The 112,995-nt window shown below is 38.7% G+C and overlaps 1 protein-coding gene across 1 annotated transcript; it reads left to right on the top strand.

The window, feature by feature from the left end:
* Positions 1–25,408: 25,408 nt before the first annotated feature.
* LOC149844196 (B3 domain-containing protein Os07g0679700-like) lies at positions 25,409–103,573 on the top strand. The gene is made up of 12 exons (XM_090000393.1): positions 25,409–25,807; positions 31,917–31,998; positions 32,079–32,180; positions 32,838–33,595; positions 33,737–33,833; positions 34,419–34,593; positions 35,915–35,991; positions 36,200–36,613; positions 59,996–60,045; positions 60,623–60,736; positions 101,978–102,045; positions 102,531–103,573. Exons 1-12 carry the CDS (start codon positions 25,695–25,697, stop codon positions 103,277–103,279), a joined length of 2,799 nt encoding a protein of 932 aa, XP_089856519.1. The 5' UTR covers positions 25,409–25,694; the 3' UTR covers positions 103,280–103,573.
* The last annotated feature ends 9,422 nt before the right edge of the window (positions 103,574–112,995 follow it).

The following is a 112,995-nucleotide window of genomic DNA, read 5'->3' as shown; positions in this document are numbered from 1 at the left end:
TTTATAAAAAAATGAAATGAATGCAATATGTGAGTGACTTTATTTTGTGAAAGAATGAAATAAATGCAATGTATGAGCAACTTCATTTTGTAAAAGAATATAATGAATGCAATGTATGAACGACTTCACTTTGTAAAAGAATCAAATAAATGCAATGTATTAGAATCTTCATTTTGTGAAAGAATGAAATTAATGCAATATATGAGCGACTTCATTTTGTGAAAGAATAACACTTTATTTTCAACCTTTTTTGCATATGGATGCCCTATTTTCGCAAACCCAAAATTTTGGCCCATCTCTAGTGATTTTTTCGGTGAATCTCTTGCAAATGTTGGAGGTGAATAAAAAATTTTGCAAAAAAAAAAAATAGAATTTCTTCCAGGGGTTGCAAATTTTTTTATGATTTTCACATCTATAGTACAAAAATGGTGACACTACTCATGAAGTTTGTAAAGAGTTGCATTGTTGGTTGCAAAATTTTTGAAAAGTTTGCAGAATTTACGAAGCTTCTCATGCGATGATGAGATTTTTTTTTCAGCATGCGAAATTACTACCGCATTAACTGCAATATTTCATTTTTGGTGATATTTTCGGTGAAATACATATCGATGACACTTTATCGATGGTACTTCATCTTGTTGCTGATTTTTTACCCCAAAAATGAAAGAATCTGAAAATACAAAAAAGAACAGTGATTCTAGACAAAAATATATTTTCAATAATATTTTATTCACTAAAAAATGATGAACGGGTGCTGAAATATAACCTCGAGAAAGTTTTTAAAACAGGAGATCAACTGCACCTATCCTGATGATTATATGCAATTTTTCAGCTACCTGTGATAAGAATTCGTAGAAACAAAAAAAAAACATAAGAAGATCAAGTCGTTAACTTTTCTACGCCACTAAGATCACATTGATCCGATAAACAATTGAAAAAAAATTCTTATGGAATACAAATTCTTTTATTGTAAAAGTCTTCAGAACAGTTTTCTCTTCTAGTTTTGGATCTCAGAAACGAAAATCCTATAGGGGTTTTAGATTTTGAATCAAAACAAGAAAGTACAAGATTTGTGTCTCAGCTTTCCAAAGGCTATAAAAATATGGGTTTTCATTGTTAGTTGACTGAGATATAGATATGAGAACAGAGGTTGTTCTATAGATTTTTGAGAAAATTTGCATGGGGCTTGTGAAATTAGTAAGGTTCGCATATGAGAAGGATAAAAGGGTCTTAAAAAACTAAAAACCTGTGACATTGTCTATTTGGTGAATTTGGTAAAATTATGTTGCATTTTTTAGAACGCGTCATTTTTGACATAATTTTTCCTAAAAGATATATAAAGAAGGAAAAATTTAGAGTCAACTCTTTTCCCTCCAATTCTAAATATGGGCCTCACATTTTCTGAAATTTTCACATGAGCCTCTGTTTTCCTGTAAACTGCCAAACAAGGGCCTAGATTTCTTATTGTCCTTTAATAACTCAGGTTAAATCATAAGTCAAATTACAATAGTAACCTTCATAGTTCAAACTGTTTAGTTTTTCTCCTTTTTATTTATTAAGATGAATGAGTATTTATCAGATTTGAAGGGTCGATACAAAAACCAAAAAGGAATCACGTTTTTTCAATATTATAGATGTTGTCCTGAGGTCCCTATTTAACTATTTTCAAATAACGTATAGCCCATATCTGAAATTTCAAAAAAGTGTGGACGTTTTGAACTTGGTTTGTGGGAACTCACAAACCTCACAAAAGAAGTGAATCAAGTTTGATTGTCTTGGATCTCAAATGCTATGCTCTGATCTGGCATGGGGCCTGTGCCAGATCCTGGGTTCGAGGGGACGAGAAGGAAGAGGGTAGGGTTGGACATGAAGATGGACCAGGCAGATCTGCCATTAGCCCAGCCCGATCATTTTCGGGTTCAGGCTCGGGCCCATGGTCTTTCTGATTGGGCCAGGCCTGAGTCAAGCCCATTTCCTTAGTGAAATGTGAAGTATTTATAAAGGGAAGTTGTCATCTCAACGAGTGGCAGGATTGTAGTATGAAATGGATGCAGCCAAATGAACAGGGAGGTAAAGAAGGTTTGAAAAGCCTTTAGGTATATCAACTTGGCAGGATAAACATGACCAAGATGTTATTTAGTTTTGTGAAATGTTTCCAAAGACTCCCAATAAAATCTAGAAGTTTTAAAAGTATTGACAAGATAAAGTTCATTAAGCATAAACAGAGAACATTGGGTTGGCCAAAAATATAGACTGGATTTATTGTTATTCATTCTTTGTTTTTTTTTTCATGTCGGAACGGGAAATCAGAGATCGCGCTAGACTTTGCAGCGACCGATAGAGTGAGCGAGCGGTAAAGATTAAACTCAATAAGAAGCTGTTGTTGTCCGAGCAGTGTAAACCCATGGCACACATGTTAAAAACGAGATATAAAATGCACAAGCATCATGTAACGTGGTTCAGCACATTAGTGCCTACATCCACGGCAAAAATCAACCCTCTGTCACTCATTTTTTATTTATGTATCTACAACAGAGTACAAGGCCTGTATAAATAGGCTCAACGAAATATGATAACCACCAAGCAACTTTCCCGCAATACAAAGGAAAGATAACAACTGAAAAATCCCTCACAGATCAGATGCCGTGAAATTAGGAGGAGATCACGCTCCTAATATGGTAACAATCTCCTCCTCAAGTTGGATTGGCTGATTATAATGAGTGGTTCTAGGATTGTGCATGAATTGGCTGATTATACTGACAACATAAGAAATATTAGGGTGTGTGACGGCTAAATAGATTAGCTTTTCTATTAATCTCTAGAAACTTTCAATGTTGTTTACTACTTCTCCTTCGTTTTTCTTTAATTTGCAGTTTACTTCTAGAGAAGTATTTGCTGCCTTTGAACCCAGAGTACAAGTTTCTTTTAGGAGATCTAGGGTATATTTTCTTTGACTGAGAAAAATCCTTTTGTTAGAATGAGCTACCTCTGTTCCAAGAAAATATCTGAGCTTCCCAAAATCTTTGATCTCAAAATGTTTGTGCAAGAACTTTTTTACCTTTTCCATTGACTGGTGATCATCGTCGATCATGATGATATCATCCACATACACCAGGAGAATGACTATGCCTGATACCTTCTGTCGGATGAACATAGTATAATCAGTTGTGCTCCTTTGAAATGCAATGTCGATGAGAACATCACTAAGTTTTGAGAACCATGCCTGAGGCAATTGCTTAAGGCCATAAATAGATTTTTTTAATCTACACACAAGACCGTTCGAATTTTCTCTTCTTGGAGGAGGATTCATGTACACTTCTTCCTCTAGATCTCCATGAAGAAACACATTCTTTACATCCAACTGAATAGTTTCCCAGTTTTTGTTGGCGGCAACAGATAGAAAATTTTGTATTGAACTCATTTTGGCAACTGGAGCAAATGTCTCAGTAAAATCGATTCTTTCTTTCTGAGTATATCCCTTGGCAACAAATATGGCTTTGAATCTCTTGATCGTCCCATCACTGTTGAACTTTATTTTGTATATTCATCAACATCCAAAAATCTTCTTTCCCTGAAGAAGGAAAACCATTTTTCATGTTTGATTTTTATCGAGAGCCTTTAATTCCTCATTCATGACAGTCTTCTATTTTGGGTCATTGTTGGCTTCTTGAAAGTTTGCAGGTTCATGGTGAGCATACGTTTTTACAATGTAGAATAGGTACGAGGAGGACTGTTTTATGAGGTTGAGAGTTTGCTCAATTGGATGCTGGTTAGTAGAGGAAGTACAATAGGTATAGTAGTCACTGAGTCGACTTGGAGGTCTAGAGACCCGAGTCGACCTTCTAATAAGGGGACTTACTTCTATGTCAAGAGGAGTGGGTTCTGAATCAAGAATGACAGTATAATTGTTTTGATTTAATGAGGTATTAGGAATATGACTTTGACTAGGATTCTCATGGACGGAATTCATGGAGTTGTAGATTGCTGAGGGAATGATGTTCGAATCTGGTTTTTGAAGAGGAATGCCGATGGGAAGAATGATATCATGATTTTGGTCACATTGCTTCTCCCCCTCACGTTGGCTATCCAATTGCCAACTTGAGAAATATGCCTTATTTTTAAAAAAAATTATATCTTGAGAAATGTATAATTTTCCTGAGCTAGGCTCAAAACATTTGTATCCTTTTTTTGACGTAGAGTACCCGAGGAAGACACACTTGACAGCCCGCTTGTCGAGTTTGGATCGATTTTTCTCTTGGATATGAACATAACATTTACATCTAAAAACTTTGAGATGATGCAGAGCCACTGATTTTCCCTTCAAGAGTTCCATGGGAATTTTATCATTTAAAGTTGTGCTAAGAATACAATTTATGATATAACAGAAAATGGAAATTGTATCCACTCAATACTTTTGTGGCATATATATGTGAAACATCAAAGATCGGGCAACGTTTAGGAGATGCCTATTCTTTCGCTCAGCTACCACATTCTATTGGGGTGTTCCAGCGCACGTGTTTTGAGGAAGTATGCCTTTTTGAGCCATAAAATTCCCTAAAATGTTATTTATGTACTCTCCTCCATTGTCTGACCTAAGGTACTTAATATGAGTGCCATATTCAGTAAGCACCATGTTATAGAAATCTTTGAAAACAGAAGCAACTTCACTTTTATTTTTAAGAAAAAAATTCAAGTAACAAGAGATTTATCTTTGATAAAGGTAATATAGTACCTATATCCAAAAAAAGAATCCACAGGGGCTGGTCCCCATACATCAGAGTAAACTAATTCAAATAAAACATTTGATCTATGGCCTGAGTAATGAAACGGTAGCCGAGTGGCTTTGGAAAACTCACAAGCGTCACAAGAAAAATTAGAGAGACTTATACTATGAATTAACAACTTTAGAATGTGGTTGGATGCATGTCCAAGTCTGGAATGCCACATGGTTGATCTTTTTGCAGTGGTATTTTTAAAAGATATTTTTTAATAAAACATTTAAAAAACCATCAACCAAAAATATAAAAGCCGACTTTTCATGAATGTGGCGAATACGGGTCAAATCCTAAAAAACGGGACAATATTTGAAATTAAATCTAAAAGTTTCACTTTATTAATATCATAAATGTTACAACTAAGTCAAACACTACAACTATGATTAAGTTACAGACTAAAAATAAAAGTTAATTCCTAAAGCAGGTTGCTAAAGTCTTCTTCAGATCGTCAGGGGCATTTTTATCTTTTCACCACACGTGCATTCGCACTCTCATTCTAAATACACATGTTGACCTGTAGGAAGCTTACCAACCTAAACAAAATAAAGCAAAAAGTCAGTATTTAAACAATTATAATAACTTCTACATTACAACTAATTCTAATTCTGAAATTAATTACTAAATCTAAAATTGCAATTAAAATAAAAATAGACAAATATGGAAATTCTAATTAAACTAACTAAGGTATGCTAGACTAACTAACTAAACTACTCTAATTACACTGACTATTATGCAGAAAACTAAGAAAAATTACAAAAAACTAATTCATTTGTGAAATGTTTGTTTTGCCCTCATGTTAGTACACAAATCACTCTCTACTAGGTTTTTGAAAACAGAGTGTTTGACAGCTCAAACAGAGTCCAAATCAAACGATTTTTGTTATGTTGGATTTTTGACACGTTTTAAAAATTCATCCGAGAGCTCCGGATATAAGCGTTTCAATACTGATAAAAATCTAGATTTTGCCCTGTCCCAGTCAGTAACACTCAGATGAATATAATGGAATTGATTTGATTGATAAACTTTGGAAAATTTCACATAAAATAACATGCACGGCTGACTGCAAATTTCAGCCCAAAAGTGCATTTCAAAATGAAGTAAAATACATTCAACTTGTGTATTATAGGGCGAAACTCAAGCATTCACTGATCATTAATACCTAGTATGCTGCTAAATACTGTAAAGCACATTTTAATTATCCTAAGAAGAAAGAAAAAGATTAAATCTACGAAGATCATAGAATGGATACTAAAATAATGACATTAATCTAATCTACAAATCGATAACAACTATATTAAAGACACACCCTAATCATCAATGTTAATTACATATATGCAACCTACTGTTAGACGTTCTTCATACGAGCATACACATACAAAAAAAATCAAATAATTCTAATAAGATGTTAAATGCTATAAGCCTACGCTACTTACCTAACTAACCACGTGAGTGCACTCTCACATGAACCTATTCCTATGTGGGACCTATCTAGTTTTTACATCAATAACGATATGAAATGAAATATTAAGTGTAATTGTCTAACTAATCTAATCTAACTAATATGCAAAGTTAATTAATAGATGTCCTATAGTAAAAATAAAACGTCTAAGTCAATTACCTAAATGCATGAGATATGCTATGAGAGATGTTAACCTAACTAAGGAAGGGACTAATAAATAGGCTGAATGGACTTAGGGTGGGCCCATATACAATTTTCTTAAATCAAAGAATCGACAGCCATAGAGGACTCACCTGGTTTGAATCCATTTTTGAATTCAAAGGAAATCTTCTCCTTTTAAATTAACTTACCCAAAGTCAAGATTTTTTTTTGGAACTTATTATACTTTCCTAACTCATAAAAGGAGAAGATATTCCAGATTGGCGTCTTTAAAAAAAAATCAACGCTTTCCTTTTTGCCTTCACCAGATTTGGAAACCCACACAATTTTGCCAAAATCGACCCTTTAAATGCCCAAAAATGCCCTTAATGAAATTTTTTAAAAATTCAAATTATACTAACTAACTACTACAGCCTAACCTATATAATATCTAATATAGCTAATGCCTACTTATATGTATGGGTAAAATTAGAATACAGGAAAAATCGTAAATAGCTATCACTATTCATAAGGAATTGAAAATTCTAATTAAATCAACTATTAACTAGCCACTATTGAATGAATCTAGACTGCTACAAACAACTTTCCTAATATACTCTACAGCTGCAAGCTGCATCCATGGCTGCCAGACCAGTGAGGAAGACGACAACTCCCAACTCTAGAAGAACCGATTTTTCCTAAACCACTAAAAACAATTTTTTTTTAACAAAAAACTTTTGACTACACCAAAATCAGATTCTACTCTACACTAACCACTGATGGAAACTAGACCTTCTGACAGTCAAAATGCACCCTAAAGCTGCTGAAATCCAGACCATACAGTTCAAAATGGACTTTATAGAAAATCAAGAGAATCAGCTAGACATGATCTAGCCGATTTTCTTAAACTGGCCCGATCTGAGTAAGCAAACCTAAACTGACTAATCACCTAGGCTAGACTCGATCTTAGAGGATCAAAATGGGGTTTATACTACGTTGTCATACTGTAAAAAAAACTAGAAATAAAAAACCATTTGGGGTAACTTGACTCGACATGGGGTTGACTCGATCTATGCTAGAAGAAAGGGGAAGAAGAAGACTAACCTCAGAGGGTCGTCTGACGAGGGAGGGGTGAGGTAGAGTGGTTAGTTGGAGCTTATAGAACACACCCAGTACATCTTTTAATGGTTGTTGTACATTCCTTCACTGCTGCACACGTCCGAGAACTGATTGGTAGAGAGGGTTGAAGAAGAAGAAGAGGGAAACTGCAAGGGAGAGAGCACAACTAGCCAAGTTTATGTAGACGATACACCTAGAGGCAAAGCTCATTTTCAGCTTGCAGCACCTACAGAAAATACAGGAATCAATTGAAGAATACAAAAACAAAGAAGATGAAGAAATGACGAAAAAGAAAGGAAGACACATGCTCGTAGAGAGGGGCGCGTGAGAGAGGGAGAGAGAGAGGAGATGAGAGGAGAGGAGAGAGAGAAGGGCGGTTTTTTCAAACATCCAAAAAACAGTCCAGACCTAAAAATAATAACTATTTATATTCAAACTTACACCTAATTCTAAAAACCTCCTACTTGTAAACTTAATTCTATCTAAATTGCTAAACTATGTCTTATTTGCAACTAATTAAGTACCTAATTGAGTTAGAAAGAGGGAGTTTTCGGAAAATATTTATTAAAAATACTTTGGATCACGTAAGTTTGGGTAAATGTAAGGTTTGAATCCAGTCCAAGATCCAAATTAGAGCTCTTGGGTCGGAACTGGATCTAGTCTACTTCAAAATCCGATCTAAAACCCTAAAAATGCAATAGTTTTCTCAATTTAATTCTGATTCGAGTGAAATTTGAACCGAAACCTCTTTATATTTAAATACATAAATACATGGTTCTAAACCTTTAAAACACATGAAAATGCATGAATATTCTATAGAAAATAATGTGCATTTCATGCATCATCACCACACGTCAAAGGGTGTACTTTGATGACCATTACTAAGAAGCGAACGACCATGTCCATTGAGCGTGTAAAGCCCATCGCGTTCTACCCCTCTACCAATCTCCTTCCGCGTCGTCACATCTTGAAAGATCACCTTCGTGGGAGAAAAAATAGCCGTACAATTATGAGTTTTGGTTAACTTACTAATAGACAATGGGTTAGCAAAAAAAATTGAGACATGCCAGACCTCTGACTCTATGTCATGTTTTAAAAAATGCATTTTCCAGACCCTTCGCCTTGCATGGGTGATCCATCAGCAGTAAAAACAAAATTATAGCAAGGTTTGTCAAGCCGGTTTGATTCAAATAGACTGCTAGCCATATGATGAGTTGCCCCATAGTCAACAACTCATTCACGATCAGAATTATGAGAGATAAGGGCACACATAGTTACTGTAGAATGCACTTAACAAATAATTATATTACCGAACCATGTACGTAGAGAGATTAGTGTAACATATTATGTATTCTTACTCGATGTAGGGGTCGATCTCTGAGCAATTAAAAAGGATATAGATTTGTGTTGTGTCTTGCTCGCGATCTTCCAAGAGTCTTGACCGACAACTGTCAAAGGCATTCTCAATTGGTTTAAATATCGATAGTTTGTCAGCCACAATAACTTGTCTTCCACCATCATTACGAGGAGGGCAAGTGTAATGTGTTGGAATGTGAGGCTCAAAGTATATAGATGAGAAATTTGAAATATCTTCTAAAGTGTACGCCTCACAAATTGAACCCTCCACTCTTGCTTTATTCCAAACCTTTTTTTTTGTCAAACATGCATCTGTCAACAATGTATATCTCACAATACAATAAATTTCCAATAGCATTAGAGAGAAAAATATATATATAAAAAAATTACCTTTCAAATGGGTACATCCACCGATATTGTACAGGACCACCAACCCTAAGTTCATATGGCAAGTGTATGATCACATATTCCATAACGTCGAAAAATGTTGGAGGAAATATCTTCTCTAGCTGATAAATAGTAGTGATGATAGAATCCTCTAGATTCTTCACCTTAGTTACTACAACTTTTGATGCACACAATGTTCTAAAAAATTGACTCAATTCGGATAATACCCCCCATATAGGTTTGTCTAACATGTCATGGAATGCTAGGAGAATCAACTGTTGCATGATAACGTGACAATTATGGCTCTTCAACCTATATAATTGCCCCTCATCTATCTTCACAGTCAGAGCAATGTTAGAGACGTATTCATCTGGAAATCTCAACTGTCTCAACCACTAGCATACCTTATTTACTTGATCTGGTCCAAGCACGTACCTTGCCTTTGGTTTCAGTACTTTGCCATTATACTCTTTGAGTTCAAATTCTGGTCTTTTATATATTACTTTTAAATCCATACAGGTCTTCGGATTATCCTTCATTTTTCCTTTGACATTCGTTACCGTATTGAATACATTATCAAACACATTTTTCTTCACATGCATCACATTCAAATTATGTCGTATCAATAAGGTCAGTCAATATGGCAGTTCCTAAAATATAGATTTCTTTGTCTAATTGTGATCCTTTCCAAATCCAAAGAAGGGCCTTGCACTACTGGCATCTGTCAGTCCATATAAAAAATATTGCAATTGTCTTAAAATTTCTATGCCAGACAACCGTGTAGGTGGACATTCTATTTCAGTTGTGCCTGCTTTGAACGCATTCCTTTATCGTCAGAATAGATGATCGCTGAGTAGAAATCGACGGTGATAATCAAACCAACACGACCTTCTTCCATGCGTCAATCTAAAAGATTTTGTATCCTCCATGCAGTACGAACATGCCAACCTCCCATGTGTGCTCCAACCAGGTAACATACCATATGCAGATAAGTCACTAATTGTCCGTAGAACAACAACCTTCATATTGAAGTTTTATTTTTTGTGGGCATCGTACGTGAGAACACCATCATCCCACAATATTTTTAGTTCATCAATCAATGGCCTTAAATATACATCAAGATTTTGGCCTAGAGACGTCGGGCTAGGGATCAATAGAAACAAGAAAAGATTTTGATGCTTCATACACAAGCTTGGAGGAAGGTTGTATGGGTTGAAAAATACTGGTCAACACGAGTATGAGGTTGATTTACCCCCAAATGGATTAAATCCATCTGTACATAAACTGAGTCTAACATTTCTCACTTTCATTGCGAAGGTCTAATGAGTACGATCAAAGTGCTTCCAAGCTTTCACGTCAACAGGATACATTATCTTATCTTCATCATGTCGAACTTTATTTGCATGTCATCTCATATGTGTAGTTGTTCTCGAAGATATATACAATTGTTGTAATCTAGGGGTGAGAGGGAAGTAGCGAAGCAATTTGTATGACACTTCTTTTGACCTCATGCTACCATTGCCCCTTCTCTTTGGCTTGAACCGATGATGCCCACATGATGGATATGATCTTCTATTTTCTTGATCTCTGAAATACAACATGCAGTGATTTGGACAAGCATCTATCTTTTGATACCCCATACCTAAAACGTTGACCATAACCTTCGTATAATAAAAATTTTATGGCAATTTCTCATCTTTGGGCAACATACTATTGACAATAGAGCATAGACGGTCAAAACATGACTGACTCAAATTATACTCGAACTTCAAATTCATTAGTTGAGGAACTATAGACAAGATAGTGTGACTCTCACAACCATTCCAAAGTGGCTCATCAACATCTCTAAGTAAATCATAAAATCTACTAGCTGCATCATTCGCTGCTTCTTCCTCTACCCCAGTTGGTACATCACTAGGACCCATAGCAGAACCCAGTTCTGGTCTTGCGACATCAAATATCAAATCTACATATGGATTATCGTGCACCACATCTACCCGTGCATCAAAATTGTACCAAAATTCTTCACCATAAAGTGTCCAATTCTGATAATCACTCACAAAACTCTTCCTATGTAGGTGATGTCTAACGTCATGAGGTTCTACAAATCGATTATTCTTACACATCGTGCAGAGGCACCTGATCCGACCTGTGGAGTCCACTGTACTAACACTTGCCATTATAAATTCAATAAAATTGTCAATACCATCCATATATTCAAGCAATACCTCATTGTCAACTATCCTACGGTACATCTATTCACGGTTTGCAGTCATTTGTCCTATGATGTTACATATATTATCCTAACTAGTTATAAGAGAATCATAAGAATGCTATGATGAAGAAAATATCTAATTTATCATGTATTCATGGTGGATGTAATGATTTGATATATATCACACACACACACACACACACACACACATATATATATATATATATATATTCTAACCAGTTATAAGAGAATCATAAGAATGCTATGATGAAGAAAATATCTAATTTATCATGTATTCATGGTGGATGTAATGATTTGATATATCACACACACACACACACATATATATATATATATATGAATATGATGTCATTCAATCACAAGAACTATGATGCATGCATTGATAACTTTATATTTTCATGTGCAAAACCATTCATTTGAAGCATGTTTGAAGCATTGATAACTTATCATTCATTTTCATGTGCAAACTCATTTATAACACGATTCATTCATTTAAAGCATGTTTTCATGATACAATTTCACATGGAAGGCATAATCAAATTGAAAATAACTTTATGCAAGCATGGATACAGTCACATCAAACATTGCAATATATTCAAATCATTCATATCAAAACAATGACAAACATGTACTTGTAGCAAACACACTCCAATATCCCGCTAACTACTACCATGACTAACATGGAATCCAAACTCCAAAAATAAGAACATTTTTTATTTTTATACATTAAAATCATGCTCAACAAGATCTCCAAACTCCATCAAAGCAGTCCTAGATATCTACAACTAAGTGAGTGTGTGAACAAAAAAATGTTGCATCTAAGAAATTAAATAACCTGTGATGCGCTTGCATCACTTACTCACCACGGGTATTTACCCAATTTGTATTTTGTTTATTTCTTTTTGTATAGCATTTTAAGCCGCATGCGATGCTTAGCATTAAGCATCACATATTCTGCTCTGTTACGCACCTGTAATGCACATTACTCTTGCCAGCCAAAGACAAAGACAGAGGGAAAAGCAGAAGAAAACAGGTGGAGTCCCATGCCGAAAAGTACCAGTAGCAGAGGCGTGGGCTTCCCTGCCGACCAAGCAAACACAACGGCAGGGGAGGCGGATCCCCCTACCGTTGTTGCTTAAATAAGGGCAGGGGGCGGAGCCCCCTGCCGGAAAGTACCAGCGGCAGGGGTGCGCCCCCCTGTCGTCCGAGCAAACACAACGGTAGGGGGGGCGGATCCCCCTGTCGTTGTTGCTTAAACAAGGGCAGGGGAGCAGAGCCCCATACTAGACAGTACCAGTGGTAGGGGTGCGGGCCCCCCTACCGACCGAGCAAACACAATGGTAAGGGGGGCGGATCCCCCTGCCATTGTTGCTTAAACAAGGGCAGAGGGGCTCCACCCCCTGCCGAAAAATACCAGCGGTAGGAGGGCTCCGCCCCCTGCCGGTCGAGCAAACACAAGGGCAGAGGGCAGAGCCCCCTGCCGAAAAGTACCGACGACAAGGGTGTGGGATCCCCTGCCATTCGAGCAAACACAACGACAGGGGGCGGATCTCCCTGCCGTTGTTACTTAAACAAGGGCAGAGGGGCTCTGCCCCCCCTGCCAAAAAATACCAGCGGCAGGGCAGCTCCACCCTCTGCCGGCCAAGCAAACACAACAGCAAGGGGGGCGGATCTTTCTTCCACTGTTGCTTAAACAAGGGCAGGGGGCTCCGCCCCCTGCTAAAAAATACCAGCGATAGGGGGGATCCGTCCCCCTGTCGGAAAATACTAGCAACAAGGGGGCAGGTCCCCTACCGATAGGTTGGAAAGAGGGACAGAGGGGAGGTACGAGAGTACGGGAGGCAAGCTCACTGGCGTGGTCACTGGTGGACTTCGGTCGAGTTGTCGGAGCTAGAGGAACATGTGGTGGGTCGTCGGTGGGGTCGTTGAGGGAAGAAGGAGAGATGGCGTCGATCAGTGTGGCCGGAGAGGGATGGGCGTCGGTCGGTGTGGTCGGAGAGGGAGGCGGTCGCCGGAAGGAGGAGAAGGGAAGGAGGTCGTTGGAGAGGGAGGTAGTCGTCGAAAAGTGGAGAAGGGAAGGGAGGAGATCGTCGGAGAGGGAGGAAGTTGTCAGAAGGGGGAGAAGGGAGGGTGAGCAACGGGGCGAGAGAAAGGAAAAGAAAGGAGGCTCGCATTAAGTATTTATAAGAAATTTAGAGACGGATTTGTGATGGCAAAATTCTATCGCAAACTCTGTCACAAATTTGCGATGGAGTAGCGACAAAAAATTTCTATCGTTGATCTGTCGCGAAGTTGCGACGGAGTTTGAGATAGAATTTTTTTGTCGCGAATCTGTCACTAATTAGCGCCGGATTTGCAACAAAATTTTTTCCATCACTAATTTTGCAAATAATTTGAATGCTAGCAACAAATAGTTTTCTCTAGCTAATCCATCGTAAAATTACGACGAAAAAAATTTGTCACAAATTTCTGTCGCTAATTAGAGTTTTTCTTGTAGTGTTTGATTGTTCTTGTTTCTTCGTTTTCTTGCTTGAGTGTTTCCTAACACTGTCTTGTGTAGAAATCAAATCAGAGAGTAGCAATTTACAATAGAAATAAGATCATAGAGTAACGAATTGCAGTAGAAATCAGATAAGAGAGTAACAATTTACAGTAGAAATCAAACCAGAGAGTAGCGATTTATAATATAAATCAGTTCAGGGAGTAACGATTTACAATACTGTAAATCTTTACTCTACTCAATTCGACATTGCCACCATTATCTCTATTGTAAATCGCTCTTCTCTGTCTACTCAGTTCGACGCTTGCACCCTGGTATCAAGATACACAATAGACATAATGTTGATTCCTCTGGTAGTTCAACTATTTTTCATGAACAAACGATGACAAAGGGTGCTCTGGCGATAATAGACGACGACGACAATAAAGAGTGCTCTGGCGGCAACAGACAATGATAAAGGGTGCTTCGGCGACAGCAGACGACGACAAAGGGTGCTCCGACGGTAGCAGACAATGGCAAATGGTGTGTCATCAAAGGGAGCTCCTGTTACAACAGATGGTGCATCGTCAAAGGGTGATCCAAAATGTTTAGGGTGACATATTGCGAGGATCTCCTGTTAAAGCAGAAGAGTTTACTCCTTAGGGCAAAAACGATGATGATTTTAACCCTTTCTGGTGGGCGAACATTTTTGTCCTTTACTCAAAACATCGTTTTATGATGCTAATGACAAAAAAGGGTACTTAAGTCTTTGCAAACACACCAGACTCTGATGCTAAGTGATGTCAACACACACGGAGAAACGAGCCCCACGTGCTTACATACATGGCGCTCATTCAGACCCGAGAACACGCACCTGCGTGTTCCGAGGGGAAACATATAACTTGCTTCGGTTACATAGGGACTATAGAGAAGGAAAAGTGAAGACAGTGGAGACCCTAGGAAAATGGAGGAAGAAGTTCGAGTCCCTAGGGAAAAGAGGGTGAATGATGCAGTTGAGATCAAAGGAGCGGCTAAGTGCCATGGTTACGTGACACTAGCCAATCACATGACAACATTGCATGGGGCCCACAGTTACAAAATGTAGGCCCCACATGAAATGTTGTCATGTGATTGGTTGTGTCAGATAGCCATGGCACTTAGCCGGATTCCTGCTCCAAGCACAATAGGAAAGAAGAGTGCCAAGGATAGGGAAGAAAGAGAAGCAATATAAGGCATTTTCATCATTTTAAGACATTTGAAGTGAGTAGCAATTTACAGTAGAAATCAAACAAGAGAGTAGCAATTTACAGTATAAATCAAACGAGAGATTAGTGATTTACATTAGAAATCAGATAAGAGAGTAGCGATTTACAATAGAAATCAGATAAGAGAGTAGCAATTTACAGTAGAAATCAAATAAGAGAGTAGCAATTTACAGTAGAAATTAGATCAAAGAGTAGCGATTTATAGTAGAAATCAGATCAGAGAGTAGCGATTTACAGTAGAAATCAGATAAGAGAGTAGCGATTTACAATATAAATCAAATAAGAGAGTAGCGATTTACAGAAGAAATCAGATCAGAGAGTAGCGATTTATAGTAGAAATTAGATAAGAGAGTAGCGATTTACAGTAGAAATTAGATAAGAGAGTAGCGATTTACAGTAGAAATCAAATCAGAGAGTAGTGATTTACAGTACAAATTAATTTTTTACAACAAATCGCTACTCTTTTATATAATTTCTACTGTAAATCGCTACTCTTTGATCTGATTCATACTGTAAATCGCTACTCTCTTATCTAATTATCAAGTTAAGTGACTGAGTTTAATGGTAGGTTACAACAGGTCTTTATTTAACCATTGTTTAAAAATCTTAGTTCTATATCAAGAATTTCAAGAAAGATGGCCTCTGACATGAAATATTAGGTAAAATTAGAGGAAATTTCCCTGAGAAATTTATCTTATTCTGCAATTATTGGGATGCATTTTGTTAGTTTTGAGTACAAGTTCTTATGAAGTCCGCTTTATTTCATTCAATCACTCATGCTTATTTTAAAGCATCCATTTTTTATGGTTAATAAGGACGCATACAAAAATTAAAATCAATAACAAAAATAAATAAATTAATGCCATCCATTTTTTTATTATGAACCAGTATAAATCAATATGAAAAGATATCAAAAGAATATAAAAAGAAATAGCAATCAACTTTGTAAGAAAAACATGGTCCAAGCGTATGAATTATGAGTTCTTACCTCTGTCTCATGAGTTTGAAGATGAGGATAACAGCAATAACCAAATCTTTTACTATGATAGCAATAACATGGAATATGAAATCAGTAGTTAAATTTCTAATGTAAGAGTTTGATATCATGAACGGGATTATCATGTTCTCACAATTGATAGAAGCGAAGGTGTAGGGAACTCTAATACAAGTGATGCGTGAAACCATTTTCTTACCAAATATTATTCAGAAAATGGGTTGTGCTTGAAATATGAAAATATTTTCCAAATCGACTGACAATCGTGGCAATTTAGCAAAGAGCAGATTAAATCAAGGATACCCCTGAAAATATTTTCCAAATCGGCTCTCTGCTCCATTTACTGGGCAGACAGACGACTTTCAAGAGAGGTTCAAAACAAGAGATATAGTCGGGGTGAAAGATGGCACGAGGGGAAAAAAGTCAATGTGTCGATGATTATGATAGGGAACGACATACCAAGGTGCATGAGGGAAAAAGGACCCTTTCAAGAGAGGTTCAAAACAAGGGATAGTATATTAAATGGACGACTGGCTTTCACAAATACAAGGGGTTCTCATTGCATTTGTGGGTCTGTTCTCTTAGGTACCTTCTGTTGATGCGGGGGACAACACAAACAAACTGCTTTCTCTGACGATAGAAAGGGGAAGAGGTGTCGTTACAAGAACAAAGAATAGAACCTACCTTGGAAAGAGCGGAAAGCCTCAGCCAACCTAAGCTCTTTCATTTCCACATACGCTATTTGCAGTGAAGTTCTTTGCCTTAACTTCACACCAACCGAATCTCGATTCAAGTAGAAGCAAGGGGTCATGAATGAAGATTAGAATCATTCAATTCATCCAATAGCATAACATTAGAAGCAAGTAAGTCGTCATTGCGTCTTGTTGTTCTAAAAGAAGAAAGAATCTTAATGGTAGCAACGGACAAGAAGGAATGAACAGAAAAAGACGATTGATTGATGAATGAACAAGATCTAATGAATGCTTGAATCAAAGCAGAGGTTTCAGGTAGGGGTGGCAAAACCTGACACGACCCACCAATCCGCCTCTTAGGCGGGTTCGGGTTTGGAAAAAATGAATCCATTTAATAAACGGGTCGACCCGCCTAACCCGTTTATTAAACGGGTCGGGTTCGTGTTAGAAGTATGCCAACCCGGCTGACCCGTTTAATAAACGGGTTAGGCGGGTGGGTCAACCCGCCAACCCGTCTGCCAAACCGCCAACCTGACCCGAAAACCTGAGAACTCATTTACCTGACCCAACCCATTTATTAAATGGGTTGGCGGGTCGTGTCAGGTTACCCGTTTATTAAACGGGCCGGGTTCGTGTTTGCAACAGCCGACCCGTTTAATAAACGGGTCGGGTTCGGGTTGAGGTATGCTGACCCGCCAACCCGTCGGGTCGACCCGCCAACCCGACACGATTGCCACCCCTAGTTTCAGGCCTTATTTCTTTGGGGCTCTGAACACACTCACTTTCCTTTCCGCCTAGTCATACGGAGTTCTTAGAGTATAGGAGGAATGATTAAATGATTATTGCCCTTATCTAGTAAGAGTCCCCATCCGTATTGTATTATATCACATAAGTAGCTCCAGAAAGGGGACGACGACTAATAATTTCCATAATAAGTAGAAAGAACCACTCTATAGAAGGAGAGTCAAAACATCTTAGTCACTGACTGATCAACCTTCGACGGCAGGATCGTTTCCACTTTGTTCAACATATACTTACTACAGTCAAAGACATATCTCGAGAAAGAAGCACATCACTGGTAATGAAAGGCAAGCACTTGTGCTTAATAGAATCTATCTCGTTCGTCTCTCAATCAATTAGGTCTTCGATAAAGAAGAAGGGTTTCTGTGCTCGGCTATCTTTTGTTTCAGGAGTGAGAGTTCAAGTCTTTTAGAGACCTTTCCAGTGGGTCTTTCTATGTTAGATGAAGATGATGTCAAAGCACTAAAAGCAGAGGTGGAAGTTCTGTCTTTTTTTAAGCAAGGACCATTTTCTTAGTCCTTTAGAACTAGCTAGTAGGGCATCTTTACGTCATTAGGATAGCTGGGTACTGACATCCAACAGTAAGTCAGTTTACGACACAAGTTAGGTCTTACTGACAATATACTCTAAATCTAGAGTAGTACGTAAGGAAGAGTTTCCGGTGAGAGGGCAGGCAAGAAGACATTCCGCTCAGGGGCATAAAGCACGAAGTAATGCATAGTGAATGTGAAAAGCTTATAGTGTTTATTGAAAAAATTCCCATTAGTCTTATAGTTAAGTCAAAGCAAAGTCCAATACAGGCTCTCAATGACCAACCACATAGTCAAACATCTATTGTTGATTAGTTAGCCGAGAAAGCAAGTGTGCTCTTCAACTATAAGGCAACAACAACAGCATGGAACCGACAGAGATCCGCCCGAGAGTCCAACTGATGGTCAACCCTAGAAGCAAGAACTGGTGGGGTACTGATAGTGGAAGTTTCGTCTGCTTCTGCTCCATTTACTATGACCTCCGTTCTTCATGTTTGGCTATTGCTTGTTGACCTTTCTACTCTAGCCCTTATATCATACTGGAAGTTTTTTAATGAGGCTTATTGTCTCGTTAGAGTGCCGGTGAAAGTCTAAGTCAATCAAAGCTGCTAGTTTGCCAAACAGAGGGAGGGTTGGTTCTCTCTTTCAGGAAGGTCAGTCTCACTACAAGCAAAAGCTCTCACTGCACAGAACGAAGAGTGCATTCTACAATAACATGTGGGGTACTGATAGTGGAAGTTTCGTCTGCTTCTGCTCCATTTACTATGACCTCCGTTTGACAAATAAGAGAGGTGTTAACACAAGAGATCGACCCCTACATCGAGTAAGTATACATAATATGTTACACTAAGTTCTCTACGTACATGGTTCGGTAATATAATTATTTGTTAAGTCAAACGATTTCATCTGGAGTTGCGAATAGAACTTTCTCATCTCACTTATTCATAATTACAAAAAGAACGTGAAAATAAGTTTGTGGCATGGTTGAAAGAGTTGGTAAGGATAATGACATGCATTCTTTCTGTGTAAACAACAATATGTTACTTAATTGTCGTGTTTACAATCATTGTTTATGCTTGTAGGTCCGTCATTGTAATGTTAATGACTAAGGAATATGTGATTTACAAAATGGTTCAACCAAAGTTATGCAATGTTACAACGGATACATCGTAAATGACTATCGATTCTATACAAAAGACTATGGTGTAAACAAGTCAATGATGAATAGTGGCGTATGTATCAAGAGTAGCAGTTACGGTGAAAATGAACTTGACTACTACGGTGTTATTAAAGAAATAATAGAGTTAACTTGCTTAAGCTTAAATAACAGGGTAACTTTATTCAAGTATCATTGGTTTGATCCCATAACAACAAGAGTCGACAAATCCTCAGGCATTGTGGAGGTGAATCATAAATCAAGGTTTAGAACTTATGAATCATTCATATTAGCATCACAAGCTTAACAAGTTTACTATACTTCATATCGGAATACAAGGAAGTCATATAGAAATGAATGGTGGACGGTTTGCAAGGTGAAGTATAAACTATACCCCGAGTATGATCAGTTACAAGAAGACAAGATTGTTGAAGAGGGTGATTACTATCAATCAGATGATATGTATGACTTCTCTTATGGTCACAATGTCACACATGGTCTGCATGTCACACCTCTATTGTCTGATGACACACGTATGAAAGAATGTGATCCAAATAATATACCAAGTGGATAGGCGCTCAATGAAGAAGAAGACGAAGAGGAGAAAAAAGAATAATAATAATATGAAAGTCAAACAAGTGATGAGGAAGCATACTCGAGCTAGTGAAATACATCTTGTAATACATACCACGTCACTTTCTCATATGCTCTTATTTTTGTAGTTCGAAGACCATGTTAGTCATGGTAGTAGTTAGCAGGATATTTGAGTGTGTTTGCTGCAGGTACATGTTTGACATTGATGTGATATGAATGATTTGAATGTATTTTCATGTTTGATGTGACTGTATCCATGCTTGCATAAAGTTATTTTCGATTTGATTATGTATCCATGAAATTGCATATCATGTAATTGATCCAAATAACATTTTTATTTGTTAGAATATGGTTTGTGGAGGTAACAGTGGTCGAGGACCCAGTGGTCGAGGACCAAGTGAAGGTCGTGGGACATCATTAGGTAGATATCTTTGTGTTATATTTAAATATATGCATTCATTATGTTTTTGCTTATATGTTGATATAAAAATTATTACTTATTAATCGTCTTTATAAGATCCCAACTCAGTGATAGTCAGTCTCAGCCTTCGTCTTCACGTAATGCTTTGATAAATATATCATTTAAATAATTATATATTTGATTAGCTTAAATGTGCATTATATGAATTTTTAACTCATTGCTCTATAGGTGATGTTTCGCCTACACATGACCCACCTACACCAGTTGCTCATACACATCACGAGACAACGCCGAATGCAGGGTCTTCTCAGTCTGACACACGATGACTCATTCAAATAGTATATATCGATAGTCGACCATAAGTATTTCATTGTCACTTGTCCAATACTTATCTTATAAATAGTGTATATTGATAGTCAATTGTTAATGTGTATCAATTCATGTGCAGCGCGAGGTTCGAGCTACAAGAAGTAATACGAGAAATTAGGAAGTCACTACTTCAACATCTTTCAGAACTGATCTCTCAATGGAAAGAGTACCTGAAGGAGGTGTTGGACAGATTATTGTCCATATTCATGGTATGCAATCAATTATCATAACTAATACATTTCATATTTAATTTTTTGTTATAGTCATGTGTGTTAACTTTCTAAAAATATTTGTAGGCTTCGCGACTGTGAACGAGGAGAAGGGCGCGAGGGTAGTGTGGCAGAAGGTGGCTGCCAATTGATTTGCCGATATGCTGCACAATATGAAAACTGCAGCAATAAAAGCAGCTGGTGGGATAGATGATCCATTGCAGTGGAAGGGACATAGCCCTTCTACTATCGGGAGAGATTATTGGGATGAAATATGCGATAAATAGGCGAGCAATGAATTTTAAAACCGCTCAGCAAAGGCTGCACAAAACCGAGCAAAGATGCCTGATGCCCATCTACACACAGGTGAATCTAGGACTTTTGGGAGCCACCAAGAGAAAATGGTAACTCATCAATATATATATTGTTAAATTTATAAATATTTCTGCATACTTTTTAATTGATTTTTTATCCTTTAACCTTGCAGGAAGCAGAAAAAGAAGGCATTGTGTCTTACAATGATGTGTTTATTGAAACACATAAACGTAAGAGCACAACAGAATTTGTATCACAGAAGGCGAGAGTGATATTAGTATGTATTTATTATATTAATAAACATTATAATATACAAGTTACTATGAATTACATCATCATAAATATTGAAATTCTTAATTATTAATCCATGCTGTAATCATTACTTTATAGGAGTCATACGAGCATCAGATGGTAGAGAATTATGACAACGACTCCACTCAGCATCCGCCTTTTGATCCTACAACATGGGTGACTGCAACCGGTGAACCAAAAAAGGGTCATGTGTTTAGGTTTGGGAGTAACATGAACACCACACCAGTCGTTGCCTTCTGCTGCTAGGGCTCTCAAAGTTCTCTTGCCAACATCAACTCCCATCGTCCGATTGACCCTGCTATGCCTAGGGATGGTGTCTGTCAGCGTCTTGAGAATAAAATGCGTGACTTTTTACATGAAGTCATTCCCAACCTTTTCCATAATGAGTTATGCAACTTTTTTTGGGACAGAAAAACTTTGTCTGCATTCAACATGAGCTCTAGTGCTCGTCAGGTATAAAAATTCATGTAATTTGTTTCATGTCGTTAGATTTCAAGCTAGTATATGCATGATTGAATACATATATGCATGATTGAATTTTTTTTGACACCTTTAGAACACATTTATGCATGATTGAATGACTATACAATTTTTATGACACCCTTATAACACATATACGTATGATTGAATCACTATGATTTTTTTTGACAACCTTACAACACATATAAGCATGATTTCATCACTATATAAATTTTTTACTGCCTTATAACACATATATGCATGATTGAATCATTATAAAAGTTTTTTGACAACCTTAGAACACATACAAACATTCTTTCATCACTATGATAACTTTAGAACACATATGAGCATGATATTAGCATATATGAAAGTTTTTGGACTGCCTTATAACACATATATGCATGATTGAATCAATATGAAAGTCTTTTGACAACCTTAAAACACATGTATGCATGATTGAATAACTATGAAAGTTTTTTTACTGCCTTAGAACACATATGAGCATGATTGAATCACTATGAAAGTTTTTTGACAACCTTAGAACATATATGAGCATGATATTAGCATACATGAAAGTTTTTTGACTGCCTTATAACACATATATGCATGATTGAATCAATATGAAAGTTTTTTGACAACCTTAGAACACATATATGCGTGATTGAATCACTATGAAAGTTTTTTGACAACTTTACAATACATATAAACATAATTTCATCACTATAAAATTATTTTACTGCCTTAGAACACATATATGCATGATTGAATCACTATGAATTTTTTTTACTGCCTTAGAACACATATATGTATGATTGAATCACTATGAAAGTTTTTTGACAACCTTAGAACACATATAAGTAGGATTTCATCACTATAAAAGTTTTTTGACTGCCTTATAACACATATATGCATGATTGTGATACATAACACATTTATTTGACAACCTTATAAACATTATATGCATGCGTGAATCACTATGATATTTTTTTGACAACCTTAGAACACATATCTGCATGATTGAATCACTATGATTTTTTTTGTCAGTCTTAAAACACATATCTGAATTCTATGATTGTCCTTTACTTTATTGCTAGTCTATGTGTCATTCAACATTTACTTTGATTGCATTAGATTAGGTGCATTTCATATAATTATTTTATTATATTTTGTTTATCAATACTAATATTTCAGTTCTCTTGTAGGATCCTGGAGATGATCAACGTAGAGGAGCTGATGGAGGCGTGGATGGAGGGGCAGATCGAGACAATGAAGATGATGATGCCCCAAATCTTAGCGAGGATTAGATTCATGTGTTTAATTTGTTTCACGTACTTGTAACTAATTAGAACTTGGCTAGGACTCTACTCGGTTGTTAAATTTGTTTAACTTATAACTTGTGTTAAATTTGTTTCACCTGCTTTGTATATGTATTTTTTATGTGTACTTTATTTTTTATACACAAGTTATATAAATTGTATAATGAGAATTTTTTCTCGATATTCATATTTTATTTTATTTTAAATTAATTATCCGTCGCTAATATCCATCACCAATTTAAATCAGTCGACGTTTTGCAACAAAATTTAATCCTTCGCTAAATTGGTGACGAACACGTATTCGTCGTTAAATTTTAGCGACAAAATATATTCTTTCGCAAAACCAAATCAGTCTTTATTTAACGATGAATTGGCGACAGATAAAATTTGTCATATTTTAGCGACCAGGATTATGCGACAAATATTTTCTGTCGCTAAACACGTTAGCGACGGATAGCGTATGCCGCTAATCCGCATTTTTCTTGTAGTGAAACCACAAAGAAGATGGACATACAGATTTATGTGGAAAAAACCTCCCCTTAAACTAGAAAGAGAGTAAAAAAAACCACGGCCGCGCCGGGGGGAACCCCAGACCCCCCCTTCTGTAAGGGAAAAAACTATGAATCAGGCTCTATAACTCATTAGGCAGGAATGAGAAGGCAGCCATATGTTGTAACACAAGCTAAAAATAAAGGCGGAACATGCAAATCTATTAACGAGGAGCGAGGTGAAACATGCAAATCTATTAACGAGGAGCAGGAGGTGTCCAACACATATCTATCTTGCAGGAGAACATTTCCATCAAAAGCATATCTACTTTTTTTATATGTTATTTTATTATAAAGTCATCGTGGACAACATTGGCATATGAATTATTGCGGGTCCCAAGATATTCCCCGGTACACACCGGAAGACGCGAATTTGTGTTTCGGGGAAAACACACAACACCTTCTCCTATGCAACCCACATTCCAAGCAAATCGTGGTTGAAAGGGGCCTCACCATCTCACAGATTTGATGAAGCAAACCTGGTAAGAGCCCCTTGTTTCATCATTCAAGTTAACTTTCTATGCCTCACCATCATCTGCATTGCTGCTTTAAAAGGACAACAAAACAGGTTATTCATTTGTCTGTGTGGTTTTGTGATGCCATTTTACTCATTTTATGGTGTTTTCATGTACGTTTACCTTGATGAAATTGAAGGAAGAAGAAAAGCTTAAATTTTAAATATGATTTTGAGATCTAAGCATTCAAAAACACTCTAAACAAGGAGACTTCAAGGTCGCCATTAGCCTACTTCAATGCTAACCCTCCATCCTGTTTTCCGCAGGAAAATTATCCTGTGTTTGCCATTGTTCAAAGTATACAAAGTTTAATGCATTGGCAACTGGACATGAAAATAAATGAAAACTGTGGTGGCCAATTTATGTTATAACGGACAATTATTGTACATTTTTATCATTTTCTTAAGAGGAAGCATGCCATTTCAAAGGGCGGCCCAAGTTTTCATGCCCCAACTTCCAAGAGTCAAAGCCCATGCCTGTCAAGGTTAGAATCCTCCAAGAGCCTTCCTCAAATTGCCCTAAATTTGTGGGTAAGAACCAAGAAGCGGTAACAAATAATAAAAGTGGGTGGGGGAAGGAAAAAGTAGTAGCCACAGTCTACTAATAACCCTAAAACAAAAAAAATTGATAATTGACTTTGTAAAATGACAAAATTACCCCTCACACTCAAAGCACAGCCTGAAGGCTTTCTGTGAGGCAAATTAGTCATGAAAAATATTTAACCCCATAATCGTCTCTCTTTGACTTTCTTGACTAGAAAAAATCAGGTTGGTAGAATTTTTTCTTTTATCAGTGAGCGAAAAAAAAAAAAAAGACTAATTCTCTCTCTAAAAAACACTAAAAACTCTCTCTCTCTCTCTCTCTCTCTCTCTCTCTCTCGTGCATGCATGCACACGCTTCCTCGCCCTCCAGATCGTGAGGCGATTGGCGACCATTCCGGCGACGGCTGGCCGGAAAATTCCCTCCTCGCCGGATCTTGGGACGCCGGTGAAATCAGGGGTGTCGTTGGGTTTTTGGCTCTCGGAGGGGAGGGAAGGAAGATGAGGGAACCACTGGCGAGATCGAGAAAGAGGGGAGATGGCTGTCTCTCCTTTCTTCGTTTCCGTGTTTCTGGATGAGAATCGGTTAGTGGGTCGTGATGGAAAGATTGGGTTTCTGCGTTATCCGGTCGTTGTTCAGTAAAAATGCCGCCTTTCCCCCCGAAAAGTTTGACGCTTGCTGAGGGGGAATAGGGAGGTGAGCGGTCATGGAAATAAAGGCGTGCATGAACTCGAGATGTGGGTCGACGTCGACGAGTCGGTGGAGGGCTGGATGGTCATTAAGGGCGGGTGGTGTTGCTAATCTGTGTGATACTTGTGGGTATGTAATCTGCTTGCCTTAATCTTTAGTTGGATGGTGGTTTTCTTTCGTGGGTATCTTTTTATGACTTCTTCGTGTAGGTTAGTAGGAAAATGGATTGTATTTGGGCATGCTTTGATTTGAGAGACGAGTTTGTGTTCAAGAATGTTTTGATGCATGTTTTGGTTGAATGTTTGTTGTTTTGAGAGATTATGGAGTTCCCTTGGTTCGTATCTGATTGGGTTTTTACCATAGGAAGGAGGATTTTAGTGTTTCTTATCAATCAAAGCGTGGGGTTTGTCGGTGTTTGTATGTTTGACGTTTGACGGTCTTATTTTTGAAATCAAAAGTTTAAAATCTGTAGCCACCATGTTTGCATGTATCGGAAACAGGGTTTACGTCAGTGGCGGAGCCAGAAGTTTTTTGTTGGGTGGGCAGACTTTGGGTCTTGGGGACAATGCTATGGTCTTGAAGGATGATCCATTTATTCGGACCAGCGGCAGAGTCAAAAATTTTTCGTTGGAGGAACAGTCATTCCTGGAGAGATAAAACTTAAATAAGCCTTTGAATTAAAATAACAATTGTTACAAACATAAATAACTAAATTTATGAACATAACAAGATGAAACCTTAAATTGTACTTTTAAACTAAAATAAAGATTGTTCACTTAAGAAATGCAAACAACTAAATTCATGAAAATTTTACAACGAGCATCTTCTATTTTTCATATTTTGAAAACAATTCATAATTGCATCATCACTGATGGTATCAAATGTCTCCTTCTCTATGTAAATAACCAAAGCATCATTGATCCATTCATCTCCCATTCTATTACGTAGACGACTTTTGATATTGTTTATAGCTGAAAATGCTCTTTCAACACTTGCTGTTGCAACTGACAAAGTTAATGCCAACTTAATCAATAGATACACATGAGAAAATACAATGTGCTTTTGAGTTGCTACCATCATCTCCGCTAGCTATGCTAAAGATTTTAAACTTGAAAACTAGTCACTGTTTCACATTTCTGCAATATATATATATATATATATATATATATATCCAATTGATTTTCAAGTCTAATTATGTTTACTCTAGAAAAGTCCTTAGGGTAAAGCTCAACAAGACGAATCAACTTATCTTTATTAAAAGCAGAAAAAGAATTCTTTGGACTCAAGCATGACATTGAAAGGAGGAGCTTTGTATTTGCTTCAATGAAACGATCATTCAACTCTTGAAGTTGCAAATCAATAATAGCATAAAATACATCAATACGATAATGATGCAATGTGGTGATCTTTTCAACCTTACATCTTGGTCGTCCTTGAGGTGTATATGAGTCCCCTAGATCAGGAATTAGAATATCAAATTTCTTACAAAATATGGACACTTTTTTTATGAGAGAGTCTCATCCATTATCTCTCAGACCTTGAAGGCACTGTTTTGATGTAGTGATCTCTGGATCTTCCTCTTACATGAAATAATCAGTTTACCTCATCTGAAGTAATGCCAAGTAAGTCCAAACCCGATTTTCAGTTTGCAAGTTCTAGCAAGTAATGACAAATCATTAAAAAGATAAAAAAATTATCCAAGTTCTGCACGTTTCAAGAAAATCACATAAGAGAAGCATAAAGCATATTGGACAATTTCTTATGAAAAATCACATAAGAAAAGCATAAAGTAATGACAAATCATTAAATATTCTATTGATTCAGTTCACAATTTTCTCTGATGTGATCCTAAACTGCTATTAATTTCTACTCCATGAGCTAACCTAAATCAACACGAGGAAGGGAAAGAAAAAGGCTTTCCAAACTCTATATAGAAAATGGTTAACAAGAACAATGGTGGAAGTGCACCTTGATAAGCATATACATGGGTAAGATACTTAGTGTTGGTGAACATCTTAGCATTGAAGAGATATTGTTCCTTAAGTTGGATACATCCACCTCACAGTAGTCTCATCGATAGGAGACTGATATTACTGATCTCGTGAAAAATCAGACAGATTCAATAATCCACTGCTCCTGCTCCCACCCCACCCAGGAAAAATGCAAGAACAGTAGGAATTGTACATTGTAACATACTACATAATAATCTAAATTTATGAGACACAATATTTAGAACAATTAATATCTCTGCCATAACTTATGCTATGATTCCAGGAATAGGGTGGGTTGTGTCACCGACACCAAGGCTTATCAGCTTTACATCTGGGTACGTACGAAGCAACATGTGTAACCCTGTTTTGGTAAACATCTGCGCTCCTTAGCATAGGACAGAACACATTCTGGGCATGCCAAAAGATCCATAAGAAATCAAATGTTACATCAAATCTCAGAAGTAAATACCTTTCGCTATTTCCAATTGCAAGAGCAATTCAAAAACTTGAGATAAATTAAGATGCAGAACTAATTACTTCATAACAATTTCCTGCCTCCCATAGGATTCAGATCCACCCACTTACCTAGTATTTGGGGCAAGTTGGAATGTTTCACTATGCAGCAATGCCATACTCCAGCTTATCCCACTTTTCTGGATAAGTGGGTGCAACCAAATGCCCCCATAGAGAAGGCTTCACATCAATTTAAGTAGGACATGAAATGCAAGTAAGGATGCAATTCCTCCCCTTGAACTACTACTGTACTAGAAAAAGTCGTGTTAATGTAGACCAAGAAATCATCAGCAAAGGCTCCAGCATCATTATCTTCATGCAGATTTTTTTTGATATTTTGGTTGAAGTTAATCATTTACAATTAAGAACCAGGAAGCCATCACAACCAAAATCACCACGATACGTCAAAACTAAACCATATCGAAAAAAGCCGTAACAGGCCATATGATAAGGCATAAAACAAATAACACATTGATCTTCTAATACATGCACAAATCGAATCACAACGCGAAGCAATTGCACAAAAACATTGGTTCTCGAATATACACAAACACTTCCCGATACAATTCCGACCAGTCAACTCACTGCCGACATCGATAGCAATAGTTTTCTCAATAAGGCCTTCGTGGAGAACCCACAACTGCGTGTGAGCCTTGAGGTGTTAAGATTTCGTGCTTTTGCTTCCCCTGATTAGAGCATTCAGCATACCACATTGAAAAGGGCCAAATTCTACTACAACCCTAAGTTCAACACTCAAGAAGATAAAAAGAAGAGGAAGAAGAAGAAGAACCATTTGAACCCAAAATCTAGAACATCTTCATATATTGATTAACCATACGCATGAGATCCCAAATCTTTATAAGAAGAAACCAACGAAAAACCATAAACTCACCAACCAAATTGCAACCGTTCTTGCGGAGAACCTCGAATTTCTCCTGAAGAAATCAGAAGCGACGAAAATGAGAGATTGATCAAATAAGAGAACAAAAAAACACACACATAAACCAATCAGATAACAACAACTATTAGGGTTAAAGGGTTACAGGGAGACTTGCGTGGAGAGAGCCGCGGGGGATCGCAGAGGAGGAAGCTGGGAAGGAAATAGAGAGGACGAGAGGGACCCGGCGGCGGACGAGAGGGGTTTCCCTGTGATCCTACTATTTTAACCCTAATGGGTTCTCGGATCCGGATTGGGTCCAGATCCAACCCGGGTCCGATAAAAAAATCTGGGGTGGGCGACCGCCCACCCATGCCCACCCCTGGCTCCGCCACTGGTTTACGTTACGAATTAGATGTTGTGCAGATCCAAACGCATTTCATGAAGTGGATATTGGAACCCTTTTATTTCATTGAGGCCACCTTTGTCTGAGTTGCATGTGCTCGCCACGCTCATCCTATTGTTGGACGTTGCATCTTTCCATGAAAATAAGATTCCAATCTAAAACTTAAGAAAGATGAGAAACAATCGGTTTTGCTTAAAAAAACATTGTTGGTAAATGTGGATATGTTGCTTGAAGTTTGGTTTTTACTTGCATGCAATACGTCGGATATGTTTACTTTCCGTTATTATATGATTAGAAGCAAGGCAGGTTCACGGTTTGTTTGGATGGGGGAAGAAGAGAATATGCAGGGGATTCCTTCCTGTTTATTCCCTTTCTCTCTATGACCAGTGTTCTCTGTTTTTTTTTCCTTTTACTTTCTGTTCACTGTTTTATTGTTTTTGCTTTGCTAGGTGGTCACTTGCTACCCTGCATCATTTGTTTCATGTGTTAATTTTTCCTATCATTTAGTAAAGTTTTCATTTTCATGTAAAAAAGAATTGGATTAGAAATAGTGGGTATCTTTTCTCCATTACTGGACAGCACAGTCATGTGAACTTCTGAGAAACCATGTAGGTGAAAAAGGGATATTTAGTTATATCTAGTTGCCAATTCAAAGCTATCTGGACATTGTCTTTATACGTGACCCTGTCCGAAGTTGTATTAGGATGTGTTTTTTGGATGCTTGATGTCTACAGATAGAAGGAACATTTCCAACATAGATCCTTCTGCCTCACAGAGAATTTGAAATTGTGTGAGATAGGAAAAAGGGGGCAAGTGGAAAGAATAACTCACTCCTGAACCGGTTGGGAAAGCTTCACCTTCTACAATTCCTTAGCTATAAATTACAACAGTTTAGCTCAAACAACATAATGTGATGATGTGTAAATCTTCAATTCTACAAACTAAGTTAAGTCCTTATCTCTTCTCTCTAGTAAAGTGGATTGCAACTATTTAAATAAAACCAGAATTCATTTGGTCTCATCAGAATGTTCAAGAAATGAGTCTGTAAGTGTTTACCATCAGAAGATGCTTTTATTGCCATCCTGATAATAGTCGTAGCATGAGTCAGATGTCTGGATAATTATAGAGGTAAAAAGTCCTATATTTTGAATATCATAGTTGTAAAAGCAGTTGCAGGCTAGGGTAATAGTATATTTTTATAGGACACAGGTTCTGCCTACAATTACTTGATGCTTTATTTTCAAAATATATACTTAGATTTGGATTAATAAAGCTTTTTATGTTCTTCTGTATGCATTATTTTGGTGCAGGAATAGAAGTTAAAATTTGTGTTAGGCACTTGCATAGTCACCTAGGCCTAGCACCCAGTAGCACCTAGGTGCCTCAGTGGGGCACCATAATGATAATTTTGTATTTTTTAAAATTTTAAAGCATGAAATCTTGTTTTAATAGTATTTTTTTAATATTAAAGGCTTTTCAGATATTTTCTTATTTTTATGCTTTTTATGTAGTGCATATTGAATTATTATATATTTTTTATGTGGGTGCTTGCCTTGATGATGATTAGCTCCTAGGGGCAATGTTGTCAAAATCAGTCTAAATCGGCTGATTCAGATTGAATTGGCCTTTAGCCGATTTAAAACAGGGGTTGATTAGACCCCCTTCCAAAATCGAGTGTTTTGGCTCGAATCATTTGAATCGGCCACAATCAGTCGATTTTTCACTGAATCAGTTTATTAAAAAAATATAAAAACAAAATGGTCTGAGCTAACCCTAACCCCTTTAGCGGTATACAGCACTTTTATATAAAGTGTAAACATGTGTTTTATTTGAATGGGTTGTGATGCTACATTATGAGTATTCCTTTAAAATATCATCTTTATGAATGTTGTCTATATTGGCATTTATTATTTTGTTATTTCTGCATTTGTCTTTTTTCTAAAAAAATCTGTTTTTTCTTATGTTTTCTGTTTTTTTGAATAAAAAACCAAATTTAAAAAATGACTTGATTTGATTGTTTTTTTAATAAACCGATTCACCTAGTGAACCGATTTTAACAATATTGCCTAGGGGTTCAAATGACTAGACAGCACCTGGTGCATTTGATTATTAAGGAATGTTGGCTGGTGGTACTCTAGGAACAGGCCCTGTCTAGCATTCTTAATCCTTGTACTCTTTTCTGCATTGTGCAGTATAAGAACATGCAGATTTTAAAATGATCATATCATTTTGGTCAGGTACACGTGGTGCTATTAAGGATTTTGTTTCCTGCTAATTTGCCAATTCAATGTGCATGTTGAGCATCTCATTTGTTTAAATGCATAATTGAATCCTAAATGGACACTGGATGAATGAGATATCAGCTCTTTCCTGCTCTACCTCTTATTCATGTGTTATTTAAAGGAGAAAAGAACCACCTCCCTGTTGATCTGTTAATGGCAATGAATGCAGGGCTGCATATGAGCAATCCATTTTCTGTGATATGTTTCATGTAATTGAAACTGGATGGAGAGATTGCAACTCGTGTGGCAAGGTAAGCTTATCTATTTTATGTACCACTTGCTTTAATTTCCTGATTTCATTTAGCTGATCTTATGCTTGCATCTACTGCAGGGTCTTCACTGTGGATGTATCGCATCAAAATCCTCATTTGAACTAGTTGATGGAGGAGGAGTGGAATGTATGAAGTGTGCAAAGGGCTCAACTCATTCTCCTGTAAGAAAGTCTTGAAACTTACTGATGCCTTCCTATTCAATCTTTTTGATCATCATGGTTGACCTTTTTACTTAAGCACTTTTCAACACAAGAATAAGGCACTTGTTGGATTATTATTATTATATTAGCAATGGTTTGAGTTGCCAAAGGGAAGGCAAAACACATTATTCAGTATAGAGATATACTTTTATCAAAATTGTGTGAGATTTGCAGAGCGACATTTCATTAAAAAGTTGGAACTGGTTAGTGTTAATTATTTTTATCTAGTAATTTTACTTCATGATCTGTATAGGTCTTTGCTTTCATGGTCCTCTGATTATTTTTGTCCATATGCATGTTATTCTCTATGAGATGAATATGGGACCTGTTTAACTGCCAATTTGATGCATTAGATATAATTTTTTTCTCTATATAATCTATGGACTAGATTTTGATGGCACTCCTGTTTATGTTTTTTGGATAACCATTAGTAAGCAGTATTTTGGCAATGTGGATGAGTATGAGCATGCATTTGCCATGTGGCCATTTAGTTAGTTGGATAAACAAATGACTGTGGTTAAATCGTCTTTGGGTGGTCATTTATGAACTAAATTTGCAATTTTGAATTCTTCTCCTTGTATCCATTTCTTCTGAACCATTTGAATGTGGAGGGTGCAGGCCCAGGGTTCAGGTCAACTAGCTTCTTCACCATCTCCTCACACAACACTGTATTTGCCTACAAAATGTTCAAGTGGTGAAAGGAAGAATGACTTTAGTACCTTACAAGAGAATGGCGCTGGTGAACTCATATCCTCATCTCTTGATGCTAAAGTAAACAGTAGTTCCATGAAGAGAGGTGAGATTAAACAATCAAGTGGAGATGACCAAGGGAACATAAGAAATGGTAGGCTTGTAGAACAGGACAGTAATATGAGGATGTCTATTGAGAGGATAAAGGAGCAAGGTGCTCTTCCTTTTGCAGAAACTGGAAGTTTAAGCCTTCCAAAAAAGTCCGCAGGATCTTCTATATTAGTCAATCAGAACACTCATAAGGATTCCATGGCAAATGGAGAGACATACAAATCACTGTCCGCTGCATACTTGAATATCAGCTTAGGGACTTCTAATTCTGGCAATGCGGTAGAACCAAGTAATTTACTAAATAATGCAAAACTTCAATTACCTATTCCTAGTTTTGCTGCAGAAATTAGACAGCAGAATAGATCAACCCCTTCATTTCTGCAAGGGCAAAGATCTCGCCACCTTTTGCTGAAACCTGCTAACACAAGCCCAAGTACAGGTTCTGAGTCACCAAAGGATGTGCTTCCCCAAGTAAGGGTTGCACGACCTCCAGGTGAAGGGAGGGGCCGGAATCAGTTGCTGCCCCGTTATTGGCCCAGGATTACAGACCAAGAGCTCCAACAGATAACTGGAGAGTATCCGTTGTTTAATTTAATGGTCTTTATTGTCTCTTTGTGCATTTAGTTATGTTTAAATTCTTGGTTTGGTCACTTTATGCTTGATTATCATTTTGACTGGATTGCCTATGGTTTTGACTTGACCCTATGACTTTCAAGCTCAAACTCAAAATTAGTCCCCCTTTTTGAGAAGGTGTTGAGTGCCAGTGATGCTGGTCGAATTGGCCGTTTGGTTCTCCCAAAAGCTTGCGCTGAAGTAAGTCTTCTGTTTTGTTTTTCTTTACCCCAACAACTACTGCTCGTCACTACTTTCAGATCAACATTGCATTCTTGTTCAATCAACTCATTAGGAAATTGCAAAAAATGCAAAAATTGCTTTACAGACTTTATAATTGTAGTGCATCATATATGAATACTGCCACAAAAGTCCTGAAGGAAAAGAAATGTTTTACTATTGTCATGATATTTTCTTTCAATAAAAAATTGAGTTCTCTCATGGTACTCTTTATGCTTTGACGGCTGTATCTTACACTTGCATAATTCTCTGAAGGCTGGGTTAAGATTGATGGAGTTCATAATGTTACATCATATTGTCTTTGTTGGTTTGGGTAAGCTTGTTACACCAAGTTAATATATTAATTTGCTTAAAATGCTGGAAGAATTTGATTTCTTTGTTGGGATTGGTTTCTCTGTTGATTCCCACTCTATGTAGCATCATGGTCTATATCACATTTTTTAAATAGTTTTCATTTGCATATTTTTTTACACATAATATTTACACATATTTCCTTTATTTCCCTTCCAGAATACTTCAACCGTGTAATCACTGTTATTTCAACAGGCATACTTTCCTCCAATCTCACAACCGGAAGGCCTTCCACTCACGATTCAAGATGCCAAGGGTAAAGATTGGCCTTTTCAGTTCAGATTTTGGCCCAATAACAACAGCCGGATGTATGTGTTAGAAGGTGTGACCCCTTGCATACAGTCTATGCAACTACAAGCTGGGGATACAGGTAACTTTCTCAAATACTTGTCCTTTTAAGTCCTTGTTCTTTTTCAAGAGAACAACACATGCTCTTTTGGAACTTACAATCTTTCCATAAAACAGGGAGGAGAAACTACCATTGGACGTTTTAGAACCACTAGAAAATTTTGCTCTTGGGCTTTTCTTGGCGAAGGAAAAACTCACGATTAAAAAAAAAACTAGGAAACTAGCAGAAACATATATAATCAAACACAAATGAAACCACAAAAATTGTAAAAGATAAAAAACCACAATAGTTGGTGATAATGTCACGATAATATCATGGTTTATTAGAAATAGGCAATATATTATGGGGGCTTGTGAATTTCCCACAAGATTTTCAAAATCTCTTTGATATTAGCAACATAGTTTAGAATTGAAAGGCTGGGTATAAAAGTTCACAGTTTGCAATATTGTTGCTGTCAAACATGCTGCTTAAGTTATTTATGGATTGGGAAAATGCCATGTCAAAATGGGTACAACTGCTAACAAAATGAAATCACTAGTTTATTGTTTCCTTTTAGGACTTTGATGGGGTATTATCTTGATCCATTAATAACTTAGCACATTTCATTGAAATGATATTGCAAACTGTGATCTTTTACACCCACACTCTCAAATCTAAACCATGTCACAACTATTACTGAAATTTTGAAAATCTCATGATATCATCACAGAAAATTTATGAACAGTGACAATCCCAATAATATCGTGAGATATTCAAACGTGTAAGTGTGTGTGCATGTGTGCGTTTATGTATATAATGAATCTTCATGCCTTAATTGTTCTCTTCTTGGTGATTTTATATATCCTAGAGTGATGTGCATGTCATATCATAAAACTATCTATTTTCTTTTGAGAATTCTCTTGCAGATATGTCAATTTATAGTATGTTCTTTGATAGATCACTCTCTTCCATGGTTATTCAAAAAGCACACATGAAAGCTAAAGATCTTGACTTCAGGTCACTTTGGGCATTTTATATGTGTAAAGATGTGTTCTTTGACTAAAAAAATGTGTGTCTCTTCATTTGCTTTACACCTTAACTGCAAATTTGTTTTTGTTTTCACGTTTTGGAATTTGAGGTCATCAAGAGTGGACATATTTTTTTTTCTGTTTTTTTGGATTGTCTCTGGCATGTGCTCATGCTGTGTCAATATTTTCATGTGTTCTGTCTTGATACTGCACTTGTACTCCTGTTCCCTGTGGTAGTATCAGTTATTGCATAAAGATTGATGAAAGCAGCTATGATACTGGAATGCTTTTCGGATCTTGCTGGCCATTTTGTGGTAAAAATATTTGCTGTCCAGTGATTTTTAGCAGGATAGATCCAGAAGGGAAGCTGGTTATGGGATTTCGAAGGGCAACAAATACTTCACCTATTCCTGTAAGGAATCCTTTTTATTAATCTTGAACCACGTTGATTTCTCTTTTACAGAAGGATCGTGACACTTGCAGTAATCCTCAAGTGTAAAATATGAATTTAGTTCATGTTACTATTCTAACTTGTGCTAGTTAGAGGCTTAATTTTGTATATTTAGAGTTCAGAAGTGCTAAGCCTGGTTTGATGTTCTCCACACCCATGATTGGACTAGGAATCCCAAATTGCTGCAATTGGAAATGGAGTGGTTGCTAGTGATACATGTATTTCTGGTGCTGTTGAGAGCCTACCTTCCATAAGTAGCTATGCAGGTCTTTTTCATGCACTCAAAGGAAATGCTGGTTCTCACTTAAACAACTTGTCTGAAAACCTGAACATTTCTGATGACAATGATGGCTGGTGTAAAACTGAGAAGAATGGAAACAGATCAAAAGAACTACAGTTGCAATCTTTGCGGGTTCAAGAGAAGAAAAGAAGCCGTAATCTTGGTTCTAAAAGCAGGAAGTTGCACATAGACAATGAAGACATGAAACTTACATGGGAGGAGGCTCAGGACTTGCTTCGTCCTCCTCCAAGTGTCAAACCAAGCATTTTCATGATTGAGGATCATGAATTTGAAGAATATGAGGTATGCTTCCTATAGTATTATAGAACCTTGATTGTTCTTTTCTATTGGCATTTGATGTTATTGTTGTCATCATTGTGGCCATTTGTTTTTGTTATTGTTATTGTTACTATTATTTTCTGGCTCTGTTTTATGTGCACATATGGCTATATCCATCTCTTCTTAGTGACGATCAGTCATCTCTGGATAACATTATTCACATCAATCGGTGTTATTTTTCCAAAGTTAATACATATTTCCACATTCAATGATGCAATCTGTGTAAAGAACCAATTCATTTACTTTAATATATTTTTCATGGGATAGCATATGGACTTCATTTTCCTGATTGTGAAATAGGAATCAGGAACAAAAACAGAAAACATATGTTAGAGCCTAGAGGATATGATTGGATTAGAAGGAATAGCAGAAAAACATCAGGAAAATATATGATTTTGGAAGTCAAAGAAATGAACGAAAAAACCCATAGAAACAGCAGCAAAATAGATAGAATCTTTCGAGTGCTGATGGTGTGAAATGAAATATAGTGGATACATGAAAGAGTGGGATACTGGTTTAAAACTTTGGAAAAAGAAAAGTGTTGCAACTTGCAAGAACTTGTTCCAGTAGGTACTTAGGAGAATGAACATAATCTCACAAGGTTGTAAAAGCAGTTTTCACATGGCAAGAGGAAGTGGTGAAATCACCCTCCTAAAAGAAAAAGAGATGCACATTTGAATGACAGAAAAATTAACATGACTAGTGTACAACGCTGTCAACTCTTTATACACCTCTCCCTCAGGCTTCAAGCTGAAAGTTGTAATGGAACTTGAATAGGAGAATTGTTAAAATGTATCTCTCTTTATGTAAATATTTACATATATATATAAAGAGAGATACATATACATATATATATCACGTATATATGTATATGTATCTATCTTTATATATATATATGTAAAAATGTATGTTTCTTTTTGTTTCTTTTCTTTTCTTGTAAAACCCGCAAGGGTATTTTAGTCATTCACCTTTTGCGCATATTCATAATTATGAATATGCTGTAATTCTTTTTGCTTTTTCACTTTTATTCTTTTTCTTTTTTCTTTTTCATTTTTTGTCTTTTTTTGTGTTGACTCAAAGTCAACTTGGAGGGCTCAACACTAGCTGTTGAGCCTCTCCAACGGTTAGAATTCTAACCGTTGGAGGGGCTCCAACAGCTAGTGGAGCCCCTCCAAGGCTTCCTTTCTCATTATAAATAGGGGAGTTTCCCCTTTGTAATACTTACTTCTTGGAGCTTTTTTTCTCCAAGCTTCGCAATAAAATTCTTTATATTTTGTATGCCTTTGTGCATTTGAGTTTCTTTATTGTACCTTTGTGTACATTTGTTCTAAGTGTTCTTGTGCATTTGTGCACATTGGTGGTGTTGTGCTTATCGCACACTTTATCTCTTTTTGAGATATTTTCACATGGTATCAAAGCGAGGTTTAAAGGAAAAGAAGATCGTGCTCTTTTTTCTCTTCGTTGGAATACCTCGTAAAGTGTGCCATTAAGTTGTGGTGGTTGAAGTGAAGACTCGGCTCTTCATTCTATATTTTGGAAGCTTCCTACATCAAGAAGGGACTCATTTCGCATTGTGGTACGCATTTATTTCTCTTTGTATCCTCTCTAATGGGTGAAAAGGATTCTCACTTCTCTCTTGGCTTCAAATTGAATGGAACGAATTATCATGTATGGGCCGGGAATATGGAGGCCCATATAAAAGGAAAGGGTCTTTGGGGATATGTTCAAGCAACTATTCCCGAACCCGTACCAAAAATTACTACCCTTGACAAAGGGGAGATCAAGGTTCGTGAGGGAGAAGAAAGAGAAAAGGCTTTTGAAGATTACAATAAGAAGCATGAAGAATGGGAAATGAAAAACTACAAAATACTCTCATGGTTCTTCTCTTCGGTTGAGACCAAAATTAATGCCAATATTCTAAAGTTCAAAAAGGCATGTCAAGTATGGGAATATCTTGAAAGAATGTATACTTCAAGAGATTTGTCCCATAAATACTATCTCCAAAAGAAGGCCTTAACCCTTCAACAAGGAGAAATGTCCGTTAAAGAGTATTTCGCCGAGTTATCCACTATTTGGGATGAGCTTGCCCTCCAAGAACCTAAATGGAGTGGTGAGGCTATTGAATTGAGAGCCAAACAATTAGAAGAAGATCATTTCTTCAATTTTTTAAATGGGCTTAGACCCGAGTTTGAACAAACTAGATCCTCTCTCTTATCTTCTTTCTCTTCCCCTCTGTTGGAAGATGTGCTTACCAAATTAAGTGGAGAAGAAACTAGATTGGGAATGAATAAAACCAATCTAAGTGTGTTGGCCGTCCCCTCTAAAGATGAGGATGAGGGTGCTTATGCCGTCTCAAGACCGGGGAATAATGTTAAAATCTATAAACCCCCTCATTTTAACAAAAATCAAGGAGGAAGAGAAAATGGTGGGCATTACGGAAGGAGAGATTACAGTAAGATCATATGCCATTTTTGCAAAGAACCGGGTCACATTAAACCGGTATGCTCTAAATGGAAGAAGATGGTGGCTATGTCTACTACTTTCCAATCAACCAAGGAGGAAGGTCCTTCTACTTCCAATCATGCTACTTTGGCTCTCAATCAAATCATGGAAGCTCTTCAACCACTCCTCAAGGGATCCGTTTCCGGAGCCGCCATGACCACCTTCTCTCCTCCCGGTAAGACTCTTTGGCTCTTAGACTCGGGTGCATCCTTTCATATGACTCCAAATGTTTTTTCACTTTTTAAATACTCAAAAAATTTGTCACCCTCTTTTGTCTCCACCGCGGATGGGGCTTCTCTTGAAATAAAAGGAATTGGTGATTTTGAAAGACAAGGTTTTTTTATTCCAAAAGTTAGATTTATACCAAAACTAAATTTAAATTTGCTTTCCGTCTCTCAACTATCGGATCATGGGTGTGATATCAAATTCTCATCAAATAAATATTGGATACAGGATCGCCGGTCCGGGAAGTTGATTGGGGAAGGCTCTAGGAAGGGAGATCTTTATCTCATGGAGTTTCTTCAAATTCCAAAAACCTCTTTTTGTAATGTTGCCCAACATAAGGATATAAATGTTTGGCATAAACGCCCTGGGCATCCAAATATTGTCAAGCTTTCGTATTTACATTTTGCTAAAACCTTATGTAAAGACAATTTCAATTGTAATGATTGCATTCTTGGTAAAATGAGAAGCTTACCTTTTGGACAAAGAACTATGTTTTCAACCAAACCTTTCGAAATTGTGCATTCGGATGTATGGGGACCGGCACCCGTTGTGTCTAAGGGAGGTTTTTCATATTATGTTATTTATGTGGATGATTTTTCAAGGTATAGTTGGATATACTTCCTCAAACATAAACATGAGGTTTTTTCTACTTTCAAGATCTTTCACATGTTAATACAAAATCAATTTAATAGTAAGTTACAAATTTTTAGAACCGATTCCGGGGGAGAATATCTCTCAAATGATTTCAAAAGTTATATTGAAAATAATGGGATTGTTCATCAAAGGTCTTGTCCCAAAACTCCCCAACAAAATGGGTTGGCCGAACGTAAACATAGACACATAATTGAAACTACAAGAACTTTACTAATTTCTCAAAAAATTCCAAAAAGATTTTGGGCCGAAGCGGCTCTTGCATCGGTTTATCTCATCAACCGACTTCCATCCAAAAACTTGAATCAAATATCTCCATATGAAATCTTGTATAAAAAAGAACCCGACTACAATAGGTTAAGAATTTTTGGTTGTAAATGTTTTGTTCTCACCGATAAGAATGATAAATTATCTCCCAAAGCTATTCCTTGTGCTTTTTTGGGATATTCGGAAACTCAAAAAGGGTTTAGATGTTATGATATTAAAAATGATAAACTATATGTTTCAAGAAATGTAACCTTTTTAGAAAACATAAGTGGTTTTGAAGAACACAAAAATCATGAAGATAATGCCGATTATTTTTTTTTGTTTGAACTATTATCTAGAAATGAAGATTTTTTTAGCGATGATGAATTAAAAGAGAATGAGGATATAAGTGAAAGCATTCCTCAAACCATTCATGATGAAGAAGAAATGATAAATGAACCCATTACCTATACTCATAGAGATAAAGGCACTTTTAAAAGTGCAATAGAGAAATATAGTGATCTTAGTGAATCTTCCAACAATTCTCGAAGAACTGAAAGATCTAGGAAAAATCCTTCTAGATTTATATCCTATGAGTCTTTTTCTCCAAAACATAGGGCATGCCTTAGTGCCATTCACTCATATCAAGAACCTAGAAATTTTAAAGAAGCTAAGGAAATGATTGAATGGAGGGATGCCATGGACAACGAACTTAGAGCCCTCAACAAAGCCAAAACGTGGGTTTTTCAATGTCTTACAGAAGGAAAGAAAACAATAGGATGTAGATGGGTTTTCAAAGTCAAAACCAAGAGTGATGGCACTCTCGAAAGATATAAAGCCCGTCTTGTCGCAAAAGGATATAGTCAAGAATACGACATCGATTACGAAGAAACCTTTGCTCCTGTTGCACGAATGGTTACTGTAAGGTGTTTGATCACCATTGCATCTATTAAAAAATGGAATATTTACCAAATGGATGTTAAAAATGCATTTCTAAATGGGGATCTTAATGAAAAAGTCTACATGGATGCTCCTCCTGGTATGAACGTACCAAAGGGGAAAGTCCTTCGTTTGCAAAAAGCGCTTTATGGTTTAAAACAAGCCCCTAAGGCTTGGTATGATCGATTTAATGATGTAATGGTTAAAAATGGTTTTTTCTCATGCTACATTGACACTGCTCTGTTTGTCAAAAAGTCTGATGCAGGAATTGTGATTTTACTGTTGTATGTTGATGATATGTTGATAACAGGTAGTGACATAAAGGGCATCAGAAACATTAAAACCACTTTAAAAGAAAGGTTTGAAATGTCAGACCTGGGGTATCTGACTTACTTTCTTGGTATCGAGGTAGCCTACTCTCATAGAGGCTATTTTTTGTCTCAAACTAAACTTGCCTGTGAGATTCTTGACAGATCAGGTATTACTGATGATAAAATCTGTGAGACCCCTGAAGTTGTGGGATAAAAAATGAAGATCGATGATGGGAAACCTTTGGAGGATCCTACCCCCTACCGGCAACTTGTGGGATCTCTAATGTATCTTAGCATCACAAGGCCGGACATCTCTCATGCCGTGCATACTGCAAGCCAATTTCAGCATGCTCCTACATCCGTTCATATGAGTGCCGTTCTCCGAGTTGTCAGATACTTAAAGGGAACTTTAAATAAGGGAGTTTTCCTTTCCTCTTCTTCTGAGTTGAATTTAATTGCATATACTGACTCTGATTGGGGAGGTGACCCAAATAACCGTCACTCCACTACAGGCTTTTGCATTTTCTTAGGTAAATCCCTGATCTCATGGAGATGTAAGAAACAACAGAAGGTGTCTCTATCATCCACCGAAGCAGAATATCGAGCCATGGCGTCTACAACTATGGAGATTGTCTGGATTCATCAGTTGTTGCAAGACATGGGGATTCCAATTCAAGAACCCACAAAGTTGTGTTGTGATAATAAGAGTGCAATCTATATTGCTAAGAATCACACGTTTCATGAGCGGACAAAGCATATTGAGATGGACTGCCATTGTGTCCGAGAGGCATATCTACAAAAAGTCATCGACCTTCCTTATGTAACGTCAGAATATCAGTTGGCAGATTTCTTCACCAAGGCGCTTTGCTCTCCAAGATTCAACTTTCTCCTTAGCAAACTTTCGGTCATTGTGCCCTAAGTTTGAGGGAGGGTGTTAAAATGTATCTCTCTTTATGTAAATATTTACATATATATATATATATGTAAAAATGTATGTTTCTTTTCTTTTCTTGTAAAACCCGCAAGGGTATTTTAGCCATTCACCTTTTGCGCATATTCATAATTATGAATATGCTGTAATTCTTTTTGCTTTTTCACTTTTATTCTTTTTCTTTTTTCTTTTTCATTTTTTGTCTTTTTTTGTGTTGACTCAAAGTCAACTTGGAGGGCTCAACACTAGCTGTTGAGCCTCTCCAACGGTTAGAATTCTAACCGTTGGAGGGGCTCCAACAGCTAGTGGAGCCCCTCCAAGGCTTCCTTTCTCATTATAAATAGGGGAGTTCCCCCTTTGTAATACTTACTTCTTGGAGCTTTTGTTCTCCAAGCTTCTCAATAAAATTCTTTATATTTTGTATGCCTTTGTGCATTTGAGTTTCTTTATTGTACCTTTGTGTACATTTGTTCTAAGTGTTCTTGTGCATTTGTGCACATTGGTGGTGTTGTGCTTATCGCACACTTTATCTCTTTTTGAGATATTTTCACAAGAATTTATAAAGCAGCTATCCATCCATAAGCTGTTGATATTTAGGGCAAGGGAGTGAACTTAACATACAATCGCACCCCAGTGCACTGGAGTTTCTAGGTACCTAACAATCTATGTCACATAGATATGGGTGTCGATGCGGACATGAGTGCAGGTGTGGAAGGTGCCACACGAAAATTTAAAAAAAACTTGGGTGTAGGGGTGTGTGTGTATATATATATATATATATATATATATATAAAAGGTTGATGCAACTTTTCTTAAAGGTATTTTTAAAAGACTTTTTAATAAAAACTTATGAGTGCAAACCGTGCATCAAATCTTAAATTAACCGGTTCACACTAGTGGTGAAGTCCGGGTTGAACTCAGGGAATGTGTTTATAAGTTTTGTACTCCACACAAGAATGAACTTTATTGCCTTAAATGAAATGTAAATAAAACGTGTTACCCTATTACAAAGGTTCGAGCAGAAATAAAAATTATTACAACCCAATAAATTAAATAGCCTGCGGCCTTAAAAAAGTTAAAAGTAAAGAAAAGGAAAAATCTGCAGGGCTCTTTGCTCGTGATCTAGCTTCCCTTGTTTGCAGGGGCACGGCCCTCGCTATCACATTATAGTCAACAAGCATGAACCTACCTGCAAAACACAAAACCACAGAACAAACGAAATACTAGACCACCTAATCTAGTTAATGTTGGTTGCAGAAAATAAAGATTAAATAAAAAAACAGTACAGAAATTTAATTATATCAAATTGTAGACTAAAGTGCAATGAAGCACTAATCCAAATAATCAAAAAAAGAAGAAACTAACTAAAGGAAAATAGTTAGCATACAAAAATTGAAATCAACCGTGCCTCTATCTTTTTCGAGGCTGATCAGCTTTGTCTTGATGTGCAGGCCTGGCACGCAGGTCGAATCCAACCAGATTTGATCTAGTCCGATCTTCACTCAGTACAACAAACCGATTAAAAAATTATGCAAGTTCAAAGTGCTGTTCGGTTTGAGTCTAGTCGTGCCTGACCAGATACTGGCAGCAGGCTGGATTAAAAAAAACGCAGATTGATTTGGCTCTACTGCTGGCCACTGATCAGGTTTAGAACAAGAGTATCACACTGGTCTTCGCGGCTGGCTGCGCATCAGCCGGATGTGCAGCGAGCAGCAGGCTGCCAGCCGACCACCAGTCGGCTGCAGACTGGCTAACGGGGTGGGCTGGGTTTGGTTTATTCAGATCGAGGTCTAAGCAAAAACAAAAACGCAGATCAGATCTGTCGCTGCTGGCAGATCTGATGAAAATAGATCAGACTTAATCAGTTTGATCTGGCCTGGCAGACTGCTGGTTAGATCAGACCTAGATCGGTCCCAGGTTGAATCCGGCCCACCTGCAAATCAGATCTGCCGTAAAAAAAATTTTGCACAGATCAAGTATGGGCTGGCAGACTGATCTGCATGCTTGTTGATTCTGGCAGACCAGATTTGCACCAGCAGACCTGTTCGGCATGCTCAAAACTGATCTAATTAGATCTGATCAGCAGATCAGATCGGCAGAAGAAAACAAAATCAGAAATGGCTAGATAATGTTTTTTTGTATTTTCTGTTAGAAAAACTAAAAACTAACTATATGCTGCAATAAAATAACTCAAACACTAACTTATACGCAGAAAAACAATATAGAAACACTATCGGTCTATATGCAACATCTAGAAAATAAACTGTATGCATTCAGAAATTTAAGACACCTATTGTAAAACCGACGTTAAAAAAAAAAAGTCAGACACGTGCCAGACATGTGTCGAGTCCGGGTCGCCGTGTCGGTCTCGGATCGGATCAGATCAGGGCCCAATGTGTCGAACCCGAACCGGATCCAGGCTCGATCCGGACCTGAACCCAACCTGGGTTCTGGAGGGTTCAGACCGCATCTTTAAGAAGACGCAGGTTGAAAGGGCGAGGGGCAAAACCCCTCGCCCCTTTCTCTCTCCTCTCACCCGCCCGTCTCCTTCCCTTTCTCTGCAGCCACCGGCGACCACCATTCTGGCAGGTCCTCCGCTTCCCGGCGACCCTCGTCACCGGCAGCCCTCACCACTGGCGACAGCCGCCGGTCCTATTTTCCTGCTACCCCCATTTCCTTCGATCGGCGACCGCGAAACCTCTCTCCTCCTTCTTTCCTTTATTTTTCTCTGCCTGTCACCGAAGCTGTCGACACCGGCATTCATCGCCCTTCGCTGACCGCCGGTATCGATCTTTTTCTTCCTTATTTCCTTTTCTTTTCTTCTTTTTGTTTTTTTCTTCAGTTTTCCTCTTCGTCTCCCTCTTTTCTGTGTTGGTCAGGCGGAGGGATCGCCGTCTGTCTTTCTCTAGCAGACCGGCAGGGGCGACGCCCCTGCCGCCGGTCTTGGTTGTCGGCAGGATGGCAGGGGCGATGCCCTTGCCACCCATGCCGCTCGGTGAGGCAAGGGATCGACCCCTGCTAGCCTTCGTCAAGGTCAGGTAGGGGGCTAGCCCCTGCTGATCAGTTTTTCGGTAGGGGCCGAGCCCTTGCCTCGGTATGCTCCTAGGATGAGGCGAAACCCCTGCCGATCGTTTTCCGACCGGGGGGTCGCCCAGTCGACTTATCTTCAAGCAAGTAGGGGCAAAGGCCCTTGCCTGCATGTTCTTCTCCCGGCAGGGGCTGGCCCCTGCTGACCCCCCTATCCTGCGAGGGTTTGCCCCCTGTCGGTGCCAAGCATGTCGAGCAGGGCCAGACCCTTGCCTCCCCTAGTATTGTGCCGGCAGGGGTTTGCCTCTGTCGCCTGGCTCTCGGCAGGCAGGGAGCCCTCTGCCGCTTCGTGTCTGGCAGGGGCTATGCCCCTGCCTAGCTCCCTGCCTTTGCCGCTTCATGTCAGGCAGGGGCTATGCCCTTGCTGCTTCGACAAGCAGGGAGGATTCCCTGCCTTTGCCGCTTCGTGTCTAGCAGGGGCTATGCCCCTGCCTCTGCTGCTCCGGCAGACAAGGAACATGGCTCCCTGCCTGTGCCGCTTCCACCCCCTGCCCTTGCCTGTCCTACCGATGTTGAGATGGGTCAGGCTTGGCCTGACCGTCGAGTCGACCATGCCCCTCCAGTTTTATCGTTCTTCTGCTAATGATTTATCTTTTTGCAGATTGCACGACAGATCACGCTCGTGCCCCATGGCTCTTTTGATTTATCTATAACCCTTTTGATTTTCACTATATCCTAAAATACACATTCAATTGCCTTTTGTGATAATTTATCTCTCTTATGTAAAAGAACAAAGCATTTACATCAAAAAATACGAAGACGATTGAAATCGGGTGTCATTTTAAAAAGTTTTTCACAAGGAGAGATGTTGTTTAACTTTGAGGATGTCATTCGATTGATTAAGGACTTCGGCCCAACAATTTTTAGGAATATTGTTAGAAATAAGTAATGATCTAGTGGTTTCTAAAATATGCCTATGTTTTCTTTCTGTTAGACCGTTTTGTTGTGGAGTTCTTGGGCATGATCTTTAATGACAAATGCCATGTTGTTTTAAATATGTTTGAAATTCATTTGATAAGTATTCTCCACCGGAGTCGGATCTAAGAATGGATATGTGACTTTAGAATTGGTTTTGAATTTTTGCACAAAATTCTTTAAAAAAAGTAAAGACTTTCGATTTAAGATTAAGGAAATAGATCCATATATATCTAGTATGATCATCAATAAACGTCGCATAGTATGAATAACCACCTTTAGATAGAACCGAAGATGGTCTCCACACATCCGAATGCACCAATTCAAAAGGTCTTGTTGAAATAAAGGTTCTCGTAGGAAATGGAATAGACTTCATTTTTCCAAAAATGCAATCTTTGCAATTGATATCTTTTTTCTTTACAAAATTTGTTTCCAAAAGGAAAAAGATACATTTTAGAGTAACTTGGATGTCCAAGTCTTTTATGCCATGTTTTAATACTTTTATCTTGGACATAAGTACAAAAAGAGTTTGTAGGGTGCGTTAAGTGATCCATATAGTAAAGATCTCCCTTTCTATGGCCTTGCCCAATCCGCTTTCCGGACTGGAGATCCTGCACAAAGCACCCTTGAGATGAGAAAGATATTTCACATCCATGGTCGGCAATTTGAGAAACAGAGAAAAGGTTGATGTTTACTTTAAGAACTATTCTAACTTTTGGAGCAAAGAAATTTTGAAATTTTTTAGGATCTAAAGTTCCAATGCCATTTATTTTTAGAGACACAAGATAGTTTTGAATTGGTGCATGCATTAGTTAAAGCACTTTCATGAGGAGTTATGTGAAAAGAAGCTCCGGAATCTAAAATCCAAGAATACGTATCAGGAAGCGACGAAGAAGCAATGGCGGCACCAGAGGTGGAGGAAGTAGCCTTTAGGATTTGTTGGAGAGCCATGGATATTTGTCCAAGTGTGTCCTTGAGATCCACGCTTTTGCCTTCATCTTCTTTAGTGGAGGATTCCTCAACGAAAGCCACCTTAGGCTTGAAAGTCCCATTCAATTTTGGGCATGTGGGTTTGATATGTCCCGGCTCAACAATGATGCCATATAATCATCTTCCTTCCTCCATTCCCTTGTTTTCCAAAATGGGGAGGTTTGTATGTCTTGACATGATTGCCGAGTTTAGATACAACAAGAACTTCATCCACACTTTTACTCATGCCATGCCGAGTCTCTTCTTGAGTAGTTTCGGCAATGACATCCTCTAAAGGAGGAAGAGTGGATCTACGAAAGAGTGAGGATCTTACTTGTTCAAATTCGGGATGAAGCCCAAATAAAAATTGAAACAATCTATCTTGTTCCATTTATTTTTGTCTAAGCTCTACATCCTCCATAGCCACCCATTTAGGCTCTAAAAGAGCCAATTCATCCCACAAAGGGTGTAAAGCACTATAGTAATCTTGGATGCTTATATCCCCTTGTTTCATAGTTCTAACTTTCTCTTGCAAAAAATAGGTTCTTGCAAGATCTTTTTGGGTATACATACCCTTCATAAAAAACCAAACTTCATTGGCTAAGCGAAATTTTGCAATATTTGCACATACCTTGAGTTCAACGTTATTCATAAACCATGCTAGGATTTTTGCATAGTTGCTTTCCCAATCCTCCATTTGTCGTTGATGGTCTTCAATTGCTTTGAGGCGAACATCTCCATCAAGAGCTTTTTCTTGACCTCCTTCAATCTTGGTGAGCTCAAGTTGAGGTTCCGGAACGGATCCCATTACATAACCCTAAAGTTTTTTTCTTTGAAGTTATTCTCCATTGTGGACACCCACATCATGTAATTTTTGCCATTTAGCTTGAATGATAGGTCGATCTTGGCCTCCATTGCTCCAATAAGAAAGTATGAGAATAGAGAGGAGAGAGAGTCACGATTTCACCTTACAATTTTCGAGTGGCTCTGATACCATGTAATGAAGTATGCAGAAGAATCAAGAATGCAAATACATTCACAAGGTCCAACAATGGACTTGGCACAAAGGCACACAAAGAGACAATCCACTAAGGGATAATACGAAAATGCCTTACAAGAAGGCTACACATAAAAAAGATATACTCTTTTTATTAAAGGAGGAGCTCTTAAGAACATAGAAAGCACAAGGGGTGAGCGCCCCTATTTATACACCCAAGTGACCATAAGGGGGCTCCCAATAGAGTCGTTGGGATCCCCCAATGACTCTATGGTGGGGCCCCCTATGTGGTTTAAAATAAAGAAAATAAAAAATAAAAAAAGAAATATAGAAAAAAAGAAAAGAAGAAAATAAATACCCCTATCGGGTATTAGGTGAAAAGACCATAATACCCCTATCGAGTATTATGGTGTAAAAGACCATATATATATATATATATATATATATCGATACAAATGTTAACGGCCCCTTCCTCTGCTCCTCTGGCAGGCAGGGAGCAGGGCTCCCTGCGTCTGCCGTTTGCTGCCTCTGCCGCTTCCAGCCCCTGCCCTTGCTTGCCCTACCGATGTTGAGATGGGTCGGGCTCGGCCTGAACGTTGAGTTCATCATGCCCCTCCAGTTTTATAGTTCTTTTGCTAACGATTTATCTTTTTGCAGATTGCACGACGGAGCATGCTCGTGCCCCGTGGCCCGAGCTCATACGTACCTACGCTCGCAGGCATACGAGAACCCGCAACCCCCCAAGGTAGGGGAAAGTTGCGTGAAAGGACTATAAACGAAAAAAAAAACTAAAATAAGAAAAGATAATTAAAGCGGAAAGCAAAATACAATTATATATATAATAATATATACATATGCTTTTTTATTCAAGGACGCGGTTTCATGATCATTGTCCTCCTTACTTTCCTGCACTTTCCTTTTCGTCGCCACGCTTTATGTGCCTACACTTTTACTTTATTTTTGTCTTTTACTTTCCTGTACTTTCTTTTTCGCCGCCGCGTTTTATGTGCTCAGGCTTATTCTTTTCTGTCTTTACTTTCCTGCACTTTCCTTTTCGCTGTCGCGCTTCATGTGCCCAGGCTTCTATTTTTTGTCTTATCTTTTGTTCTCGCTGTATGATATTCGTTAGATGATGCTATTATGCTCTGTGTTTTGTTATTACTTTTGGTGAACGTTTGCGCATGATGCAAGGTTTTGCCCTTGCGATTCTTTCAGGACAAACCTAGCAGGGCGTGCGAGCACGCACAAATGTTCGCTCTTTTCGACAAATATGTGAAATTGAGCACTGGGGTTTTGAACTTGAGAAAATGTTTTCCTATGGAAATTTTGGATTTTCTATAAAATACAGACATGCAGTCTCTGTGGTGGGGTACTTTTGAGTAACCCTTATCTACCATCGTAGTCGTACCCTTGGACAAGGACGATGTTTTGCACTATGATAAATAGCTCGTGAGGTCGATGAAATCTCATAATGTACAATGTGCAAAATGTTGAAATTCACAAAATGGTGACTATGCGTCTTCACAGGCAAAATGTTCGAGTGAGTCTGATGGACCAGAGTATATAGAATGGGGCGGCCGTTAAGAAACTCCCATCGTGACCGTTCGCTACGGTTCATCAAGAGAGATGATGGATGGTACAAAAACTCCGATGAACAGGTCATTAACGACTACCCCAAAAGAAAATTACTCGGCTTCCCCAGTCATCGGAGTTAGGGGAAATGGATTATCATAATTATCCTAAGTGGTAGTTGTCAGGCACTTCTGCAGAAGTTGGATGCATCCATAAGCCACAAATGCCTTTGGGGAATTCTCTCTCGGTCACTGACCGTCTCCTTAGGAGCGGACTCAGTCAGCTATTTGGGGTATCATAAAATACATGGCATAATAAACCCCCGGATCGGTCTCGGTTGTTTCTACGTTTCGCGTATGTGCGTGTACTCACAAGCCAGTTAATATTGAAACTAAAAATATCTTGTTCACACTACTGTTTAGTTACACACCTTGAGATTCATAATTGCTTACTATGTTTAATTTCATTGGGTTTTTAGTCATGTTGATTTAGCTTATTGCTCTCCGCCTGTGGAATCAATTGATCATGAATATTTTTGCATGCGTAGTTAGTTTGCCATGAATTTTCTATAATTGTTTAGTCGATGAACATGCTTAGCAGTAGTTGTTGTTCTTTATTGTTTTTTTTTCACCTAATAGTTTTTCGCGAAAATTGACCAATTTTATGGGCGCTAGTGACAATTAGGTTCTCCAGACAACCAGTGACACGATGCATCATGGCTCGAGACCTCGCTCTTTTTACTGGTATTCTGGCTACATGTTTTGATTTGTACTTTTGGCAAGGGGGAAAACCCCTTAATTTTGTACGGACTAAAATTTTATCAGTAAAATATACTTTTTGCTCGCTAACTATTCTTGCTAAAATGATTTTTGCTGGTTTTTGTGCTAATGCGCCCAGAATCGCCAACTTGTTCCTCTTTTAAAAGAAAAAAATCTGTTTCCGCTAACTTCGAAAATAAAAAAACTCTGAATTGTGAAAGGTTTTCTCTAAATATTTTCCACAATTTGCAAGTTGAAAATTTGGGGTTTTACACCTATTCTACGTGTAGGAATGTAAAGAGAAAGGGGGAGAAGAGGCGTACCTGTTGTCGCCTCTAACAGAATGGGGAGAGCAGAGCGGCCTTACCAACTCTAGCACGCGTCATGCAACACCTCCAATGAAAAAGAAGCCGACGAGGAAAAGGGATAGGAGGGAAGAAGAAAAGGGGAAGAGAGAGAGAGAGAGAGAGAGAGAGAGAGAGAGAGAGAGAGAGAGTCTCTTTTCATTATTATTTATAATCTCAATTTAGGTTTAAGGCTGTTTTAGAATTTCTTTTATAAAACAGTTTCCTGATTTTCAACAAGTTCATAAAACCTCATTTTTTAAAAACTATTTTCCAAAAACTTGTTAGTAAAAACCAAAATTTTCTAAAAAACTCAAATGGTTCCAAACTTATTCATTTTTCTCTTTAATTGAAATCAATAAGTACCTTGCAAGACCATGCCAAATAGTAGTCAAACATGGGTTTTTAATGCTTATTTCACACAAAATCATGCATACAAACCAAAGTTGCCAGTCGAGGAAGCGGGAGCGGGAAGCGATACGGGAAGCGGAAGCGGGAAGCGAGGCACTTCTAAAATTTTAGGAAGCGGGAAGCGCGTGACGAATTAGGAGCGAATCAGGAAGCGTCTCGGAAGCGACCTAGGAAGCGAAGAAGAAAGCGACATAGGATTCGAGTGAGAAGCGAATAAGAATCAAAAGGGAAGCGAAGATATAATTATAATATTATATATTTTTATTTTATCAAAAAATAAGATTTATGTCATCATTAACAAAATAAAACATGTATCTAAGACAATAAATAATATAAGTTGTAATTATCTAACAAATGCATCATATTGCAACGGTCAAGCATTTAAAAAATCATATGTCAAGAGAAGATCATAATTCGCATTCTTGTTGCAACCATTTAACAAATGCATGCAAGCACTAAATAATGCATTAAGAAAACAATTAAATTTGATAAAAAAGTGTACCTTTTTCAACGAAAGAATCAAATGACTTGTTATTTGATGTTGTGATTGTTGTAAATCTTGTCATCTCTGCAACATAGAAAATGAGAAATCAATAAACTCAAAGATTACATAGAAATATGGTTAAATTTTTAATCTATAAATTTCTAAATTGTAAATTATAAGCTACAAAGTTCTAAACTCTAAAATTAAAATTAACATAATCCACTACTTCACTTCATCATGCAAAATTCAAAATAAAAGTACATATCAAACCAACAAAATATTATAAGACCATGACAAAAAAATAACATAAAAGTTTTCAAGTTGGATTACTCCAACTACATCATCAAAAAAATAATTAATATATCAAGAGTTCATTAATCTATCATCTTTCTCTTCCCCTTCAAGTCAGCAATAGATCGCGAACTTTCTGCATCATCACGTGTGTCTTGTCCTCCACGACCATGTCTTCTGCTCCTTCCTTCATTTCCTATAATGAATACATTAAAAAATTAAAATGTTCAAAAATCATAATTTAAAATATAAAAAACACAATATCAACATACCTTGCCTAGGTTTCCTGCTAAAGAAACGATCAATCCAACCTTGAGGAACTGATGGTCACTCTTGTATATCTGCAGTTCTATTAGCTCTGTTGGATTGATTTGTATCCTCTGCAACTTTATTTGTACGTATGATTATTGGAGGTAATGGAGCTCTTGTTTGTGCATCTTTGGGTTTGGATTTGGAAATAATGCTTGATTGTTGTGCACTATCATCCAAATCTCTCCAACACATGTCCTCTAATCTCAACGTATTTTCTTCTATAATAAAAAGTTCTGGATTGATATCCCATTTTCGACTAGGACCTTCTTTGTAGCGATTGTTGCACCTTTTTATAACAAGAATATAAAATATGAATGGTAATAAATAATCAATAATAGAAAAAAAGAAAAAAAATGCCAAAACAAAAGTACAACATAATTTAATCATACCTGTCAATCAATCGAAGATTAGAATGAATATACACGAAGGTATCGGCACGATCTTCATTGAGCCTATTTCTTTTAACATTGTGAATATAACTATAGGTGTTCCACACTCTTTCTACAGAAGATGTGCTAATAGGTTGAGATAAAACCTTAATGGATAATGCTCTCAACTCAGGTGTATCACCACCATAAAAACGCCACCAATTAAACACCGACATTGTAGGATTCAATGCATCTATTTTTGCTGCATTTCGGCTAAATCTTTCACTTCTTGATGCAAAAGCCATAAGTTGTGACCTATAAAGTGTAGATAGCTCTTCATTTCCAACAGATATCACTTCAAGCGCGAGCATTGCACCGTCTAAGATATCATTATCCTTTTCTGCAAAAAAAAATGTTTAATAACTATAACACGAAAATGCAAATAAAATAATAAAATAATTAAATCGTTAAACTTTAAACTTTATTAAATAGATAGAATAAAATTTTTACCAGGACAAACTCGTTTGACCCCTCCTGCTGCTGGGATCTTGAGATACTCTGACTCGTAATATTTTGGAGTAAGCATGGGGGCTAGACTATGGAGAGACACATTCATTCTATCCCATCTATTTGAGACAATCTTATGAATCTTTTCATACAAATTTGGTTGTCCTTTTAGATTGTCTTTGATTTCCCCCAACATGTTGTCCATGCCTTCATACACTTCACCAATTATAGGGCCTTTCTGATCACAAAATTTAATCATTTTATATATGGGTTTTGTAATTAATAATGCTAAACGTACAATATCCCAATATTCTTCGTCAAGAACAATTGTTTTTGTTGTAACAATCATTTTTTTCATAGTTTCATCCGTGCATGACTGCTTTTACTCACTTCATCTATCTGAAATTACTGTGAGCCTCAAGCTCTCCCTCACATCAGGCAAGCGTTTCAAAGTAGTATAATGTGAAGCAAACCTTGTTTTTGCAATATTTATTAACTCTAATTTTTTATTGCTTCTAAAGATTGCTAGTGCCTTTGAATGATTTGTAATATACTTCACAATTTCTTTACTCTGCAAATATGTTTCCCCCAACCAATGAAACTCATGTGCCAAATCCTTAAAGATCAAATTAAGTGTGTGCACAACACAAGGTGACCAAAAAATATACTTATACGTTTGTTTTAACTCTTCACCTGCTAACTTGCAATTTGCTGCATTGTCTGTAATCACTTGCACTACATTAGAAGGCCCCACAAGTCTAAATCCCGTCTTCAAAAAGTCGGCAATGTTTGCAGCTGACTGTTGCACATTAGAAAAATCGCTTGCATATAAAAACATAGAGTCAAAACAGTTTGAGGCAAGTATATTTATCAAGTGTTTGTTCTTGATATTTGTCCAACCATCTGAGACAATAGAAACTCCAAACTCCTCAAACTTTTCTCGAAATTCATTTAACTCTCTGTGAACACACTCTTTCTCATTGTCAAGCAACATTGTTCGTGCTTTTTCTTATGATGAGGGTTTATATCCAGGCACTTTACTAACTGCATATATCATCTCTTCCCAATATGGTGATCGAAGCACATTGAAAGGTATGCCATTTGCACACAAAAATCTGATAATTTTGTGATCTACATCATCTCTTTCTACCTTTTTAAAGGTATCGTGAATATCAACTGTTTTTCGGCTTCCACTAGATGATGTAGTCATACTAATAGGCTTCTTCGGATTATCAATTCTTGATCTCCTCAACTCAAATGCACTTGATGAAACCTCCATTCTGCGAACTTGCCTCTTAATTTTTTTTGCCAATTCTGCATTTTTTGCAACTACAGGGCAAAAGGCAATCCCAACACTTTGTCCCTTTAAAGATCCCATGAGATGTGCAAAAACTCGAGTATATGACCCATGATAAATGTTTTTGCAGTGCCTGCACATAAAAACCTGGGTTCCACCTTGCTTTCCTTGCCCACTCTTCTTTTGTTTCAATACATGGCGCCATAGCACTGTTGTTTTATGCATGCTAGGTGGTTCATCATCTTGGTCATCTTCAGAATATTTGTTATATTCTTCTTCATCTTCCTCATCAAAACAATTTTCATTTCTGTCCTCAAACTCATATGGACAATCAGAAGGCCTCTTGGTCTTGCCCTTTCTTGCATTGTCCTTCCCAATACCACTAGACGATTCATGCTCCAAATTGTACAAAGAATCATCATCGTCATCATAATTATCGTGATCATAGCTTGTGATGGTCATTAATGAAGCAAAGAACAAGCAAATATACCTGCATCATAAAAGTATAAGAATCATTTTAGAACACTTTAAAAACACTATTATTAACAGCAAAAGATGGAGTGGAATGCGAAAACAAAAGGAAAAAAAGAGAGACTCAAAGTGAACCATGAACGCCCCTTGCAATCGAATTCCCGTAAAATACCGTGGGGTTTACTAAACAACTTCAGTGTCAGCGCACATAAACTAACCATGCTCATTTCTTAAAATAATCCAGACAATATGTATCACACATAGCTTCGCAGTCACAATCTAAATTTCAGAACTATGAAACCAATCAGATTTCTTTTTTCTAATAGCATTAACACCCGTAATGAATACAGAGGAAAACATCAAGCCTTAAAATTCAAGTTTAATCAAACTAAATCTCAAACAAACATGACAGTTGAAACTTGAAACACCACAGATTTAATTTAACCCAGGAAATCACAAATAGGTAGAAGCTTGATAAATCCAATCTAAAAAGAACTGCAGACTAGTTCTATTTATTCTTATCAGAATATGCCCATCAAATCAAATTTAACGAATCAGTACATGAATCAGCCAAGAGTCCAAGACTCAACGCATATAGCAAAATTTGTGAATCAGCCAAATTTTTTTTTGAGATAAAATAAAAAATGGCTACAATTATTAATAAAAGTCTATTTCATATGGACAAATCGAACTATTTGCTGCAGTCAGGGCTGGGTAGGACTGGGCTGGGCTACAAAAATGGATAAAAATCTATTTCATATGGAATCAGGGCTGGGTTAGGACTGAGCTTTTAAAAATAAATAAATAAATAACTATTTCGGGAGGCAGGACCGGGCAGTAGCCTCCCGAAACAGTTATTTATTTATTTATTTTTAAAAGCCCAGTCCTAGCCCAACCCTGATTCCATATGAAATAGATTTTTATCCATTTTTGTAGCCCAGCCCAGTCCTAGCCCAGCCCTGACTGCAGCAAATAGTTCGATTTGTCCATATGAAATAGATTTTTATTAATAATTGTAGCCATTTTTTATTTTATCTCAAAAAAAAAATTTTTGGGGACGCTGCTCCCGAACCCCCGACTCTCACACAAAATTTTTTTTGCTACACCCCTGTTTGCCCCCCCTCCTTCATGAATCCTAGCTATGCCACTGCACTGAATCCCTACAACTTGCTACTCATGAAACAAACCATTCACAGAGGTATGAATATCACTATCACTTTGATGGATCAACAGTATGAACACAAGAATGAATAGTGGATGAGACCTCGAGCGAATCGAAAGAGAGAGGTCGTCGGACGTCAGTGGAAGAGAGAGTAACATACCTGAACAGAGACATTGCCAACGTCGATCGAGGTCTTCGGATGTCAACAAAGGAGGAGGTCGCCGATCGTCGGAGGTCGCCGGTCGTCGGAGGTCGCCGGTCGTCGGTGGCCGAAAATGAGAGAGAGAGAGAGAGAGAGAGGAGTCAGGTGAAAAGCAAAACCCTGAGCCTTTGTTCTTAAGTTTTCACGATTTTTTTAAAATGTCTGTTTTGCCCTTATTCAGATTTTTTTTTTTAGTTTCTTGTTTTTCACGTATCAATTTCGTTTTGAAAAAGGGTAAAATTGATATTTCGTAAATGCGTCCCCCTTTAAAGGGGGACACATTTCTTCTTTTTTACGTGCGCTTCCCCGTGTGTTTCGGAAGCGCCGCGTTTCGCGCTTCCAAAGCGCGTCTCGGGGAAGCTATGCATATGCGTTTCCGGTAACTCTGATACAAACTGTATAAAATTATGCATAAATTATGCATGATCAAAGGTGATAGCTGCTAACCAGGATTTGTAAGGGTTTTTCCATGTTTTCCTTAAATCTGACCATACTATTACGTTCTCTCTCTCTCTCTCTCTCTATATATATATATATATATATATATAAGGTGATAGCTGCTAATCACCCAGCTAACCAGGATTTGGAAGGGTTTTCCCATGTTTTCCTTAAATCTGACCATACTGCTGTGTTCCACATGCTTGACTTTATGGGAATAGACTCTTGGATCATCCGATTCCGATATGCAGGTAGGTTTTTATAGGGCTTAAAAAATCGACGGTCTAAGATTTTCCTAAATATTCAAGATTTTAAAAATCATATTTTTTTTATTGAAAAAACATAATCCAAGTATCATTTCCTAGTAAATTGACTGTGCCGAACACAACTATACGGTCAGATTTATGTAAAACATGAGAAAAACCCTTCAAAAGCCTGGTTAGCTGGGCGGTCAGCTAGAAAAGTGGTTAACAGCTACCACCTATATATATCTATAGATAAATAGATAAAATTGTACTTAGTTAGGGTTAATCAAATCCACTTCTAGACAGAAGTGGACCTCAGTGTGGTTGATTTCACCTGGCGAAGCCATGTCCAAGTGTCGCACCCACATCGGTGCGGGTGTTGCCCTGTTAGAAGAGTCCATGTTACATAGCTAACAATCCATGACTGAGTGACCCATGTTCCATGTCCCACAACCCACCAACCCTGACGAGTCAGTTCACATGGATCCAGATCTAGATAAGCATAAAATACAAACTGACTTGTTTGACTGGATCTACTGATGTCCAATAATACAATGACTTTGTCATGGCCCTTTACCAACATGCAGCCATCTCATGTAATTTGGAGTCAGTAATGACCTTCAGCTATCCTTACCATATCATGTTCATACACACATAAATACATGCATATATATATGTATGTATGTATGTATGTATGCATGTACTATGTATGATCAATGGGACGATGATATTGTGAAATTATTCAATAATTTGTTTGTTAACATGTTATGGATATTTGCCTTTAATTCATTATCATATATGGAAGGCATGGAAAACCAGAAGTTGTGTTACAACCATCAGCTATAATAATAAAGTTATGGACGAAGTAGTTTAACAAAAAGTCATCATTTTTAAAGATGCAAAAATGTCAGTATCAAGTTATTAGCCATAACCCCTTGCAGCATCCAGATGCCCCTTTCTGCATTTTTGTACACAAGAATCTGTCTTTCCATAAAAAAGATTTTCACGAGAATGAAAGCTTCTCTTCCTCTATATCCTTCTTGTTTAGATGGTTTCATATTCTTAGGCATCTCATTAAAAGAACACATATACACAAGGACAAATACCTTCTAAGATTTAATGTTGTGTGACTCAAAATGTCTCTTTTGTTGTTAGTGTTGTCATAAGATAAGTCTCATCTTGTAGCTTATGAATGAGGGGAATCTATGCCACGATTGGGCTTTGGAGTTGTGGCTTCTATATAGCAAAAGGAATTTATATAGTATTGCATCTGTTTCTTCTTAGGGAATGGAGTTTTGATTTTCATGACTGATATTTGAGAAGTGTTGTATAACAACCTATGTCACAGAGACACGACGAAATAGGCCATGTACCCGTTTTGACATGGACCACACATGTATGGGTACTGGGTGCGGCACGGGTACGTGGACCTGTGGGTTGGGTCAGATCCAACTAAGACCCAACCCGAAACCCACAATCTCTCTTTTTTTTCCTATCGAAACCCTTCCCCTTCTCACCCTCAGCAGCAGGAGAGAGAGAGAGAGGCGGTGGGGTTACCAAGAGAGATAGAAAGAAAGAGCGAGGAAAGTATATATATATATCCGGTGTCGCCATACCCGCCATTTTTTGAAATTACCGTGTCATACCCTCCGTACCTGCACACGTACCCGTACCCATGTGACATAATTAACAACACTAAAAGGGCAATCGTTAAGCTTGAAGGTGAGGATTGCATCATGGTTCTTCTATGCAACAATAGGAAGCTACTATTGATAATTTGAATGTCCTCAAGCAGAAGTTTGTGCCTCTGGTAAGCCTCATTCTAAGAACATGGATCTGTGTTAACCGGAGACATCTACCTGCCAAATATGTTTGTTTCCGATAGTTTGTAACACTGATACTTATGTACACTGCAGCTTTAGATCATTGAGAGTTCAAGTTTTCTATGTAAATATAGCTTTAGGCTTTCTCTTTTAAATGCGAACATACTTTTTAAATATATTTTTGTTAGTTTTGTCTAAGAACAAGCGTCTTAATGACTTTGTGCTGATCATATTGTTATGGTTTTATTTGATACATCAAAGAAATAATTATGGAATAAAATGCTAGTATTTTATTAATTTTTAGTTGCATACAATATTACTAATTTGACACCCTCTCTCTTCAATGTTTACCATTTGATTTTGTGAGTATTTTGTGAGTAACAAACATGCTTCACCCTCAAGGACAAACATGCTTTGCCATCTGATTTTGTAGTTTGAAGTTCAAACATGTCTTACTCTTTTACGTGTGTGTGGGCTTGGATATATGCATCTGACATATATTCACTGCCTTTCATAGACATCAACATGTTTACCATGAATAACATTCACATGTGTGTGTATGGCCGTACCCACGTCTGAGTTTTGGAACCTTAAAATGTCTGACACTCAAGACTTCTAACACTGGGACTTGCATCTGTGTTTAGGTAAGACAAGGATGCTGAAACCCCTTGATATTATTCTGTGTTGGAACGCTTAGTGGCTTATAAAACGTGACCCATTTTCTTCAGTCCTATCAATCTTTGAGTGAACCATAAATTTTAAGATGCCTACTGTTCTGTTGGACCACTGTTATGCTTGCTTGGTGTTTGTGTCTGTTATGCCATTGAAGTGGGCCACATTACTCTTTCTTCTTATTTATTTATCTTTTTTTTAAATGATGTTACTCAGGAGCCACCGGTGTTTGGAAAGAGGACTATTTTCACTTCCAGGCCATCTGGGTGAGTACATGGGTTTACAATTCTTGTCAACTGAATTTGCACTTTATAAATTATTCATTCCTACAGTCCTACTGTGTTTTTTCTGCTTGAAATTATCTATGTTTTCTGAGGACTGAAGTTTCTAACTTTATCTTTCTAATATAGATATTTGTTTCCATTCACAACTTTCTAACTTCATTTATTCTTAGAATCTTTCAAGCACTCATGGCATCCATTGTGATAATTGAGCCTTGTGATGAAAATATATGGGTAATGGCACTGCACATAGATTCGAAACATGCCTCATTTTGCTGCAAAGTGTCCTTAGTTTCCTTTTCTTTTTTGTGGATTTTTTCTTTCCATTTATGCTGCTCTGTCACATGAATGTATGTAAAGTTTGATCTAACAGAAAGTCTTTTCCTTAGCAGTTTGCATGGTTCCATGTGGATAGATGATTTTCTTTTGATAAGACTTTTTTGCTATACTCTGATTGTATTTAGCCTCGGATTGTGTCAGATCATATCTATTTATAACCAAAATTAAATACCTGTCTTCGTATGCATCATCTAATACTTTATCTTGTTATCTGATATTTTAGGGGATACGATCAATGGGCTCAATGTGATAATTGCTTAAAGTGGCGCAAGTTGCCTATAGATGCACTTCTTCCGCCAAGGTGGACATGTACAGAAAATTCATGGGATCCCAAAAGGTTAGTGCTTTACAGCTTTAGGCCCTTCATTGGTGTGTTGCTTGTCTAATGTACAGAATTATGATTGGCAAGAGATTGCTAAGGATGTATAAGGAGAAGCAATGCATGTTGTCAAATCTATAGCAGAAGATATTGCTCACAAAATGGCAGTGATCCATCATAGTATAATTAATCTGCTCATAGAAGGTGCAATTTGCTAGTGATATAGATAGTGTTTTTGCCAGCTCCCTATCAAGAACAATGGGCAACTCTCAAAGTGAAGAGGAACAAAGTAGATGTAACGACCCCAACTCATTCCTGTTGAAAAGTAGATTTTTTTTTAAATAATTGGTTAAACCAAAACCCTTGAAAAGTATATATATATATATATTCGAGGTATGTGGAGCTGTTTGACAGTCTCATAAACTGTCACAGCCCAGCCGACCGTGTCGTCTGGGCAGGTGCACGTGGGGCATAGCCCCAGCCGACAGTCGGCTGGGATGGTTCACGATTATAAAAAAACTAGCAAGACCCTTTGACAACAAGCCCAGCCGACTGTTTCGGTTGGGCCGAGTAAAAAAAAAGAGAGGAAACAGTGGGCCCAGCCAACAGTCGGCTGGACAGCCATTTGACTGGCAAAGCCCAGTCGACAGTCGGCTGAGCAGAATCATCAAAAAAAAATTTAGTACAGACTGGACACTTTAAAAGAAAACTATATTTTGAACATGCTATGCGTGTTCTGGTTTACATATAGGAGAAGTCACATGTCTGTCTAAGCCCAGCCGACTATTTCGGCTGGGCAGACTCAAAAAAAAAAAAAAAAAAAAATATATATATATATATATATATATATAAGAGACTGTTTCAAAAAAACAGTGTTCTGGGCAGAATTAGAAACAGAAACATAATATGAAAATCTGGGCAGTATACATATGGTTAAAGCCCAGCCGATTGTCGACTGTGCAAATTCAACAAAAATATAAAAGAAAGAGGCTGGACAAATTTCAACAACAATATATATATATATATATATATATATATATATATAATGAACATGTCAGGTATGTTCAGATTCACATGTAATGTATGTTCAAATTTACATGTAATGTATGTGCATATTTATATATACATGTGCAGATTTACATATAGATGTAGATTTATATATATGTTCAGATTTAGATGAATGTTTAGATTTACATGTTTGTCGATTTCCATGCGCACGTGTATGATTGTAAATGCTCATGATTATGTTCAGAATTTAATATGCTAAATGCTCATAGTTATGTACAGACTTACATATTTAAAATGCTCATTTTTGTGGCCAGAATTACATATGTTAAAAGTATAGATTTTATACATATTAAATGTTAGATTTATACATTTGTAATATGCAGATTTGTATGTCTGTTATGAGCATTGGAATGTATTCATGTGACTACCAATGCTATCTCGTGTGCGGGCAACAGGGCTTGAACTCGGTGGGTAAATGTTGTACCCCGAGTTTGCCGAAATGGCAAAAAGAATTGTTGGTTATGCATGATTGTGACATTTAATGTGTTGTTTGCATGCCTATGCATGTAGTGAACACGTGCAAATCCTAAAATTTATATTGTAGTTGCACTAACATGATCACGTGTATGTTTGCATATTATGCATAAGATGAATCATGAAAATAAAAAGGTATTTTGCAAGCATATTTTCATATGCATAAGTGAAATGGTTATACATGTACATTCTCATTATAGTTGTATGAATTAGCATTTGTGAGCATGATAAATGATTTTATATGTGCATGATTAGGTGCATCAATGGTCAAATGTGAACCATTGTAGGCTGTGTGGGTCACGAGCAGGTGTTGCTCTATGTTTTGTTATATGCTTTGTAAAAATCAATTTGACATTATTTGAATTAATTGCACTGTTCCATATTGTAACGGACTGAGGTTCCATGTGGTGTTTTGCATGCTGATTTGCAAAACGAATATTGTCGTGAGCTTTTGCATGCTGATTTGCAAAACGAATTTTAGTGTTGTGTTTTGCATGTTGAATTGCAAATTGAATGCTGAGAAATAAATCTTTTTTTTGATAAAAAAAAATAAAAAGAAAAAAAATAGTGTAATTAATGCTTTTTCCTGAATATCCCTTCTTTAGTGTGAGAATCTTGAATTTCAGTTTTTGGGAACCGTGAGGATACTAAAACTCCGTGTGCAATTGTGCCCCTGAACCCAACTAGGTGATTTACCTCCCGATCACGGTTTTAGGGAGATTCCGCCACTTTTTCTGTGAATGGTGTGTAGAGACAACTGTTGTTATTGGTATACTAAGAAAGTGACATTAGTGGATTCTGATTTTTCTAGTATCTTGACATTAGATGTTGAATTCTAATGTTCCGATGGATGGTGTTAATTCTTGATATCGGTCGAGAGCCAAGTGTAAATTGTGTGTTAAGCTACAACTGGGGACCTAACTTGAACTCGAGAATTTGCTGTGCACATTTTGATTATCTACAGGTTTTAATGAAAAATAAAATTAAAATTGTGTGCATATAATAGGGACATGCATACAAAAAAAAACTCTGATAAAAGATAATAAGTCACTCATGCATGTGCATTAATATCATGGATAGTCATTAACTGTATTAGATCATGCATCTTTACCTACTCTTGTAATTGTGATATATTGTGGTTGCATGATAAATGTTCGCTAATGCATGAATGGTTATTGGAATACTGAAATTTGTTGTAGTTCTATTTCTCTAAAAATGTTGCATGAATTTGATTTATGTTCTTCTTGCTTATTTGAGTTATTAGAGGAATTCGTACGCATGATCTATGATTCTGACACCATATACTTTATGTTTTTCACAGCCTCTGAAGATCAGTGATGAGACCAGCTGCTATAGAGAACTATGAAGACTGTGTGACTGCTTTGATATTTCACTTTAGGACAGAGTGACTCTATTTTGTTTTTATCTAATATTCATTTGCTTATTGTTCTCAAACTTTAATTAATAATGAATAAAGATGTTTGGTTTGGTTGATGGTTAGTGTAAGATCCTTTCTGGCGTAGATTGTGGTTATGTTTGTAAGACCCCGGGTCTTTGGGTTTATTTTCACAATTGTTAAAAAAAAAATCACTTTTCTATGGGGATGAGTTGGGGTCGTTACATTACCCAACACTTCCTTTTTGTTTTCTTTTTCCTACTTTGCTTGTGTTGATTATTCTTTTGTGTGGAATTGCCATGGGCGATGCACACAAAGACATTTACTATCTTGTTATGCTCATGTTATATAGTTTCACTTCCATATGAATCTTAATTCTTAACGAACTTTAGTTTAGACCAGTGTTGCCAGACTAAGAAGCAGAAGCGGGAAATGATACGGGAAGCGGAAGCAAGAAGCGATGCATTTTAAAATGTATAGGAAGCAAGAAGTGAGTAATAAAAAAATAATATAAGAATTAAATGAGAATCAAAATGGAACACAAAAAAAACTAAAACAAAAGTGACTATTCTTAAATTTAATGATTTTTTAGTTTAAGAATTAAATTTTTAACAAAATCTAAAAATGATGGTTGCTAATTTAGAGAAAGCGCATGGAAGTGAGTGAGAAGTGTGAGAGGAAACATATAAAAAATATGAAAAGTAGAGTGAGAAAACATACAAGAAGAATAGATGAAGCGTGTGAAAATCTATGTCACATGGGTGCGGGTGCGGGGATTCAGCACTTCCAAAAAACCCGGGTGCGGGGGTGCGGCAGGGGCAAAAATGTAAAAAATTATATATATATATATATATATATATATATATATATATATATATATATATATATATATATATATATATATATATATATAAGGGGGGTCCGGGGGTTCCCCCCTGGAGCGGGTCGGGCGGGGGTCCAGGGGGGCCGCCCCTGGCGGGGGGTTATAGGGGGGCAGCGCCCCCCCCCCCCCACCCCCAGATTTTTTTTTTAAAATTCCGCAGCCCATTTCATAGGGAAATTTAAAAAAAAAAAAACAAAAAAAACAGACCAAAATGACCCTGGGTGCGGTCAACGCACCCAGGGTCGGGTTGACCACACCCGGTGCCGCACCCGCGTCGAGTCGCGTCGATGCGTGTGCGGCACCCTGCTAGCCGAGTCCCTGTGACATAGGTGAAAAGTATAGTAGAAGCGTGGGAGAATCGAGATTCCCATCAAGTTTTAGAAACGAGGAGTATCGCACTTTCAAAGCTAGTTTTTAAGAAGCGGGTTTCCCACCTATCTAAGAAGCTTCCTGTAACTATGGTTTAGACTGATGCATGTACTTTTGTGATGTAGGTATATTTGCTTTATGCTCTCTTTCTACAAGTCGTTAAATGGTTGCAACTTGCAATAGGAATATGAATTATGAATTTTTCTTGTATTATTTATTAAATGCTTACATCAAGATGCATTTGTTAAATGGTTACAATAGGAATATGAATTATGAATTATTAATTTTTCTTGATGTATTATTTACTAAATGCTTACAACAGGATGCAGTTGTTAAATGGTTGCACTTGCATATATGATTCCGTTTTGAGATTAATAGATCAACTTTAATGTTATCTACTCATGTTTTATTTTGTCAATGATAACATAAATCTTATATTTTAGTAAATTGAGAAAAATATAATTATATTTTTGCTTCTCTTTCGATTTCTATTCGCTTCTCACTCAAATCCTAGGTCACTTCCTTCTTTGTTCCCCTTTCGAATCCTAGTCCGATTCTTAGGTTGCTTGCCTTCTCGCCTCCGAGACAATACCCAGTTCACTTTTAAGTAGTCCCGTGCTTTCTGCTTCCTAAAATTTTAGAACTGCCTCCCTTTTCAATCCCGCTTTCCTCTTTCTCGACTAACAACTCTGCCTTAAACCCAATCAATTCTTAAGCCAATTGGTCACTGACAAACTAAATGAGACCAATTTTATCACCTGAAAGAAGCAAATCATATCTTTTGCCAATAATCACGATTTGATGGGGCACCTTGACTGATCTGAAACCATTCCGTTAGAATTTGTGTCTGAGATTCAGGGAGATGTTAAAGATGGTGAGTTTACTAAGACTATTGTTTTGAAAAATCCAACATATACTTTACGACAAAAAAATGATTAGGCTGTTGTAGCCTATATTACTGCAACCCTCTCTTAGTAGTTATTGTTGCATATTCTCACAAGAGTGTCTGCTCATGATTTGTGGGACCTTCCCCACCAATGGTTTGAGAAAATATCCACCCCAAAGATTTATCATTTCAGATAAGAGTTTGGCTCGCTGTAGAGAGGTGACTCCAGTGCTCTTGAATTTTTTAATAAGGTGAAATACATCTCAGATTAGTTGGTCGCGATTGGCAACTCCTTAGAGGACTTAGACATTTGTACTCAGACCCTTTTGAGTATAATACTTTTATTGCCATGCACATGAGCCAAAACCCTAGACCTCATTTTTATAAGCTTTGGTATATGCTTTTGGAGTTTGAGTCCATGTTCAACATGTCTGGAAGAAGAAACAACAAACAAATTCATCACGAAGTTATGGTGGCTGCTAGTGCTGGTCGTGGCTCTAATAACTCGGCTAGGGGTGGTCGAAGTAGAGGATGTGGTGGTTATCTAGGTCAAGGAAGAGACATTATCCCACTCCCTCTGGTGGGTAGCACTCAAACACCATGTGTCAGATGTGTGAAAAGAAATGCCATACGTGCACTGATTGCTATTGGTGTTATGTTCCCACCTTCAAGCTACTGAAGATTCCATATCGAACACGTTTCAGGCCTTGCCCTCCGTGGGACCAAGGCCCAATGTCAATCCACCTTTTCAGGGTGGTTATAAAACCTCTGTAGCTAGCATATACTCACCATCTCAGGCTGGTCATAATGTTTCTGCACCTAGGCAATCGCGAGATGTGGATACACTGAGTATGGCCTTAAGTCAGACAAGATTTCTGATGTTATCTTCTCTTCTCTTTCTATTTTTGTGAAGGACCCTCTCATGAAGGAGATCTTCACTGAAGTAGAAAGGGTTGGAGGTCTTTACGTTGTTAACGAAGCTCAAAGAAGTCTAGTTCATAGTTTGTGTCGTAATTCTACTTTGTTCGTGTCAGAAGTTGATGAAGCCAAAAGAGAAATCGAGCTTTGGTATTGAAGACTTGGTCATTGTAATTCAAATTTTGTCCATACTCTACATAATAAAGGTCTTATCCCCTTGAGGGGTAAGGTACCTAAAGTGTCTTTTTTGTGTTTCAGTTGTCGTTTATGTAAGAGCCATGCTCTTCCTTTTGATTCTGCTAATTAAAGAGTTTCGTTTCTGTTCAAGGTAATTCATTCTGATGTTTGGGGTCCAACTCCAATTTTGTCCATGTCTAAATCTTGTTATTATGTTATTTTCGTTGATGACTTCACCAAATACATTTCTATTTCTTGAAGCATAAATATCAAGTGTTCCAGATCTTTCAAAGATTTAAAAGCTTATCTTGAAACTCAATTTGATCGTAAAATTCTTCATTTTTGTACCGATGATGGCAACAAATATATGTCGGTAGCTTTTACTATTTTTTTGCATGAGAGTGGTATATTGCATGAGTTGTTTTGCCTGAAAACATCCCAACAAAAGTGGAGTCACGGAGAGGAAGCATCGACACAAAGGCGACTGCCCTAACCATATTGATAGAATCCAAAGTTAAAAAGGATTTATGGGGAGAATCTTTTTATATACAGATGTTTATTGCATTAATCTTATTCCAATGTCTAATTTGGAGGGCAGGTCACCATATTTCTTATTGTTCAACAATCATCTTGATTATTCCATTATGCGTGCTTTTTGAATCAAGTGGTTTGTGCATATTCAGGACTCTTTATGTAACAAGTTGTCTCCAAAGGTGCAAGAGTGTCAATTTATGGGCCACGATGACGAGTACTTAGGATATAGATGCTTTAATCCTATTACTCAAAAGATAGTTATCTCAAGGCGTCATTTTTCATGAGCATGATTTTCTGTCAAGAGCACATATGGATCCAAGGACCGAGGGAAGTCCTAATTTCTTTTGGCCGACTACTATGTCAATGAAATCAGATCAAATCCAGCATGATAATGGTGGTATAACATCATTTGGATTGCTGTCTCCAGGTGCCAATAATTTACGTCAAATATCTGAACCGATTCAGCTTGATAGACAGCCTGTTAGTTTCCAGTTTTCCCTACAGGTTTATGTGGGAAAGAAGCATGTTGGAGATCAGCCAAGTGCAGCTGCTCAACAACAACCTACAGGTCAAGTTGTTCCCTGTACGCAACCGTCATTAATTCGTGAGTTGCAGTGATGGCAGTATAGAAAGAATATTTGCAAGTGATACAGAAAACAGTACAGCTTCATCAGTTATTATGCAGCCCAGAAGATCAGCATGTGTTAGGCACCCACCGGAGAGATGGGTAAGCTACAATACTTTCAGTGGAGTTCCAAATATTTGCAGCCAATGTTATGAGTGAGAATGAACCCAAATCCTACCATGAAGCATGCCAAAATAAGTGCTGGGTTGAAGCCATGAATAAAGAGATTTCTGCGCTTCATGAATGCAATACTTGGGAGGTAGTTTCTCGTCCGTCCGACAAAAATATTGTAGGGTGTCGCTGGGTATACAAGATTAAGTATAAAGCTGATGACAGTATAGAGTGTTACAAAGCATGACTTGTAGCGAAGGGTTACCCAAGATCATGGTCTTGATTTTGATGAGACATTCAGTCCTCTAGTGCGAATGGGTACCATCAAAGTGGTTCTTTCATTTGCTGCTATGAAGAGGTTGGAAATAAGTCAAATGGATGTAAAGAATGCATTTTTTCATGGTATACTTCATGAGGAGGTCTATATGGAACATCCGCCAGGATATTCAAAGGGAGATCCCCAGACCACAATGCTCAGATTAAAGCAGGCATTGTATAGACTGAAACAAGCTTCTAGGGCATGTTTCAAAACTTTCAGTAAAACTCTTTGTGCCTTGATTTTTCCCCGTAGTCAGTGTGATCATTAACTTTTCTTGCATTATGACCAAGTGCATATTATCATAGTTTTTTGTATACGTTGATTACATCATTATTACGGGAAGTGATGCTTCACGTATTGCAAAATTGAAAGACATGCTCAGTTCGAAGCTTCACATGAAAATTTTGGGTTATTTGAGATATTTTCTCGGTGCATAAGTGGACTGTACAGTTGAATCTATGACACTTGTACAAGACATGTATGCTCTTGACCTTCTTACTAGGTTTGGGATGAGGGATTGCAAACCAGTCTCTACACCTATTGCTATCAATACAAAGTTGTTGGAGGATGTGCTAGATCATAAGAAACTTGAGGAACCATGGATTTTTCGAAGTCTTGTTGGTGATTTACAATACTTAACGTTTACTCGCCCAGATCTAGTTTTTGTAGTGAACCAAATCTCCCAGTTCATGCATGCTCTTAAACAAAGTCACATGGAAGCAGTCAAGATAGTTCTAAGCTGCATCAAAGGCACCATCACTGATGGATTGGTTTATAGGAGTGGAGACAAACTTAACTCTATTCCATTAATAGTGTTGGCTTATTCATATGCATATTGGGCAAGAGACCCATCCACTAGAAGGTCAGTCATTGGCTATGGGGGTTTTCTTGGAATTCATCTTGTTTCTTGGTCAAATCAAAAGCAATGTATTGTGGCTAGATCTAGTATTGAAGCTGAATATAGATGACAATCACACTGGAAGTTTTATGAATTTGTCACTTTGGGCGTTGCATCAGCCAATCAGTAAGTCGTTTTTATTGTGATAATCAAAGTGTTGCTGCTATTGCTACAAATCCAGTCTAGCATGGTAGAATGAAACATGTAGAGCTGGACCAACACTGTGTCAGCGAAAAGGCTGAAAGCAAGGTTGCCAGACTAGGAAGCGGAAGCGGGAAACAATACGGGAAGTGAAAGCGAGAAGTGATGCATTTTAAAATGTATAGGAAGCGGGACACGTGGAATAAAAAAAACAACATAAGAATTGAATGAGAATCGAAATGGAACACAAATAAAAACTAAAATAAAAGTGACTATCCTTAAATTTCATGATTTCTTAGTGTAAGAATTAAATTTTTAACAAAATCTAAAAATGATGACTGCAAATTTAGAGAAAGTGCATGGAAGTGAGTGAGAAGTGTAGGAGGAAACATATAAAAAACATAAAAAATAGAGTACGAAAACTTACAAAAAGAATAGATGAAGCATGTGGAAAATGTAGGAGAAGCGTGGGAGAATCGAGATTCCCATCAAGTTACAGAAGCGAGGAATATTGCGCTTTTTAAGCGAGTTTCCGGGAAGCGGGCTTCTCATCTATCTAAGAAGCTTCCGGTAACTCTGGTTGAAAGACAAGAAATTCAGGCCTTATTTGTCAAAGTTGAAGACCAAATTGCATATCTTTTTACCAAACCTCTCTCTTGCATTAGGCATTGGCAGCTTAAGTGCAAACTGTCCATGATTCTTAACATCCCATGTACAGTTTGAGGGGGCTTGTTAGAAATAGTGTGGGTTTTTCGGACCTTTGTAGTACGAGGTCTTGTTATATTATTTTTTACTTAACAGGGGCATTTTTGTAATGTAAAATAATCACAACAGCAATATAAAGAAGGACGTGACCTAAAGGAGAATCATGATCCTATTCCTCCATCCACCTTTCTTTGTTTTCTCCTTTCTTATCATGTGAGCACCAAGACACAGATCCCGAGGCATCTTTTTGTCAGACTGACCACATTGCAACCCTACCAACACCAATGTATGCCACAAGCTCCAACTATAAAGCGCTTAGTTTCAAGGGATAGTACACCTGAGGTGGTATAGTATTCCTTTGCCTACAACAGGGTGTGAGCATTTTTAGAAGCATGTGGGATTAATATGTGTGTTCTGAGAGATTCTTGTGGAGAGTAATGTTAAAATATGTATATATAAATATATATATATATACATATACTTATATATATATACATGCGTATATATATAAGTATATATATACATATTTTTATAATTCAAATACCCGAAAGGGGTATTTGTGTAATTCCCATGTATTTTTTTACTTTTTCTTTTTTCTTTTTGTTTCTTTTTTTCTTTTCTTCTACTTTTCTTTTTTTCCCTTTTTCTTTTTATTGTAAGAGGACCACTGGGGGCCCCACCTTGTAGTCGTTGGGGCCCCAACGGTCATAAATATGACCGTTGGGGCTCCCAACGACTAGAAGGGAGCCCCTATGTGGTCCCTTCCTCTACCTTTTCTCCTCTATGAAAAGAGGGCCCTTCCTCTTGCATTGTAATGGGTTTTTCACCCTATTCTTTCTTTCTTCAATAATATTCAACTTATGACTTTTAGTCATTTTTCCCTTTAGTGGGTATACACTTTTAGTGTGTGTTCTTGGCTCTTGGCATCACTCTTCTAAAAGACTGGTTTGCTTTATTGGTGCTTCCGCCCTTTTTGATTACATGGTATCAGAGCGAGGTTGGTGATCAGGCTTCTCTTCTTTTTGGTGTCTTGGGACGTGTGCCTCTCAAGCTTTTGAAGAAGAAAGGAAGGCTATTTGGTACCTATGGAGCACAAATCTAAAGTAGAGCTCTCTTTTAAGCTCAATAGATCCAATTACCATGTGGGCCTCCGCTATAGAAAATCATCTAAGAGGTAAAAAACTTTGGGGTTTTGTTATGGGAACTACTCCCAAACCCTCTCTTGTTCTCACTAAAATTAAAAGTGGGATTGAAAAAGCTTTAGATGGCGATGAGAGCATCAAAGCTATCAATGACCATCAATCCAAAGTTGAGGATTGGGAAAGTAACCATGCCAAAATTTTGGCATGGTTTATGAACAACGTTGACCTCAAAAATTGTGCCAACATTGCTAAGTTTAGAAGAGCCAATGAGACATGGTTCTTTCTTAAGGGTATGTATACCCAAAAGGTGAAAGAATATGAGTGAGATGGGTTTCTTCACGCATCACCTGCACAGGAAACAGAAAGAAAGACAGAGAGAAGCCAAAAGGCTGGGGCGGCAGAATAATGCACGACCTCCAAGCCCTAATTCATATATATAAACATAAGGAATATGATATTACAATATTGCCATTAATGAAACATTATGATGCGTGCGTGTTTTGATATAACGTGCGTATGGATTTGGATCTAGATCCATACGCATACTATATTTTAACACCCTCCCTCAAGTTGTACGTGGTTTTGAAGCATGTACAACTTGCTCTTCAATAGCCAAAATTGTCGTCCTGTTAACCCTTTGGTAAACAAGTCTGGCACTTGATCTTCTGTTCGAACATGACGTAGTTCTATCTCCTTCATCTCGACTTTCTGCCGTATAAAATGTTGATCAATCTCAATATGCTTCGTTCTGCTATGTTGAATAGGATTACACGCAATGTTTATTGCGCTTTGATTATCACATAGAAGAAATGATCGAATAAGTGTCTCCCCAAGGTCACTCAATAAGTGTCTAATCCATGTAGCTTCTGCCGTGCCTGCAGCCATCGACCTGTATTCAGCCTCTGTACTTGATCGTGCCACTGCCTTTTGTTTTCTGCTGCTCCAGGACACTAAATTGTGTCCAATATATACACAATATTCAGATACAGATCATCTCTCATCTGGATCCCCTGCTCAATCTGCGTCTGTATAAGTGATGAGTTCATGTCCTCTATGCAGATTATCGTTCTTGCGATAAACAAGTCCGTCTCATATAGTTCCTTTTAAATAGCGTAGAATGTGCTTCACAGCTTCCATATGACCCTCCGTTGGAGCATGCATAAACTGGGATACCTGATTGACAACATAAACTATATTAGGTCTGGTAAAGGTCAAGTACTGTAACATCCCCACGAGACTTCTATACGTTGTAGGGTTGACACAAAGATGACTATCTTCAGAGCTCAGCCTTTGATGTAATACACTAGGAGTACTGACTGGTTTGTAATTCGTCATCCCGGCTCTTTCCAGAAGGTCAAGAGTGTATTTTTGTTGCATGAGTGTCAATGTGTCTTGTTGTCTGTCAACTTCCACACCAAGAAAGTACCTCAACTCCCCTAAATCTTTCATCTTGAAAGTTTTCATTAAAAGCTGCTTCACGTCTTGCACATGATTATCTGAACTCCCAGTGATCACAATGTCATCAACATATATAAGAAGAAGTATAACGATGTCTGTCTTTTGATAAATAAAGAGTGAGTGATCCAGAGAGCATCTTCTAAAACCATAGCCTTGAATTTGTATAGAGAAACTTTCAAACCAAGAACGAGACGCCTGTTTCAACGCATACAGAGATTTCCTTAGTTTGCACACTCAGGCAGTAGGGTCCTTCTCAGCATATCCAGGTGGTTGCTCCATATATACTTCCTCTTTTAAAGTTCCATGCAAGAATGCATTTTTAACATCCATTTGGCTAAGCCTCCATCCTCGATCGACTGCTAGGGATATGATGACACGAATTGTACCCATTTTGACTACCGGACTAAAGGTCTCATCGTAATCTTCACCATATTGTTGTGTGAACCCTCGAGCAACAAGTCGCGCCTTATATCGGTCAATACTACCTTCGGGTTTTGATGCAGGGCAGGACCCGATTGGGCCCATCGTGCCACTCGATCCACCACACAGGGCAGATGAAAGACCCCGTGACTATGACTCACCTGCAGGGACGGAGCCACGACGCAGGGAGGTACCCCTGCGCACCTACGTCAGGCGTGGTGGAGCTCGCGCGCCCCAGAACCAGCTGCAAAGAAGGACTGAACCGGATCGTGGGTCGGATCCAAATCTGGACCCACGACCCGGTCCAGTAAACACTCTTTAAAAGGCATGTCTAGGGTTGCGTGAAGGATAATTGAAGATTAAAACAGCCCAGCCGACTTCTTTTTCTGCAACTTTTCCTATTCTCTATTTGATTACTGTTTTCCCTTTAGATTTTTCCTTACTGTTTATTGCATATTCCCATTGTTTATTGAACATTTATGAGTTAATAAAGAAGTTCAGCCACACCGATTCACGGTGGGCCATTAGTTTTCACTCCTCCTCCAACGCAGTTGCATCAAAGTGGTATCAGAGCCGGCGTTCCACCTTCATCAGCGGTATGGCTCTTGAGGCGGGAACCGATCCGGTACAAGGCGAAGCGCGTGAGGAGGCGAGCAGCGAAGACCCAATGCTGCGTGTCATGGAGGTGTTGACGAAAATACAGGAAAACGTGTCGCGTATCAGTCGGGACGTGGCAACCATATCACAGCGACTTGATGGGGTCGAAGGCCGAGTCGCTGCCCTTGAGTCGCCGGTGGATCCCTCTACGACCTCAAGGCAAAGACTGGGGGTTGCGCTGGAGGTCGTAGCAGATGCAGCAGCAGTCCAGCCGACGTCCTGTCAGCCCGACTGTGTTGCTACCCAGCAACCAGCGTTCCCCCCTCCATTCCCAGGTTCGACAGCAACAGTGTCACGCGCAGTAGGTACCCCCCATCTGAACCAGGAAGATAGGGCAGGGCAACCCCACGTCGTGGGTGCAGTTTTGCCCTGGCCTCGAGCCATGGGGGCTATGCCGCCGGCAGGGCTGGGCTTGCAGGAACCCAGCCTCACGCCGGGTCCTGCCGCAGGTTTGGATCCGAGTGCACCCCAGACCAGGGCTCGGTTTCCTGTGGGTCTGCCGCAGGTCGGGTTGGGTCCGCAAGAACCCAGCAGCACGCAGGACCCCGCTGCAAGCCCCAGCGCAGCGACCCGACCCGGGAAAGAACTGTTTCTCCCTCCTGGTCCCACGTGCAGAGGCATTGCGATGACCAACCAGCGGGTGGAACCTGGCGGACCCGTGTGGATGGGCCCGAACCCGAGAGGGTCTGGGCCGGAACAGTTTTCAGCAGGACCCAGGCCTGGATCTCGGGGACCATCCTTTGGGTCCCTGGGAGCGGGTCCGGGATCCGAAACCCCTTACCCAACCAATCCAATTGGGTTTGGTGCGCGGTTCATCCCGACTCAAACCCAACCCATTAATTTCGAACCCCAAAATGAATCCAGTACCGACCCAGACCCATATCGGACCCGGACGGAGCTCCAGTTTGGATTTGAGCTGGGTCAAAACCAGACCCATAATCTCTTGGATCGGGGATCGAGTTCAGACCAAGCCTATTATCCCCAAAACTCGAACCTCGATCCTTTCCATCCATATATGGGTCCGAAGAATAGTGTAGGAGTGGGCCCAATTCACATCCCATCGGGCGAGTCAACCCATCCATATACCCACCAAGCCCCATACCCATACCCTAACCCAAACCAACCGGTTTACCCAAACCTGACCCAAAACCCAACCCAATATCCGGCCCAACACCATACTCCTAACCCACAACCATATTATACCCATTCTACCCGTCCGGAATCAGAACCTCAACCGAACCCTCCCCCGAACCTTGGACTTCCCGTCATTCCAGTACCACAATACCGGCCGCAGATGGTACCCGCCCACGGGCAAACCCGACCGAGGCAATGTCAGCAGGAACCGGCGCGCCCCGACCGCCGACCCCCCATCGGGAGAGTTCGACAACACCAGCATCCCGGCGAACAATACCGCCATATGGGCAATGAAGCAGCTTGGGACGACGACATTTTCTGGAACGAGCATCCTGCAGGAATGGTGGAGCCGCGACAACAGAGACCACCAGACCACTCTTCCACCTATGGCGTGAAATTGGATCTTCCGGAGTTTGCGGGGCGATTCGACGCGGAGCAGTTTTTTGACTGGTCTTATGCAGTGCAGTTCTTCTTCGATTATCACACAGTTGCTGAACATCGTCGTGTCTCGTTAGCTTCTACACGATTGAGAGGCCTAGCATAGACATGGTGGGTGGAGCTACAACGATCAAGGGAGCGGCAGGGATTAGAGCGCGTACAGTCGTGGGAAGAAATGCAAAGACTGATGCAGTCAAAGTTCGTGCCTTCGGATCACGCCGAGCGAGCCTACAAGGAATACCTGACCCTGCGCCAAGGTTCCCGAACAGTAGCAGAGTACACCGCAGAGTTCCATCGTCTTTCCCTGCGTGTGCAGATCGAGGAAACAGCTCGTCAGCAGGTCACGAGGTACATTTCGGGTCTCCGCCCTGCTATCTCTGATGATTTTAGTTGTGTCACAGTCGAAACATTAGATCAAGCCAGCAATTATGCCATGAACATCGAGGACAAGCTGAAGCGGAGGCAGGAATATCGGACGACCCGTAGTGAGCCCCCCAGCCGACCCAAGCCGAGTTTCCCAACCAGGGGAGCAAGCTCCCCTAGTGATTCAAAACCTAGGATCGACCTTAGCAAATCTGACCAGTCAGGTCCAGCTTTCCACACCCGGTCCAAGACCAAACCTACTGAGTCGACCCTTCGTTGCTTTAGGTGTCAAGAGTTAGGACATGTCGCGTCCAAGTGTCCGACCATGAGCAAGAACACCCATTTGGTTGAAGGAATTGTCGAGTCCGCAAGTGAGAGTGATAGTGAGGACAATTCATTAGTTGAGGTTGAGGATGAGCGGGGAGTTATAGAGTTCGACGGCAACGTCGAAAGTTTGTTGTCCATCCGTCATATGTTGACCACACCCCGAGAATTGACCCCATCGAAATGGCTAAGGAATAACATTTTTAGGACCCGATGCAACTGTGAAGGTCACGCTTGTGATGTCATCATTGACACCGGAGCATGTGAGAACATGGTATCTGAGAGTGTGGTGTCTACCTTGAAACTCAACACCGAAAAGTTGTCCCAACCCTATAAGATGGCCTGGTTCAAGAAAGGAAATGAGGTTCTCATCACTCAGCGTTGCCTAGTCCGGTTTTCCATGGGGGAACACTACCACGATGAGGTGTGGTGTGATGTGGCCCCTATGCATGCGTGTCACATTCTTTTGGGACGTCCCTGGCAGTTTGATCGCCAGACCACTCACGATGGCCGCAAGAACACTTACTCTTTTATCTTTAATGGCCATAAGATCGTCCTTCTACCAATCCGGGAGACAGGTTTCCCCACAGTTGACAAACCCGAACGAGTCCCCCGACTCGCAGGCCTCTCGTACCGGCTTTTCCTGGACCACTGCCAGGAAGATGGCTATTGTTATGCCCTGGTGGCTAAGCCAGTGATGAGTTCACCTGTGTCCATTCCCGCGGATGTTGCCCCTCTTCTCGAGGAATTCCGCGACGTTATGCCGGATGACCTTCCTGATGGATTACCTTCGACAAGGGTGGTTCAGCATGCCATTGATTTTGTGCCCGGGTCGAGTCTACCCAACCTTCCCGCTTATCGCATGAACCCCTCCGAGCACACTGAGTTGTTAAGACAAGTTCAGGAATTACTGCAAAAGGGTTTCATTCGTGAGAGTGTTAGTCCTTGTGCTGTGCCTGCCTTACTCACTCCTAAGAAAGATGGGTCCATGCGCATGTGTGTCGATAGCCGTGCGATCAATTGCATCATAGTCAAATACCGTTTTCCCATTCCTCGTTTAGATAATATGTTTGACATGTTATCCGGTGCCTCCATTTTCTCTAAAATTGATTTAAAAAGCGGATATCATCAGATTCGTATACACGAGGGAGACGAGTGGAAAACGACATTTAAGACACGTGATGGATTGTACAAGTGGTTAGTCATGCCGTTTGGGTTGTCTAATGCCCCCAGTACCTTCATGAACGTGATGACCCAAGTCTTGCGTCCGTGTCTTGGGAAGTTTGTTGTCGTCTACTTTGACGACATCTTGGTCTATAGTTCTTCATTGTCTGATCATTTGAGTCACCTGCGTCAAGTCTTAGATATTTTGAGAAAGGAAAAATTGTATGCCAATGCCAAGAAGTGTGAGTTTATGACATCCAGTGTCGTGTTCTTAGGGTTTATTGTGTCTTCTGATGGCGTCAAGGCCGAGCCTGCGAAAGTCCGAGCGATTGTCGATTGGCCTACCCCAAGGACTATAGGAGAGACCCGTAGTTTCCACGGGTTAGCCACCTTTTACCGACGTTTCGTGAGGAATTTTAGTACCCTTATGGCCCCCATCACGGAGTGCCTAAAAGGTACTAGCTTTCAGTGGACGCCAGCGGCTAGCAAAGCCTTTACGATCATCAAGGACAAAATGACCAGTGCCCCTGTCTTAGCCCTCCCCGATTTTAGTGCAGTCTTTGAGGTTGAATGTGATGCCTCTAAAGTGGGGATTGGCGCCGTCTTGAGCCAGAATCGTAGGCCTGTCGCCTTCTTTAGCGAGAAGCTGACTCAGGCCAGGTGCCAATACTCCACTTACGATGTTGAGTTTTATGCCGTTGTACAAGCCCTTCGTTATTGGAGGCATTATCTCATTTATAAGGAATTTGTTTTGTACACGGATCATGAGGCATTGAAGTACCTGAACAGTCAGAAAAAGTTGAGTGTTCGTCATGCCAAGTGGGTCAGCTTCTTGCAAGAGTACACCTTTTCGCTTCGGCATCAATCGGGTACCCTGAATAAGGTGGCTGACGCTCTTAGTAGGAAGAACTGACGCTCTTAGTAGGAAGAACAGCCTGTTGATGACTATGTCGGTGCAGGTCATAGGTTTTGAACAATGCAAAGAGTTATACCCTACGGACCCTGATTTTCACAAAGTCTGGGAAGGGTGCACCTCCTCCGCTCGCAACCTTGACCCCCGTTTTTGTATTCATAATGGTTACCTCTTCCGTGGTAACCAATTATGTGTACCCAATTTCTCCCTCAGGCTTCAGTTGATTTCTGAATTACATGAAGGAGGGTTAGCAGGGCATTTCGGGCATGATAAGACGTTCACTCTCTTAGATGAACGATACTTTTGGCCCAAGATGCGCAAAGATGTTGTTAAGTTTATCCAAGGTTGTCATGTGTGTCAAGTGTCCAAGGGTCATCGTCAGAATAGTGGTCTGTACACCCCGTTACCCATTCCTGAACGACCGTGGGAGCATGTGTCCATGGATTTTATCGTGGGCCTTCCCCGCACACCACGTCGTTTTGATTCAATTCTAGTAGTTGACCGGTTCTCCAAAATGGCTATCTTTATTCCGTGCAAACGCACCACCGATGCCTCTTTAGTCGCTTCATATTATTTCAAAGATGTTGCCCGTTTCCACGGTCTACCTCACACAATCACTTCCGATCGCGACACGCGTTTTATGAGCCACTTTTGGAAATCGTTATGGGCCCTGTTGAAAACTAAGCTCCAGTTCAGTAGCGCGTATCACCCCCAGATTTATGGCCAAACCGAAGTCGTAAACCGCACCTTAGGAAATTTGTTACGGAGCTTAGTGGGCGAAAATGTCAAAACTTGGGATCTCGTTCTGCCTCAAGCCGAGTTCGTCTATAACAACTCCATTAACCGGTCCACTGTTAAATCTTGTTAAAATGTACACTCAAAATCAATATTGTAAGTATAAATATATATACTTATATACATAGAGATACGTATACATATATTATATGTATACGTATCTCTATATATAAGTATATATATTTATACATTTTTCTCCTTTTTTTACCCGAAAGGGTATTTTTGTCGTAATTTTTCCCATTATTTTTGTAATTCTTTTATGGTTTTATTTTTCTTTTTTTGCACTCTCAAAAAGTGCATTGGGGGTCTCCCCAATAGAGTCGTTGGGGAGCCCCCAACGGTCACAATTGTGACCGTTGGGAGCTCCCCAACGACTCCTTTGGGGAGCCCCCTCTTGCACTCCTTCTTTCTTGTATAAATAGGGGTGTTCCCCCTTTGTATTCCCTAAGCTTGAGAGACTCAAGCATTTGCTTTTTATGAAATACATGCATTATTGCATGCTTATTATTTATACGCTTTTTGCGTATTTTGTTCAAGTGTTGTGAGAGTGCTTTTGTGCACTTCTTTTTCTAAAGTATTTGTGCGTATATGCGTATTGTCTCTTCGTAGACAATTTCACATGGTATCAGAGCTCGATTGGTGATCAAGGATCGTGGGATTCTTCTTTTTTCAAGTGCCTCGAAAACCGTGCATTCGGATTCTTAGAAGTAGAAGTGGTGGATCTCGCTTCTCAAATATTTTAGAAGGATCTTATGCAAGCTAAAAGTTGAAGCATTGTGTTGGTACGCCCCCCTCTCCTTTTCTTTACTCCATAATGGGTGAAAAAGAGTCTCACTTCGCGCTTGGCTTCAAGTTGAATGGGTCCAACTACCATATTTGGGCCGGGAACATGGAGGCTCACATAAAAGGTAAAGGATTATAGGGTTATGTGCAAGGTTCAATTCCGGAACCGGAACCCAAAATAACCATGATGGACGGAAATGAAATCAAGATTCTTGAGGGAGAAGAAAGGATCAAAGCTCTTGAAGAATACTCCAAGAAGCACGACGAATGGGAAATGAAGAACTTCAAGATTCTTTCTTGGTTCTTCGCATCCGTCGAAACAAAGATTAATGCCAACATTATCAAGTTCAAGAAAGCATCGGAAGCTTGGCATTATCTCGAGAAAATGTATACATCAAGAGATCTTTCCCATAAGTATTACCTTCAAAAGAAGGCTCTCTCCCTTACTCAAGGTGAAATGTCCATTAGGGAATATTATGCCGACCTCTCCTCCATTTGGGATGAGCTTTCCATGCTTGAACCAAAATGGAGTGGAGAGGCAATTGAACTCCGCCACAAGCAACTTGAAGAAGATCGGTTCTTCAACTTTTTGAATGGGTTAAGAACGGAATTTGAGCAAATAAGGTCATCACTTCTATCCTCATTTACCCCGCCATCTCTTGAAGATGTTCTCACCAAATTAAGTGGTGAGGAAACTCGTATGAGTTTATGTAAACAAGGACCAAATGTTCTTGTGGTTCCTTGTAATCATGAAGAAAACAATGAGGTTAATGCCGTATCAAGACCCGGAAATAATGTAAAGACCTATCGTCCTCCTCATTTTAAATTCCAAAATCAAGGAGGAGATGGTGGACAAAGAGGAAAGAGGGACTATAGCAAGACTATTTGTCACTTTTGTAAGGAACCGGGGCATATCAAGCCCGTATGTCCCAAATGGAAGAGACTTCTAGCTATGGCCACCACCGGTGTACCACAAAAGGAAGAGGCCTCATCAAGTGGGTCACTCTCGTTGAATCAAATAGTGGAGGCCCTTCAACCTCTTCTCAAGGGAGCTACATCCGGCGCCGCCGTATCTACCTCTTCCATTCCAGGTAAAGTCTCTTGGCTTTTGGACTCAGGTGCATCTTTTCATATGTCCCCAAACATGTTTTCACTTTCCGATTTTTCAAAACATGCTTCTCCATCCTTTGTTTCCACTGCGGATGGAACCGCTCTTGAAATTAAAGGAATAGGTAATTTTGAAACTCAAGATTTTTTCATTCCAAAAATTAGATTTATACCTAAACTTAACTTAAACCTTCTCTCTATTTCTCAACTCTCGGACCATGGCTGCGATATTAAATTTTCATATGACAAATGTTTAATACAGGATCGCCGGTCCGGGAAATTGATTGGGGAAGGCTTTAGAAAAGGAGACTTATACTATATGGAATCTCTCCAAGTTCCAAAATCTTTTTGTAATGTTGCCCGGAACAAAGATATAAACATATGGCACAAAAGACTTGGTCATCCTAATGTCACCAAGTTATCTTATCTACATTTTGCAAAGGATCTATGTAAAAGTTCTTTTTCCTGTAATGATTGTATTCTCGGAAAAATGCAAAGTTTACCTTTTGAGCAAAGAACTATGTTCTCATCTAAAACCTTCGAAATTGTTCATTCCGATGTTTGGGGACCCGCACCTGTTGCTTCAAAAGGAGGCTTCTCTTACTATGTTATTTTTGTGGATGATTTCTCCAGATATTCATGTATATATTTCCTAAAGTACAAACATGAAGTTTTTACATGTTTTAAAACCTTCCACTCAATGATCAAGAATCAATTCAATAGTAATATAAAGATTTTTAGAAGTGATTCTGGAGGAGAATATTTATCCAACCAATTTAAAACTTATCTTGAGGATCACAGAATTATTCACCAAAGATCTTGTCCTAAAACCCCTCAACAGAATGGATTGGCCGAAAGAAAACATAGGCACATCATTGAGACCACTAGGACCCTGCTTATTTCTCAAAACATTCCTAAGAACTTTTGGGCTGAAGCAGCCCTCGCTTCTGTTTATCTGATAAATCGCTTACCATCTAGGATATTAGGAAAAATATCCCCTTTTGAGATCTTATATAAACTTGAACCTGATTATAATAGGTTACCTGTTTTTGGGTGTAAATGTTTTATACTTACGGATAAAAACGACAAGCTCTCTCCCAAAGCTATCCCCTGCGCCTTTCTTGCGTATTCCGAAACTCAAAAAGGGTTTTGTTGCTATGATCTTCGAGATGATAAGTTATATGTTTCCAGAAATGTAACGTTTTTAGAAAATGAGAGTGGATTTGAAAAAAATGTTTCTCAACAAGAAAATTTTGATTACTCATTCCTTTTTGATTTATTGGCTAGTAACGATGATATATCTAGTGATGATGATGTATCATCAAACCACGATGAGGATGGTGATGTTGAAGAACATAACCCTCTCAATGATCAAGAAAACAAGATTTCAAGTGATCCGATAACCTACTCCCGTAGAAACCAAGGCACCTTTAGAAGTGCCATTGACCAATATAGTGAGCTTGTACCTACTCTCGATCACCGAAGATCTGAGAGAAATAGGAGACCGCCAACTCGGTTTGTCTCTTTTGATTCTTTTTCACCCCGGTATAGGGCTTGTCTTAGTGTCATTCATTCTTATTTTGAGCCAAGGAATTTTGAAGAAGCTAAAAAATGTATAGAATGGCAAGAAGCCATGCAGAATGAACTTAGTGCTCTAAAAAGGGCTGAAACTTGGGATTTCCAAACTCTACTCATGGGAAAGAAAACTATAGGTTGTCGATGGGTTTTTAAAGTTAAAACTAAAAGCGACGGATTCCTGGAAAGGTATAAAGCTCGCTTAGTTGCCAAAGGGTATGGGCAAGAGTATGAAATTGATTATGAAGAAACGTTTGCTCCTGTAGCCCGAATGGTTACAGTTAGATGTCTCATTACTATTGCATCTATTAAAAATTGGAACATTTTTCAAATGGATGTGAAAAATGCTTTTTTAAATGGTGATCTTAACGAAGAAGTATATATGGATGCCCCACCAGGCATGAAGATTCCTGAAAATAAAGTTCTTCGTCTTCGAAAGGCTCTCTATGGATTGAAACAGGCTCCCAAAGCCTGGTATGATAGATTTACCAGTGTAATGATGGAAAATGGTTTCTCCTCATGCTATACTGACACTGCTCTATTTACTAAGAAATCTAAAGCAGGGATTGTCATATTATTGCTCTATGTTGATGATATGTTAATTACAGGTGATGATGTTCAAGGAGTCAAGGGTATTAAGTCCGTCTTGACTTCAAAATTTGAGATGTCAGACTTGGGTTTTCTGACATATTTTCTTGGAATTAAGGTTGCTTATTCGCAACGTGGTTATTTTTTATCTCAATCTAAACTTGCTTGTGAGATTATTGACAGATCCGAGATTTCTGATGACAAAGTATGCGAAACTCCTGAAGTTGTGGGAGCAAAAATGAAAATTGACGATGGTGTTCCCTTAACCGATCCTACCCCTTACAGGCAGCTGGTAGGTTCGTTAATGTATCTTAGTATTACTCGACCTGACTTATCACATGCTATACACATCGCCAGTCAGTTTCAGCACGCTCCCACAACCGTTCATATGAGTGCTGTTCTTCGCATCGTCAGATACTTGAAGGGCACAGTAAATAAGGGAGTATTTCTATCTTCTTCTTCTGATTTAAAATTACTTGCTTATACTGACTCAGATTGGGGAGGTGACCCTAGTAACCGTCACTCCACCACTGGTTTTTGTGTTTTCCTAGGTGAATCTTTGATTTCATGGCGGTGTAAAAAGCAACAGAAAGTCTCTTTGTCATCCACTGAAGCTGAATACAGAGCCATGGCATCCACTACCATGGAAATTGTATGGATTCGACAACTTTTGGAAGATATGGGAGTACCTATCCGAGAACCAACAAAGCTGTGCTGTGACAATAAAAGTGCAATCTATATTGCCAAAAACCACACATTTCACGAGCGAACAAAGCATATAGAGATGGATTGCCATTATGTCAGAGAAGAATACTTGAAGAAGGTCATTGATCTACCATACGTGACGTCTGAGTATCAACTTGCGGACTTCTTCACAAAAGCTCTTTGTTCGCCTAGATTTCATTTCCTTCTGGACAAACTTGTGGTTATCACACCGTAAGTTTGAGGGGGGGGGGTGTTAAAATGTACACTCAAAATCAATATTGTAAGTATAAATATATATACTTATATACATAGAGATACGTATACATATATTATATGTATACGTATCTCTATATATAAGTATATATATTTATACATTTTTCTCCTTTTTTTACCCGAAAGGGTATTTTTGTCATTTTACATTTTGCGCATATTCCATTTGGAATATGCTGTAATTTTTCCCATTATTTTTGTAATTCTTTTATGGTTTTATTTTTCTTTTTTTGCACTCTCAAAAAGTGCATTGGGGGTCTCCCCAATAGAGTCGTTGGGGAGCCCCCAACGGTCACAATTGTGACCGTTGGGAGCTCCCCAACGACTCCTTTGGGGAGCCCCCTCTTGCACTCCTTCTTTCTTGTATAAATAGGGGTGTTCCCCCTTTGTATTCCCTAAGCTTGAGAGACTCAAGCATTTGCTTTTTATGAAATACATGCATTATTGCATGTTTATTATTTATACGCTTTTTGCGTATTTTGTTCAAGTGTTGCGAGAGTGCTTTTGTGCACTTCTTTTTCTAAAGTATTTGTGCGTATATGCGTATTGTCTCTTCGTAGACAATTTCACAAATCTCCGTTCCAAGTAGTGTATGGTCGGTCTCCCACCCATGTCGTTGACCTCGCCCCTGTGTCAGATCTCTTAGCTCCAGCTCCGGATGCCTTTGATGCCGTTGAATATATGCGTGACATTCACAGACAAGTCCGGACCAAACTTGTTGAAAGCTACGAGACCTACAAAGCTTTCGTAGATCAGGGTCGTCGTGATGTCCATTTCGAGGTCGGTCAACTTGTTTGGGTGTACCTACGTCCAGAGCGTTTTCCCGTCGGTACCTATAGCAAATTAAGTCCTAAGAAGTATGGCCCCTTTCGGATCCTCCAGCGGTTAGGTTCGAATGCTTACCTCCTTGAGCTGCCCGATGATTGGCATATTTCCCCTATTTTTAACGTGGCTGATCTATATGCTTACTGTGGCAACAAGTCGACAGAGCCGACTTCTTCCCAACCAGGGGAGAATGATGCAGGGCAGGACCCGATTGGGCCCATCGTGCCACTCGATCCACCACACAGGGCAGATGAAAGACCCCGTGACTATGACTCACCTGCAGGGACGGAGCCACGACGCAGGGAGGTACCCCTGCGCACCTACGTCAGGCGTGGTGGAGCTCGCGCGCCCCAGAACCAGCTGCAAAGAAGGACTGAACCGGATCGTGGGTCGGATCCAAATCTGGACCCACGACCCGGTCTAGTAAACACTCTTTAAAAGGCATGTCTAGGGTTGCGTGAAGGATAATTGAAGATTAAAACAACCCAGCCGACTTCTTTTTCTGCAACTTTTCCTATTCTCTATTTGATTACTGTTTTCCCTTTAGATTTTTCCTTACTGTTTATTGCATATTCCCATTGTTTATTGAACATTTCTGAGTTAATAAAGAAGTTCAGCCACACCGATTCACGGTGGGCCATTAGTTTTCACTCCTCCTCCAACGCAGTTGCATCAGGTTTATACTTTGTTGTAATGAAATGGTGGTCTTCAACAAATGCACAAATAACTCACAAACAAGTGCCTATTGGAGACACTACAAGCATGACCCTTGAAAGGGTATAAAAGGAAGAACACTTGAAAAATAAATAATACTTTATTCATGAACAAAATGCTTAAGAAGCATAGTTATATATATATATATATATATATATATATATATATATATATATATATTACAGTTTACATTTTAACACTCCCCCTCAAACTTACGGTACAATAAGCGAAAGTTTGTCTAAGAGGAAGTGAAATCTGGGAGCAGCGAGAGGCTTGGTGAAGAAGTCTGCTAATTGATATTCTGATGTAACATATGACAGATCAATGGTTCCATGTAAGTATTCCTCTCTGACATAGTTACAGTCTATCTCAATGTGTTTATTGCGTTCATGAAATGTCCGGTTGCTTGCAATGTAGATCGCACTTTTGTTGTCACAACACATCTTTGAAGCTTGCGTTGCTTTAGCTCCGATATCCGCTAGCAATTGTCTGAGCCAAACAACCTCCATAGTAGTGGTTGTCATGGCTCTGTATTCAGCTTCGATGGAGGAAAGAGAAACTTTCTGCTGCTTCTTGCACCTCCACGAAATTAAGGTTTCACCTAGGAACACACAAAAACCAGTAGTTGAGTGTCTATTATTGGGATCACCTCCTCAGTCAGCATCAGTATATGCAATTAAATTTAATGAAGATGAAGCAGACAAAAAGAGTCCTCGTGAAAAAGAGGATTTTAAGTATCTAATAATACGCAAAATCGCTCCCATGTGCACGGAGGTGGGAGCATGCTGAAATTGACTGACTGTATGAACCGCATGAGTTATATCTGGCCTAGTAATGGAAAGATAAGAAAGAGCTCCAACAAGCTGTCTATAAGGAGTAGGATCATCAAGAAGTTCTCCATCATCAATTTTCATTTTAACATTGACAACTTCTGGAGTGTCTACTTTCTTATCATCTGTAATTCCAGACCTGAAAACGATATCACGAGCAAATTTAGATTGAGATATCAAATACCCCCGAGGGGAATAAGCAACTTCAATGCCTAAAAAATATCTTAATAAACCTAAGTCGGTCATTTCAAAGTGAGTTTTAAGAAGAGATTTGATATTTGCAACTCCCTGTTTGTCGCCTCCGGTGATGACCATATCGTCTACATAGAGAAGAAGAATAATGATGCCTGCATCAGATTTCTTAACAAACAAAGCAGTGTCAGTTAAACAAGGTTGAAAACCAATATCAAGCATAACATGACTAAATCGGTCATACCAGGCTTTTGGAGCCTGTTTAAGACCATAAAGAACTTTTTCTAGACGAAGAGCTTTACCCTTAGGGATACTAATACCAGGTGGGGCTTCCATGTATACTTCTTCAACGAGATTCCCATTCAGGAAAGCATTTTTGACATCTAATTGAAAGATAGGCCATGTTCTAATGGAGGCCAAGGCTATTAAAGTTCTAACAGTGGTCATACGGGCCACAGGAGCAAATGTTTCTTCATAATCGATGCCATACTCTTGGGCATATTCTTTTACTACTAAACGGGCCTTATATCTTTCCAGGGTCCCATCACTTTTGGTTTTGACTTTGTATACCCACCTACAACCTATAGGTTTCTTACCCGGAGGGATATCTTGTATCGTCCAAGTATTGGCCTTTTCTAGTGCATCCAATTCTATTTTCATGGCTTCTATCCATTCTATATGATTTTTTGCTTGAGAATAGGATGATGGTTCAACATATGATTGTATTAATGTAATGGCGGCCCTATACGTGGGTGAAAAAGATTCATAAGACACAAATTTTTCTGGAGGTTTAGAGATTCTAGACGTTCTTCTAGGTGAGACTTCAGAGTATTTTTGTAATGCACATGGAAGATTTTGCTCTCTACGTCTTGAATATTGTAGACTAACATCCCTATGGATTTGCTCTTCATTATCATCATTTTCAACAACAATAGGACTTTGATCATTGTCAAGGTCACATCCAACATCACATTCATTGGATTTTGAAGTTGGATCAATTAAAAACGAGTATTCAGTGACATCCTTGGATTTTTCAAATTCAAAGAAGCTTTCTTTTTCCAAAAAAGATACATTTCTTGACACATATAATTTGTCATTTTGAAAATCGAAACACCTGTAACCTTTTTTATTATCAGCATATCCTAAAAAGGCACATGGGATTGCACGAGGAGAGAGTTTGTCATTTCTGTTGGTGAAAACAAAACATTTGCATCCAAAGACTCTTAATCTAGAATAATCTGGAGTTAAATTAACAAGCTTTTCTATTGGAGTTGTATTCTTTAATAAGGAAGATGGCATCCTATTAATGAGGTAGGTGGCAGTTAGGACCGCTTCAACCCAAAAACTTTTTGGAACTTGATTTGCAATTAGCAATGTCCTAGTAGTTTCCATAATGTGCCGATGTTTGCGTTCGGCTAGGCCATTCCGTTGTGGAGTGTGGACATGATCTTTGATGTGTAATACCATGTAAATTGAGATAGTCTTTGAATTCGTTGGACATAAATTCTCCCCCTGAATCAGTGCGAAAAACAGAAATATCATTTTGAAACTTATTTTTAACCATTTTATGAAATATTTGGAAGTTAGCAAAGACATTAGATTTATGTTTAAGAAAATAAATCCAAGTATGTCTAGAAAAGTCATCAACAAAAATGACATAATATGTATAACCACCTTTGGAAATAACTGGTGCGGGGCCCCAAACATCCGAATGTATTAACTCAAGTGGTCGTGAGGAAACAAAAGTTCTACTAAGAAATGGTAACCTTTTCATTTTGCCAAGAATGCAGTCTTTACAAGAAAAATTTTCAGAATTACAAAATTTTTCCAAACTTGGAAAATATTGAATTTTAGACATATGAGGATAGCCAAGCCTTTTGTGCTATAAATCCAATTCTAATTTCTGAATATTATAACAAAATGCATTCTTGGGTAATTCCAAAAAGTCCATGTAATAAAGTCCTCCTTTTCTATGGCCTTCCCCAATCAGCTTCCCTGACTGGCGATCCTGTACCCAACAACCATGAGAAGAGAAGGAGATATTACATCCATAATCAGATATTTGCGAGACAGATAAGAGATTCAAATTAAGTTTAGGGATATATCTAACTTCTGGGATAAAAAATCTTTTGGATTTTTGAAGATTTTCAAAACATCCTATTCCTTTTACTTCAAGAGATGTGCCATCGGCTGTAAAAACCTTTGACACACTTGAGTTATTTTTAAGACATTCGGATAGACTATTAACATTTGGGGTCATATGAAAAGAAGCACCAGAATCTAAAAGCCAAGGAAAGTTACCTGGACCGGAGAAAGATGCAATTGCCGCTCCAGTTGATGCTTCGGTTGAGGAGGATACCCCTTTGAGAAGAGGTTGAAGGATTTCCATCAGTTGAGCCATAGACACAGGTGCATCTTGATCTTTTGACTCAGATTCAACAGATGCAACTCTTTTTTCTTCTCTTCTTTTTAACTTTGCACATTGAGGCCTATAGTGCCCCGGTTCATGACAATGATGACAAATAACTTTTCTTTTATCAAAGTCGCCGTTTTGCCTTCCAAAATGAGGCGGCTTGTAAGTACGAGTATGATTCCCCAGTCTAGATACAGCTAAAACGGAGTCATCATCAACTTTTGGAGTACTTTTTCTAAGTCTATTTTCCTCCATAGTGAACTCTTCTATAGTATCAACAATAGAAGGAATTTTTCCACGATGTAAAAGGGCCGATTTGGTGGATTCAAACTCCGGCCTTAGACCATTCACAAATTGATAGAAATGTTCCATATCGAGTTGCTTTTGGCGAAGCTCGATGTCTTCGGCACAATGCCATTTGGGCTCAAGAAGAACCAACTCTTCCCAAAGTTCGGACAACTCATTATAATAATCTTGAATAGTTTTATCTTTTTGAGTCATTGTCCGAACTTTATCTTGTAAATTGCATACATGTGCAATATCTTTAAGGGAATACATGTTTTTGAGGTATTCCCAAGCCTTATCGGCATGCTCAAACTTAGCTAGACTAGAGCATTTTTTAATGTCTATGCTATTGATGAGCCATGACATAATTTTTGCATGCCCTATCCTCCATTCTTTCCATTTCTTTTCATAAGTGGCTAACGCCTTACTCTTCTCTTCTTCCGTTAGAGGAACCTCTTTATCACCCTCTTTCTTGGTAAGAGATAGTTTAGGTTCCAAATCGGAACCATCCACTATACCCCATAAACCTTTTCCCCAAATGTGGTGCTTCATAATCGAAGCCCACATTACATAGTTAGTATCATTTAGCTTCATAGGAATGATGGTGATATTATCATTGTCATCCATCTTTTACAAGGGTAAGAGAGGAATAAATAGGAGGAGAGAGAGAGAAAAATAAAAAGAAAAGAAAAGGAGTAGACAAAGGAATAAGAGAGGATACAAAACCAAAATTTTTTGTAGCACAAGTTCGCCTTTCTTCAAACAAATCTTCTTAAGCCAAGAACAAGGTGATGAAACACCTTTTGTAAATGTGGCACGGAAATCGAGGCGGAAGCACTTCAAGATTTAAGGATTTCGTAGCTCTGATACCATGTAATGAAATGGTGGTCTTCAACAAATGCACAAATAACTCACAAACAAGTGCCTATTTGAGACACTACAAGCATGACCCTTGAAAGGGTATAAAAGGAAGAACACTTGAAAAATAAATAATACTTTATTCATGAACAAAATGCTTAAGAAGCATAGTTATATATATATATATATATATATATATATATATATATATATATATATATTACAATTTACATTTTAACATTTGTTTTATAAACCCATTTTGAGCCAACAACATTCTTTCCTTTCGGTCGAGGTACTATTTCCCAAGTCTGGCACTCATGAAGTGCTTCCATTTCTTCATTCATAGCTTCAGTCCAATGACGGGATTGAAGGGCTTGATTAAAACAGGTGGGTTCCTCCTGTTTTGTGAGTTGAGACATAAACAACTGGAAGTCAAGGGAAAAGGTCTCATAACTCACCCATCGTTGAATAGGATGCCTAATGCGTGATAACCTTTGAGCCGGATCATTGGCGATGCTTTCCACATTCCTCGGCCATGTATTTTTGTCCCTCCTCGTGTATATTTGTCCAGAAAAACGTTCTACTGGAGGTGACTCTACTGGAGGTGGCTCAACTGAAGATGGTTCAACATGCATATGTGAGTCATCCAACTCTCTACTCAAGCCGAAGGAAGGACAATTCGCCTGACATGATTCTCCTGTATTAGCAACAAGATCTGCGCTCATCCATGGATCATATACCTCTAATTCTCGAGATGGCAACTCATCGGAGTCATTGATCTGAAAATTTTGTTCATCAAAAACAACATTCCTGGAGGTCCTAATACGTTTTGTAGTAGGGTCATAACATCGATAGCCTTTGTATTCATCCGCATACCCAACAAATCTGCACTTAGCGGCCTTGTTCTGAAACTTATTTCGCAGTGATGAATCAATATGTACGTAACATACACAACCAAAGACACGCAACTTATCATAAGAGGGATGTTGCCCGAATAAAGTATAATAGGGAGATTTCCAATCCAAAAGTGCCATAGGAAGACGATTTATGATATGAACAAATGTGTGAAAAACTTCTGTCCAGAGACTAACGGGCACATTGCTATCATGTAACATGCTCATCGCGCTCTCAACAATATGTCTGTGTTTCCTCTCTGCAACCCCATTTTGTTGAGGAGTATGAGGGCAAGAAACCTGTCGACTTATTCCTTTATCCCGAAGAAAGGCAATAAACTCGTTCGATGAATACTCTCCTCCACCATCACATTGTAAATGCACAATATCACAAGAAAACTTGGTTTTGACCATCGAATAAAATTCCCGAAATATTTAGAAAACTTCATTCTTATGTTTCAAGAAGTATATCCAAGTATAACGGGAATATGAATCAACAAAGATAACATAGTAACGACTGCCAGAAAGAGAAGGAATAGGTGCAGGTCCCCAAACATCGAAACAAATAATCTCAAATGGCCTTGAAGCTCTTTTATTAATGATATGAAACGGAAGAACATGACTTTTGCAGAGTTCACATGAGGAACATTTATTACTTTCTAAAAATAAAGATAAACTAGACTCTGGAAGAAGACCATCAGATACAAGATTTTCAACAAAACCCCGACTACAATGTCCCAAGCGATTGTGCCAAATGTCTGGCTTATTACAATGATACGATGAATTAAAAACTTTCAATGAAGGGAAAAACAAAGGCTCTGAAGGCGAAGACACTGAAGAATGCTTGGACGACTTCAACTGGAGAACTGAGACTGAAGACGAAGACACTGAGGGAATCTCCTTGAAGACGTACATCTTCCCTTGATGCTCCCCCTTAGCGAACGTCTCCTTCGTTCGTAGATCCTTAACATAAACAGAAGAGGGAGTAAATTCGACGGAAGAATTCATATCATCAACAAGTTTAGCCACAGAGACAATGTTTTTTTTAATATTAGGGGCAAGGAGGACATCGGACAAATGAAGTGAGGACTTTGACATAGGAATATGTGCACTGCCAGTATGAGTAATGGAGTATCTCCCGTAACTATACTACCTTTTTCAAAATAAGGCAATAAGTGAGATAACTTACTTGCATTACCCGTGACATGAGTGGCAGCACCAGAATCAACGTACCACTCGCCTTGCTCATTTTGCTTGATCGTCATCTGTGACAATGCTGATAACAAAAGTTGTTGCACATCTGTAGATGGCGCTTTCATGTCCACAATAGAAGTTTTATTTTCAATTTTGTTTATTGTTCCTCTGTTCTGCAGGTTAAACCAACAATCAGCTTTCACATGTCCTCTTTTGTTACATAAGAAACAAGTGGGCACTCTCCTCTGATTCCCTGCATTAGAGACACCCGAAATATTAGGTGTAGGTAAGATACCACGTCCTCCCTGTCCAAAGCGACCTCGGCCTCTGCCCCCTTGATGCCCTGCATCCCTCGTCCAAAACCTACAGAAGTCCCCATAGCCAAAACTGAATGAGAACGAGTTGATTCATTTCCTTCTGCCCTTTGTTTCATAATCATCTCATGTTGGAGAAGTTTTGCTTGAAGATCATCAAAATTGGGCAAGTGAGGAAGACATGTCAAAGTTGTGGTAAACATGTCAAAATCAGGGCCCAACCCATTAAGGAGTTGTTGTACTTTGTCTTTATCTGAAATAGCACTCCCAATAACAGCCAATTGGTCAGTAATACTCTTCAAGCGGCCTATGTATTCCATAACTGTCATGGAGCCTTTCTTTAAACTTTGAAACTCATTCTTTAAATACATAACTCGGGCTTCTGATATCTGAGAGTATGTCTGAGAGAGCTTACTCCATAAATCTGCCGCAGTGCAATCATCTGAAAGAGTAGCCAACACTTCTTGAGAGAGTGTTGACGTAATATACGCAACCAAAGATTGATCCCATTTTCTCCAAGTGGTATATTCCGGATTCTTAATAGATTTGGTAAATGCATCACCCCTTTCATCCTTGGTTTCCTGCAAAATAAGTCGTGGTGGTACAGGAATGGAGCCATCCAGATATTCATCGAGATCCTGACTCCGGATAAACGGAAGTATTTGTCTCTTCCATGTTAAGAAATTAGAATGAGTAAGTTTTTCTGTAACAAGCTGATTTAAAAAACTTACAGAGGGACCCGATGACGAGTATGAATCCTTATTAATGGCAACAATGAATAGGCGAACAAAAAAGGATTGAAGAAAGCAAACTAAGTTGAGATCACTTAATCAATCAGTAGTGCTGCAGTAAGAATATGTACTTGTGCAACCAATACTTTGAAAGGGAATTCTTTTTTTAGAACGAGAATGTAATCTGTTACAGTCTGCCTATAGGCGTTGCACAGAAAACTCTGATTTCACTGCTGATTAAAAAAGGATGGAAAACATCAAGACTTGGGAAAATATTAACGCACGTTAAGTGCAGTTGGGGATAAAAGAATTGATATGGAAGAAGGAGATACAATCAGATGATGACGTTGAAGATTTTAGAAGAAGTCGATGCCAGCATATACTTAGGAAAATATTAACGCACGCCAAGATAGAACACGGTAAGTGCAGTTGGGGATAAAAGAAGTGATATCAAAAGAGGAGATACAATCAGATGATGATATTGAAGAAGAAGGAGATGACTTCACGGCTGAAGGATGTTGAAGACGATGTTGAAGAAGAAAGAACATGAGTCTTCACGAGTCTTAAGAAAGAGGGAGGAGACACAGCCGAAGACTTGACATACGATGTTGAAGAAGAAAGAACAAGATGACTTCACGGCTGAAGGAGTCTTCACGAGTCTTAAGAAAGAGGGAAAAGACGCAACGAGTCTTCTTCACGGCTGAAGGAGTCTTCACGCAGCCTAAGAACAGGATCTCGTTGAATGGGTGGCTGGTAGGGTTCCACAGCTACGGCTCTGATACCATGAAAGAATATGAGTGAGATGGGTTTCTTCACGCATCACCTGCACAGGAAACAGAAAGAAAGACAGAGAGAAGCCAAAAGGCTGGGGCGGCAAAATAATGCACGACCTCCAAGCCCTAATTTATATATATATAAACATAAGGAATATGATATTACAATATTGCCATTAATGAAACATTATGATGCGTGCATGTTTTGATATAACGTGTATGGATCTGGATCCAGATCCATACGCATACTATATTTTAACAAAAGGATCTAGCTAAACAATTTTTTTGTCAAGAAAAAATGTGTTCTACTAGACAAGCAAATATGAGTGTCTGTGATTACTTTAGTTCTTTAACCCCTCTTTGGGATGAGCTTGTTTTTCTTGAGCCCAAAATGGTGGCTCCGGAAGATATTGAGTTAAGAAGAGAACAAATTGAAAATGAGCATTTTTTCCAATTCCTCCATGGTCTTCGACCGCAATTTGAACAAGTTAAGGTATCCCTTCTCCATAGAAGTAAAGTCTTACCCATTGAAGACGCTCTTGCCGAAGTATGCTAAGAAGAAACTCGTCTTGGCATAAGTATTAAGAGTGATGAAATTTTGGATGTTACTAGGCCCGGATCAAATGTAAAAGCATATAGACCTCCCCACTTTAACAAAAATAATGGATATAGAAAGGGAGTGATTTGTCACTATTGTAATGAACTGGGACATATCAAGCCGGTTTGCCCAAAGCTTAAAGGAAAAGTGGCCGCGGTTGGAGAAAATTCTCCAAAGAAGGAAGAAGAAAGTGTCAAAGAAGGAGATATCAAAGAAACTCTTAACCATATCTCTGAAGTTCTCCAACATCTTCTCAAGACATCTTCATCTTCAACATCAGGAGCCGCCATCGCCTATTCTTCATCACCTCCAGGTATGTGGATACTAGACTCCGGTGCTTCTTTTCATATGACATTTCATAAAAACTCTCTTTCTAATGTTTTTTCCGAACCCATATCTTCTTATGTTTCAACGGCCGATGGGACATCTTTAAAAATTGAAAGTATTGGAACACTTGATTTTAAAACTTCTCAAAACTTTTTCGTTCCTAAAGTAAGAGTCGTTCAAAAAATTAATCTAAATCTTTTTTTCGTTTCCCAAATCACTGATCATGGATGCCAAGTCTCTTTCTCAACTAAAGATTGCACCATGCAGGATCTCCAGTTAGGGAAGCTGATTGGGCAAGGCCATAAAAGGGGTGATCTTTATTTTATGGACTTTTTGACTCTTCCATCGAAGTCATTTTGTAATCTTATAAAGAATAAAAGTATTGGAGTTTGGCATGAGAGACTTGGTCATCCAAATTTTGTAAAGATGTCTCTTTTTCCTTTTTTTGAACAATACTTGTAAAGTCAAACACATGACTTGTAAAGATTGCATTTTTGGGAAATCTAAAGTTATTCCATTTCCTCAAAGAAATTATATCACCACTCAGCCTCAAAGGAGGCTTTTCATACTATGTGGTCTTTATTGATGATTTCACTCGATTTACTTCTTAAGTCGCAAATCCGAAGTTTTCTCATTTTTTAAAGAATTTCATGCAATGGTTAAAAATCAATTTTTAGGAAACCTATCCATTCTTAGATCCGATTTGGGAGGCGAATATATATCCAATGAATTTCAAATCTACTTGAAAGAAAATAGTATTTGTCATCAACGTTCTTGTCCAAACACTCCGCAACAAAATGGTCTTGCGGAAAGAAAGCATACACACATAATAGAAACCACAAGAACTTTATTAATTTTAAAGAACATTCCAAAATCTTTTTGGGCCGAAGCGGTTCTAACCTCAACATATCTTATCAATAGAACCCCTTCATCTTCTTTGAAAAATCTTTCTCCATTTGAAAAACTTTATAATATGTCTCCCGATTATAAAAGACTAAGAATTTTCGGGTGTAAATGCTTTGTTCTGACTCACAAAAATGATAAACTTTCTTCAAGGGCAATTGAATGTATTTTCTTAGGATATGGCGAAAAACAAAAAGGCTATCGATGTTTTGACTTATTAAAAAACAAACTTTATATCTCAAAAGATGTCACGTTCTTAGAAGAAGAAAATGTTTTTTCGCATAAACTAAATGAAAATATTGATTACTCCTTTTTATTTGACTTGTTACCTCAAGAAAAGCTGATCATGTTGAATCTAGTGAAACTCTCGTAGAAGATCATTTTGAACCTCCAAATGATGAGCAACATGACCAACATGAAAATTTAGAAGAAAATATACCAAGTCAAACTCAAGTTTACTCTAGAAGGAATGAAAGTAATCCTCCTTGTGCCCTTGAAAAATTCTCTCAAAAGAAGTCGGTTGAAGAATTCTCTCAAAGAAGATCAAATCGTATTTCTAAAATACCAAATAGATTTATATCTTATGATTCTTTTTCTCCAATTTTTCGAGCATATTTGCTAGCCCTTCACTCATTCCATGAACCATCTCATTATAATGATGCTAAACAATATGCCCATTGGAATGAAGCAATGAAACTTAAACTTAATGCACTTAAAAAGGCACAAACTTGGGAAATTATTAATCCTCCTAATGGCAAGAAACCCATTGGATGTAGATGGGTTTTCAAAGTAAAAACTAAGAGTGATGGCTCTTTAGAAAGATATAAGGCTAGGTTAGTAGCCAAAGGATATGTCCAAGAATATGGGATAGATTATGATGAAACTTTTGCCCCAATTGCTTGAATAATTAATGTTCGAGCTCTTATTGCAATAGCCTCTATTAAAAAATGACCAATTTTTCAACTTGACGTTAAAAATGCCTTTTTAAATGAAAATCTGAGTGAAGAAGTTTATATGAAACCACCTCCTGACATGAATTTAAATGGTAAAATTTTGAAATTGAAGAAAGCCTTATATGGTCTTAAGCAAGCTCCTAAAGCTTGGTATGACAAGTTTAGTAATGTACTAATCACTTTGGGATTTATTTCTTGTTATACTGACACTGCTCTTTTTATTAAGAAAACAGGTGACTCCATTGTTATTCTACTTATGTATGTTGATGACATGATCATCACTGAAAGTGACAAAAAAAGAGTAAATGAAGTTAAGGTCATGTTAAAGAAAACTTTTGATATGTCTGACCTTGGATTTTTGAGATATTTTTTAAGTATCGAAGTGGCATACTCTCCGCGAGGATATATTCTATCTTAAATGAAATTAGCAGCAGACATCTGTACCAAGTCAGGAGTATCTGATGAAAAGAAAGTGGAAACTCCTAACTTTATTAATGCAAAGTTTAGACTTGAGGATGACGTTCTACTAGAGGATCCTACTCCCTATCTGCAATTGATTGGATCCCTTACTTATCCATCACCCGTCTAGATATTGCTCATGCGGTCCATACTGCAAGTCAATTTCAGCATGCTCCTACTACAGTTCACATGGCGGCCATGATGCGAGTTGTGCGATACATCAAGAACACCATTTTCAAAGGGCTTTTCTTATCCTCTTCTTTATCTCTTGAATTAACTGTTTTTACTGATGCAGATTGGGAAGGAAATCCCAATGATCGTATCTCAACTACTGGTTTTTGAATTTTCCTAGGTGAATCCCTTAGTTTAGGAAGAGGGAGTCTCACCTAGTAACATTTAAAAGTGGGGTTAATACGAGTCAAATAGATTTTTTCCTACTTAGAAAGAGAGATAGGGGTTGTTGCATCGATTGTAAGGTTATACCAGGAGAAAGTGTAGCTACACAACATAGAGTCTTAATTTTAGATCTTAGAATTAGACAATGCCGCAAAAGGGATAGACATAGGATAGATCCTAGAATTAAGTGGTGGGCACTGAAAGGAGCTAAACAAGGAATGTTTGTAGAGCAGGTAGTTAAGGAAGTTGATTGGTGTCTCGAGGAGGATTCAGAATCAATGTGGAATAAGATAGCGGGTGGTATGAGAAAAGTAGCTAAGGAGGTATTGGGTGAGTCTAAAGGCGGTGCACCACTAGGTAAGGATACATCATGGTGGAACGAGGATGTCAAATTAGCTATTAAGGTTAAAAGAGAGTGTTATAGAAATCTAAGTAAGAGTCGTGATAATGAGAATTTGGAGAAGTATATGATAGCAAAGAAGGAAGCTAAAAAAGTTGTTCGAAACGCGAGGGCTAAGGTATATAAGGAGGTTTATGACAAGTTGGATACCAAAGAAGGCGAGAAGGATATTTATAGGCTTGCAAAGATGAGAGATAGGAAATCGAAGGATTTGGGTATGGTTAGATGTATCAAAGATGAAACGCAAAGGGTTTTAGTCAAAGATGAGGAGATTAAGGAAAGATGGAAAGATTATTTTGATAAGCTATTTAATGATAGTCATGCTCAAGATCTTGGAGACTTCTCCATTCCTTTTCATGAGATAAATCGTGACTTCATGCGCAAGATTCAAAAGAAAGAAATTGCAGAGGCTTTGAAGAAAATGAAATCAAGAAGGGCAGTTGGCCCAGATGGTATACCTATCGAGGCTTGGAAATGCTTGGGAGAGAAAGGTTTAGAATGGTTGACAAATCTTTTTAACTTGATTTGGCGAACAAATAAGATACCTAATGAGTGGAGGAAGAGTACTTTGGTGCCTTTATATAAGAATAAGGGTGATATACAAGATTGCACAAACTATCGTGGTATAAAACTCATGAGTCATACTATGAAACTTTGGGAGAGGGTGATTGAGTCTAGGTTGAGGAAGGTTGTCATGATATCGGAGAATCAATTTGGTTTTATGCCTGGAAGATCAACTATGGAAGCTATACATCTTCTTAGACAACTTATTGAAAGATATAGAGAGAGGAACAAAGATTTGCATATGGTTTTTATTGATTTAGAGAAGGCATACGATAGAGTACCTAGGGACGTTCTCTGGTGGACAATGATGAAGAAAGGTGTTTCTCTCAAGTACATTAGTATAATTAAAGATATGTATGAAGGAGTAGTAACCAATGTCCGCACTTGTGGAGGGGTGACAACCAATTTTCCGATAACGGTTGGGTTACATCAAGGATCTGCTTTAAGCCCTTTCCTATTTGCGATAGTGATGGATGAGCTTACGAGATCAATCCAAGAAAATGTACCGTGGTGTATGTTGTTTGCTGATGATATTGTTTTGATTGATGAGTCTAGAACTGGGGTTAATGCTAAGTTAGAATTATGGAGACAGACATTGGAAGCTAGAGGTTTTAAGTTGAGTAAGAGTAAGACTGAATATATGGAATGTCGGTTTAGTAAGCAACGAAGTAGTGATGGGAGTGTAGTGAAGCTTGGTGAGCAAGATATACCGGTGAATGATTATTTCAAATATTTGGGATCCATCATTCAAAAGTATGGAGAAATTGATGGAGATGTAAATCATAGGATAAAGGTTGGGTGGATGAAATGGAAAAGTGCTACTGGAGTGCTGTGCGATCGTAGAATGCCATTGCGGTTGAAGGGAAAGTTTTATAGGACGACTATTAGACCCGCTTTACTATATGGTACGGAATGTTGGGCTGCCAAGAGACATCATATTCAAAAAATGAGTGTAGCTGAGATGCGGATGCTTAGATGGATGTGTGGAAATACAATAAAAGATAAGATTCGGAACGAAGAGATACGTAAGAAGGTAGGTGTTGCACCAATTGAAAATAAGATGCGAGAGAATCGTTTACGGTGGTTTGGACATATTCGGCGAAGGCCTAATGATGCTCCAGTTAGAAGGTTGGAGAAATGGGAAAATATATTAGTTAAAAGAGGTCGGGGTAGGCCTAGGAAGACTTGGATGGAGATGATAGGAAAGGATATGAATGCTTTGAACCTCACCGAGGACATGGCGTTGGATAGAAATGATTGGAGGAAAAGGATTCATGTGGAAGACCCAAAATGAATTTCTTTTTTGGTTCATATCGCTGACCCCAATTGTTTTGGGATGAAGGCGTAGTTGTTGTTGTTGTTGTTTTGAATCCCTTATTTCGTGGAGATGTAAGAAGCAGCAAAAAGTCTTTCTATCATCCACTGAAGCCGAATATCGGGCCATGGCAATGACAACTATGGAAATTGTATGGCTTAGAAGTCTCCTCTGTGACATGGGCGTCCTCATTTCTTCCTCTATCAAGATGTGTTGTGATAACAAGAGCGCAATTTACATTGCAAGCAACCATACATTCCACGAGCGCATCAAGCATATTGAAATGGATTGCCACTATGTTCAAGACGAATTTCTCAAAGGAACAATCGCACTACCATATGTTACTTTAGAATATCAGTTGGCGGATTTCTTCACCAAAGCGCTTTCAACTCCGCGTTTTTTGTTTTTCCTTGTTGAACTTTCGGTCTTCTCCCCGTAAAGTTTGAGGAGGCGTGTTAAAATATGTATATATAAATATATATATACATATACTTATATATATACACGCGTATATATATATATATAAGTATATATATACATATATATATATACATGCGTATATATATAAGTATATATATACATATATTTATAATTCAAATATCCGAAAGCGGTATTTGTGTAATTCCCATGTATTTTTTTACTTTTTCTTTTTTCTTTTTGTTTCTCTTTTTCTTTTCTTCTACTTTTCTTTTTTTTTCCTTTTTCTTTTTATTGTAAGAGGACCACTAGGGGCCCCACCTTGTAGTCGTTGGGGCCCCAACGGTCATAAATATGACCATTGGGGCTCCCAACGACTAGAAGGGAGCCCCTATGTGGTCCCTTCCTCTACCTTTTCTCCTCTATAAAAAGAGGGCCCTTCCTCTTGCATTGTAATGGGTTTTCACCCTTTCTTTCTTCAATAATATTCAACTTATGACTTTTAGTCATTTTTCCCTTTAGTGGGTTTTGTATACACTTTTAGTGTTTGTGTTCTTGGCTCTTGGCATCACTCTTCTAAAAGAGTGGTTTGCTTTATTGGTGCTTCCGCCCTTTTTCATTACAAGTAAGCAGCCCTAATACTGAAGTACTTGGGATAGGCCATGACCACTCTTAAGTCTTTTGAAGTGCACACTGATGTACCTGACTTGGCTATTGGCGGTCTTTGATGTAGGAAGGTCATTCCATAGCTTTGAGAGCTGCAAACTAAATGACACAGAGAAGTCCCATCTTCTTGAAATGAGTATTCAGCTGTTTTTCTATCGCAGAAATGACACACACTTCACTATTAACATTTATGTGGATATGATAAAGAGAGCAACACTTACTAAGGTGTTAAAAGAATTTTGTTAGTATAGCAAAGTCATACTCAGGATTATATTAAGAAAAATGTAGTTTTAACACATTCACCAAGCTTAAGCAGTGTTTAGAAGGAGTATCTTTTGCTACCGAACTACAATACTTGAAAAAAAGTGGCGAAGAGAAGACTCCATATATACCTCATGAAGATCAATGTTGAGTCATCCTTGATATTCATCTCATAACATTGTCAGCCATGAATTGAAGCAACTGAGGTGGGAATACAGTCAGAAGCTGCCCTTCACAAGTATGAAAATAACGTCATGCTTCACATGTTCATCACTCTATTTGATGTATTATTCATTAAAATATATTATTTAAAATTAGAGAACACCTATTTATGCGGACATTCACTTGTGTTAATTATAGCACTTATTTCAGATTTTTGTGAAATTTTGTCAGTGAATACAACTTTACATGAAAAAGCAAATTGATATTTTACATTTTGTGTGCAGAGAAATATGTAATGGGGTAAGAATGCAATTTCCTTTAAGCTTTTAACATAGAATCATATGTGGCTGATGAAAAAGTTCATGACTGTGCTTTGTTGAAGCTTTCATGTTTCTTATTCTTGTCATGTACTTTTTGTTAAATCACCTCTGTGGAATTTCTGTTAGTATGTGCTCATGATATGACTTGTCTTGCAGATGTTCATGTTCTGCACCTGATGAAATGAGCTCAAAAGCACTTCAGGATCTTCTCAGGTTGAATAGAGGTATTAACTGCTTGAAGCCATGGATGGATTATTAATAAACCGTCCATGGCTTGAATAAAGGAATGGTAGTATTAGAAAGCTATTAGGGTATTAGTGGTTGTAGTTGCACTAATGAGAGAAATTGTTGATTTGCCATTCTATTTCTGAACCATATGATTTCTTTGCAATTTGTCCAAAATACACTTCAAGCATTTTTTTTTCATTTTTTGAATAATTTTACACCTTCGATTTTGTTCCTTGTAAACTTCAATAACCATTTTTCTAGTGTTTGTACTTTGTACCTTTTGCTCCCTGGGTTTGTGGCCGGGCCTCTTGGTTTGAACTTCTTTTTCCTTTTTTTTTGCAGTTTCTTTTTTCATTAGGCCTTCCAATTTTAGATCGTCCAAATTCTTAACGGTGCATTTTGAAGTTCTGTCTAAGCCTACTTTCTTAACAAGTCAAAGAAAAAAGCATCAATATTTTATTCCATGTTCTTGACTATGCAGACCTTAAAAAGCATAAAGCGAATGATAATCCAAAGCCCATGCCACAAGATGTCTCTGCCCTTGATGCACTGGCTACCATTGCTGTTCTTGGTGAGAGTGGTAATACAGAACCATCAACAGCCACCACCACCAAACACCCACGGCATCGCCCTGGTTGCTCATGCATAGTGTGCATCCAGCCACCTAGTGGCAAAGGCCCCAAGCACAAGCCCACATGCACCTGCAATGTGTGCATGACTGTGAGGCGGCGTTTCAAGACCCTCATGTTGCGAAGGAAAAAGCGCCAATCAGAACGGGAAGCTGAGATTGCTAGAAAGAAGAATGCCTGGACCAATGAGGAAGGGGATGTTGATAGTGCATCAAAATGCTCAATGCAACTTGATACAACAGAGAATGGCATGCGGCAAGCAAACACACCTGAATCCAGGAGCCACATGATTGCAACTGAAAAGGAAGAGAGAAGTAACAGTTTGGAAATCTCTGGCAAAGCGGAGATAAATGGGCAAATAGATTTAAATTGTGATCCAGATCGTGATGACGATCCATTAGTGGGACCTGGTGCATCTTGTGTTAGCATGATGACTCTTCTTCAGGTAGCGAGTTTGCCTCTCAAGACTTATCTCAAGCAGCATGGTCTTTCTAGCTTGGTTTGTGATCAACAAGCAAACTCAAGTGTGCTTGCGTTGCCGGGTACGGAAAGTGAAGGCAAGCCAGATGAAAGTAATTTTTTTTTCAGTGCAGGAACATGAGACTGCTGCTGAAGATGTCTGTCCCCCTGCAGATCAAATGAAAAATGGTTCCTCTTGATGGCCTATCAAGTGATGTTTGTATTACTATATTTTTTCCTTGTAATAGGTGTCTCAAATCTTTATGCGTGATTTCTTTTCAATCTCAGCATATTTATTTATTTATTTTTTCTGGGGGGAATTGTATTTTCTAGTTTGAAAGCAGGGTGACTTTCAATTGTTGTAAAGTGAGAGCATGCTGGAGTTCTTACAAGTTAATTTCTGTTTGATGAGAAATGAAGTGCTCATTTTCAAAAACTTGTTTATGATCATGATGCGTGTTGCACAATTTTCTCAGCTCGATTAATCAAATAACAGGAACGACAGGCGAACTTAACAGTTAATAGTCAAGATCATGATCAATAGCTGTCATCATTTTCTGCACCACTGTGCTCTCCTCTAGTTCATACCTAGAGATATCACTTCTTGCCAATTGCATTTTGTCAGTTTAAAAGATGGTGCGCAGACATGGTTGTTCTCAGCCTGGTGTTCCTGACCAAACATGGCCCTGCATGCATCGCTTCATGATACCAAAATATATACTTCACCTTCTCTCTCTCTCTCTCTCTCGTTATTGATGTGGTATTATCGATGCTGTTGAAGTTCATGCAAATGTTTGATTCTTGCAAACCCTGCTTTGAGCTTCATTGTTGATTTTGAAATGCTTGAAGCTGCCAGAAGATATGGTTAGGTTTTCTCCAAAGAAGTCTAAGTTGCCCAACGATGGCAAATAAAGCCTACCTGTAATTATGTTGATGTCTATCAGCAAAAAATCCCTTGTATTGGCTATCTTGAGACCCCACATTCCACAAAGAAACTTCTTGTGAGCTATGACAGACTAAGACTGGGACTAGGTCCGGATACTTGGCTTAAGTGTGACCGTCATTAGCGCTAAGTCCATACTGTGATCAAACGGCTGTTGCTTGAGACAACATTTGGTAGATCCTACTGCCCATGCACAGATGTGGCACTGAAAAGGCTTGTAAGTCAGGAACTTCTATTATGAAGATTTGATTTAAACCAACCCAGACAAAGATAAGTGTGTGTGCGCGCATGCATGTTCCAAGTGAATTAATACAACACCCGCATATCTGGCACCTTTGTTTACGAACGTCAATTCAAAACTTTGTTATATATATAATCGAACATTCAACTAGTTTGGATTTAACCTTATGAAATGACTGAAATACCTTTAAAAGAATGATACTTTTGAAAATGCATGGCTACCTTTTTGGTATTGCAAGTCTTTTGAACTTGAGTGAATTGAAAAGCCAAACGCCTTTTTTCAAAAAACTAACTTTATGAGTTCATCAAATTTACCTTTATGAACTAAAAAAACAGATATGTATTTTAAAAACTGCATTCTTTTTAGAACATCTGATATTTGTTGAATTCATCTAATGTTAAGTAATGTTATATATATATATATATATATATATATATATATATATAGAGAGAGAGAGAGAGAGAGAGAGAGAGATGTTAGGCTAATGCTAGCGTCCTACCCAAGCTTGTGCCTTGATCTCTTCCGAGTTCAACAAGGGCCATCTTTTACCCAAACCAACACATCCAACAGACCATTAACTTGCTTAGGACCTCACCCCTCCATTTCCTAATCCTTTCATCGATTATTGGTTCATGGTATTTGTTAACAACCTTGATTGCCTTCGTCATCGCCCTCACATGCCCATCCAGGTCCATCTATCTCAAGCTTGGCATATAATCAGATATGCAGAAAGCATGCTCTTCTTCTTCCTTGTCGGGGCCACCATCCTCCCTCCCTTTACCAAGTACCTATTTCCAAACATCATCTTCCTTATCACATTACCATTTTATCGCTGGATGGCTGTTCGGACATCGATAATGGCTGTTGACGTCACCGACTCAGTTGCACCACCCTCACAGTGGTTGTAGAGGTAATAAACTAAATTATCGGCTTCTTCGATTCACTTGCTTTGTAACCAGCAGAGCCTTGCCAGGTTTATAACTTCAGAGGTCACCACTCTTCTCATCTGCATCCATCGCTCACCTCACAGAGCCACTGTTAGAGTATTAGATCCGGTTATTGCATCCGGACCTAGATCCAATGCTATGAAGATTCAAGATAGGACTCGTGATTGAAAATTCCAAGAAGCAACAAAAAAACATTACCAAGTGCTCACCAAGAGTTATTGAAGACCAACAATCCAACACATCAAATGAGTCCTTATAAGGAGTCCGTTGTGCACAAGACTTCTACAGAACCAATTTATCTCAACTATCTCAAGTTGAAAACCCTCATAGGGACTCTTCTCTGTTAACACTCAAGTTGTCCCATATGAACTCTTGTAATCCATTAAGGCCACACAGCCACAGTGAGTGTTGAGGTGAGGGACAATATGTGAGTTGTGCAATTGTCTAGTATGTTCACGCCTCCTATAAATCTTTTTATGGTATCAGAGCTAAACCTGAGCACCGCAACCATGTCTACCTCATCAAGCACAAACTTTGAACTAAGTTTCATCTTACTTGTTCTGAGTATATAATATTTTTTGAGTACCAAGTTGTTTGCCCACAACTATTTACTTAGAGAATCTCAATTTTTTTCACTATTGATCTTATATGATTTGTATGAATTCATTGATGAATCAAAACCCAACCTAAAAAGATTTATTACTCAAAATGAGAAACAAATCCCCTATCCAGAATTTATAAAGTGGCAACGTCAAGATCAACTCCTCAACTGGCTTATATCCTCCCTAATCAAACCTGTACATTGGATTGTCTACCTCATATGAGGCTAGGACGACACTGAGATAAACCTATGCTGCCAGATCAGTTAGAAGATCAACTACACACTGTAAAGAATTGAAAAAAAATATGGTTGAACTTTTCTAAAAAGCCAAATTCATCACCCACCCGTTGGCCATGGTAAGCAAACCTGTCTTAGACGAAGATTTGGTATTGTTTATTTTATGTGCACTTCCTACTAAGTATGCTGCATTCAGGGTCTCCATGTCTACTCGTTTGGACCTTATCACTATAAGTCAACTTCATAGTATGCTTCTGCTAGAAGAAGCCCGTAGTTGATTCCACCAGGGCGAGACATGACGGCTAGGATTAGTCTACATTCTCACCAGTATGTGGACTGATCCTAGCCATCTAAATGCATCGATTGGATGGCCTGGATTGACATAGGACCCATATCCTATGTCAAAGGATTGGATTCCTTTTGAAACAAGTTAATGTACAGGGGATTCACAATTCTAAACCCACATGAGGCATCCATTGCTGCAAAATCAAAGCTTGGTATACTTATCGACGGTAAGGGGGGACCTTGAGGATTTTACCAATCAGAGGCATGCCAAAATGCATAGAGTGGTGAAGGGTTTTCTCTTGGTCTAGCAAGAAAAAAATAAAATAAAAGAGACATCTTGAATTGAAGGGGCAAGATTTTACCAAGTTGAAGGGACACCATAAGTTCGAAGCTCGCAATATGTGTCCTCAAAAGGCTGAAGTTGGGTGGATTCTCTGGTGGGCAAAGAGGACCGAGCGACCAATGGGGGTTCCATGTGGTTGGTAGGAGCTGTCAGTGCACATCTCCTTGTGGTGGGACGTTGCATGTTCAAAACCCAATGGTATGTTCAATAATAACTAGTGGGGTTTGCCTAACCCCAACTTGCCTTTCAAAAAAAAAAGAGGGCCTAGGGTTTTTACAAACAAGGCATTTGCGAATTGATTGTACTTTCAGGGTGGCTTTAATTGTTGTATTTAGAATCTACCAAAATAACTAAAATGACCAATTTACATGTTCTTGCTAAACTATTGAAATCAAATATGAAACATAACTTAATGCGGAAGCATACTTGAATCTATAAGCGCTTCGGTAGATCGTTGATGGGTATGATCTTCCAGAACCTATATACGTAGCCTTTTTTTCTTTCTCTAAACCTAATGAGAGAGGAATTGAATTCTCTTTCTAATTATGGAGAGTCTGAAGAGAGGGTCATTATATAAGGTTTAGAGATCATATCCTAATGTAATTAGGAGTCTGTCTTCAACTCAACCCATTATAGAATTGTAGACAGAGCAAGTCTCTCCACATAGTGTACCATACCATATAAGATATCACAAGACCCAACCAGATTAGATCACATAAACTGGGCCTGAATCTAAGATAGTCTTACAATGTGTGGTTCAACGTATATAGGTTCACACGATTTTCTAACAATATCTCACTTGTGCTACATACGTAACCTTATAATCACACATTATAACCTTATGAGCTCAAAAAATATTGTCTTATCAATTGATATCTCTACCAATCCGGTCCATTGATCATATCAACATAGAACCAAAGTGGTCTTCATTACAAATAACGTAATTGGATCCATCAATGATCACGTATATCGATATAATCAAATGACATGGATCAAATATAGATGTGAAACATAGAAATTACATGTAATATGATCAAATATGTCTATTTTTAACTGGTCCTTCCTGAAACTTTAGTGAGATCACAACATAATGAGTACAGAATGAAGCTAAAACTTTAGCTTTATACTAAAGTGGTAAAAGGAACTTTATTATATTACAGAACATCCAAATACAAACTCTCACTAAACCAGCATATAATAAAATGATAAAACACCCATGCGAACAATATGCTTGTGAAAAACCTTGTGTGAAAAAACTTTAGTAAGTGGATCCGCAATCATGAAGTTTGTGCCAATATGTTCTATCGATATTTGATTATTCTGCACTCTTTCTTTAACAATAAGAAACATAATGTCAATATGCTTTGACTTCAATGAGCTTCTATTGTTATTGAAATATAGCACTGCTGAATTATTGTCATAAAATAACTTTAGCGGTCTCTCAACATTATCCAAAATCTGTAGCTCTGTGACAAAATTACGTAGTCATATCCCATGATTGAATGCCTCATAACAAGCTACAAATTTTGCTGCCATGGTGAAAGAAGCCATGAGTGTCTGCTTGACACTCCTCCAGAAAATAGCTCCCCCAGCCAACAGAAAAACATAACCTAGCGTGGATCTGCGACTATCTTGGCATCCCACAAAATCAGAATCAAAATACCCAATGATCTCCAACTGATCTGACTTCATGTATGTGAGTATGTACCCTTTTGTTCCCTGCAAATACATCATAACGTGTTTGACTACTTTTCAACAATCCATACCTGAGTTACTAAGATATATGCCAAACATCCAAATAATGTACGCTAAATCCGAACGCGTACATACCCAAACATACATAAGACTCCCCATAACAGATGCATAGGGAATATGTTCCATAACCTTAATTTCAGACTGATGTTTGGGGTACTGAGTGATACTAAACTTGTCTCCTTTAGCAATAAGAGTATCCCCTAGTTTGAAATCCTTCATGCCATATCTTTTCAGGATCCTTTCGATATAGCTCTTTTATGATAATCCAAGAATACCCCAAAAACGGTCTCGATGTATTTGGATTCTTAATACAAAAGAGGCATCCCCAAGATCTTTCATTTCAATTTTTTTTGTCAGAAATCTCTTGGTTTCGTGCAGTATGCCTATATCATTATTGGCAAGCAATAGGTCATCCATATACAAAATCATAAAAATAAATTTACTCTCACTAAACTTATGGTATATGCATTCATCAACCACATTCATCTCAAAATCAAATGAGAGGACAACTTGATGAAACTTATGATACCACTGATGGGAAGCTTGCTTAAGTCTATAGATGGATTTTTTTATTTTGCAAATCATTTTCTTGGCATTGCCTGAGACAAAATATTTTGGTTGCACTATGTATATTGTCTCATCGATGTCTCCATTAAAAAATACAATCTTAACATCCATGTGATGCAGCTCTAAATCATAATGAGCCACAAGTGTCATCATAATCCTAAAATAATCTTTTTTAAAAATCAGAGAGAAAGTCTCTGTGTAGTCAATGCCTTTCCTTTGAGTAAACCTTCTTGCAACAAGATGAGCCTTACATCTTTCTACATTAGCCTTTGAATCTCTTTTGGTTTTAAATATCCATTTGTAATCAATGGATTTCACACCTTTGAGTAATGTGATAAGATCTCACACATAATTGTCCCTCATGGATTTAATCTCCTCATGCATTGTTTCAATCCACTTTTGAGAGTTAGAACTTTGTGTGGATTGATAGAAGTTGATTGGATCATCTTTTCTTAGGTCAGTATCACCCTCATGTTCTTGTAGAAAGACAATATAATCATCTAAAATTGTCCTTCTTCTCTCTCTAGTGGATTTTCTTAATGACACATGTTCCTAAGGTGTTTCTTGAGGTTGAAATCCAAGAGTAAAAGCTTAATTTTGGATAAAGAAATCTGAAGCATTGCCTAGATCTGAATTTGTAGGAACAATGTCAAGAATGAAAATTTGATTATTGTCATCCACAATTGTACGAAAAGAAAGAGACTCTTCTTCAAAAGCAATGTGTTTTACTTTATCATTCCCTCCAAACTCAACACCCTCAAAGAAACAAGTATTTTCTGTTTCAAAAAAATGACTTATTCACAGGGTCATAAAATTTATAGCCCGTGGACCTTTCAGAATACTCAACAAAATAACATTTAACCGTTCTGAAATCTAATTTCTTTTTATATGGCCTGTATGGCCTAACCTCAGCTGGACATTCCCAAATATAGAAGTGTTTCATGCTAGGCTTTCTGTCTGTCCACAATTTATATAAGGTCGTGGTTACTACTTTTGAGTGTACCCTATTTAAAACATAGGTTCCAGTCTTTAATGTTTCTCCCCAGAGGGACTCAAGTAAAGTAGAGTAAAAAATCATACTCCTTACCATGTCCTTTAGAGTCATGTTTCGTCTCTCAGCAACACCATTCATGCTAGAAGTGTAACAATTGTGAAAAAAAAAATCGCGTTTGACTCATGTCAGATCTGTGCTCTGCACGTGTCGGACACGTGTCAGGGTCTGAATCCCTGTGTCGGGCCCGGATCCGGACTGAACTCGAGCTCGAGCCGACCTGCGCCCCGGCTTCTTGAATTCTCGAGAAGTCGGTGTCCTTAAAAGGACATAGCATCTCGGGCGAGGGGTAGAACCCCTCGCCCTTCTCTCTCCTCTACTCTGCCCCCTTCCTCATGCTGCCGTCGGCGATCGGAGATGTCGGCGAGCGATTTCATCTGACGCCTCCCCTCTGAGTCTCGGCAACCCCCTCTGCTTTCTCTGCACCCACTGACGATCGGCTGACACCAGCGACCAGGGCAGCTCCCGATCGTGCCTCCGGCCATCACCACCCTTGCTGAGGCAACTCAGTCGCCGACCACCACTGCCTCCCTGCAGCCATCGACGTCGGCCACTCATGGCCGGCCACCTCTTCGCTTCCTCCCCTTCCGCCGCCAGCTAGCGCCGCCACTGTGAGGCACTGTCTCCCCTTCAGCCGCCGACGACTCGCAACCAGCATCCTCAGCCGACGACGACCAGCGATCCTCCTTACAGTCGCCGAGCGTCGGCGACTCGCCGTCGGTCGCCACTCGTCTCCTCTCTTCTCTGGCTCCCTCTGCCAGTCCGAGGGCGCGCGTCGGACCCCGAGAGCCCCTTCTTCTCCCTTTGTTCCTTCTTGTCTGCTGAAGGAGGTCCTGTCACCGCCATCGCCTTCGCCTGAGTCATTTTTGGACTCCCCCGTAGCCGTGGTCTCCTGAGGTAAACCCTCCCCTCGCTTTCTCTTTTGTGTGGGGTTGATCGACAGGGAGGCTGAGCCCCCTGTCGTCATCACTTGTTGACAGGGGTTTAAAACCCTCTGCCTCCCTTTTTGCTCTTGGTCAACAGAGGGCTGAGCCCCCTGTCGTTGACTCTTCTTGGCAGGGGGTTCAGCCCCCTGTCCCTCTTTCCTTGTTTCTCGGTAGGGGGCTCTGTCCCCCTGCCATTCGCCTTTCGACAGGGGGTTCCTCCCCCTCTGTCCCTTTTTGTGCTCTTGGGTAGGGGGAAAGGCTCCCCCTGCTCTTGTTGTCCCAGCAGGGGGTGGAGCCCCTCCCCCTGCTCTCGTGTTCCTTCTCGACAGAGGGTTTTGTCCCCTTGCCTCTTGCGTTTTGCCGGCAGGGGGTGAAGCCCCCCTGCTTTCCTGTTTTCGACCAGGGGCTTGCCCCCTGCATTTCATTATTCTCCGGCAAGGGGCTTTGCCCCCTTGCCTTGTTCTTGCTGCCGGCAGGGGGCTGCGCCCCCGTCTCGTCTTCTAACAGGGGGGTGTTTCCCCCCTGCCTTGTTGTGGCAGGTGTGGCAGGGAGCTTTTGCTCCCTCCCCTGCCTTTCTTTGTGCTGGCAGATAGGGAGCTTCTGCTCCTTGCCTCTGTTGTTGTTGCCAAGCAGAGCTGAGGCCCCTACCTCTGGCACCCTTGTCTGCAGGATGCAGAACTCCTGCATCTGCCTCCTGCGAGCAGGAGGCCTTGCTGTGTTTGCTTCTCGTTTCTTTTACGACATATTCTAACGTTCTAAGCTCTCTAGGTTGAACGGTGGATCCAACTCGCTCTTTGTGGCTCGAGCTCTTGTTTGCCTACGCTGCATGCGTACGAGGACTCGCAACCCCTTAAGGTAGGGGATTCTTGCGTGAAAGGACGATGAACTGATAAATGCTAAAATAAGAAAGATAACTAAAAGAGGACAATATATGTATACGTATAATATATATGTATGTCTTTACCTTCAAGGACACGGTTTCGGGATCCTTGTCCTCTTTACTTTCTTGCACTTTCCTTTCTGTCGTCGTCGCGCTATATGTGCCTAGGCTTTCCATTCATGTCTTTACATTCCATGTCTTTTAACTCAAGGACGCAGTTTCACGATCCTTGTCCTCTTTACTTTCTTGCACTTTACTTTTCTGCTGCCCCGCACTTTGCGCCTTGGCTTTTACTTGCGTATGTCTGCCTTGTTCTCCAGGATGCAATCGTGGTCATCCTTTACGTTCTTGTACGCGCTTTATGCGCCATGGATTTGCTTTACTCTTCGTACTTTACTTTCCTGTACTGTCGTGTTTGCTATTGCACTTGCCTTTTGCTTGTGTTCATCCTTACCTTGTTGTTGCCCTTCGTGCATGTATTTTTATCTTTGTCATGTGCTTCTTTACTTGTTTACGCTTATCGTTTAATCAAAGTGCAACTCCATGCCTCGTGAGTCATCCTTTACACTTGCATAGTCAGTATATGATCTTGTACCTCACGAGTTGCTTACGTAGTTGCCTGCTTGTGCGTTATGATGATCGAGGTATGATCTCATACCTCGTGTGTAACTCTAGCATTCTACTCTCGCAGTGCAGCTTCGCCCATCGAGTCTTGCCCCTCGATTTGTCATTGTATTAGTATGTGCACAAGTTTGTCCCTTATCAGCTTGCACTCCCAGAGTGCAGCTTCGAGTGTACAGTGTATATCGTTTCACTTGTCTTACTAGCCACGAAACACACTTATGCACTTCGGTTCTCCAAAGACATCGTCTTAGGGCAAACCTATTTTCAGATGTATAGCTCGTAAAGCAGAGATAGCGGCCAGATCTCCCAAATCGATGTATTTGGGAGAATTGTGTTACAACCTCAGTTCACCTATCTGATGCGACTCAGATAGCCTTTTAGAAGCCTGTGCACGAGTAAGGCGGGGATCCTAGCGAGGTACTTGAGCCATCGCTAGATCGACATTACATCACCTCTGA

This window comes from Nuphar pumila, chromosome 3 (genome assembly GCF_984573655.1).
Source record: "Nuphar pumila chromosome 3, dmNupPumi1.hap1.1, whole genome shotgun sequence".
In the NCBI taxonomy this organism is placed as follows: Eukaryota; Viridiplantae; Streptophyta; class Magnoliopsida; order Nymphaeales; family Nymphaeaceae; genus Nuphar; species Nuphar pumila.
The sequence above is the reverse complement of the archived record's forward strand: the minus strand, read 5'-3'. Positions and strand labels throughout refer to the sequence as shown.

Excerpts from the sequence above, each read along its gene's own strand:
- LOC149844196 (XM_090000393.1), top strand. The coding sequence starts at position 25,695 with ATGGAAATAAAGGCGTGCATGAACTCGAGATGTGGGTCGACGTCGACG. Across the intron at positions 33,596-33,736 it reads CTCCAACAGATAACTGGAGA|CTCAAACTCAAAATTAGTCC; the intron begins GTATCCGTTGTT and ends ATGACTTTCAAG. Across the intron at positions 33,834-34,418 it reads TCCCAAAAGCTTGCGCTGAA|GCATACTTTCCTCCAATCTC; the intron begins GTAAGTCTTCTG and ends TTATTTCAACAG.